Source organism: Ixodes scapularis, unplaced genomic scaffold (assembly GCF_016920785.2).
Source record: "Ixodes scapularis isolate PalLabHiFi unplaced genomic scaffold, ASM1692078v2 PGA_scaffold3__209_contigs__length_174095766, whole genome shotgun sequence".
Taxonomy (NCBI): Eukaryota; Metazoa; Arthropoda; class Arachnida; order Ixodida; family Ixodidae; genus Ixodes; species Ixodes scapularis.
Genome location: NW_024609868.1, coordinates 124352094 through 124473989, shown reverse-complemented (window position 1 = coordinate 124473989; position 121896 = coordinate 124352094). Strand labels below are relative to the sequence as shown.

Here is a 121896-nt window from a genome sequence, read left to right as displayed (position 1 = left end):
GATACGTATCGAAAATACATTTTAAATAGAGGCGAAAAGCATTTGGAAATACCAATACAGGAATACATTTTAGGGAGGGCAGAAATACAAATACAGAAATACTGATACTGCAATACATTTTTCAAATTTGTTTGAGACGCCAAATGAGATGAAGCTTGAAGTTGGAAGTGAAAGTTTTTGATTCTGAAATTGCTTTCCCGCAGGCTTGGCACTTTGCCTTGAAGTTAGTGATTCCGGACGACGAGTAGTCTTCAGTAGGCTCAAAAACAAAACAAAAAAACGTTCCATCAAAGACTGACCGCAGTCCCTTCCCTGACATCTTGTCTGTCTGACGAAGGATGCGAAAAGACTTCGACCTCTATATAAATTATATGTCATCCTAAATACCATCAAAATTTCACCATGCCCCTGTCCAATAGGGACGTCCCTTTCAGCATTTATGACATGACGTCACGGTGGAATCAACTGGTATTCTTTGTCTGTAGGTGTGGCCTTGAACAAGAAACTTTACCGCGTTGTTGTATGAAAGGACAATACGTGCTTTCGTTGTAGGTTACCTCGTTGAAGATCATGCAGGCAGTGTCATTTGGAATTTTCGAGAATAGTCGACCATATGAAGCATCTTGGAACACATGTCTTCTGTTACGGTTGATAAAACGATACGTTGGCATCCCTGCTGTGAAGGTCCTTCCTACCGAACCTCCACCACCGACGCATGGATTGCAATCCTCAAGTTTCGTCTTGCATACTCCAGATAGAGACCTCGTGGATTGCGACCTGATATTGCCGGCACAGGTACGAGCTGTCCGAGAAACAGCGCGCTCGAGACGAGTCGCAGGTGTACGAAGTCTGGATCGGCACAGCGAGGCCACGTCTGACCTCAGTCCTGGGTTTCGGATCACTAGAGCAGCGGGTCCCTCTCACGTCAGCTGATGACGTACCCTTGAGCCGTGCAATGTTACGGGCGCAGCCGCAGACGCATTCGAATATGTGTTGAACTTCACTGCGTGAGTCACCCTACTATTTCAAGTCAACCACCGCCAGGCTCGTGCTACAACGGTCTGTGAATCAGCTTTGCCGGCTGGGTGTACTGTGTAGGCTAAGGCGAGAGAGACGGCTAGCAGCGGGCTTTGGATGCCCGCAAACAATGACTCAAGAAACCCCTACCTAAGGACCTGCGGCACAAGATGCTCTGACTCCACTTTTGGCGCGCCACCTGGTTTGAGTCCCCGACTATGCAACACTTCTCAGAAGAGAGAAGAGAACGCATAGAAAAATAGCTTGGAGAATCGGAAGGAACCTTGGTCAGCATGGTAACAATGCCCCAGCATCTCCTTGACCCTAATGTCCTCAAAAGTAAAAAAAAAAAAAAAAAAAAAAATCGGATTTGTACTTTTTTTTTCTGGGGGAAAGGGGGGGGGGGACGGTATTTCTCAAGTAATGTAACGAAATACATTTCACCCTGATTGTATCACGATACAAAGAAACATTCAAAATGTATTTCGATAGAGGAATACAGGTACTGGTAAAAAAAAAGGTATCGCGATACAGAGATACTGATACAAACTGTATTTCTGAAAAACTATCGCGATACATTTGTATCGCGATACTGCCCAACCCTGGTCTGGAACTCAGCGCGTGTCCTGTGCTTTGCCAACCCCAGCGCGTGGCTAACGCTTTCAGGGAGCTGTGCATGGGCGCCGCCATAACCGACCTTCAGTTTGTGTTTCCTCTTATTCCGTTCGCTCCACTTCATCATTACCACAGCAGAACAGGTAATTGCCATTTTAAGTGTTACTGTGTCCTTCTCCCCAGCATTGGCCTCTGTGGAGGGTCGTCAACGCCCGCTTCAGTGGTTCGGCATCTCGGTAAGACAAGAGAAGGTCGGCTATGGCGGCTCGATTGGGCGCGCGCCGAAAGCGTCTATAATCGGCTCCAGATCACGTGTCCGCTTGTTCCGGCTGCGAGTTGAGGGGGTGAAGGGTGCTCGTTTTTCTTTAATTTTTTTTTTCTGGAACTTCTATTGCGTGGGGTGAAAAAACGAACGCGTGTTTCATAGGTCATTAACGTCAGGGATCCGTTTTAAGCGGTATTTGCGCAAAGTACAAAAATTGTTGCGTCACCCCTTTAAAGGCGTGGTGCAACGATATTCAATTAGAATGTTTTTCACTTTACACGAGCTTACTGGCACTAGTGGGACTCAAGGATACTCGCACGCAATGCCACTGACCAAGAAACTCCTTTGTTGCGCTGTAATTTTGTGGACAAAACCGAGTGTTTTCATTCAATCTCTCCTTCGCAAAACCTGATGACGTGATGATGATGATGATGATGCGGCTTTTCCCTTTATACCGGGCGAGCTCGAAAAGTCTTCGTGCCCTAGCCAAAAAAAAAAACTATAAGCTATCTGTTCTTAATTTTCTTCCACCAGTGTTCCAGACGCGCTTTCGTCCTTCGCACGCACTGCATGGTAGAAATCTCATGCCTGTCTTGTGGAGGGTCGTCTGCTTCGCCCGTGTAGGGTTTGTTTGAGTCAGCCGTCGTTTTAAAGCCCAGTGCATATGCTAGCATCGCCTCTGAGTGAAGCCGGCGATCTACCAGTGGGGTTGGCAGCAGGCACTCACAGTAGAGCACTATGTGTTCAACTGTCTCAGGTTCTTCTCTGCACGCGCGGCACATCGTGGAAACCACCTTGGGGTCAAACCGCGCCCGGTATACCAGAGTTCGTAGAGCGCCCGCTCGCGCCTCGAACAGAAGGCGGCTGCCCAAGCTGTTGTCATAGAGCAGGGTTTCAGCCGCGATCAGTTGCTTGTTTTTACTGTACACCAGCAGCGTTGGCTTCGCTTGAGCGGCTTCAAACCACTGGAAGACTTCCCTCTCACGTACTCTGCTTCTCACTTTCGACTCCAACCTCTCGCCCGTCACTACCTCTAAGGGTTCTGCAAAGAAGCCATACTTTTTTTGGAGTTGATAAAGGCGCTTCTGCCACCTTGTTCTTGTCCCAGTCATGTGAGTGTATACAAAAAGTTTTTTGGCCCATCGGTTTCGATCCATGTGGCGGAGTCGTGTATCATAACTTATCTTGCTGGTGGCTTCCCTGGCTTCGAAGCTAGACCATCCTAGGTCTCCCTGGACGGCTTCGTTAGCCACATTTCCGTGGCAGGCCAGAGCCTGTCGTCCCACTGCTCGTTGTCGTCGCTCCAGAAATTCTCGTAATTCACCAGGGACGCACACTACAGCATTCGCGAAAGTCAAGCCTGGAACCATTACTGCCTTCCACACTTCCCGTGTAACTAGGAACCTATTGCAGCTCCAGAGACTTCTTTTTCGGAGGACGTTGGCCCCTCGCCCTGCTGACTGGCGGAGATGAGCGTAATGATCTCGAAGGTATTCCGGCGTATTGGCAAGGACGACACCCAAGTATTTGTACGAGTCCTCAAGTGGCACAACTTCGTCACCCAACTTAAGTGTGCAGCAAAGCGTGTCTTCGACCCCTGAGAACTGTACAAGCGCAGATTTTTTTGCGTTGAAGCCTAGGTGTCGCACAGCAGCCTCCGCAGTGCATATATCCAATAGCCGCTGCATATCTTCCGCTGTCTCAGCCATTAAAACGATGTCGTCGGCGAACGTGAGCCCTGGAAGCACCCAGTTCACCTCCTCGCCGTCCTCTAGGTGGGTTAAAGAGAAGCCCACTCTTGACTGAATTAGCCTCTCCTCCATCCCAGCCACGTAAAGCATGTAGAGGAGCGGGGAGAGTGGACACCCCTGTCGAAGTCCCCTAGTCACTATCACGTCTTCGGATTCTACCCCTTTCATTTCTGCCCTCACCTTATTGCCCTCATAAAGAGATTGGACGAGAGAAACACACTGTTGTGGCAGGTCTAGTTGTTCCAAACACTGAATGAGCAGTGAATGAGGGACACTGTCATATGCTTTGGCAATATCCAGAAAGCAGCACAGTAATTGTCTTTTCTCCTTTCTGGCTACCTCAATGCACTGAGTTATTGTGAACAGATTGTCCTCAAGTCGGCGCCCTCGACGAAAGCCTCCCTGTAGCTCAGTAAGGTGCCCAGCCTCTTCTGCCCATGCAACCATCCTCTCCTTGAGCATGTATGCGAATACTCTGTATATTGTGCTCGTCACCGTCAGAGGCCTGTAGCTGCGGAGTTGTTGGCGATCGTTCCCTTTTTTCGGGATCAAGACCACCTTGCCGAGCCTCCAATCATCTGGTATAGATGCTGTGCCACAAAGGATGTCGTTTAGTATAGACGCGAGGTGTTGTCGGGCGTCCTTTCCTAAAGCTTTGAGTACCGTTGCCGGGACACCATCCAGGCCTTGGGAGGTGTTCTTCTTAAGGTGGATTAGTGCACGCACTACACTCACTTCACCGATTTCCCACCGGCTGCCGTCGGATGAGGACTCGGCTGTCCATTCGGCTTTTGTGGCAGTGGGCATGCACTCGGGAGAAAACATCTCTTTCAGGTACGTCGTGAGGTGTGCACCCAGGTCTTCTACTTCTTGTCCTGTGCACTCATCGAGGACGGGAGTCGATTGGTCTCGACCCTCCAGTGTACCCATGTAGCTCCAAAACTTCCTCGAAGCATCTTTTCCACTGGAGCGAATGTCAAGAACAGTACGTAGGTCCGCCGTCCTCATTTTTTCCTGGATGATCTGTTTGGCGTATTGCTTCCGCGTTTGATAGAGCTTCCAGTTTTGTGCGACCATGTGCTCATGCCCCATTCGAAGGGACTGGCGATGTTCCCTGTTTGCGGCCTGCCTAGCTTGAATCGCTGTCTTTACTTCAGTGTCCCACCAACGTTTCCTTCTTCTGCGTCCGTTGGGGCGCATTCTCGAATGCCGCTTGATAAGACGCTTAAGCACATTGACGTATCCTATGTAGCCTCCAGCCTTAATTCTTTCTTTGCTCTTCTCAAAAAGTTCCGCCACCTTTGCTGCAGCATCCTCGGTAAGGTAGGGCCGCATGGAGCTTGGCGATATCTCCCTCTCCTTCTTCCAGATTGCCCTGCTGAAGACCAGCTTTAGACGATTGTGGTCGCTACTAACGCTGTGCTCCCCATCCTCGTCTATATGCACCTGCACAAGAAAACGTCCAATGCCCTGTGACACCAGGCAATAATCTATACAAGTTCTACTGCCTCTAGCACACCAGGTATATTGTCCTTCGCACATTTCCCGGAGGTTCACCACTTCCAACTGCAGCTCCTCCGCTAGCTTTTGTAACCGCCGTCCGTTGCCATCTTCCCACCCATCAAGCTCATAAATATGTCCGTTAAAATCACCCATGATGAGCACATCCTTGTCTTTTCCGACCTCCCGCACATCCCTTGCAACACAGTCCATGAGAGTTTCGTTCTCTATGTCTCGCGCACTTCCTACAGAGAGATATACCACACATAGCGCTACTGGCTTCTGTACCAGCTCGCCTGTCAGCCAGATGTGGTCTTGACACTTTCTGGGATCCCTGTGCCAAGGGGCCGCGCGGCGCCACAATGCTCCTACACCTCCTCCACGTCGCTGCCCCTCTTCACGATTGCACCCCTCCCAACACCAGCCCTGGTGCATCGGCGGTTCTTCGAAGTCCCGGAGGTGTGTTTCAGCCACGCCAAAAATGGTAATGTCTTCAGACTCGAGTGCGCTATACAATTCCTCCCACTTTTGTTCCCTCCTTGCTCCTTGGAGGTTTAAGAACCCCACTCTAACAGGTGTATGTTCGTCACGCTTGCGTCTCCGTCGTCTGCTCCTTACTCTATGACCTCGCTCCGCCCATTCCGCGTCTTCAACCACTTTGGATCGGAGTGGGCCAATGCCCCCTACCACTGTTCCCTGTCCCTCAGCTGTTGACGCACAATCTCTGTCACCATTGCCTGCAGGGCAGATGGGGACAGCGTCGGTCCACAAACTTGCCTGGTATGTTGCGTTGGTGGCGCTTGTGGTAGCATCGGCGTGATAAACCCCGGGAATCCGACAGCTTCTTGTCGCGGTATCCTCGGCGAACACACTGACACCAGTTGGTCCATCAGTCTGGCGTGCGAGAATCCTTCCGGAGGCGGAAGCCTCTCTCTGCCAAGAAAGTGAGCTCGTGGCGGCGCTGCGTACCCATGTCCCCGGGAACAATCTGCTGAGCCGATGTCCTGCATCTGATGTCGTGGCCGTGGAGGCGCTGGCAATGCGCCCGTTGTAGAGAGGAAGAGAGTGCCATCCGGAACCCTTTGTTCGTGTAATGGAACCGGAGGCGCCCACGACATCGGTGCGACTCCTTGATGCTGCCATCTTTGATGGTGAGGCATTGACTTCGACTGATCTTGTGCACTCATCCTGCCTCTCGGCGTCTCGCCGGTTCCCTGCTCTTTTCCTCTTTGTTTTCCCGTATCGGCGTACCATCTCCCCCTTCGTCTGTCTAAAAAAAGGCTCGCCATCTCCGCTATGCGATGGCTTACTAGACTAATAACCTTATGCCCATAGAGCAGTTTGTCTTTCTGTAAGCCGTCGTTAGCAGCTACGTCCCTGCTGAGATCCACGAACTTAGCATGAATCTTTTTGCATAATACTTTTAGCTTGGCGTTTAGCAACATCACGCTCGCTTGCACCACCTTGCCTTTGCTGGTGACTTCTGGGACAGAACAGATAGCCAGGGATGCTTTACGCCTGCTCCACTTCCTTCTGATGATTTCCACAACATGGTCAGGTTGGTCTCCTCGCAGTACATCATTCAGGCCAACGTGCAAAATATACATGCGGGAGACCATCCGCGCCTGGCGTTCGTATCCGGCAATCATGCTATGGGCATCCTCAGTTGTCGCCTTTCTGTTGAGCAACACCTCAACGCTTCGCTTATCGTCCATCTTTTCGATAAAAGCTTGGGCAATTCTCTCCACATTGCTGTCCCCCACAAGCAGGACTTCTCGTTTAACTCCGCGAGGAGGTCTGTCCTTCACTTTTCCAGCATTTGTCGTTCCCTTTGTCGCCGGGCTGCTTTTACTGCGCGAGCATGAGTTATCCTGCACTTCCTCTGATTCTCCTTGTTCCGAAGTTGTGACGTTTTCTGCACTTAGTTTGCAGACAGTCTGACTGCAGTCATCCACTGCTTCTGAACGTGTCCTGTTCACTATGTCCTGCTGTTTTCCATCCTTCCTGAGCAACAGCAAGTCTTTGTACTGTGTCAAAAATGCAAGGTCCTCCTGATCCTTCTTTCTTCTATTGTCTCCGGCGTCATGTTCACGGTTCTTTTCACAATTCACTGGAGTTGTAGTCAAACTAACGCCATCAAGAAGGCTGTCCAAGGCTTTTTGAAGCTCTTCCACGCGATGTTCTAATTCGGCCACTCGGTCTTGAAGTTTTCGAATTGTGGTTGTTTCATTTGGTTCACCTTGAGGAGTTGCACCCTCTAACCTCTGGATAATCCCGTTCACACTGTCTGCCAGCGCATCCATCCTTGTCCTGTGTGAATTGTGTATCTCATCTAAGGCCTTGCATGTTCTGCAAACAAAATGAGCATCTTCAACCTCTTCATGAGTTTCAAACTCAGTCTCTGAAATGTAGGCCCACCGTCCGCACCTGTCACAGCTTATGAGAGGATCCCCTTTCGTCGCACCTTTCAGCCAATTTAGTTGTGAAGCCTGCTTGGGGATCTCGTCATTCAGTCGACGCTGCGTCACCTCGACCATCGCCCGTTCTGAAGTAGATGGAAGCGGTCTGTCCTGAATCCCAGCAGAGGTAGACATTGTCTCTAGGGGTGTTGCAAACGCTCCCTCACAGTCATTGATCATGCTAGCACCAGCTTTGCCGTCGGTTGAGGTAGGTAGAAGGCCCACCGGCACCACCGCTTCTGCGCTCAGCTCGCCGTCGCTGTCCCGTGATGTCTCCTCCCACTGTACAGCTGTTAGCAGATCGTTGGAGACTTCTGTGGCGGCTTGTAGTCGCTCTAATAGCTCGTTTTTAGAACCAACCGTTGAAAGTCCCCTTGCTTTAAGCTCCTGTTTAAGATCTGCGACCTTCATCTTCATCTTCACCTTCCGTAGCTGGGCGGTAGCAGTGCCGCCCAGTGACGATATTTGAATGTGGCGCATAGATTGGACCCGACCATGGCGCGGACACTCGATTTAGGCTCGTGATAATCGATAGCTCGAGGAGCATTCGGGTAGTGTCCTGTGTCCAATCGCTGCAATGACGACAACAGCCGAACCATAACAATGTCTGGAACTTAGCGCGTGTCCTGTGCCTTGCCAACCCCAGCGCATGGCTTGTTCTGGCTGCGAGATGAGGGGGTGAACTCTGCTCGTTTTCCTTTATTTTTTTCTGCGACTTCGATTGCTCGTGGCGAAAAACGAACGGGTATTTCACAGGTCATTAACGTCAGGGATCCGTTCTAAGCGGTATTTGCGCAAAATACAGAAATCGTTGCATCGCCCCTTTAAAGGGGCCGTACAGCGATATTCAATTGGAATCTTTTTCACTTTACACGAGCTTACTGGTACTAGAGGGGCTCAAGGATACTCGCAGGCAGGGCCACTGGCCAAGAAACTCCTTTTTTATGGTGTAACTTCAAGGACAAAAGCGAGCGTTTTTTTTTTTCAATCTCTCCTTCGCAAAACTTAATGACGTGGCTGGGCGGTCGCAGTACCGCCCAGTGACGATATTCAAATGCTCCTCACACAGTGGACGCGAAGACTGCGTATGCATTCGATCTGGGCTCGTGACAATCGATGCTTCGACACGCATTCGGGTACTGGCTTGTTACCAATCGCTGTACTGACGACAATAGCCGAGCCATAACAATGTCTGGAACTCAGCGCGTGTCCGGTGCTTTGCCAACCCCAGCGCGTGGCTATGATCAATATTGGCGGCAAGTGATCGGCTCCAGATCACGTGGCCAATCGTTCTGGCTGCGAGTTGAGGGGGTGAACACTGCCAGTTCTTATTTATTTTGTTTCTGCGACTTCTATTGAGTGTGGTGAAAAACGAACAGGCTTTTCACAGGTCATTATTGTCAGGGATCGGTTCTAGGCGGTATTTGTGCAATGTACAAAAACCGTTGCATCGCCCCTTTAATTACCCAGGAGCATATCACTTATCCATATGGAATAATAGTCCAGCGGCGATGCAATTCCGCAACCGGTGCACTAGTCTCTGCATGCCGTTTTAGGAGGATGAGGGTGCCCTTTGACGAGACCGCGAAGCCGCGCTGGAGTAGCTGCAGCTCCAAGATGTTTTGCCCCACCTACCTTACAGGCCGGATCTCGCGTAATCAAACTTCTGGCTGTTTCCTAAGATGAAGGAGCATCTGTAAGGTACGCGCTTGGCGCCCGACGAAGAGATCAATCATGCAGTGTGCTCTTGGTGCGTCAACAGCCAAGCTCATTCTATGACGCCACGCAGAGAACAGTGCACCGATGGTGGAAGTGTCTCGCCTCTGGAGGGAACTTTATCGAAAAGTGATGCGCTCCCATGAAAGAGAAGATTCCTAACCTTTAATTGTATGTAACACCTCTGAACTTCCTTACCGACTGAAGAAAGTAACAGCCCATGAAGCAAACCTTATTGAACACCCCTCGTAGAATACCGAGTTTCAAACTATAACAACGGTAAATAAAAGACCTGGCTTTGTTCGAGAAAGGTCGTGCGACATCTGCTGGTTCATCCGGAAGATTGGAATTTCCTTGGCGGTCGCAGTTTTAGCTCGAACAATGTGACACCGAAGAGGGTGCGGTAGAACAGGCCCTCTTCAGTACAAACCACTCTTCAATTTCTACCTTACGCCTCATTTTTGCGAGGACACTTTATTAGTCATGTACCTTTGTTGACCAATAAACAACAAGAACCCGCACGAACGAATCGTTATGTCATTGATATCCATTTTTAAAGCGTAGTACAGGGGGCACTCTTTGGACACCGCACTTGAGTGCGCTGTCTAAGAACGAGCTAGCACTTATACCTCATCATAGCCGCCTTTATTCTAGAAAGCCTGTCAAATCGCCAAAGATTGTGAGCGCTGCAAAGCGGAAAGGAGATTAAAGAAGAGGGCGTGGGCACGGGCTCTTTCTGGTAGCGCCAAACAACGCCCCAGCGGTACAAGCCGAAAACACGAGCGCGCTCCATTTTGTTTTCAGGAACGGAGAACATTCTGCGTTATCCCTTCTCTATTCCGCCCTTCTCGTTTCTCCACGGGCCAGTAGCCTCCTTTTTTTTTTTTGTTGAGGTTTATTGTTGTTTCTCGGGGAAGACACCGCGCGTATTTTTGGCATTGATTGTAGGGTTACTCCAGAAGTGGCTCTGCGCTACCATGCATATGGGTAGCCGTTTGGCGCTGCTCCTCGCTTTTTTTTCAGCGGCCGCGCGCTCATTGGTGATGTCGTGGAATTGGCAGGCTTTCTAGGATAAAGCAGGCTATGGTCTCATATACACCGGCGCTTGAACTGAATTCGCGAGACGGCTATGAACGCGGGCGCTCACCTAACAAAAGAGCGGATCCGCCTCGCGGATACCTTTCGAACGCATATGTAAATGTAGCATTACTGTCTGGCAAGACCGGAATCTTGTTGGCGTGGAATGCAGGCTGCGAAAGCAATGTAGAAGCTTGCTTCATCTCGCCCTCAGCAGCAAACAACTCAACTACGGCCGCCATTGAATACCCCCCCTTACGAAACGTGTTATTTCGCACAGCCGTAAAGAAGGTTGACTTTGATGACGTCAGTGTCTGTTAAGAAATTCTCAAGGTAGCCCTTGCCGAGAGTTGCGGGGTCAATATCGGGCGACTTGGGAATAAGCGTTGGAGTGGGCGGTGACTTGCTGAAAGCGTCCTGCGGGTAGTGCATCACAGACTCGTAGTCGTAGGGCTGACCCAGGGTGTCCGCGATCAGCTCTGTCTTCAGCTCAAAGCTTTGTTTGGCATCTACCGAAAAGATAGTCACAAGTATTAAGTGTACGTCCTTCATTCGGTTAAAAATCAATCAATCAAGTATCTTATTTTAGTCGTCTCTATACAGTTGTATATTTATATTGCATACATCTATTTATGGTGCGAAATACAAAAGTAACAAAAAGTGCGCTATAAAATTATATAAATAGTTTTTGTTGCGTATATTTTTTTAGTCGGTGACAGGTTAATAACCCACCAAACGTTGCGCCTTGAACGCGAACGTTCTACCTTTCATAACCCTTCGTTCCACGCGCAACCAAAGCCCCGTGGAAGGCCATTTGAATAAAACCTAAAACAGAACTGTTGAGCACTGAGCGAGACAGGACACTTTGGTGGGCTTAGCGTGATGCGCTCCGCTTTACTAACTCAGATATGTACAGACATGTCCTGTTTGAGAAGGCTCGGCGCTAGAAATGGTTGTGTATCGCGTTGGCACGCGAAAGTGCCTTGACCCATGCTCGCGCGTGCCGCGCGCTCTCACCCTACACTTTAGTACACAGCACCTTCCACCAAAACGTAGTCCTGCAACTACTGCGGATGACGCTGTTCACGCTGTGGGCGTCCTAACGACGAAACGCCTGGGGTTGAATTTGGAGACTGCGGATTCAAATAGGTTATCATGGAGTGACTCTTCCTTACTCGACGTGACGTGCGGCCCGACGTCTGGGCCAGTCGTTCCGAAGTCTGCCATGTCGCAGTTGCCCCTTGGAGTAGTGTTTAGCCTATCGCATTTTCTACTTCAGACATGATCGATGTGTCGCCACAACACACGTCCGTATTCAAGCTGTACCTGGTAAGAGACAGGTCACAACTGGCATAAAATCTTCCTTGGCAGCCAGCGGTTCCCGCTTGCGCTGAAATTCATTGCAAACAGGGGGCTTCCCTGCGTGAAATCTCAAACAGCCTTCCGACCGTCGATCTTAAAGGATGGCTTCGGACGCTGGGTCATAACTGACTGTTGATCAGGGTGTAGTTGATCCAAGGATGATCGTAGTTGTCGACCGAACAAAAACTCCGCGGGGCTCCTTACTGTTGAGGTGATTGGAAGAATGTGTTGCCCAAACAAGAACCTTGCCAGACGAATGGACCGGTCCCACCGAATTATTTTTTTAGTGACTTCTTCGTCTCTTCCACCATCCGTTCAGTTTGGCCATTCGAAGATGGGTGATACGATTCCACCAGGACTTGACGACAGCCGTTTCGACGGAGGAATTCCTTAAAATCGCCTGAAGTGAAGGCAGTACCATTGTCGGAGACCACCACGTCCGGCAGTTTGTGAGTAGCGAGTATGGTACGAAGTACAGTGACCACAGCCGAGGTGGACGTCGATTTGACTCTCAGGACTTCCAGCCATTTGGAGTGGGAATCCACTGCGATGAAAAAATACCCGCCCTGAGAGGGAGCCGCAAAGTCGACGTGCAGTCGCGACCACGGTCTTGTCGTAAATTCCTGCGGGTTGACGGGGGCGCGGGCTGGCCCGTTTCGGGATTCCTAACACGGAACGCAGCACCGCACTCGGCGTTCTATATCTTGGTCAAGTGACGGCCACCAGACATAACCCCTTGCAAAACAATTCATCCTCACGACCTTCAGATGACCGCTGCACAGTAGGTCCAACACGGATTTCTCGAAGAGGTGGGGTGCTGCCCTAGAGAATACAACCTTTATAAGCAGACAGAATTCGTCGCGGCGAGAGTAGTGAGGCCTGAAAACCTCTGGAGGTTTCTCAGATGGCCAACCGTGCAGGATCCAAAGCAGTACCAAGAAAGGACTCGATCCTTTTTCGTCAGAAAAGTCTCTTGTTTTGCGTCAATGTGTACCTCCGGCGTTGATTCCATGAGAAGAACGTCCCGAAGTGGAGGTATCTCAAAATTCTGATTCTTCTGAGGAAGACGGCTGAAAAGGTCAGTGTGCCCATCTGTTTCCCAGGTCTGTAAATGAGCTCAAAATCGTACTGGGCTAACGTCAGGCTCCAGTGCAGCAGACGCGGCAATCGTACCTGAGGAATTGGCTTGTTGTGATGCAGTAACCCCAGAAGAGGCATGTGGTCTGAAAAATCTTGAAATGTCGTCCATGCAAGAACTGCCGAAACTTATTCACACCAGCTACGACAGCAAACGCCTCACGATCTGTTTGCGATTAGTTTCTTGCGGCTTTTGTCATCGTTCTTGATCCAAAGGCCACGGGGAATTCTTCACCCGACGGTGACACATGGCTTATGACGAAACCGAGGCCTTACGAAGAAGTGTTGCAAGCCAATATTAAGGGACGCTCGACGTCGTAATGTGGCAACACGGTCGAAGACTGTAAAAGATATTTGGCTCGTTGGAAAGCTACCACTTCCTCTTCCCGCTTCCCCTATGCACCTTGGTCCAGCAAACGATGTAGGGTTCCCAGACTTGAGAAGCCCCTTCAATAAGCGGCCGTAAAAGTTCAGAAGTCCAAGGAAGGATTGCAACAGTTGTTTATCTTGTGGTTCTGGAGCGGCCTGAATAGCCTGAACCTTGTCTTCAGTGGGGTGAATGTTTTCCTTATCAATTTTGTATCCAAGGAAAGACACTTGAGGTCCTCTAAAACTGCACTTGTCCTGGTTTGGGCGCAGCCCGTCGTCCTTGATTCTTTTCAGCACAGCCCGGAGACGAGACTCGTGTTCTTCATCGTTCTGACCGCCGATCACAATATCGTCGAGAAACACTAAGACACCTTCGCATTCAGCAAGAAGCTCTCCCATATAGCGTTGGAAGATGGCTACAGCCGTAGCGACGCCGAGCTGCAGACGGGTGACCCTGAAGGGACCCCGATGAGTGTTGACTGTTGGGAGGTCCGCTGTAACTTGGTCCATTACCTTCTGGTGGTAATTCCCTGTTCTAGATCCAACTGTGAAAACCTCTCACAGCCAGCCAGTTTGGCGACCAGTTGATCGACAGTTGGCAAAGGGTACGTTTCAAATCGAATGACTAGGTTCACTGTCCATTTGTGATCACCGCACAAGTGAATGTTCCCGTTCTTTTTGAGAATGGCCACGACTTGGTGTCATGGTTCAGGTCAATCGTATGAGTGAAATAGGAGAATGCACGGTCGACAGTATAAATTAATTTATATAAGACAGCGACATACGTAAATAGAAAGGATGACTAATGCCTAGGTATTGACAGAGGCACAGTTAGAAATGTTTTGAATTCTCACGTCCCTCTTCAGGTTCAAGCGCTGAAGTCACCAGTCTCCGTTGAAACTTGATGATGTTTTCTCGACGGAATCATATGCTTTGTACCAGGGGTTGCTGCCGAAGTATCTTCAGGCTCTGTTGGAGGTGGTCCAGGTTATGCCAAGAAAGTATCTGCTGGGTACTAGGGTTCGTCGCCCTGATACTTTAGATCCTTGCAGAGAGCTGTGGGTCCGAGTTACGGTGGAGTCTTCTTGCACCTGTGGTTCACGGCGGAGGACTGCAGCTTTCTAGGGTCATCGTCGAATTCGTCTGCATCTGCGGGTTACGGCCCAGGGGGGTATGTTGCGCTTTTTGCACTCCCAGGAGACTAGGGAAAGGGAAGTGGCGTCAACGACACAGCAAACGCAGATTGGGTGTTGATTTCGTCTTCTTCTGTCAACATCCAATCTGCATTTGCTGTGTCGTTGACGTCACTTCCCTCTTCCAAGTCTCCTGGGAGTGCAAAAAGCGCAACATAGCACTCCAGGTATGAAACGCCTCCTGTCTCGGGGCACCGTCGAATCCGCCTCCTGCTCGAGCTCCATTTTCTTGAGCCTCCTCTTTTTTTCCTCTTCACTTTTTTCCGCCTAACCTGGCACCCTTTCTCTTCCTCCACTTCTCCTTTTCACAACGTAACGTGACACTAATTTGCGAGCCCCGTTCCGTCACCCCAACAGCTAAAACAATTCATTACGGTCAGTCCGCGGTCGCCCATGAGGAATGCCGTAATGGTTCGAAAATTCATTATTTGACCAGTTTGTCTCGTCGACCTTCGGCATCAGCGGAAGTGGAATCTGACGGGCCTTGAAAAATTTGGAAGTCGCGGCAGGGTCAACATTCACACGAACAGGAGGTCTCCTGCTTCTTCCGAGTCTTGGCTGAAAAAGCTCGGGAAACTTGTCAACCACGTTGTGAACCGTAGCCGCTTCCGCCTGAGGCGGCGTTGTGTCGACATGAAGGACCCCTTCCAAGGAGATGCTCAAGGGCCGAAACCAGTCCCGCCCTAGCAGGCTCACACAAACCCACTGACAACCACAAGTTGCAATTTCATTTTCTTCTCTTTGAAGGACACGTCGGCTGTTACACTTCCGAGAACTTTGAGGCTTTGCTGTGCAAAGGAGCGTAGTCGGGAGGCGCATGGTTTGACACACTGAATAACGCATATCAGAGATGTTTCAGGACTACCTGACTAATGGTGCCAGTTGCCAGTCTCATGCAAGAAAACGCAACGTGTCTGAGAATAATCAAACACAGATGTTTGCCACAGCGCTGCATCCATTCAAGTCAGCGCTTCGTCAATGCACTTCGTAGTGCTGATTTAGCGCTGCAATGTATACGTGAACCGGCATGTCATGATATCTTATCTGTGACCTCCAGGCCGGAGATGGCCACGCCGTGACATCACGAGTTGTAATTCTGGCTGCTTATGTGATCAGTTGCAAACAGATTTCGACAGCGCGCGTAAAGAGCGGTGAAAGCTTCGAATCGTAGCATACTTAAACTAACACGGTCAGCGACGACTGTCTGACGTTACTCTTATTTCCGCCAATAGAGGCAAGATTAGGGACTTTTAGCAAACCGTTACCTTCTTCCGCGTACCGCACTACTGGAGCCTTTGAAGCATGCTTTTAGAGGGGCCATGAAATTAATATTGGGCTGGGATAAATAATTTTAGATTGGACTTTACTAATCACATATCGTTTAGTGGGCCAAAAGAAAGAGGGTGTAAAGTCAAAAACTAGTTTTTCGGTAAGAAAATTTAAAAATATAACAGACAATTTCGTACCTCCTGTTTTTCAAAAGCTCTCCGCCATTTCACTATGATAATCCGTGGTACCCAAACACATCAGCCGACCTCAAAACACGTCAGCTGAACCCAGCTCACGCATTAGACGTGAGAACTGCGTCCCTTGAACGGATGCGCACGTCAACAGTCAATCCGTCGACGAATAAATAGCTTCGCATTTGTGGCCAATAAGTTCCCTGACGGAACTTATCAGCACCTGCCAACGAAAAGTTCTGTGGTGAGCTTAAAAAGCACGATGGAAGCTTGGAGACGTCGCACCGTTGCCCAAGCATGTACCGACGACGCCCTTTCTCAATTTGTTTTTGAGTTGACGGTTAAAGCGGAGGAGGAAGAAGTTGACAAATCGTTTCATGGCCCCTTTAAGCGCGCGCCCCACGGTCACGCTACCACTAGGGCGCGCGCTTAAAAGCATACTTCAAAGTACAGTGGCTCCTGTAGTGCGGTACGCGGAACACGGTCACGGTTTAGTAAACATACCTATTAAAAGGGTTATGACTCGAAAATTAAACGGATAGATTATTCTTGAAATGGAATGCTCATAGGCTACTTAGTATATGAAGCAAGTTACGCGATTTTTAGAGCTCTAATAATTGCAATAATCAATTTACGAATTTTTATCATTTTCATCTGGCGACCAGGCAACACTGCCCAAGTTAGTCACACCATGGTGTCCATAAACCACGCGATCATGAACGCTCTCTCGTTCTAGGCGCTCCTATGATCGCCAAAGCTCTTCTCTCCACGGTGCGATCAAAACCGCTCACGCAACTCGGCAACCTAAAGGTGTTTTTTTTATCCGTAACATGGGTCTAAAGTATCAAACTGCCACGCTATTCTCGTTCTTGCCCCCGGCCCGTTGACCTGCCACCGTACACGCGCCTGCGAGATATTCCCGGACGACGGTGCCCACGGCGTGTTCGTCGGTAACTCGTCGTCACTGGAGCTCGTCGCCAGCGGGCTGTTGTCACAATGAATAGCTTCCAACATCTCTTGACAGCAATCACTCTCATCGCTGCTCCGATCAATGTCGAACACTTTAACAAGGCGAGCGATGCCGTAGACATAATCGTCACGGGCCGCATGCTCGAAACGCGAAAGATAAACGAGGAAGCTGAAGCTTGAGATGCCAAGAGAGCCAAGTCTGTGAGTGCGTGCAAGGGGACACCACGTGGGAGGCTGGCTCCGTGGCCAGCCTCCTGCTCCGCCGGGAACCGCCCTTCCGAGGGATCCGCATATAAATCGATTTAACCATGAAACTATCAAGCTTTTTTCAAAACAAATTTAGCAGGATTATAGGAGCATACAATGGGTCCTAGCAGTATTGTTATCTCATATTTTTTGTTTTTGGCATGTCATCACCCCTTTAAGTGAAACAAAAACGTAATTTGAGAGTTCGCTGGAACGTCGACCGCAGCGACAGTTTTGATTGCGCACGTCGCCATTAGTCACTGACAGGGTAAGGACGGCAGGGAGGTCTTTTAGTTGCGACAACTAAAAGACCTCCCTGCCGTCCTTACCCTGTAATACCCCATTCACACGATCATAAAGGTACCTTTAGCTAAAGGACCTTTATGCTCAGCGGCGAATCAGCTCGTGATCACCCGCGCGTGGCATGTGCTCGCGATCCATCAGCGCGGGTTGATTCGCCGATTGGAAAGGGACCTATGTTAAAGGTACCTTTATGCTGGTCGTGTGAATAGGGTATAAGAGCTTCTTACTTTTAATAACGCTTCTGCGTTTTTTGAGCGCCAAGTGTGCACGCGCAGATAAACTATGACGGAAAGCCAGATGTCACGAGCGTGTGCAAGATTATGTGCATCTGAAAGATGTAGTCCTGAGTAAATTGTCTTGTAAGTGATTATATCGGTTGGTGAAAGATGTTGCCGTACCTTCTTCGATGTTGTTCCATTGAATGGAGATGTAGCTGTCCCTGTCAGGTCGACTGTGCTCGTGGAAGAATCCAATGGCGTGCATCAGCTCGTGTACCGACTGGCCAACGTTAGGGCAGCGATACAGGTCCAGTGCCAGGGCTTGCTCCTCGCCCTGCATGCCGACGAACGAGGCGCATCGGCCGCTGCGTTGCGCAAGAAAGACATCTGTAAGCTTTGTGGTTACGCTGCCTCGCGCAGATGTTATAGAAATATATTAACAGAAAGTAACAGTTCCCGTATATAGTGCATGACACAAAATCACGAGAATCTAGGCGAGCAAAAATAAGAATAGATAAGCAATAGACCGATGTCACCAAGCGAACTGCTCAGGCGTGCACATTCCGGAAGTGGTGCCGCCCCATGCTACTTGTAGTCATTGCTTTCCGGCTTCCCAGCTGCATAGGGCTCTGGTGTGCGTACATCATCGTACACCATCGTTTCGGACGCCACGGTATCAGCTTGGATTCTCCTGCATGTCTGTGCTTCATAAGCGTGTGTTTTAGAGCGCAGCTCTTAAGCGCCCGTTTCCGGCTTGAGCGGCGTCGCCGTCGGCGCAACCAAGGTCACCCCAAGGTCACGTGACCCCTCAAGGTCACCTCAAGGTCACGTGACCTTGGGGTGACCTTGGGGCATACAATGGGTCCTAGCGGTATTGTTATCCCATGACGAAACCGAGGCCGTACGAGGAAGTGTTGCAAGCCAATATTAAGGGACGCTCGACGTCGTAATGTGGCAACACAGTCGAAGACTGTAACAAAGATATTTGGCTCGTCGGAAAGCTACCACTTCCTTTTCCCGCAAACCTATGCACCTTGGTCCAGCAGACGACGTAGGGGTTCCCAGACGTGAGAAGCCCCTTCAATAAACGGCCGTAAATGTTCAGAAGTCCAAGGAAGGATTGCAACAGTTGTTTGTCTTGTGGTTCTGGAGCGGTCTGAACAGCCTGAATCTTGTCTTCAGTGGGGTGAATGCCTTCCTTGTCAATTTTGTATCCCTGGAAAGACACTTGAGGTCCTCCAAAACTGCACTTGTCCTTGTTTAGGCGCAGCCCGTCGTCCTTGATTCTTTCAGCACAGCCCGGAGACGAGACTCGTGTTCTTCATCGTTCTGACCGCCGATCACAATATTTTATTTTATTTATTTATTTATTGATACTGCCGGCCGCTAATACGCAGCCAAGGCAGGAGATATACACAATAAAATGCACTTGAAAATAAAATACATAGGTGTGGTGGCGTTACAACTCGTAGAGGAATAAAGGGCCAACAGATGCCCTTGATAGGATTCTTCCCATGCAAAGAATGACTACACAAAAGGATCTTTTACAACTACATGTCACAAAAACACACGCAAACATTAAAAAAAAAACACAGTACAAACCTATAAAAAAAAGAAATCGTCGAGAAACACTAAGACACCTTCGAATTCAGCAAGAAGCTCTCCCATATGGCGTTGGAAGATGGCTACAGCCGTAGCGACGCCGAGCTGCAGACGGGTGACCCTGAAGGGACCCCGATGAGTGTTGACTGTTGGGAGGTCCGCTGAAACTTGGTCCATTACCTTCTGGTGGTAATTCCCTGTTCTAGATCCAACTGTGAAAACCTCTCACAGCCAGCCAGTTTGGCGACCAGTTGATTGGCAGTTGGCAAAGGGTACGTTTCCCATCGAATGACTAGGTTCACTGTCCATTTGTGATCACCGCACAAGTGAATGTTCCCGTTCTTTTTGAGAATGGCCACGACTTGGTGTCATGGTTCAGGTCAACCGTATGAGTGAAATAGGAGAATGCACGGTCGACAGTATAAATTAATTTATATAAGACAGCGACATACGTAAATAGAAAAGATGACTAATGCCTAGGTATTGACAGAGGCACAGTTAGAAATGTTTTGAATTCTCACGTCCCTCTTCAGTTTCAAGCGCTGAAGTCCCCAGTGTCCGTTGAAACTTGATGATGTTTTCTCGACGGAATCATATGCTTTGTACCAGCGGTCGCTGCCGAGGTATCTTCAGGCTCTGTTAGAGGTGGTCCAGGGTATGCCAAGGAAGTATCTGCTGGGTACCAGGGTTCGGTCGCCTTGATACTTTAGATCCCTGCAGAGGGCTGTGGGTCCGAGTTACGGTGAAGTCTTCTTCTGCAGAGGGCTGTGGGTCCGAGTTACGGTGGAGTCTGAGTTACGGCCACGTGACCCTTGGGGGGTCACGTGACCCCCAAGGTCACGTGACCCCTCCCAAAGTCACCCCAGGGTCACGTGATCCCCAGGTCACGTGACTCCCCATGTCACGTGTCCCCTCCCAAGGCCACTCCAAGGCCACGTGACCCCCCAAGGTCACGCGATCCCCGAGGTCACGTGGCCCCCCTCCCCGAGGTCACGTGACCCCCCGAAATCACGTGACCCCCTCCCTTCGCGGTCAGGTGACCTCCCCGGAGCATATTAAAGAATGAGGGGAGGAGTAGAAGAAGGAGGAGGAGGAGAAGGAAGAAAGGGTCTACCCTCCCCTCAGTACCGTTCCCTCCTCCTCCTCAAGAGCTGCGCTCCGATTCGGCGTTACAGGGAGTTGTAAACGGCTTTCACTTTTTTTGTGACGCCTTAGTTTGTCAGAAAGCAGTTCCAGTCGTCTTATTGCTCTAGAATTGCTTTGTCGTCAGAATCGTGGTGGTCTCATTCTTCGTCTTTGTGAACATTTCAACCCACTGCGTTCACACGGTGACGGTAGTCCCACTGCGGCCGTGAAAAAAAAAAACGGCGACATCACTACTCGAGCACTCCGGCTCCTCGGACATCTCAATAAACTTAAAAACAAGTGAACATCTAGCTCAATAGCAAAGAACATGAACATGGGAGGGACCATCGGCTCGGTGTAGCACCGCGGAACAGCATCAAATGTGTCGGTGGAGAACTGAGGTTTGTAGTACTCAGGTTTGTGCATAAAGTTTAATGAAGAATGAAGTAAAAAGAGCTAAATAGATCTTCTCGCGAAGCGATAGTTTTCTAAAGCCCGCTTCATTCCGGTTGACAGCCTCTGCTGCAGGGCTGGGATGAATTGCTGGGAGGAGCCTGCACACAATTGGAAGAAGCGATCTACAGAAAGACCATGCCTGACGCGCCGTAACAACTCGCATCTGCCAAAAAAAAAAAAAAAAAAAGGAACCATGTTAGGTACCTGCAATTTTTTGGGCGGATATAAGTTTTTGTGTACAGTTTATATTCGGTTTTATTTTATTTGTGCAAGCTCCAAACGCTAACAGTCGCCCGACGGTGGAAGCTCTTTTCCGTGGTTTCCATTGGTGTTAACGCAGAATGCATCAGTAAAGTCGGGCTAATAGACCGCTACAGTGTGGGTGAGGTTAAGGTTTGTTACTTTCTTGGGAATAGGTTTACACTTCTGAATTGTATTATGCAGTGTTTTCACGTTTTGTTTAAAAAAAAAAGTGAAGACTGCTTCCGAAAAATCGGGAATCGTTGCCTTTTTACTGATTGTCCTGATCTCTTAAATCGAAGTTGTGCTTGAGTTACGTCGGCGTAATAACAGTTGAAACCACCAAAATACATTGAAAAAAATGAATTAAAGAGGACCGCCGCAAAGCAGTGCGGATGTCCCGATTGAGGTAGACAACGAATAGACTGCTACGAAGCGAGTGCTCAGGGAGATTACAACGTACAGAGCACTTCGGCATGCCCTCCTACGTCTCGTGCCCTGTAATCTTACACTTTTTAGCTAAAATGAAATGGGGTGGATGTAAATTATGAAGCAAAAAGGAAATCGCGAAATATAAAAAAAAAGAAGTTTGTTTTCCTGTTTCTTATTTTGGTTCTATTCAACTTTTATAACCACTCTTTTCGGGGGCCGCTTTCTTTCGTGAAGACAAATTTTGAAGCCTTTTTGCCTGATGCTGTTATGGCAGCACCCTGGGGCAGTTTGCTTATCCTGCGGCCAAGAGGGACTTTTATGTCACGTGACCAGCTCCATGGCGACAGGAAGTATTTAACGTCCCTGCCTAATGGCTGGGAAATCCGTGTCGCGTCGAGTGCCAAAGTCTAATTTCGCTCGCAGAAACTGACCGAAGAGAGTTTGAACTGAAGTCCAATTAACCGCCCCATCATACTTTAGGAGCGGCAGGTAAAGTTACGGCCAGGGAAGGTAAATATGCCGTGTCTGATAAAACTGGCGTCTTGGCAGTTGAGCCAAGCCCCGGGCTAGGTTTCCTTCAAAGGCCCCCCAGGTTAGGCAACATACCACCCCAGCCCGCTCTCCGCACAAACAGGTGTCCTGCGTTGGTTCGCCCAGGATGATTCTGTCAGTCGCTTTGCTTCACCTCTTCTTTCTTCTGACGTTCTTCTCCATCCCTGTTTTCAACCCCCACCTTTCAGAATTAACAAAATTATTTGAAAGTGAAGAGGAATTATATAGCCCATGGGTGTTGAAAACCACCGGGGTGTGGCATGATGACACCAAATACTTTACTATGGAAATAGCTCACCCCTTGAAAATCCAATGGCCTTGGCACGAACAGGCTTTGCGTGGTTGAACCGACTGGATGTGCAGCAGCCTCAGGTTTTTCGCCTTTGAATAGACGAATTTCACCAGCTAGGTTCGTTAAGCCGCCGCTGCCACAATGCATCAAAGGAACTTTAGTCTTTTTGCATGTGAGAGAACCCCGCTGGAGCATTGCGCGTGACAACACGACACGAGCCCCCCATTTCGTGCACTGCATCATGCCTCCTGTGAACTAAAGTTATGGCGGCATCACGCATGCGTGGAACGCTTAGTGAGATCTGTCTATCAAGACAATTGATGGCAACAATAGATGACTGTTGCCATCTATGGTTGCGGACACCTGGAGCACTAGTCGAGACAGCTGCCTCCACTGTCTCGGCAAACCCGGTATCTCGGTGTGCCCACGGCAGCCCTCTTTCTTGGTGCGGCATGACTGCAGTATGGCGTGGACGGTGTGATCCTCATGCATTGTCTCAGATGCTTGGTGTCTACACCGCTAAGAGAGCAACATTTGACACTGTGGGTGTGCTGGCATGAATGAATGGAGACAAATGTATTTTTCCTGGTAAAGTATTTGGTGACACTGTCAACTGGCATACTTGAAGCCAGGCTAGCAATGGCCGTGGTGAGGTGACTCGCATCCGAAATGTCCCAAGATGCCTCTGTCACATTTCAATGACTGTGTTGGATGTGCTTGAAAGAATGGGACATTTATAATAAAAATATTGCCGCGCGCGCAGCTGGCCAAGCAGGCAGCGCGCGCGTGGCCTAACGGTTATCGTGCTTGCCTTCCGCGCAGAAGGTCAGGGTTCGATTCCTGGCCGCGGCTACACGTTTTTATTGACACTCTAATGTGATGTTCTGGTGAATTCGACAACCGTCTTGGGCTGATTCGAGGTTAGAACGTTCTACGCGCCGAACCTTTTACGCCGAACGATCCAGAAACCCACGAGGGTACATAAGGGATTCCGCAAGGCGAGCGGAGTCAGTTTCGCCCCAGCGTTCGACTGTGCTGCTACGCCGACTTCGACGCCCGCGACGCTCTGTTATTATCTTGTACCCTTTTAGTTTTGGCACAAGTTCGCCACATTAAACGTTTATTTCTTTCTGTTTATTCATTGTTCTTTTGGTCACCACCCGTGACACAGCGTCACTTGCTCTGCAGGCCCCTCCAAGGGCCTGCAGTGCAAGTCCGATTCCCGGCTCGGTGAGAAGACCACTCACCGCAGAACCTGAAACTCGGACCAGCCGCCGCACCAAGGGAGAGGATCCTGAGTACGGTTTGCTCCTGGACAAGCCCAAGCCACAGAAGACGACGATGGCCAACCAGTCGCAAGCCCCCGCCGCTTCTCCCGTCATCTGCATGCCCGTCGCACCGCGAACGGCTGCCCCCTTCCGCGGTGAACTGTACGAAGACGTCGAAGACTGGATTGACCAGTATGAACGCGTTGCTCGGCACAATGGCTGGACCGACGAGCAGCGCCTGCACAACGTCTACTTCTCGCTTGAGGGGACCGCCAAGCACTGGTACGAGAACCATGAGTCCTCTTTGACGTCGTGGGACATTTTCAAGACCGACCTGAAGGCTACGTTCGTCAACCACCACCGCCGAGAGACAGCCGAAGACCTACTGCGAACCAGAACCCTGAGCCCCAATGAAAGCGTCACGAGCTTTGTGGAAGACGTGCTCCGGATGAGCTCCCGCGCCGACCCTCATGCCACCGATAGAAAGAAACTGCGCATTTTGATGCGGGGCGTGAAGGACGACGTCTTCGGAGGCCTCGTCCGCAACCCGCCGGCAACCGTCGACGCCTTCGTCAGCGAAGCGACAAACATCGAGCGCGCCCTCCAAGCGCGCGCTTCCCACTACCAGCGGCAGCCAAGCGTCACTGCAACCGCGCTGCTTAGCGGCGAAAATGCGCCTGGTACGGACATCCGCGAAATTATCCGGGAGGTTGTCCGGGAGGAACTGCGAAGGTTGCTGCCAACCACCAGCCGTCCGCCAACCATTTCCATCGCCGAGGCTGTCCGAGAAGAAGTGCATCGGGCGCTCCAACCAGAGGTTCCCGTCACCAAGGTGGCACCGGAGGAACCGACGTTGAGCTACGCCGCCATGGCCCGACGACCGCAGCAAGCTTCCCGCCATACCCTGGCGCCGCCCCGAAGAGACGCCCCAACGTCGCAGTACCCCCGATGACAGGAAGATCAGGCGCACGTTCTCCCAAAGCGACCTGCGCCGAGGAAGACAGACGTCTGGAGGACGGCCGACCGACGCCCGCTGTGTTACCATTGCGGGGAAGCTGACCATGTGTACCGCCGGTGCCCATACCGACAACTCGGGCTGCGCGGATTCCACCCAAGCGACCCGCGCCCCGGTATGGTGAATGCCCTCGGGAGATCGGCGAGTACCTTTGACGACCTCAGTCCCCCGAGCCTGCGTCCCGCCGAGAGTCCCGGTCGCCGTCACCGCGACGTCCAGCTTCACCGATGCACCGACCCCGACGTGAAAGCCTGTCGCCCATCGCTCCTCGCCGGGGAAACTAGGCGCGGCAACCCCTGGAGGTGGAGTTGCCGAAGACGACCAACGTAAAGAGCCTGCAAGAACGACCGAGCGCTCCCACTCTCTCGACGCTACGGATCACAGCGACGTCCCTGCATCGGTGTCCAACAACCTAAACGTTATAATCGACGGCCACGACGCATCGGCACTTGTGGACACTGGAGCAGACTACTCAGTCTTAAGTGGGAGGCTCTCTCGCCGCCTGCGAAAAGTCATGACGCTGTGGGATGGACCCCAAATACGAACCGCCGGAGGACATCTCATCACGCCAGTCGGGAGATGCACTGCTCGCGTCGAGATCCACGGTGAAACGTGCCCTGTGAAGTTCGTCGTTCTGCAAGACTGTTCGAGGGACGTTATCCTCGGAATAGACTTTCTCTGCGAGTATGGCGCCGTCATCGACCTCGGGGCAAACCAGTTGATGCTGCGAAAACCTGTTTTACCGCCGGTGGAGACCAACACGACATCAACCGCGATCCGAGTTAGCGCCGACCATGTGAACCTACCGCCGCTGTCTAGTGTTTTCGTCACCGTTATAACCTACGCAGCCATGCACGGTGAAGCTCTTCTGGAAGGCAGCGTCCAACTGCTCATACAAAAAGGAATTGGTGACGCACGAGGCGTAACGGATCTCCAAGAAGGACGTACAACTGTTCTTGTGACCAACTTTCGAGAGGAGCCGCAGCACCTAACGAAGGGTACCACCGTGGGCCACGTCGAGGAGCTTCAGGCGCCAGCCGTGGTCACCGCGATCTCCGAGGAAACCTCGTCGACACAGCAGAAGAGCGCGACGCCGCCGCCGCTCGACATCGACCCCGAGCTCCCAGCTTCGAAGCGCCGGCAACTGGTTGATCTCCTTGCCGAATACAGTGACTGTTTTGCCACGACATCGAAGATTCGCCGAACACCAATGGCGAAACATCGCATTGTTACCAACGACGACGCACTTCCTGTCCACCAGTCGCCGTATCGAGTCTCCTTAAAGGAAAGGAAAGTGATTCAAGATCAAGTCCAGGAGATGCTCGACGACGACATCATTCAACCCTCAAGGAGCCCATGGGCGTCCCCAGTCGTCCTTGTAAAGAAGAAGGACGGAACCCTGCGGGTTCTGCGTGGACTATCGTCGACTGAACGCTGTGACGAAGAAGGACGTCTATCCGCTCCCCCGCATCGACGATACGTTAGACCGACTGCGCCACTCCCGATAGTTTTCGTCGATGGACCTGAAGAGTGGTTACTGGCAGATTGAAGTCGACGAACGTGACCGGGAGAACACTGCCTTCGTCACTCCCGACGGACTATACGAATTCAAGGTGATGCCGTTCGGACTTTGTACAGCACCAGCCACTTTCCAGCGCGTCATGGACACCGTGCTGGCAGGTCTGAAATGGCAGAGCTGCCTCGTCTATCTGGACGATGTCGTGGTATTCTCACGAGATTTCGACAAACACCTCAGACGACTTCGAGCAGTGCTTCAAGCCATCAAGACCGCCGGCCTGTCACTCGAGCCAACAAAGTGTCGGTTCGCCTATGGGGAACTAAAGTTCCTTGGCCACGTCGTGAACAACTAGGGTGTTCCACCTGACCCCGAGAAGACCCGCGCCGTAGCTGCATTTACGCCGCCGTCTGACAAGAAGGCCGTGAGAAGATTTCTCGGACTCTGTGCCTATTACAGGCGCTTTGTTCGAGACTTCGCCAAGCTATCCGCACCGCTGACACACCTCACGAAGGACGCCGTAAAGTTCGAGTGGACAGAAGAATACGAGAGGTCATTCGACGAGCTCAAACGAAGACTCCAGACGCCCCCGATTCTTGGCCATTTCCACCAGTTTGCTGAAACCGAGATCCACACCGACGCCAGTAACACCGGACTGGGTGCGGTACTAGTCAAAGTGCAGGACGGAGCAGAGCGAGTTATCGCATACGCAAGTCGGACGCTGTCTAACGCGGAGAGGAACTATTCAACGACTGAAAAGAAGTGCCTCGCTGTCGTATCGGCAATAACAAAGTTTCGCCCATATTTGTATGGAAGTTCTTTTCGCGTGGTCACAGACCACCACTCGCTCTGCTGGCTGGCGAATCTGAAGGACCCCTCCGGACGCCTTGCTCGGTGGAGCCTACGACTGCAGGAGTTCGACATGACCGTGGTGTACAAGTCCGGCAGGAAACACAATGACGCCGACTGCCTGTCAAGGGCCCCAGTCGAGGCCGGTCTTGCCTGCACCAAAGAGGACGACGATGAGTGTTTCGTCGGCGCTCTGGATGTCAGCGACAGGGCAGCACTCACGCGAGACGACTCTGAGCTGCAAGCACTCATCAAGCACCTAGAGAAACAAGGAAGCTCCGTTCCCCGCGGTTTTGTACGAGCACTGCCAACCTTCTCCATCCGACAAGGCGTACTGTACAAGGAGAACTTCAGCGACAACAACACGGCGTGGTTGTTGGTGATCCCTTCCAGTCTTCGAGAAGATATTTTTCAAGCCTGCCACGATGACCCGACGGCGGGACAGCTTGGTTACAGCAGGACTCTTGCAAGGATACGCGAAAAGTACTACTGGCCCAAGCTTGCGAAGACACTACACCACTACACCCGATCTTGCTACGAGTGTCAACGACGGAAGAAGCCACCGACGAGACCGGCAGGACTTCTTCAGCCTATTGCTCCGCCATCTGCCCCATTCCAGCAAATCGGTATGGATTTACTCGGACCTTTCCCACCGTCGACGCAAGGAAACCGATGGATAATCGTCGCAACCGATTATCTCACGCGGTACGCCGAGACAAAAGCCCTTCCATCAGGAACGGCTGTTGAAGTCGCCAAGTTTTTCATAGAGTCCATCGTCCTCCGGCACGGCGCTCCCGAAATCCTGATCTCAGACCGTGGATCATCATTCATGGCCCAGCTGACGCAAGAAGTCCTTCGTCTTAGCCACACCAGCCATCGTCGCACCACGGCGTACCACCCGCATACCAACGGGCTGACGGAGAGACTCAACAAAACCATCGCCGACATGATCTCTATGTACGTCGACGTAGAGCGCAAGACGTGGGACGAGGTGTTGCCCTACGTCGCGTTCGCCTACAATACAGCGGTTCAAGAGACCACTGGATTCACACCTTTCCAGCTGGTACATGGTCGGAAGGTAACGACCATGCTGGACGCGATGCTGCCCCATGAGCCAGCTGACAATGAGAGCGACGACGCCCAGGTGGTTGCTCAACGGGCCGAAGAAGTCCGCCAGCTCGCCCGATTCCTGATTCAAAACCAGCAACACGTCGACGCCGGCCGCAACAACCTTCGTCGCAGGGACGTTCACTTCCAGCCCGGAGACAGGGTGTGGGTTTGGACGCCCATCCGTCGCCGCGGCCTCAGTGAGAAACTGCTGAAACGGTATTTTGGACCATACAAGGTACTTCGTCGACTTGGAGATCTGAACTACGAGGTGATGCCCGACGGAACAAGAACATCATCACGCCGCCCACCACGACCGGAAGTCGTCCACGTCGTGCGACTGAAGCCGTACGACGCTCGATAGGACCGTGGACCTTATGTGTTCCAAATGACTCTTTAGTTTACCGTTCTTTTTATTTGCTTTGTTTTGTTTTTGAGTTGCATCGGGACGATGCACTTTTTAAAGAAGTGCGTCGTCATGCACTTCTTTAAAATGCATTACTCCTTAAAGAAGGAGTAATGCCGCGCGCGCAGCTGGCCAAGTAGGCAGCGCGCGCGTGGCCTAACGGTTATCACGCTTGCCTTCCGCGCAGAAGGCCAGGGTTCGATTCCTGGCCGCGGCTACACATTTTCATTGACACTGTAATGTGATGTTCTGGTGAATTCGAGAACCGTCTTGCTGATTCTAGGTTAGAACGTTCTACGCGCCGAACCTTCTACGCCGAACGATCCAGAAACCCACGAGGGTACATAAGGGATTCCGCAAGGCGAGCGGAGTCAGTTTCGCCCCAACGTTCAACTGTGCTGCTACGCCGACTTCGACGCCCACGACGGTCTGTTATTATCTTTGTACCCTTTTAGTTTTGGCACAAGTTCGCCACAATAAACGTTTATTTCTTTCTGTTTATTTATTGTTCTTGTGGTCACCACCCGTGACAATATAGCAATTCATTCAAGATAAATATATTAAACATATTTTTTTTATTGAATCTGTATATGCTTGTAGTTTAATTTCATGATCACTGCAGGTTTTGTAATTTATGGTTCCAGGTGCAGCAGCAAAAGGCATAGGCATAGTTGAATGTTATCACCCCAAAAGTTTGGTTTTATACAGCATGAACTAATTGTATTTTTGATGGTGATCATACCAAAAATAGCATGTTGCTATTTCAGCGGTTGCTGCTCGTGAACTCAAGAGACTGGAATTGCAGCTATTACGACTTCAATATGTAACGAGATTTCAGCTGCTCGTCAGACCATGGCCAGGCGGTGGAATGGGTCCTCAATCCTTTGGGGGGCGTGCTTGTTGGTTTAGATCGTGAAACTTCAAGAATTGTGTTTGCCTTGGGATGCAAAAGTGTTGAAAAATATTTTTCGTGTGAACCAAGCCTAAACATCTCTGTTTGCTACATTGTTACAGGTTTGTCACCCTGTTTTTTTATAGTGATTTTGAACTGCTGTGGGCAGCACTGGAGCCCTCCGCCGAGCACAGCACCTCATGTGGCAAGCACCAGCAAAAAGACGCGAAAGAGGGTTGGCAGGCAAGGCCCATCATGTAATCGATGCCACCAGCCAGACAGCCCACAAGACCACTTACTGTATGCAATAAATCAGTTGTTGTTGTTAACCTGTCTCGACCACGACATCCCGGCAGCGGTAAGATCCAGTGTTTCCCATGACAAGAACAAATCATGTGGTATTACACCTGAGACTGCGGTGGAAGAAATCGGAAGAACTTTCAGTAGAAGGAACAGACACAGAGAACGTTGAGACGTTCTCTGTGTCTGTTCCTTCAACTGAAAGTTCTTCCGATTTCTTCCAACGCAGTCTCAGGTGTAATACGACATGATTAGCTACCATCAGCTCGCCTGCACACTCACCGTCTTTTCACAAGAACAAAGGCTATACAAAAATGAATGGAGACGAGTGAACATTGCAGTATGCGCTTCTGCTATTTGTATTGCAGCCACCAACGGCTTGTCAGCTACCCTTGAATAGACCCTTTTCTAAAGTGTGCACCATCTATACTATGTTCACCCTGCCGGACCAATCAGTCATCTCCGTCTTATCACCCAGTAATGCGATTGCTACGTCATTTGCGCCAAACTGCGCCGAAGTGCTTATTCTGCTGACTAAAATGTGACATTTGACATTTGACTAAAATGTGAGGAATTTGTGCCAACATTTAGCTAGAACTTAAGTTCAATTAAATAATACTGAAAGTATAACAGCTGCAGGTCTCGCTACCGGGGAGAGTCGTTAGGGTTGGCTCGTGCAGGTTTTCAGGACTTTCGATAATCGCCTCAATTAAAATACTATTCGATTTGATTTCGCACCAAGCACTGGCAGTACTCAGAAGTTTCGCAACGAGTCTCGTGTTCGTGGTCTGTTCTGGTGGGTTAAGCGCAATCCAAACCAACACTTCTTTTTGCCCTTGTAGGTCGTGCGGCTGCGGATGTGACGCATTTCGTGGCGTTTTTGCTGTTTCCGGGCGCGCTTTCTGAGTCAGAACCGTGCGCTTTGGTTTGGACGGGTGAAACTTCGGGCGAGCGCGCACGCGCGCACGCAGGCACGAGCGCACAAGCAAAGTGCAACTGCGACAGACTGGCCGGCCAGACGGCGAGAGAAAGAGAGAGAGAGAGATCGCGTTGTCATGTTGGAAGAGAATAAAAGGGGGGGGAGGAGAGGGCAGCCAGACGGCGAGAAACGCGGAGCCGGAACTAGCTTGCTCTCCACCGATTGGCCGGGACACAGGAGCGCCCTACTACGTCACCGCGCGTTTTTGTGCGCGTTGAGAAGAAGTTGAAATTATCCAACTTTCTTGTGCGCGCCCGGAAGGAGCGAAGAAGCGGCGCGACGTCACGAAAATACGTCACATCCGCAGCCGCACGACCTACAGGCGCAAAAAGAAGCGTTGGTTTGGATCGCGCTTTAGTTAGCTTTGTTGAGTGCGCTTCTCACCGCATACTGCTGTAATGCAGTGAAACAACAATTGCGAACTAGGCGCCGTGACGTTGCGTTTCTTGCTTCGCCGCAGCGCACCCGCGTACTAAAAAAAAGGTACTCCTCCAGAGCGAGACGTGGTGCAACAAACTATATAAGGACTTTCGTAGGTTTATTTTTTATGCTTTTCTTTTCTGAATTAAGAATTGCAGCTTTGTTACAACCCCCTTTAGAACTTCAAGGACACATAAATCTTTGTGCTCAAAATGATTGTATTTTAACATTTCTTCAGTGGGATTTCGTACCTAAAATAATCATTCACGGCAGTTGGCGCTGTCCTTCATCAGTCGTCATCTTGTTACCGTGTCTGGTGCTTCCACAAGCAACTAAACAGCTAGTGTTTGTTCTAATATTTTCTGTCTCTCCTCACATTTGCAGAGATGTAAATGAAATTGAAGTGTGCGGTTCTGCTCCAAAAGCTCTTTTTGCTTCTCCAAATTTAACGTTTGGCTGCTCCAACAGCTGCTCCAAAATGACTGTGACCAATCATATCACTGCTCTTATCACCTGACCCGGGTCTTTGCGCATGGGTATGACCGGGAGCATGATGACGTGGCAAAAGAGGGGCGTATGACTGGTCTAACAAGGACGTAGCTTCCACCACAGTCTCTTCTTAAAGGTGAACGGAGGATGGTAGCCGCAGCACCAATTATCAAAGTCTGCCATTGTTTGGGCACACACTGTGGCCGATGTTGCTTGATGTTACAGAGAAATTGCCTCATCTCAATTAACCTTCTGCAAATTTGCTTGGTGGTCTGACAAAACTGAGAGCGTCGCTATTTTAATGTTAGCAAGCGTTGCCGGTACTGAAGCACGGTGGAGAGCAGTGTGCGATGGCGCAGCAGCTGTGTTTTCCGCTTCTGACCATGGAACGTGGACAAACAGTTTAAACAACCTACCGCAACTGTCTGACGAAACGTTCAGAGGCCTGTGCACATGATGGCGACAACCCGCAGTGTGTAAGCTTCCACAATAAAGGCGTAGGACTTGCACCGCTGCTTCGACGAGGATGTTGCAGGCATGCACAGGCCTCCTAGAACTTCATCAGACAGTTGCGGTAGGTTGCTTAAACGTTTCGTACACATTTCATAGCCAGAAGGAGGAAAACAGCTGCTGCGCTATCGTACACTGCCCCTACGGCACTCTCTGATGCCTCCACTGTGCTTTGGTACCGACGACGCTTGCCAACATTAAAATGGTGACGCTCTCAGTGTTTTCAGATCACCAAACAATTTTGCTTAGGGACTATTGAGCCTATTTGACTGGTTGCCATCTTCTTTTTTTTTTTTTTAAATGGCATATATTGAAAGTTTTTGATACAGTGGTTCGTACCAGGGTGGATGCAAAAGTAACCGGAATGAATTTCTGAAAGGCGGGCCGTTTGTATTACCAGCTTTCGCCGCTCGCAGCTGACATTGTCTGACATTGTCTGCTACAAATATTTTTAGAGCGGAGCTCTTAGGCGCCCGTTTCCGGCTTGATCGGCGTCGGCGTCACCGTCGGCGTAACTGCGCGGTGCATTGTGGGTAAATTTCCCCGCTAAATTTAGTGCAAAAATTCCCCCGCTAAATTTAGCGGAAAAATTCCCCGCTAAATGTAGCGGAAAAATTTCCCTGGGTGGCCACGTGCCCCCACGTGGTCACATGACCCTTTCCCCGAGATCACGTGACCACCCCCCCCCCCTCCTCAGTACCATTCCCTACTCCTCCTGAAGAGCTGCGCTCTAATTCGGCGTTAGAGGGAGTTGTAAACGGCTTCCACTTTTTTCCAAGCACTTCAAAATCGTTTCTTGTTTTTTCACAATGTCTGATATAAAGAAACAGCATGCGGCTGTGAAATATTGCTTTAGGTAAAACTGTGCCGGAAACTCTTGTGCTTTAGAGAGCTTACAAAAAGGTGCTAATAAGAAATCGCAAGTCTATGCGTGGTTTTCTAACTTTAAGACTGGCGAACTATTGATCAATGACCCACCTCGTTCTGGGCGCCCCTCAACCTCCTCAACTGAGGAAAACACAGAAAAATGTGGGCATTGTTCACTCCGAGTTTGTTCCTCTTGGTGAATCTGTTAATCAGGTGTTTTACCTGGGAATTTTGCAACACTTGCGAAACTCAGTAAGGCAGAAATGCCCCGATATGAGGGAAAGAGGGAATGATAGTTCCATCACAAAAATGCCCCAGCAGACACTGCCTTGTCCGTGCAACACTTTTTTTTAAATAAAAAATGGCATGACACCGCTTCTCCACCTCCCGTGTTCTCAGGACCTCGCCCCGTGTGACTTATTTCTCTTCACCCGTATGAAAAGTCTTGAAAAGAAATCATTTTATGAATGTGGAAGGTCCTTCAAGTCAGACATTGAAAAAAAAAAAACTAGGAATGACTTTGAAGCACTTGGGGAAAATATTCACAACAACCGCTAGATCCTTAGCAAACGACGCCGGTAGGCAAACTGAATCGGGAAGAGTGCCGCATAGCGCTGCAAAAGGTAAATGCTGGTACTATAAATGCCCGGCCTCCTGAAATTCGGTTATTTCGTGGGTACCCCCTCATACCTTTTTTTTATTGTTGAAACTTTGGTTCCATGTCCCAGCATCTTGCTTGATGTAAATCATATCCCTTTTTGTGTTATACAAATTTTCAGGTATTTTTTTAGAATGGTGAATTGACTGTGATGTTGCATATTTTGATTATTAAATTGGTTTGTTTTATATTCAAAGGTGCCAATAAGAAGGCTGCAAAGTTGTTTTTGGCTTCAGAAAGTATCATTACTATATTGGACAAACTCCGAGACTGGGGATAAAAAAGGAAAACACAACACAGTTTCAAATGAGACTTTTTGTTTCTTTTACACTCACCCCAATTTTCGAGACTTTGTGTTGTGTTGTCTTTTTTTCTCCCAGTCTCGAGGTTTTGTCCAATATGTTAAACCTTCACCAGCTTGTTTGCGCTTTAACTTTTTGATCATTACTATAATTATTATAGTTTGATAGTCCAGTGCTGGGAAAAAACTCCTTTTCCGATTTCCATTTCCACAATGTTTCAAAAGTACCTACAAGGTTGCTTTAAAAGTTTTAATTATTTTTTATAGAAAAATATTTCCAATATAAAATTGTATAATCAGGTTTGGAACTTAAAAGAATACAAACAATTGCCATCTAAATACTTTGTCTTCACTATAGCCACTTTATACATAAACGTATATATACAGTATAGTTTTGTTTGTAATGCCGTGTTTGAGCTTAGTACACTGTTTATATGAAGTGTCCCCATGCTTAGAAAGTGCCAACCTTTTGTTGTCAATAGAAAACTGAAAGCCTAATTTAATATTTGTGTATATGTTCTCAGAATGCAGCACAAAAAAAAAAAAAAGAAACCTCGGCTATGCTGGTTGTTTTTGTTTCTTTTGCATGCGCTGCAATCCCTCTTTTTTCACATAAGTTTAATTTAGGGAATTTTAAAGTGGAGCGAGTAGAGCGACTCATCGGTCACTCGACCAACAGGGGAAAGCGTGCCGCCAGCGTTTGCCCGCTACAATAGAGGCACATATTCTCAATCACTAAGTTTAAGCGAATAAAGAACAAATTAAACAACACAAAACTAAGAATTATGTTACTTTTAGCCGATTACTGACTAGGAATGCAGATATTATTGTAACTTTTGCTGCTATTACACACGCGGAACGAGCATGAGACAACATTGCTTTAGTAAGCTTGTCACTGCGTGAATTTGAAACCAAAACTGATCGCGAGCATGCCGTGCGGTGTTACTTTAGCCGATTACTTTCATATCATGTTGCCCTTCCAAGCGCTAGATTAAGAGAGGTGTCTAGCCGGTCAATTTAAATACACAGAGCACCTGTATACTAAATATACTTGCAGACACTCTTTGTATTCATATAGTAAACAGTGGCAGTCTCTTGCCTAATGCTTGTCAAAATATGGTAGGGCATATATACGAATCGGGTCGGTAGGGTGGTTAGAGTGGAGAGTCGCGGAGGTGTTATGTTGCTTGTGCCTTGTTGTACTGTTGATATGTATGTGCCTGTAACAGTGCTCGGTATCGTGGTTGGTGTGTGTGTTGGCGCATGAGTTGTACGTAGTTGTACGTACGTAGTTCAGGAGTATGAGTTGGTGAATGAGCGTTTCTTTTACTGCCGTCTAGCGGTTACTTCTACACTTCCTAGGTGTCGCAAGCTGCCGCTTGATTCAATATGGTAAGTGTCGAGCAGTCCTGTAGCTATTGATTATAAACAGTTGGCATGCGGTCCACTGGGCTCCCCATGTGCCTCTCAGTTTGATAACAATCGTAATAATTGTGCCACTCAGCCACCTAAATGATTGTTCTGTGTCGAAGGGCTGCGAAGTGCAGGCAGCAATAGATAACCAAGTCGGTTGAGGTAGGCACAAACAAAAAGATATAGAAAAAAAAAGTAGCGGTGCGTCTATGCGAGTTGAAAGCCTCCCGTCGTTGTCGAGGAAGGTGCCCAGCGATTCATCGCCGCAAACGACAAGCATACGTTGTCTTCAATAAAGTCAGCGTGCCAATTACTCGCGCTACGATTTCTTTTTTGAGCGTTCCCCGCCGGGCGGTAAAAAGAGTCAATCTGGCGAAATGTCGTCGGGTGCAATCACGGTGATTCCGCCAAACACGCTGCCACCCTTCCGGCTAGCAGGTACGGTACCGGTGTCTAAGGACGGATGTTTAGAGTGTCTGATGGCGCTTGAAGTCGTCAAATAGGCGTATGCGCCCTATTCTCTCACTTGACCGACAAGCCGTGCTGTTCGCTAGAATCCGAGCCTCGCTAACCGGCCGCCATGTTGCTTTTAGGGGTAGTCAAATTTGACTACATTTTTTTTTTACTTCGTGTGGGGTCGTCATTTTTACCCTAGGAGTCGTTATATTTGAGACAACTCTTTATCACCCCAAAGGTAGTCACATGTGACTACCTTTTTTCCTTAGAGTGCAGGCCATATGTCGATTGTGTCACGGGGGTGGTTCATTAAACCCCCCTTACGTGGGGCAAGTCCCACGTAGGACAGACAGGCAGATGTGCGAACGACCGACTAAAGCGCGATCCAAACCAACGCTTCTTTTTGCGCCTGTAGGTCGTGCGGCTGCGGATGTGTCGCATTTCCTGACGTTTTTGCTGTTTCCGGGTGCGCTTTCTGAGTCAGAACCGTGCGCTTTGGTTTGGATGGGCCAGCTTCGGGCGAGCGCGCGCGCGCGCAACAGACTGGCCAGCCAGGCCAGTCTGTCGCAGCCAGAAGGCGGCGAGAGAGAGAGAGAGAGAGAGAGATCGCGTTGTTATGTTGGAAGAGAATAAAAGTGGGGGGAGGAGAGGGCCAATTGTGGATGCGCACCGGGCGCTTTTGTCACTTGCTCTGAGAAGGCGGCGAAGAAACACGGAGCCGGAACTAGCTGGCCCTCCACCGATTGGCCGGGACACAGGAGCGCCCTATACGTCACCGCGCGTTTTTGTGGGCGTTGAGAAAGAAGTTGAAATTATCCAACTTTTTTGTGCGCGCCCGGAAGGAGCGAAGAAGTGGCGCGACGTCACGAAAATACGTCACATCCGCAGCCGCACGACCTACAGGCGCAAAAAGAAGCGTTGGTTTGGATCGCGCTTAAGGGAGCACGCGCAAAATTTAAAGAGGAATGATGCGGGCCCATTTGCCTGAACACTGCAGCAAATGTGGGTGTGAGCCACGTCTTTCTGAGACAGCGATTCTGGGCAGAGGCAAGTGTCAAAAAGCGCGCGAGTTATTGGAGGTGTATTTTATCAGGAAAAGGGGTGCGGCAATGCGTAAGTGACACATCTATTGCATGCTATAATGCCGAGATTAGATTATTTAATAAGTTTTTGTAAATTGGGAGATGAAGCGTATATTGTCACGGGTGGTGACCAATAAACAAGAAATAAACAGGAATAAATAAACGTTTAATGTGGCGAACTTGTGCCAAAAATAAAAGGGTACAAAAGGTAATAAGAGAGCGTCGCGGGCGTCGAAGTCGGCGTAACAGCAGAGTCGAACGCTGGGGCGAAACTGACCCCGCTCGCCTTGCGGAATCCCTCATGTACCCTCGTGGGTTTCTGGATCGTTCGGCGTAGAAGGTTCGATGTGTAGAACATCCTAACCTCGAATCAGCAAGACGGTTCTCGGATTCACTAGAACATCAAATTACACTGTCAACAAAAATGTGTAGTCGCGGCCAGGAATCGATCCCAGGCCTTCTGCGTGGGAGGCAAGCGCGATAACCGTTAGGCCACGCGCGCGCTGCCTACTTGGCCAGCTGTGCGCGCGGCATTACTCCTTTCTTTAAAAGTGCATCGTCCCGATGCAACGAAGCAAATAAAACAGAACGGTAAACTAAAGGGTCATTTGGGACACATAAGGTCCACAGTCCTATCGAGCGTAATACGGCTTCAGTCGCACGACGACGTCGGGCATCACCTCGTAGTTCAGGTCGCCGAGGCGACGAAGTACCTTGTATGGTCCAAAGTACCGTTTCAGCAGTTTCTCACTGAGGCCGTGGCGACGGATGGGCGTCCACGCCCACACCCTGCCTCCGGGCTGGAGGTGAACGTCCCTGCGACAAAGGTTGTAGCGGCCCGCGTCGACGCGTTGCTGGTCTTGAATCATGAGTCGGGCGAGCTGGCGGACTTTTTCGGCGCGTTGAGCAACCGCCTGGGCGTCGTCGCTCTCATTGTCAGATGGCTCATGGAGCAGCATTGCGTCCAGCATGGTCGTTACCTTCCGACCATGTACCAGCTGGAAAGGTGTGAATCCAGTGGTCTCTTGAACCGCCGTATTGTAGGCGAACGTGACGTAGGGCAACACCTCGTCCCACGTCTTGTGCTCAACGCCGACGTACATAAAGATCATGTCGGCGATTGTCTTGTTGAGTCTCTCCGTCAGCCCGTTGGTCTGCGGGTGGTATGCGGTGGTACGACGGTGGCTGGTGTGACTGAGCCGGAGAATTTCTTGGGTCAGCTGTGCCATGAACGACGATCCGCGATCTGTAATCAGAACTTCGGGAGCGCCGTGCCGGAGGACAATGGAATCGAGGAAAAACTTGGCGACTTCAACCGCAGTCCCCGAAGGAAGGGCTTTCGTTTCTGCGTACCGCGTGAGGTAATCTGTGGCGACGATTATCCAACGGTTTCCCAGGGTCGACGGCGGAAAAGGACCAAGTAGATCCATTCCGATTTGCTGGAACGGTGCAGTTGGCGGAGGAATTGGGTGCAGGAGACCTGCCGGCTTCGTCGGCGGTTTCTTGCGTCGCTGACACTCGTGGCAGGATCGGGTGTAGTGGTGGACGGTTTTGGGGAGCTTGGGCCAGTAATACTTTTCACGAATACGGGCCAATGTCCTGCTGTATCCAAGGTGTCCGGACGTCGGGTCGTCGTGACATGCTTGAAAGATCTCCTCTCGAAGGTCGGTCGGGATTACCAGCAGCCACGGCGAGTTGTTGTCCCCGAAGTTCTCTTTGTAGAGTACACCTTGTCGAATGGCGAAGGTTGACAGGGCTCATGAGAAAACACGGGGCACGGTACTCACGCGCCCTTCCAGGTGCTCCATTAAGGCGCGCAGCTCCGGATCGTCTCGTTGACGTCGTGCCATGTCATCGGTGTTCACTGCCCCTAGGAAGCACTCGTCGTCATCGTCGTCGCTGCTGCCGGGAGGTGTTTCGACAGGGGCCCTGGACAGGCAGTCAGCGTCGCTGTGCTTGCGTCCCGACTTGTAAACCACAGTCATGTTGAACTCTTGTAGCCGGAGGCTCCATCGAGCGAGGCGTCCTGACGGGTCCTTGAGGTTCGCAAGCCAGCAGAGCGAGTGGTGATCCGTGACTACGCAGAACGGGCTTCCGTACAAGTACGGACGAAACTTCGTAATTGCCCAGACGACCGCAAGGCATTCTTTCTCAGTCGTGGAGTAATTTCTCTCTGCCTTGGACAGTGTCCGAGTTGCGTAGGCGATGACTCGCTCGGTGCCTTCTTGTTCTTGAACTAGTACAGCGCCAAGTCCTGCGTTACTTGCGTCAGTGTGAATCTCGGTGTCCGCATCCTGATCGAAATGTCCAAGAACCGGAGGCGTCTGGAGTCGTCGCTTCAGCTCGTCGAATGATTGCTGCTGTTCCTCGGCCCATTCGAACCTCTCGGCGTCCTTCGTGAGGTTTGTGAGTGGTGCGGAAATCCTTGCGAAATAGCGAACAAAGCGACGATAGTAGGCACAAAGTTCAAGGAATCTTCGCACGGCCTTCTTGTCTGTCGGCGCTGGAAATGACGCGACGGTGCGAGTCTTCTCTGGGTAGGGACGAACGCCTTCGTTACTAACCACGTGACCTAGAAACTTCAGTTCGTCATAGGCGAACCGACACTTTGACGGCTTGAGGGTAAGTCCGGCGGTCCGTATGGCTTGAAGAACAGCACAGAGTCGTCGCAAGTGCTCGTCGAAGTCGCTGGAAAACACTACGACGTCATCGAGGTAGACGAGACAGCTCTGCCACTCTAGTCCTGCCAGTACGGTGTCCATGACAAGCTGGAAAGTTGCTGGCGCCGTGCATAGTCCGAAGGGCATCACCTTGAACTCGTACAGCCCATCCGGCGTGACGAAAGCTGTCTTCTCTCGGTCCCGTTCGTCGACTTCGATCTGCCAGTAGCCGCTCTTCAGGTCCATCGATGAGAAGTTTCGAGAGTGGCGCAGCCGGTCTAACGTGTCGTCGATGCGGGGAAGTGGGTTGACGTCTTTCTTCGTCACCGCGTTCAGCTGCCGGTAGTCCACGCAGAACCTAAGCGTTCCGTCCTTCTTCTTAACCAGTACGACTGGAGAAGCCCACGGACTGCTTGATGGCTGGATTATGTCGTCGCTCAGCATCTCTTGGACTTGCTCCTGGATCACCTCCCTTTCTTTGACGGAGACTCTGTACGGCGATCGATGCACAGGGCGCGTGTCGTCCTCGGTAACGATTCGGTGCTTCGCAACGGCAGTTTGGCGCACCCTCGACGACGTCGCAAAGCAGTCGCGGTACTCGGTGAGTAGGTTAATCAGCTGCCGTCGTTTTGGGCCCGGAAGCTTAGGGTCAATGTCAAGCTGCGCTGGCGACTTACCGCCTTGCTGAGGTGGTGATGATTCTTCAGTAATCGCGGCGATTTCGGCGGAGTTCCGAAGTTTCTCGACGTGGCCCACAGCGGCACCTTTTGTGAGGTGTTGCGTTTCATTTCGGAAGTTCGTCACAAGAACCACAGTCCGCCCATCCTGAAGTTCAGCTACTCCTCTTGCGACGCCTATTCCTTTTCCCAGGAGCAATTGAAGGTTGCCTTCCAGGACAACTTCGCCGCAGGTAGCTGTATCGGCCACGACGGGTACGACAACACTTGATCGCGGTAGCAGGTTCACGTGGTCGGCAGCGACTCGGATGGCGGCTGACGCTGTTTGGGGTTTCTCTGAAGGTGGCACAGGGGTTCGCAGCGTCAATCTGTTTTCACGAAGGTCGATGACGGCGCCGTATTCAGACAGAAAGTCTATGCCGAGAATGACGTCCCTGGCACAGTCTTGTAGAATGACAAATTTCAAAGGGCACGTCTCCCCATGGATCTTGACGCGAGTGGTGCATCTTCCGACTGGTGTGATGAGATGCCCTCCGGCGGTTCGTATTTGAGGTCCATCCCACGGCGTCGTCACTTTTCGCGGGCGGCTAGAGAGCCTCCCACTCAAGACTGAGTAGCCCGCCCCGGTGTCCACGAGTGCCGATGCGTCGAGGCCGTCAATAACAACGTTTAGGCTGTTAGACACCGTTGCAGGGACGTCGGTACGATGCTGGGCGTCGGTAGAGTGGGAGCGCTCCGGCGTTCTTGGAGGCTGTTTGCTTCCGTCGTTTTCGGCAACGTCACCTCCAGGCGTTGCCGCACTTAGTTTTCCCGGCGACGCAGGGGAGACAGGCTCTCTCGGCGGGGTCGTTGCGCTGGGGACGCTGAACGTCGTGGCGATGGGGAGCTGGCTTCACGGCGGAGAGACGACACTGGGGAGGGCGAGCGTCGGAGGTACTCCTCAATGTCGCGAGGGCGTTCGTCGTATCTTGGGCGCGGGTCGCTCGGGTGGAACCCGCGCAGCCCCAGTTGTCTGTAGGGGCATCGACGGTAAATGTGGCCGGCTTCACCGCAGTGATAGCACAGGGGTCGTCGATCCGCTGTCCTCCACACGTCGGTCTTTCGCGGCGCTGCCTGTTCTGGGTGGGCGTGCGCCCGATCTTCCTGGCGTCGGGGAAACTGCGGCGCTGGAGGTTCACGTCGGGGTGGCGCGGTGTACGGGTGAGCAGGGGGCGGTGGTCGTCGGGCAGTTGCGGCGTAGCTCAGTGTCGGTTGTTCGGGAGCGGCGTTGACAAGAGCTTGTGGCTGCAGCGCCTTCTGAACTTCTTTCCGGACAATCACGGCGATTGAGGGCGAATCCGGGCTTGCGGCAGCAGGAAGAAGCTTCTTGATTTCCTCCCGCACGACGTCCCGGATGATGTCGCGGAGGTCCGGGCCGGTGCAGCTGGAAGTCAAGAAGGCAGCGACGCCGGGAAGTCGCTGGTAATGGGAGGCCCGTGCTTGAAGAGCCCGTTCGATGTTTGTGGCTTCCTTGACGAAATCTTCGACGGTGGCTGGGGGTTGCGGACAAGGCCTCCGAAGATGGCCTCTTTCACCCCTCGCATCAGGAACCGCAGCTTCTTCTCGTCAGGAGCGTTTGGGTCGGCGCGGTTCATGAGGCGGAGAACGTCCTCGACGAAACTTGTGACGCTCTCATTTGGCCCTTGGCTTCTTGCTTGAAGAAGTTCCTCGGCCCGCTGACGTCGCTGCTGGCTGGCAAACGTGCGTCGAAGTTCCGTCTGGAAGTCTTGCCACGACGAACTTGACGCTTCGTGGTTCTCGAACCAGGTGCGTGCCGTGCCTTCCAGAGCGAAGTAGACGTTCTGAAGGCACTGCTCCGGAGTTCATGCGTTATGGCGAGCAACTCGTTCGTAATGTTGCAGCAAATCTTCAACGTCCTCGTGGACCTCGCCGTGGAATGGCGTCGGAGTCCGGGGTGCGACGGGAAGGTATACGACGGCGGCGGCGGACGGGTTCTGCGACGAATGGTTGTCCATCGTCGGCCTCGTTGGCTGCCTGGTCCGGGGTGGCAGAAGTCCATGTTCCGGGGGTAGTCCTTGGGTGCGGCGACCGGATCGGGTCTCGATCTGGTCTTCGCTCGGTCCTCGGGAGGCTGGGTCCGGACTTGCACTGCGGGAACTCGGAGGGAGCGCTGCACGGGCATGTGGGTACCCAGCACCTCCACCAAAATGTCACGGGTGGTGACCAATAAACAAGAAATAAACAGGAATAAATAAACGTTTAATGTGGCGAAATTGTGCCAAAATTAAAAGGGTACAAAAGATAATAAGAGAGCGTCGCGGGCGTGGAAGTCGGCGTAACAGCAGAGTCGAACGCTGGGGCGAACCTGACCCCGCTCGCCTTGCGGAATCCCTTATGTACCCCGTGGGTTTCTGGATCGTTCGGCGTAGAAAGTTCGGTGTGTAGAACATTCTAACCTCGAATCAGCAAGACGGTTCTCGAATTCACCAGAACATCAAATTACACTGTCAATAAAAATGTGTAGTCGCGGCAAGGAATCGAACCCAGGCCGTCTGCGTGGGAGGCAAGCGCGATAACCGTTAGGCCACGCGCGCGCTGCCTACTTGGCCAGCTGTGCGCGCGGCATTATCACATGGCTAAGTACACGCGTGGACGTGATGAAGATGACGATGTTTGTATTTCTTTCTTTCTACACTTTTCAAATACAGTTGTGAGTGGTGCCTGTTTGTCCGTTTTCTCTCTTGTGTCCGTTGTTTTTTGCGCCTTACACCATAATATCCTCATCCGTATTTTGCCCTCCTCCTTTCCTCCTCCTCTCCCCTCCTCTTTCCCTCTTCCTCCTCCTCCACTCCTCCCCCTCCTCTTCCTCCTTCCTCATCATACAGTTTTATCGCTAAATTTAGTTGGAAAACTGGTTCCACGTGACTTCAACACCGATTCAGTTTCCCCGCTGAATTTAGCGGGGCAAATGACATCACATGACTTCGTGTCACGTCACCCATAAAGAAATTCAGTTTCTCAGCTAGATTAAGCGGGCAAACTGACATCACGAGACACCAACACCAATTTGATTTCCAGCTGAATTTAGCGGGCCTCTTGCGCCGACGGCCACTGCGACGGAGACAAAGCTCAACGCAGGAACGGGCGCCTAAGAGCTGCACTCTAAAAACGAAGAAAGCTGCGCCGCGGCACCTTGAAGGTCATCTCAGATATTTCACTTCGCAGTCTCATAACGGGGGGAATATGCGGGAACGGGCGCCTAAGAGCTGCGCTCTAAAAATGAAGAAACCTGCGCCGCAGCACCCTCAAGGTCATCTCAAATATTTCACTTCGCAGTATCATAACGGGGGAATATGCGGGAACGGGCGCCTAAGAGCTGCACTCTGAAAACGAAGAAACCCGCGCCGCAGCACCTTCAAGGTCATCTCAGATATTTCACTTCGCAGTATCATAACGGGGGGAATATGCGGGAACGGGCGTTTAAGAGCTGCGCTCTAAAAACGAAGAAACCTGCGCCGCAGCACCTTCAAGTTATCTCAGATATTTCACTTCGCAGTATCATAACAGGGGGAATATGCGGGAACGGGCGCCTAAGAGCTGCGCTCTAAAAACGAAGAAACCCGCGCCGCAGCACCTTCAAGGTCATCTCAGATATTTCACTTCGCAGTATCATAACGGGGGGAATATGCGGGAACGGGCGTTTAAGAGCTGCGCTCTAAAAACGAAGAAACCTGCGCCGCAGCACCTTCAAGTTATCTCAGATATTTCACTTCGCAGTATCATAACAGGGGGAATATGCGGGAACGGGCGCCTAAGAGCTGCGCTCTAAAAACGAAGAAACCCGCGCCGCAGCACCTTCAAGGTCATCTCAGATATTTCACTTCGCAGTATCATAACGGGGGGAATATGCGGGAACGGGCGTTTAAGAGCTGCGCTCTAAAAACGAAGAAACCTGCGCCGCAGCACCTTCAAGGTCATCTCAGATATTTCACTTCGCAGTATCATAACGGGGGGAATATGCGGGAACGGGCGTTTAAGAGCTGCGCTCTAAAAACGAAGAAACCTGCGCCGCAGCACCTTCAAGTTATCTCAGATATTTCACTTCGCAGTATCATAACGGGGGGAATATGCGGGAACGGGCGTTTAAGAGCTGCGCTCTAAAAACGAAGAAACCTGCGCCGCAGCACCTTCAAGTTATCTCAGATATTTCACTTCGCAGTATCATAACAGGGGGAATATGCGGGAACGGGCGCCTAAGAGGTGCGCTCTGAAAACGAAGAAAGCTGCGCCGCGGCACCTTCAAGGTCATCTCAAATATTTCACTTCGCAGTATCATAACGGGGGGAATATGCGGGAACGGGCGCCTAAGAGCTGCGCTCTGAAAACGAAGAAAGCTGCGCCGCGGCACCTTCAAGGTCATCTCAGATATTTCACTTCGCAGTATCATAACAGGGGGAATATGCGGGAACGGGCGCCTAAGAGCTGCGCTCTAAAAACGAAGAAACCCGCGCCGCAGCACCTTCAAGGTCATCTCAGATATTTCACTCCGCAGTATCATAACGGGGGGAATATGCGGGAACGGGCGTTTAAGAGCTGCGCTCTAAAAACGAAGAAACCTGCGCCGCAGCACCTTCAAGTTATCTCAGATATTTCACTTCGCAGTATCATAACAGGGGGAATATGCGGGAACGGGCGCCTAAGAGGTGCGCTCTAAAAACGAAGAAACCCGCGCCGCAGCACCTTCAAGGTCATCTCAGATATTTCACTTCGCAGTATCATAACGGGGGGAATATGCGGGAACGGGCGCCTAAGAGGTGCGCTCTAAAAACGAAGAAACCCGCGCCGCAGCACCTTCAAGGTCATCTCAGATATTTTACTTCGCAGTATCATAACGGGGGGAATATGCGGGAACGGGCGTTTAAGAGCTGCGCTCTAAAAACGAAGAAACCTGCGCCGCAGCACCTTCAAGTTATCTCAGATATTTCACTTCGCAGTATCATAACGGGGGGAATATGCGGGAACGGGCGCCTAAGAGCTGCGCTCTGAAAACGAAGAAAGCTGCGCCGCGGCACCTTCAAGTTATCTCAGATATTTCACTTCGCAGTATCATAACAGGGGGAATATGCGGGAACGGGCGCCTAAGAGCTGCGCTCTAAAAATGAAGAAACCTGCGCCGCAGCACCCTCAAGGTCATCTCAAATATTTCACTACGCAGTATCATAACGGGGGAATATGCGGGAACGGGCGCCTAAAAGCTGCACTCTGAAAACGAAGAAACCCGCGCCGCAGCACCTTCAAGGTCATCTCAGATATTTCACTTCGCAGTATCATAACGGGGGGAATATGCGGGAACGGGCGTTTAAGAGCTGCGCTCTAAAAACGAAGAAACCTGCGCCGCAGCACCTTCAAGTTATCTCAGATATTTCACTTCGCAGTATCATAACGGGGGGAATATGCGGGAACGGGCGCCTAAGAGCTGCGCTCTGAAAACGAAGAAAGCTGCGCCGCGGCACCTTCAAGGTCATCTCAGATATTTCACTTCGCAGTATCATAACGGGGGGAATATGCGGGAACGGGCGTTTAAGAGCTGCGCTCTAAAAATGAAGAAACCTGCGTCGCAGCACCTTCAAGTTATCTCAGATATTTCACTTCGCAGTATCATAACAGGGGGAATATGCGGGAACGGGCGCCTAAGAGGTGCGCTCTGAAAACGAAGAAAGCTGCGCCGCGGCACCTTCAAGGTCATCTCAAATATTTCACTTCGCAGTATCATAACGGGGGGAATATGCGGGAACGGGCGCCTAAGAGCTGCGCTCTGAAAACGAAGAAAGCTGCGCCGCGGCACCTTCAAGGTCATCTCAAATATTTCACTTCGCAGTATTATAACGGGTGGAATATGCGGGAACGGGCGCCTAAGAGCTGCGCTCTAAAAACGAAGAAACCTGCGCCGCGGCACCTTCAAGGTCATCTCAGATATTTCACTTCGCAGTATCATAACAGGGGGAATATGCGGGAACGGGCGCCTAAGAGCTGCGCTCTATAGACCTTTGCAAAAAGAGCACTCTGGGCGCCGCCATTTTGTGAATCGAGCGACCCCTACCAGCCAGAAATATCTGGCACCCGCCTGAGCTGTGGAAACCCGATCAGCGCGACTCCCCACCTGCATTTTGCATTCGGAGTTCACCGGCTTTTCATGGAAGATTTTACTTTATTTGCCTGGTAAGGATGCTTAGCCTTTTTTTGTTATCTTCCACTGTGAGAACCAGGGAATACCTAGGGTGCCTTCATGTGCGCTTCATGAAGGCTCCCTAGGAATACCAGGGTTCGTAGGCTGCTCGGCCTTCGCAAGAAACGAACAAAAAGAGCGAACGTCAAGCAGCCCGCGACGCGGGCAGTTCGACGTTCTTGGAGGATTATTTCCGCTGAGATCATCTTCAAAAAGCCTTCCCAGATATGATCCGAGTCTTCGCGAAATAAAAAGAAAAAAAAAAAACTGATAGGGTGGGGTCCGGGGTGTGTGAACGAGATAGACACGTTCGTTCATTTGCTTTGAAGCTGTGCAAAAGAGCAGCTCTCTTCTACAAGTGCCCCAAAACACGCCAGATTCCGTCCGATCGTCGTGAAGCGGCTATCGTGGACACTGTAAATTGAATATGCTGTGTTATTTGAGACCTTTCTCAAATCCTGTTCGGATAACGCGGCACCGTGGGGCACGTACAATATATGTTGTTCGATTGATGAGACTCGTTGAATTTCATGCTGTGGGCGGGAAATATTCATGTAGTTCGGATATCCACGGTTGTCAAATATTTTTGCCGGTTAAGACCTCTGTAGATTGACACGGCTGAGTGTATGGTGCCGCAAAACGTCACCATAAAATGAAACAAACATTTCAGTTGCATTTGTTCTATCGCCCACACAGTCACCAAAACAGCTTTCGCTTTTTTTTATTATTTTTCTTCCCAAAAATAGTACAATGCATTCTTAAAAAACCCGAGAAATTCTATTCGCCGTAGAACACAAAAGAAAAAATAGAACGCGGCAATTTAGCCTCCACAAGCGTCCGGAAGTGCGCCTACGCAGGCTGCCACAGCTCACTGACTAGAAAACCCACAGCCCAGCGCAGTCGGGCAACAATGACGTACCCTCTCAAACCCAGGGACGCGCGCTACAAATCGCTTCGTTCGAGGCTGCCGCTGGAAAGGTCTATAAACGAAGAAAGCTGCGCCGCGGCACTTTCAAGGTCATCTCAGATATTTCACTTCGCAGTATCACAACGGGGAGAAAATGGGGCGCTGGCATATTCCCCCTGTAATGATACTGCGGGGCGAAGCTGGCGGCGACGCCGCTTCGCGCCGCCTTCGCCGCTCCACCCCTGCTACCGCTAGCTCCTAGCAAACTCTATCTATATTCGTCACTGCGCGGGCCTGCGCGGGTCACACGGAGCGGTCTTCACATTCGTACTGATTGTGATTGAACAATTACCTTTCCAGTGATCTAAAGTTCGGTTTCGCCATAAATTCATTAGGACTATAAAACCAGAACTGCACAAAACCATACTATACTAGTAACAGTAATAATATCAATATTTTTGTAAGGAGAGTCGCGGCGCCGCAGAAAAGCAAAAAAGCACATGCTATGAAAACCTGTGGCGCCGCATGTAATGATGAGGTGATGAGATAATGTTCGGATGACAGAGAGGGGCTGACAATTTTTAAATGGAGCTTGTGGGCGAGGGCGACGGAATGGTGATGTGTATAACGTGTAGCGTAAGTATACCGAGAAAAAAGATGCTTCGCAACTCGGTGAAGGCAACCACGATAAAAGCTGTTGTAAGTAGTCTAAGTAGTCTAACATTGTAACAGTCTAACATTGGAAGTCGTGTGACGCAAGGTTCGTATTGCGGTACCGCAAGACGTAAGCCTGGTCTAGTTTAACGAGCAGTTCCGATCAGTCGGGTAAGATGGTATGACTGTTTTAAGGCTTTGGGGCTTTGCATAGATTAAACATATGTAGCTAATATTATCACATTCATAAGGTTGACGGCCGAAAATCGCGTTTTCCACGATGAACGTGGGCTCACAACTAACCCCCAATTATCTTCTGAGAAGAACTACAACCTTGACGAATGGAATGCACGTTGCGAAAGTGTTGTGGAAGCTAATCGCGTAAGCTCGCGCTGAGCAGGAACGGACTAAACTATTGCCGCGAGTGAATTCTACCTTCGGCACCACGACGTATCAAAAAGCACTTGCAAACTACGGCAGCTAAACAATAACATTACACGCAGATATCGTCCGCTGGGACGGCCGAAAACGCAGCAGAAAAGCACGATGAAAGAAGTAGCAGTACGAACAATAAACCTCCTTGACAATAAATATTGCATTAGGGCACAAGGTTGCTTGACGAACAACCAACCCGGTAAATGTCCGCTGGGAAGCTGATGATAGCATTTTCAATATCAGTTTTAGAGCAGATTGGGGTTTTCCATTGGCGTCATATTTTGGCAGTGCTCCTATACTTAGTCTCTGTAAATCGATACCAGTTATTTACTTTGGTTCGACTTTTGACCGGAATTATACTTCAAGTACAATGTATATAAAGTACTTCCTAACACTGTACATAGTATAGTAAAACATATTGTCATGATAAGTCGGATAATTAACTAAAGTTTGTATGTGAATTTTGTTAGAGGAGAATTACATAAATCACGTGGACTGGACGACACGTCTCTCCTCGTCATTTAAGTAATTTTCCTCTAACACCGTATCTTTACCAGCACGCTTCATTTCTATGCGTTGTTTATAACTTTTTAATAACTGAAGATAAATATATGGCTTAAATCTTGCTAAGAGTCATTAGAACCACTAATTAAATGAATTCTAGAAATATTTAGGGCGTGCAAGAGGTGCAGTTGTGCACTAAACTTTCCACTTCCGCACAGGCGCGCGGCTGGTAGTGCAAAAAGGCACCCCGCGCTTTTTTTTTTGTCTCTTATCATCCACATTAGCACACTTTGCACGAGTGGTAACTTCAGCGGATCACCGCTCTTGTCACGCGCACCAAACCATTCTAGATCTTAGGGCCGGTTCAGACACCTGCGTTTGAGTGCGTTTCACTGCGTCGCGTCGGGAACCGAAAGCGAGTCACACACATCTGTGTTTCGTATAAAACGTGAAATCCAATTCAAGGAATCATCTTGGCACGTGATATAAGCAGCAGGGATATCCTGGTTTCTCTCAACTAGCTCAAATTACCACTTTACTACTGGTTTCTCTCAGCCACAACGCAGTCAAACGCAATCAAACGCAACTGTCTGAACCAGACATTTCTTATTCGTTGGTTTTCAACGACACTCAGCAATTTTTTAATGGGAACCAAATGTCCTTTATCACAAAATAAAAAGTTAAAGGGGTAATGCAGCAATTATTTTACTTTCAGTAAATAGTGCTAAAATTATTCTCCTATATTTATAACTGATTAAACAGATGTTCGTTATTTTCTACCCGTAATGACAGACGCAGAAAAAAAAACCGAGAAACACGAGGAGCATTCATCCCCTCAACTCGCAGCCAGAAAAAGTGCCGACTGATCGGGAGCCGATTATATTGTCACGGGTGGTGACCAAAAAAAAAACAAAAAACAGTAACAAAACAGGAAGAAATAAACGTTTAATGTGGCGAACTTGTGCCAAAAATAAAAGGGGTACAAAAGATAATAACAGAGCGTCGCGGGCGTCGAAATCGGCGTAGCAGCAGAGTCGAACGCTGGGGCGAAACTCACTCCGCTCGCCTTGCGGAATCCCTTGTGAACCCTCGTGGCTTTCTGAATCGTTCGGCGTAGAAGGTTCGGCGCGTGGAACATTTTAGCCTCGAATCAGCCCCCAAACGGTTTTCGAATTCACCAGAACATCACATTACAGTGTCAACAAAAATGCGCCTCCGCGGCCAGGAATCGAACCCTGGCTTTCAGCGTGGAAAGCAAGCGCGATAACCGTTAGCCCACGCGCGCGCTGCCTACTTGGTCAGCTGCGCGCGCGGCATTACTCCCCCCTTTAAAAAGTGCATCGTCCCGATGCAACCCAAAAACAGAACAAATAAAAATAACGGTAAACTAAAGAGTCATTTGGAACACATAAGGTCCCCAGTCCTATCGAGCGTAGTACGGCTTCAGTCACACGTCCTGGACGACTTCCGGTCGTGGGAGCGTGGCGTGACGAAGTCCGTGTTCCGTCGGGCATCACCTCGTAGTTCAGATCCCCGAGTCGACGAAGCACTTTGTAGGGTCCGAAGTAACGTTTGAGGAGTTTCTCGCTGAGACCGCGGCGACGAATCGGTGTCCACACCCACACCCTGTCTCCGGGCTGGAAGTGGACGTCCCGACGACTAAAGTTGTAGCGGCCAGAGTCGACACGTTGTTGAGCCTTAATACGGAGTCTGGCGAGCTGACGGACTTCTTCTGCCCTTTGGGCAACCACCTCGGCGTCGTCGCTTGCGTCGACAGCCGGTTCGTGGGGTAACATAGCGTCCAGCATTGTCGTTACCTCGCGGCCATGCACCAGTTGAAAGGGTGTCACTCCGGTGGTCTCTTGTCAGCCGTGTTGTAGGCAAATGTGACGTACGGCAACACCTCGTCCCATGTCTTGTGCTCCACGTCGACGTACATGGAGATCATGTCGGCGATGGTTTTGTTGTCTCTCCGTCAGCCCGTTGGTCTGCGGGTGGTTCGCCGTGGTGCGACGATGGCTGGTGTGGCTAAGACGAAGGACTTCTTGCGTCAGCTGGGCCATGAATGATGATCCACGGTCTGAGATCAGGACTTCGGGAGCGCCGTGCCGGAGGACGATGGACTCGATGAAAAACTTGGCGACTTCAACAGCCGTTCCTGATGGAAGGGCTTTTGTCTCGCAGTACCGCGTGAGATAATCGGTTGCGACGATTATCCATCGGTTTCCTTGCGTCGACGGTGGGAAAGGTCCAAGTAAATCCATACCGATTTGCTGGAATGGGGCGGATGGCGGCGCAATAGGCTGAAGAAGTCCTGCCGGTCTCGTCGGTGGCTTCTTCCGTCGTTGACACTCGTGGCAAGATCGGGTGTAGTGGTGTACTGTCTTTGCAAGCTGGGGCCAGTAGTACTTTTCGCGTATCCTTGCAAGAGTCCTGCTGTAACCAAGGTGTCCCGCCGTCGGGTCATCGTGGCAGGCTTGAAAAATTTCTTCTCGAAGACTGGAAGGGATCACCAACAGCGACGCCGTGTTGTTGTCGCTGAAGTTCTCCTTGTACAGCACGCCTTGTCGGATGGAGAAGGTTGGCAGTGTTCGTACAAAACCGCGGGGAACGACGGTCTCTTGTCCCTCTAGGTGCTCGATGAGTGCTCGCAGCTCAGGGTCGTCTCGTTGGAGTGCTGGCATGTCGCTGACATCCAGAGCGCCGAGGAAACACTCATCGCCGTCCTCTTTGGTGCAGGCAGGAGCGGCCTCGACTGGGGCCCTTGACAGGCAGTCGGCGTCATTGTGCTTCCGGCCGGACTTGTACACCACGGTCATGTCAAACTCCTGCAGTCGTAGGCTCCACCGAGCGAGGCGTCCGGAGGGGTCCTTCCGATTCGCCAGCCAGCAGAGCGAGTGGTGGTCTTTGACCAAGCGAAAAGGACTTCCATACAAATATGGGCGAAACTTTGTTATTGCCCATACGACAGCGAGGCACTCCTTTTCAGTCGTTGAATAGTTCCTCTCCGCGTTAGACAGCGTCCGACTTGCGTATGCGATAACTCGCTCTGCTCCGTCCTGCACTTGAACTAGTACCGCATCCAGTCCGGTGTTACTGGCGTCGGTGTGGATCTCGGTTTCAGCAAACTGGTCGAAATGGCCAAGAATCGGGGGCGTCTCGAGTCTTCGCACCTCCGCACCTCCACCAAAATGTCACGGGTGGTGACCAAAAAAAAAAAAAAACAATAACTAAACAGGAAGAAATAAACGTTTAATGTGGCGAACTTGTGCCAAAAATAAAAGGGGTACAAAAGATAATAACAGAGCGTCGCGGGCGTCGAAATCGGCGTAGCAGCAGAGTCGAACGCTGGGGCGAAACTGACTCCGCTCGCCTTGCGGAATCCCATGTACCCTCGTGGCTTTCTGGATCGTTCGGCGTAGAAGGTTCGGCGCGTGGAACATTTTAACCTCGAATCAGCCCCCAAGCCGGTTCTCGAATTTACCAGAACATCACACTACAGTGTCAACAAAAATGCGCCTCCGCGGCCAGGAATCGAACCCTGACTTTCAGCGTGAAAAGCAAGCGCAATAACCGTTAAACCACGCGCGCGCTGCCTACTTGGTCAGCTGCGCACGCGGCAATATGTCGCCAAGGTTTGTCATAGCAACGCGCTGGGGTTGACAAAGCACAAGGAACGTGTTGAATTCAGCACATTACTGTTCGGCTATTTCCTCCATCGCATGCAGTGATAGAGCACTAGCCCCTGTATGAACAAACACAGAGGCATTCATTGTAACGAATCGAATGCTCACACAGCTCTTGTGTCCACTGTATGGGCTGCATTTAAAGGGATACTTCAACGAAATTTGAAATATTCCCGTCGTGTTCAAAAATAGGTTGAATATGATCCACAATATCCGTAAATGACAATCGCACGTTTGTATTTTGATCCTGGTGGCTGTATATTTCGTTATAAACGGCCCACTCTGGCAAGCGCTCGGAGAAGGCCCAGCGGAGACCACGTGACATCCAACGCAATCGTGACGTAGGTCGTCTCAAGACGAGCAAAGCTACGGCGAGGCTGACGTCGAGAGGATGGCCTAGTCGTTCCAGCCACCGAAGCGGCTGCTTTTGTACGAATTTTGAGTGACGGGTTAATCTTCTATAATCTTCTAGGGGGACAATAGCGACTTCTGCGACACACAAAAGGGATTCTCGGGAAGAGGGGAGTTCCTCCTTCCCCCTTTCTCTCGTCGTGGCTCTGGTCGTGGCCGGAGACGAGACAACCTCCGTCACTAGCTGTCAAGGTTCCTAGACGAGCATTACAAACGAGGCGTTAGCGACATCCACCAGGTACTCTTTGCTAATCGTTTAATTCGTTTTAAAATTCCTTTTCGAGACTTTTTTAACAAGATATTGGCATGTTCCAAGTGATACTGCTCTTTTGAACACATATAGACCAAAAAATGAGCGCCGAAATTTCGTTGTAGTATCCCTTTAAATATCGACACCACGGGGATCGCAAAGCTTGATGAAGAAATCCTAGGAATCGCATTGCTCACAATGCGCTCCCCACAACTTCGTCATCAAGTTTAGCGAAGGAGAGACCGAACGAAAAAGTTCGCATTTTTCCTTGAATTTACGCAGCGAGATTGAAGCTTCTTGGTCAATGGCGTTGCGTGCGAGTGTACGTAGATTGAGTCCTACTAGTGCAAGTAAGCTTGTGTAAAATAAGAAACATTTCCAGCTAGCATCATAGCAAATCCTCTTTAAATAAGAAATCTTAGTTAATTATTCGAATTAGCGTGACGATTAGCCTCCTATAATATGACTTTCTGGCCGTGTAACTCACCTGTACACACCGCATTAATGTAACCTTCACGGCTTAAAAAAAAAAAATAAAAATCTTCATAAGCCAACTCATGTTTACAAACAAACCAGAGCGCCCCTAGCGGACGCCACCGGCGCCGCGCATGCGCGATGGAGCGTGGGCAAGGAGCTCTCCCTGGCTCGCCGTTCCCCGTAAAAAAACATTGGAAGGCGATGTTGTCGGCGTTGGTGTAAGTCCCTGTGCTCGTTTTCGCATTGGAATTGTCTTTACGTCTTCCTAACAGTGCCTGACTACCTGGGGGGCTTCAGTAAATAAATGAGGCTCGTTACACCGCAAACCTTTGCGTGAATAAGCTGACGTGCGGCGATTCATTCCGCGTGGACGCCGCAGAATGAGCGCGAAAGCCTGACTTGCACGATAAGTTTCTGCTCGCCATTTTTATTCGCGGCGTCAGTAGGGCTGAAAAAGCGTGGACCGTAGCTGAGGTTATAAACGTCGATACTGAAAATCGCAAGTGGAATTGCGCATTACAAGTCGGTGATGGCCACATGGTAGAAATGATCAACATCTCCTTGTATCTACTGCTTACACTGAGCCTAATTTCCCCAACCCGCCTTCAAACTTAAAATGTTTTTGAGGCCTGCACTTAGTTCTTATCGCTATTAACGGTTCAAGGTTTGGCCTATACGGGCCGCTGTCGTTTGAACGAGAAGACTATAAAAAGCAGACAAGTTTGAAACGATAGTTCGAACGCATGCGGAATGGAGTGTGGGCGAGAAGGACCGCGTTTTGCGCCAACAAACCACTGGAATGGCACGTTGTTGGCGTCTTCATGAGTCTCCGTACTTTCTTTCGAGTTGAAATTGTCAATTCTACATCTTCATAGCAATGTCTTAGCACTTTAGTCACTTGAGTGAAATTATCAAGGGTCGTTACGCCGAAACGCTTTCCGTAAATAATTTGACGTGCGGCGATTTATTCGCGCGAGCGCCGTAGAATGGACGGCAAAACCACAACGAGACTCTTCTCGCTATTATAGGTCACGACGTCGCTTTTGGTTCAAGAATTTAGACGGTAGCGGCGATGATCGACGTCGATACTGAAAATCGGAAGTGGAAACAGACCAATGGACCTTTTCCACATACCGACGGCACCAGGCGGTGGCTGCAGGAACTAAAAATTGAAGAAGTGACCTACCTGCGCTACCAATCGATTATGGAGGCTACACTACCAGTTTCTTCGCTTTCTGAGCAGCTGCGCGTGCCCAGCGCGACTTTAAAGAGGGGAATCCGTGGCGTCCACCCAAACGTCATATTTTCATTTCCGTTTACGTTCTTTTTTTGAGTAACACAATTATATATATACTGCAGTTACGTAATTCTACTTGCTGATATACAACCTCCTTCCGAATTTTCTCGATTTCTCGTTCCGATTTCCGCCGCTTGGCATCGGGCGCTCGCGCGTGCGCAGAACGCTTCTCGGAAAAGGTCCATTGAATCGGGCGTAACAAGTCGGTGATGGCATGGTACCAATGAATAACATCGTGTATCTACTGTTTAGACCGATCCCACTTAAACGTCATTTGAAACCTGCAATTACTTTTTATTGCAATCACCGGGCCAACGTTTGGTCTACGGGCCGCTATTGTTTGAACGAGCGGACAACAAAAAGCAGACGGGTTTGAAAGAGCAGACGACATTTCGAATGATCAGGCGGCTGTTTGAATCATAGAGTTATTATAATGTACGCTAGAGGCTCAAATGGCGCTTGTGTGCTGATGCAAATTGAAGCAGACAGCAACCGGTCGAAAATGGACTTCCGGCAATGCATTTCTATCGGAAATAGTGAGTGCATTTTCTCCCTGCGCTCGATCAAAATAGTTAACGAAAAAATAGTCAGAGTGCAGGCGAGCTGGTGTCCCAGTCTCAGGTTTACAATCATGTTCAAAATAGTTAATATCCCCAATAATTCGTGCATACTAGGCAGCTGGGAACATTTCTCAGTCGGGCCGACGAAATAATTGGTCAGTTACGGCGTTTTTTTTTCAGATTCATTGCACTAAAACCGGTGCTAAAACGGCTTCAGACGTGTATTTATGTGCACTGTCGGACACTGTTAGCGCGAACACGACGTCGGTGCTTTTCAGCGTGGTGGATATACGCGCCAAACGAGCGAAGGGCATGTGGAAAATCAAGAGAGACGGCAAGAACTACGCAGTAACACTGAATAAGTAACTACTAGTGCATGCGGGATCAAAATAAGTTGAAAGCCACGTAATATATTCCGATTTTAAATAAGTAAGTACCGCTTTATTCTTTCTGCCCTAAGCGAAGCTGCTTGTTCTACGTTCAAAATATCACCCGCGCGCTCGATAGCTTTGAGAACAAGTGCTCGATAAAAGCTGCCCGGTAGAGAAAACAATACGAAGAGACACCTTTCATAGCCCACGGACTTTATAATCTAAGTTTTGAAGGTTTTTATCCGCTCATGCACGACGGGATCATTATTATAAATATACAAGCGTCACCGGAATGCTGGCGAGCCTTCAACACACTCTACGTTCGTTTCGATTGTAATTTTGCTTTGAATCGTCGCTTGTTTTTACACACTTGCTGCGGAACACGCGTTTGGGACTGAAATGTAGCGAAGCTAAATACCGTTCACTGATGAAGAAAAATGCGCTAACTAAAGCAATTACACTTTTACAGTCTTAATCAAGGTACATGCTACTCGGTACGACCCAAATAACCAAAGTGTTCCGTGTTAATTTCCGGCGAAGAGACAAAATGCACGCGCGTTTTCCCATAGGAATGCACAGGAGCACCGCAAAAGTAGACTGAATGCTGTCTGCTTCAATTTGCGTCGCGGAAGTCGCATAGACACTAGTGCCAGTTGAACCTCTAGCGTACATTATAATAACTCTATTGTTTCAATTTGAAGACGCACTGAACTCGCGGATGGTCCGGACAACTTGGCGGTTTTCTTTCGTTCATATTGGAAAGAAACAAATAAATCTGACAACCACAAGTATCCGTGAATTCATGTCAAAGTGTTTCCTGCACAAGCAGTCGTAGTTCGACAGCCTCTGGTTAGCCGTTTTCACGGCAATTATCCACGTTCTCGGGCGAACGGAGGAGGGAAAAGACACATGAAAACTGGTCTTCAAACCTTTCCAGACTCTATTGCTACAGTCCCCGTAGCGGCGTTTTGTCGAGTAGGCAGGTTTTTTGTCTGTTTCTTCCAAAAGAACACAGGAATGCATGTTCGCACGGTGACTTCCGCCCACAGCCCCGGACCGGAAGTGAGCCCGACGCGCCGTCACCGGGGCGTGGCCTAGCAGAGTTGAGTTCATGTATAGCCTCAAAAGAAAACACTCGGTCCCTCGTTTGCAGGTAAAACTCGATGTTTCTCGATATTTACAACCCGAACAAGTCTTTTGAAAATGCAGTAAAGCCAAATTTCTCCCCGAATTTATAAATCGATTTTACGATTTTCAGCATTACATTGTTCCAACTTAATGTTTTATAAAATGAAACCTTGGTAGGAGCTCGTACGTTAGCTTCAAATCTCGGAAACAATGCTAGATCTTTTTGGCTTCATTAATCTGCACTGACAAATCGATTACTCGAATGTCGCTTTTATGTCCATTGCGGATAACCTTTTGCCCTTCTTCCATTTCCATTGCGTGTAGCACAATAATAAAGAAGAATGAACAACTTTTTTTTTCGAAAGGAGCAGACGATACCACTGACAGTGCTGTGCATTGATAATGAAAGCTGATGTTGAGAAAAGTTACCTCAATTCGATGTCCAAAACCCGGACAGGCCTTGGATGTAAACAGAGGTGCCGCGCATGCCGACGATTTTGTAACTTGCATGAAGTTACAGAAAAGAAGGTGAAATATGAAGTGACCTCATATGTTACAATGCTGTCTTGCGTATCTTGATGGCTTGGTAGTGAAAAAAAAAATTTCATCAATTTAAACTCTTCAATACTCTTATATTGTTAATTATAAATGCTTATATAAAAAAAGAAATCTAAAACGCCGAACTGAGAGAAGTTTTGAGAAAAACCTAATTTCTCCGCGATTACCAACTTGGAACAAAGAGCCCGATTTTTATCCTCTGATTTTCGAAAGATATAACTACTAAGCGAAGGACCATAGGAATATGACATTGAATGTCAGAGCTGAATGGGGACATCCTAGCGGAACTTTATTTCGGCATCAGAAAAGGCTCCCACTAATAAAGCTCAAATGCAAACCTGTTGGAGTAGTCTCAGTTGTCTTAACCTTCCCCAGATGACGACACAATTTATGTATATGGCGCTGAGGCTTACTTACGGTCTGGGCGCAATCAAAACGTAGTTTTCTTCGTCTGTCCTTTCGATGAATTTTACGCACGTTTTTGACTGCAGCAGCTCCATGGCATCGAGTATGACTTTTCTGTCCGAGTCTGAATCTAGAGAGGGGGGGGGGGGGGGAGGGGGGGGGGAGGGTGATGATGAGGAAACAAGAAGTACCGAGTAAGACAAAATAAATATTAATAAACACGTGCCGCTCGGCGCAATCAAACAGTTCTACGGGCACTTCATAAAAAACCCGCTCAACAATCTGAAACCCGCTCAACAATGTCTGGAACTCCGCGCGTGTCATGTGCCTTGCCAACCCCAGCGCGTGGCTATGGTCAACATTGGCGTATTATTATCGGCTCCCCTGGGGGGCTAAGCTCGGCGCGGCGAGATCGAGGCGAGTTCTCCGCCAAACTCGCCAACCGCCGCGATTGGTCGGCGCCGTGCATGACGACACGCGCCGACACTCCCTAGATCGTGACGTTAAACGGAGGGTTTGAGGCGGTCGGAGAGTTGCATATTCGGAACTCGCGGCGAGATGCGGTGACGTCATTCTGACGTGGCAAAAGCCGCCGCGGATGGTAAAAGCTTGCCGGCTCCGACCTAGGCGAGTTTGGGCGAGTTGGGCGCGAGATCAGGGAGAAGCGTCCAAAATGGCAGCGTTTTCGTTCGTGTTTTGCCGTCGGCATAGGTATTTAAACCACGCCAATGTGTTGGACATGGACGACGTTGATTTTCAACAACACTATCGCCTCTCGAAAGACGTGGTAAGGTGGCTGTGCGATGAACTGCGTGGCGAACCGGGCTTGAGGCGATGGAGCCGAGAATGGACCGTCGTCCCCGTCGTGAATTCTTAATCCAAATTCTACAAAGTGTATCCTAGAAACAAATGTGTTTTTACGGCAATCTGCAACCAGGAACGCAATTTACCATTACCTACAGGCTTTTACAATTATTTTGATGGGTTGCTGTGCTGCGTAGATGCAAGATAAACGTGCTTGATAAATTTGAAACTAAAACAGATAATAGAAGAAAAGCAATGAACATGAATGGCGCAGACTAACAAATGTGTAATTTCTTTCCCATCTTTCTCCCTCCACACCGTATTTTGACAAACAAATTGGCCGTTAGTTGTTTATACAGCAGGAGAACATGCCAGAACATTACGACATTGTCACCTACTGTAGATAAGCAATTTAGCCAGTGCAGTATGACTGCTAGCCTAGGGTCTTTAACGTGCTCCACGCAGTAGTGATACACGACCGCATGCCGGTACGATGCTCATGAACATCGATAAGGGCAGGGGTGGGGATGAATCCCCTAAGGCCCCTTGATAAAACAGATCGAGATCCACGATCCTGGGTTCTGCAGCGCGAGCTTTCGCTCCACGTGCACCCTATTAAAAAAAAACATATTGTGGCTGTGTGAGGGGAGAAAGACAAGAAAGAAATTACACAGTTGTTAGTCTGCGCCATTCCTGTATGTTCTTTTTCGTCTATACTCTGCTTTAGTTTATATCTTTATCAAGAGCGTTTTTCTTGCATCTTCGTGGCGCAGCAAACCATCACAATGTCTAGTCAACTAGCCCATATCCAAGCAATGCTTGTATAATTAGCATCCCTGCTGTTACCCATTCTTATTTGTCATTTACTATTTAAATAAAAAAAATGGGCTGTATGTATGTTGATACCGCTTAAAACTTTGTCTGCCTCAACGGGCGTTGATTCTCCCAGCTGTAGATGAGAAATTCAGCCAGTGCAGTACAACCGCTAGTCTGGGGTCTTTAACGTCCATCCCGCAGTAGTGTTACACGACTGCACGCCGGTACGATGCTCATCAACATCGAAAAGGGCAGGGGTGGGGATTGAACCCAGCATCCTGGGTTCTGCAACGGACCCTTCGCTCGACGTGCTCCGAGCTGGTGTGCGCTAGAGCACTATATAGCTCCTTCGGAGCAGAGTAGCGCAATCTAGAACGCCGTCTCTCGGCGACTAGCGGCGAACGCCCGGGGGTTCCAACTGCGGTCAGAAATGCATGGGGAACGTGAGAAAATCGTTGTTTCTTCAGTTTTGTGAGGATGTGCGGAATCGAAATCATTTTTGACAGAATAATGAAACATTTTAGAATAAGAACAAAACGAGCGTGTTGGTAACGGTAATTAGACATGAGGAAGATACATAGAAAGGGGGGGGGGGGGGGACGTCCCGCCTTTCTATGTATCTTCCTCATGTCTAATTTTAGAATAATATGCGATAAGTTTTGTGCCATACAAGGACGTAACTCTTTTTTAAAAATTGCCTGAGCGGCATCATGCAGCAGACGACACGGCGACGTCACACCATTCACGTGACCCTCTCCGGCCAACCCGAAAAGCCCATCTCCGCTGCGAGCAAAAATCGTCTGCTTAAAACGCCATTGCCTCGGAAATTGCCTTCTCAAAATTTGCATACGCATCCGATATTATTAAAACTTTGATAAAGTGTTTAGCGCTTTACTAACTTCACGACAGGCTAGTTTTGAAAAATGTGAACTCGCCGTTAGTTTTTTAATCAGCCGTGTTATGTCGATCTCCATGTATTCTCCCATAGGGTGGGCCGCCTCCTGGAACCCTGAGTACCACGTGACTCGCGCCGAGCCGCTCTGTCGGCCATGTTGTCGGCAAAACACGGGGTTCAAAGGATTGCGCTACTCTGCTCCGTAGGAGCTATATAGTGCTCTAGTGTGCGCTAGCCCAGCCGGCCACCGATCCCCCGATTCAAATAAAATAAAAACCCTTCACTGCGGAGCGTAGGGAAAAATCGGAGCTACGCTGGGGAACTCGCCGCCGCCGGGGGGGTCGGAAATGTAAGAGGGGGAGTGGGAAACTCGCCGGGGCGGAGTCAAAAGAATCTCCTCCCCTCCCTCGTGACGTGGCATCGGAGAGATTCCCGCCGGAGGCGAGCTTAGCCCCCCTGATCACGTAATCGCTTGTTCTGGCTGCGAGTTGGGGGGTGAACGCTGCTTGTTTTTCTTTAATTTTTTATGCGACTTCGATTGCGAGGGGTGAAAAAAGAACAGGTTTTTCAGAGGTCCTTAACGTCAGGGATTCGTTTTAAGCGGTATTTGCGCAGAGTACAAAAAGGGTTGCATCGCCCCTTTAACCAGGAGGAACCGTGTTCCTCATGCCTCGTATTTTATACGAAAGTGTGTTTCAGATAATTTATACTTTTAGTTTATACAGATTTTTGTTTCAGATCATTGCTCATTGTAAACGATAAATGCAAAAAAAAGAAAGAAGAAAAACATCTGAAAGTTTTAAGCAGATTGGCGCTTAAGTGGAACGGCATGTAAGTGGAACAATTTACGTAACACATACGATTAAAAAAAAGCAAAAATAAAGCGAGAAGAGCCGGTGTTCTACATATAATCTACGATCTCTATAAAAGTTTACCTTGTCCCAGAAAGAATATGTGGAGCGTTAATGTGACTAGAAACTACGCGGAACCAGACTGAAGGGGCGATGCAACGATTTTTGTACTTAACGCATTTTATTCTAAAAGCACTACAGTTCTATCGATCCGCGGACACATCCGGGAATCCGAGCACCTCTACGGCGATACGATTGATGCTGTCTGACAGGTGCTAATATCCAGAATGATCTTGCGCAAAAAAGGTCTAAAGTCTCATTCCTTCAAATCTTCACGATATATTTGCGTCAGAGAGCACGAAGAAATCCGAAATCGTCGGCAAGCAGCGGCACATCACAACTACCGCGCACCGAACAAACTCGCATCAACCAGCTCTGGGCGCTGCCATCTTACCGGTGACGTCACGGCTCTTGTGAGGTCACGTGACGAGTGGTCACTTTAGCGCACAACATGGTGGCAACTTGGGGGGGGGGGGGGGAGTTTTCGAAAGTGCCACTTTCGAACTTCCGGTTTATCACTCTAAGCCCCTCTACCTCATTAATGAAAACGCTCGCTTTTTTCTTTGAAATTTCACCGCAACAAAGGAGTTTCTTGGCCAGTGACATTGCGTGCGAGTATTCTTGTATCCCACTAGTGCGAGCAAACTCATGTAAAGTGGAAAAAAACAACAACAAAAGCATTCCAATCGAATATCGTTGCCCCTTTAAGAGTGTATATCAGGGCGCCAATGTCGTCACCCTACCAATACCGTCAGCATAACGCCACTAGACCCTCCTGTTTGTTGGTGATCGGAGTTCATTCGAAAAAGCATTTATTTTTGTTCTCCCTCTTTGAGGGCCTCATTCATGTGATATGGGCAAAAAGTAAATGAAACCTACCGAAACCTTTGTCTATTTTGTAGAAGACCTTTCCTTCTGGCCATAGCAATGTCTCGTCTTTCACCCCGGCGTAAGTGTCAAAGCGCTTCTTCTCCTGCAATAAATGAAAGAACCGCTGCACAATTAACAGCTTCCAAGAAGTAAGCTTCAACATATATAAGACGGTGAGTAAAATGACAACAATAAAACTGCCATAGCATTTCGAAGTATGATGTGCCACTGTTGTGTAAGTTGGCAGCCTTTCTACCTATACTTAAAACACTGCCCGATGGGTGGCGGAAAGGTACAGACAATCAGTGTGATGCAGCAGCAGCACTGTAAAGGTGGCCGCCCCACTTGAGTCAATGCACCAAATAGGTGCATCCCTGCTGTTATATGTCTTTTTAAGCAGCGAGACAGTGACAACTATTCAAATTCATCGTTGAATAGAGTAGTGGTATGGAAATAGTTAGTTGTCACTTATGAAAATGTATAAATGAATTAGAAATCTCCAAACAAGCGTAGTTTCATTACAGACTCTCCTGTGAAAAATCGCCAAATGACGGTGGTGCATGTGTTAAAAAAACAAGAAAACAACTAAAACTAAATTAGGAGCGGTCTTTTATAGCTTTTTGTGCCGTGAATTCAGTTTTCGCAATTAGGAAGAATTAAACGTGAGCGAGATTTATTTTGAAAAATACGTGCAACGATCGTCGTAGGGCATGGGGCGAGCCTTTCTGCCTCCTTCTATCTCTCCAAATCGTCCTCATGTCATCGTCGGCATACCTAAGTGCCCAGGCCGCGTATTTCCGATCTCCTGGTTCCCCAATGCCGCGAGGTGGAAAAATAGGGAGAGGAGGACACCCTAGCAACGATAGACATCCTGGCAACGGCGCTCACCCCTGATTTGCTGCTCGGCAACGCGTGGGAACTTGGATTTCGGACTCGGACGGCTTGTGCATCACTCGGGAGCGCGTTAAGCCCGCCCCCCCCCCCCCCCCTCCCCCGGCTCATGTTTCCGCCGCTTCGGGGTGACAGTATGCGGCTGCTAATTACAAAACTATTAATCCACTTGGCCCCGTCGTACACACCGCTTCGCGGTGTCCAGCCGGCAACCCTAGCCTCGCTGTCCCCCATGCACCTCCGGAAATTGAGTCCCATACCATTTAGTTCAGTGAAGTTTCGTCGGCAACATTCGTATTTTTCAGAGTTAATAGTAAAAAAAAAAAAAAAGAAATGTAAACATCGTTAAATGCCTCGACAAAGCAAACTTTCGAAAAAAAGAAGCTAAGCCCTCACTGTGGTTCGAACACGGGTCCGCGGCGTATAAGGCAGACGTCTTACCACTAAGCTGAAGCAGGGTGGTGATCTGGGCCAGTTGGTAACAGTTAAACATGATTAAAAACAGCCTCAGATGAACAAGAACGAAAAATACTTAATAGGTAAAGAATACGACAGGACAAGGGTTGACTCGCTACTGAAGTTTATTAAAAGAAAAGTGAACCTAAGAAACTTGTTAAACAGATAACACACATACAAATTTAAAACACGCGCCCACCAGGCGACCAGATGTGCAGATACATCGCCTCAAAACTTCACACTCATGTTCGAATGCAGATACAGCACCTCCCGCTCAGATAACGCCACCGATGGCTCACTGACACATCTGTCTGCCGTCGAAGAGATAATGAACGCTTTAATTATCTTTCGAGTCATTTTTTTCCCGGTGTCTGCCCACAACAGTTACGTCACCAAAAGAGGGGAGACAAAAGCAATCTCTGCAATGTAGCGGTAGAAGTCCCCCTACCGTTGCTTTAAGGAAGTACGCGTGCTCTCTCAGCCTGTCTTTCAAACACCTTCCTGTCTGACCGACATAGGATCTTCCACAAGATATGCGTATTCGATAGACGACACTCGTTGTACATGTCAAAAACGGTGTTTAGTGCTTCTTTGTCCACTTAAGCCTAGTTCACATGCAGCGGTTTTGGCCCTAGAGCGGCGCGATTTCTGCCGTCGCGGCGCTCTGGCCAGCACCAGCAATTCTGCGGCACGAGCGCCGCGACGGCGGAAATCGCGCCGCTTTAGGGCCAAAATCGCTGCATGTGAAACACGCTTTAGCTTGCGGACGTTTTTCCGCACCTGCACTAATCCTCGCGCATGCCTGACTCATTTTTTTTGTGGCGCTGAAAACAAAACAGGGACCCCGTATCTTTCTCCGACCTCTTTCAGATATCGGGAAAGGCAATGAAGGTAGGGAGCTTCCACCCCCCGACCTCTCTCTACTCCTGTCTTTTTCTTCTCTATGCCTTTTGCCTGTTTCAGCAGCGAGCCCGCAAACCTCAGCCAAAAGGCTCAACAGAAACCGTTGAGCCTTTTGGCTGAGGTCGTAAAATTTAAAATTTAAAATGGTTGGTCGTAAAATTTAAAATTCTTTCAAGGTCTTAAGTGCGTTTAGAATTGAAACCCTATCAGGCGCGCAATCCAAAATATGCGTACAGAAATTTTAGTCTGCAGACAGATTCTATGAAATACAGACGTATGGGTCGGGCATCAATGTCGGCATGCCTCACTGCCATTCCATTTCTCCATATGGCATGCAGGCCCAGGAGCATGACTAGGTCAACGGATATTTCAACTTGTTTCTCCACGAGAAGGAACCTAATTCCGTATGGGGCTAAAGGAAAGTCTTTTTTAATGGTTTGCTGGAGGACGTCTCAGAAAAAGAAGGCGTCGCAGCAGTCGAGAAAAACATGCTCTGTAGTTCCAGGCTTTTTGCAGAAAAAACAATGAACACCTCACGGTACGTATATTTTTCCCCCCTCAAGCCCAGTTTTGACAGGTAATGTATTGATGTGCAACAGCAGATAATTTCCTTGACTGACTGAAGCGTTGTGAGAGAGGTTGGTGGGAAAGGGATGGCCAATAGGTGTCCTTCGGTTACGTTGGCAGGCGCGCATCGACGGGGCTGACAATGGCCGCTGCGCTCGCCAGTTTCCACGACCGCTCACCCCATGGTGCTGCGTGTCCATCAGCACGGAGCGTCCAAGGTCACCAGGGGAACACACGTGCCGACCGGTGACGAAGAGTACGCAGCAGCTTGCATGTTAAGGAATGCTTGGGTGTACCTCTTTCTTTTTTGTATCTGCCATAACCCAACGGTATTAATACTTTGTCTCATGTTTTACTCCCAGTTTTATTCCACAACGTCATGACCACATTCAAACAGTAGGCGAGCTATGCAGCAAACATTATTGAGTCATAATTATTTTCTTGTGACAAGACCATCAAGGAATGAAATGCTCCGAATCTTAAGCCGTCTAAACCGCAGTGCGGAACGTTTTTTGTTTCTTTTCATGTTTGCTTACGCCTATTGATAATGCCTGATGACACTGCAGGTTCAAAGTGAGCAAAGAATGAATATACAAAAAATAATTTCATTTCCTTCCAGTGCGTTTAGTACTTCCAAGCACGAAGCGTTTGAAAGTACGGAAGGTATGAACAGTATCAGACTGATACTTCAGTATGAAGCATGAGTAATAAACATCCAGGCGGCGTCCTTAGCTCTTGTTTTTGATCTTATGCTTGTGTGGCCTCCAGGAAAAGGTTCTTGCCCTACTAGGCCCAGCAGCATATCTAACCGTCATTATCTCCTAGTTCAGATTAGTAAACGTTTATTGTCCAAATTATGATTTTCTCTTTATTGGCTGGATGGTCGTAGAGTGCAGCCTTTCTTTTGTATTCTAGCAGTGAAATTGTTTTCCTACAGGTTTTAGTTTTATACACAGACGTGAAGCTGCGGGAACTATTGTATCTATACTCGTCACATCAAAAAAAAAAAAAGAAAAAAAAAAAAGGAAGGGTTGCGCATTGATCATGCGCTGCGGGAAGTAGTTCTTAGAATATTTGGTTGTTGAAGAAAGAAACGACGCTTTTAGCGTTGGGGACGTGTTCGTCGTGGTGAAACAACTTCAAGCTAACTTAAGATGCATTTATATGTATATACGTATATATACAGGATGTTTTTTTATCTTTACACATTTCTTAAAAAATAACAGGGAAAGCTATACTGATGCAGTTTGTGCAAGTGGGTTATATGGCCAGGCGGACATTGTGTGGGTGGCTAATCTTTGCGGTAAGTCGGCTAATTAATTAAAATTTGTTAATTAACTTTTTGAACACAGCAGTGGCGGCAGCGCGCACAACGTTCGTACAGCCAGAGGACTAATCGCACCTACTATCGTTGCAGCCGGAAAAGAGGCCTCGTCACACAAGATTCAAGAACCGCCGTCTACCCATCTTGTGCTGCGGCCGTCACCAACCCAAGTGCGAGCATTGTCGGGCCGCAGTCGGCCCAGGTTCGCAACGCAAGACTACGTCATCAACGGCTGCAGTGGAAAGGGTCTGCTCCTTGCTTAAGCAACAGACAGCAGTGGCGGCAGCGCGCACAACCTTAGTACAGCCAGAGGACTAATCGCACCTACTATCGTTGCAGGTTGGTTCAATTTCTTTACGCTTGTATTTTGGCTTTCTCGTGCCGTTGCTGCCGCTGCTGCCGCTGCTGCTTTTGCTAAGACTGTGTACTTTCAAAAGGATGGAAACTGTGTGCCCGAAATGTAATGAAGAAGTGTCAGATGCTGACTCAGGGCTCCTATGTACAGGATGTGAATACACATATCACGTGAGCCCATGCTCCGGTGTCAACGACGCGACCTTTAGGTCAAAGGGTAGTGCTATCCGCAAATCATGGCGATGCCAAGCTTGCAAAACTGTGAAATCCAGGGTGGCAGTTTGAGCAGCAAAGAAGAAATAGAGCCTGGGATGGCGGCCATGTTCGCTACCGTAAATGCGAAATCAGATAGCCTTTTGGACTTGAAGGAGACTGTGGGTGGCATTGAAAAGTTTATGCACGAACTATCAGACGAATACGACGATGTGGTAAAAGATATCAGCGAACAAAAAAAAGGAGACAAAAAACTGCAAAAACAATCAAACGCTTGAAAAACGTGACGCCGACGGGGAGATAAAAAGACTAAGGCAGGAGGTCAATGACCTAGAATGGAGAAGCCGGAGGCTGAATCTAGAAATCCATGGGATCCCCCAGGCAGACAAAGAAGATCTGCTAGCAAAAGTAAATGAAGTCGCCAAAAAGCTTGATGTACCAGACTTGACCTTGAATGAAGTTTCCGCAGTTCATCGGCTAGCCTCCCGATCTGATAAAGTTCCAGGCGTCTTGTTCGTTTCACTTATCAGACGACCCGGGATCATTGGCTGAGTAAACGGCTGACTCTGAGGACATCGAAAGATGAAATTTACATCCAGGAAAACTTGACTAAGCAGGGAAGGGCGCTTCTCTGGAAGGCCAAGGAATGGGCAAAGACAGCGAACTATCGCTACGCCTGGTATAAAAATGGGAACGTCCTCGTACGGAAGAAGGAACGTGAGCGTGTGCACGTGATTAAGTCTTCGGATGACTTACAGAAACTTGCGTGATGCTTGTCATGTCAGCCTTATTTAGTTTTTTTTTTTTCTTTTGCAATGGATGACAACACCAATTTATTGTTGAATAATAAAATGGACGCTATGAATTTTCCGTCAGATGATTACTTTCTTCCATCAAATGTGAAAACCTTTTTGGGAGGTGAATATTGCAGTTTTTTAAGCGTTTTCACATTAACGCTCGATCAGCGCGAAACAAAGTAGACGAGCTTGTCTTATTTTTTGATCAATTCAAATTTTTGTTTGATATAATTATGCTTTCAGAAACGTGGTTTACGAATACTACTGACGTGTTAATGTTGCCAATGTATAACAGCTATTTTTTTAATCGCATGGCGTCTCGGGGAGGTGGTGTGGCTATCTTGGTTAAATCGTATATTTCCTGTGAGATGCTGAGTGTCTGTTGTTGTGTTCATAAAGATTACGACATGCTTTCCTTAGTGATAGGCCATAGTATTATTGCGGTTTGTTATCGTCCGCCAAGTGGGAATTTATCACCTTTTTTCACTTACCTAGAGCCTTTCCATGAGTATGCAAATGAAAATAAGTATAACGTAATCTTAGGGGGGATTTTAACATAACATACTTCTTGAAACCTCATCTAAAATACAGATAAATGCACTGATTAGGGGCAGCGGATGTGTCAATACGATATCTTCGGCAACAAGGATTACTGCTGAATCATCGACACTACTTGATTTATTTATCACAAGTTATGATGAATCATACACTAAATCTGGCGTGGTAATAGCCGACATAAGTGATCACTTAGGCATATTTTTCTGTTTACAAAATAAAATTGCAAGCAAAAAACAGAATAATCATTCAATTAGGTTAGAAAACGTAACACCCGATAGCTTGGACGATTTTAGACAGGAGCTGTCATGTTTAGACTGGAACGACGTCCTTCAAGGAACGAACGCCGATGCGGCATATAACTTGTTTCTGAATAAATTTCAAAAACTATATGAAAGTTGTTTTCCACATAGATCACTACGTACTTCTAGAAACATTTGTCAACCGTGGATAACAAAGGAATTATTCACAAAAATTCGTACCAAAAATGCGTTATATAATAAATTCATAAAAACCAGAGAAAGTGAAAAACTGAAAATGTTTAAACTATATCGAAACCAACTAAACAATGAACTTTGAAATGCTAGAGAAGTGTATTCTTGTGAGTTCTTTACAAGGTGTAGTAACAAAGTCGACGTCGTACGGAAAAAAAAAACTAAATTCTGTCTTGGGTCGTTCATGTGCGCCGAAACAAATAGAAAATATAAACAACAATGGCCAGGAGTTATCAGGTCGAGCATTGGCAAATGCATTTAATAATTATTTTGTTAACCTCGTTAAAGAAAGTCCCGAGTCAGATGCGTGCAAGTATATAAATTTTCAAAGCAATGCATCAATGTTTCTTACGCCTATCATTGATACAGATGTCATGACTGTCTTTAATGCGCTTAAAAATAGCAAAAATTGTGACTCCGATGGATTACAGATCACACCGGTTAAGCATGCTATTGATTTCATTGCTCCTTGCTTAACGCATATCTTTAATCTATGCTTGCTAGCCGGAGTATTTCCCAGTCGAATGCAATTAGCTAAAGTGATATTCATATTAAAAAGGGTGATAAAAATGACCTTGGTAATTACCGACCATAGAGTTATTATAATGTACGCTAGAGGTTCAACTGGCGCTAGTGTCTATGCGACTTCCGTGACGCAAATTGAAGCAGACAGCAACCAGTCTACTTTTCCAGTCTTCCTGTGTATTCCTATGGGAAAGCGCGTGTGCATTTTGTCTCTTCGCCGGAAAATAACACGGAACACTTTGGTTATTTGGGTCGTACCGAATAGTATGTACCTTGATTAACATTGTAAAAGTGTAATTGCTTTAGTTAGCGCATTTTTCTTCATCAGTCCCAAACGTGTGTTCCGCAGCAGGCGTGTAGAAACAAGCGACGATTCGAAGCAAAATTACAATCGAAAGGAATGTAGAGTGTGTTCAAGGCTCGCCAGCAATCCGGTGACGCTTATATATTGATAATATGCCAGTCCTGTCACTATATAAAAATGACCCCGTCGTGTATGAGCGGATAAAAACATTCAAAACGTAGGGAATAAAGTCCGTGGGCTATAAAAGTTGTCTCTTCGTATTGTTTTCTCTGCCGGGCAGCTTTTATCGGGCACTTGTTCTCAAAGATTTCGAGCGTGCGAGTGTTATTTTGAACGTAGAACAAGCAGCTTCGCTCAGAGCAGAAAGAATAAAACGGTACTTACTTATTTAAAATAGGAATAGATTACGTGGTTTTCAATTAATTTTGATCGTATATGCACGTGTAGTTACCGATCCGGTGTTACTGCGTCGTTCTTGCCGTCTTTCTTAATTTCCAGATGTTCTCGTTTGGCACGTATATCCCCCACGCTGAAAACCTCCAACGTCGTGTTCGCGCTAACAGTGTTCGACAGTGCACATAAATACACGTACGAAGCTGTTTTAGCACCGTTTTTAATGCGATGAACTTGAAAGAAAAACACCGTAACTGACCAATTATTTCGTCGACCTGACTGAGAAATGTTCCAAGCTACCTAGTACGTATGAATTAATCGGGATATTTGCTCTTATGATCGAGCGCAGAGAGAAAATGCACTCACTTTTTCCCATAGAAATGCATTACCGGAAGTCAATTTTCGACTGGTTGCTGTCTGCTTCAATTTGCGTCAGCACACTAGCGCCACTTGAACCTCTAGCGTACATTATAATAACTCTATGTTACCGACCCGTTTCAATTCTTTCGGTAGTTTCTAAGGGTCTAGAAAAATTATACACCTTAGATTGACATCATTTGCGGATAAACACAACATAATAAGTTGATATCAATCTGGTTTCCGTAAATATCGCTTAACCGAACTCGCTCTTTTAGCCCAAAAAGAACATATACTTAAAACTTTAGAGGAAAAAAAAAAAACTTACACTCGGTATATACGTCGACTTCACTAAAGCTTTTGATTACCAGGATCATAATTTGCTAATTAGGAAACTAAATGAGTATGGATTTCGTAGCCAAGTGTGTGATTCTTTTAACTTCATATTTGTCTTCCCGCAGACAATATGTGGATATCAATGGTCAGTCATCTGAAATAAAACCGATTATGTCCGGCGTTCCCCAAGGGAGTATTTTGGGACCTTTAATATTCAATATCTATATAAATGACACAGTGAACGTAAGTTAAACAATTTTTTTTTTATCTACGCTGATGGTGCTAGTTTATTTTTCACTGGAGAAAACGCCACAGAGCTGATACGTGGCGCCAACGAAATATTACAAAAAACTTGATACTTGGAGTATTGTAATGCTCTAGAAATAAATGCCAATAAGACAAAAGCAGTCTTATTTCGACCAAGAAATAAATATGTCTACATTACTCAAGATGTTTTTTTTAAATTCTTCGAAAATCGAAATTGTACCCACATTTAAAACTTTAGGTATTTTTTTTCAGGAAAACATGTCATGGGACGATGATATTAATTTCATCGCATCTAAGTTATCATTATTTTATATCGGCATAAACATATTTTGCCTCGCGGTGATGCGCTCCGATAAGAAACCGAAATCCAGAAACGCGTCCAAATGGAGCGTTTCTACAGAACGCCGTAAATTGCTGCTCCGGCGTTATATCCTTCCAGAAACAGTTGATTTAGTGGTTTTCGATGTGCTATACAAGTTTCTAATTGAAACCGTATGTCTATTTTCAGTAACTAAAAAAGTGAATTAAATTTTTTAAATTAATTAGCCGACTTATCGCAAAGATTAGCCACCTAGATAATATCCGCCTGGCCGTATAACCCACCTGCACAAATCGCATTAATGTAGCTTTCACGGTCTTTTTTAAACAAGTGTGTAAGAATAAAATAAAGAAAAAAAAACACCCTGTATATATATATATATATATATATATATATATATTCTTTCGAAGAGGAAGGAAACGAAGACGGGCAATCAGTCAGGAGGAAAGAGGAAAAAGTGCCCGATCGCCCGATTCCTCAATTCAAAGCAACCACCTCATCCCTCTCCTACAACCCTCCTTAATCTTCTGTAAATAAAGCATCTTTCACCGAAACATTCTTTGGTGGAGGTGCGGATCGGCCCCGACCTGGATACACAAAGCAGACGTCGCCAACCTCCGACCGACATGACTTCCAGTTCCGAAACACCACCCGAAGGCGCTCAAGCTCCGCCGCAGCCTTCACTGGTTATCGCCAAACCGCGAGATCCTGGCCTTTTCACCGGCCCAAGAGACCAGGAGGTTAAAGACTGGATAAACCTCTATGAAAGAGTAAGTGTCCACAACCGCTGGGATGGCACTATCAGGCTGGCGAATGTCATATTCTACTTGCGTGATACCGCCCGAACATGGTTTGAAACACATGAAGAGGAACTAACGTCGTGGGACCTCTGCAAAGCCAAGCTTCAGGACCTCTTCGGACGTCCAACCGGTCGCAAGCTCTCGGCCAAGCGAAAGCTGGCATCCAGGGTCCAAACATCGACCGAGTCATATGTGACCTACATCCAAGACGTCCTATCTCTGTTCAGGAAAGCTAACCCCGAAATGCCAGAAATCGAACGGATGGAACACATCCTCAAAGGCATCGCGGACGATGCCTTTCAGATACTTGTCATTAAGGATTGCTCGACTGTCGACGACGTCCTGAAAGAGTGCCGCAGGTTCGAAGCTGCAAAGACTCGCAGGATAGCGCACAAATTCAACCGTTTGCCAAACACCCCGGCAACATCATCTTGTGAAGACTCTGATACTAACACAGAGCGCATCACGAAAATCGTCCGCCGAGAACTGGAAGCTATGATGCCCGCTGACAGTGTTCCCCGGTCTCCACGCTCATCGACTAGCGAGTTATCCATCGCCGCCGTTAAAACTGTCGTAAGGCAAGAAATAGAGAAGTCCTGCGGCTCGCCGCGTCCAAGTCTTCGACCATCATTTGATCAACAGGTACATACACCCGAATGCTGCGCCTGTGAATCTTCAACTGCGACGCCATCCTTCATATCGTACCACCGACGTTATCCCGCCATGTGGAGGACCCCCGACAACCGACCCATTTGTTTTGCTTGCGGTATGGCTGGTCACGTCGCCCGCTACTGTCGAAATCGCAGGAACAACCGACAACCAAATAACCGGACGTTTCTACCCACCAATCAAGGTCGTTATTAGAATAGAAACTTCGCTTCTCCCTCTGATGACCTACACTCTTAGAAAAAAGGGTATGGATAGTCCTCCCTTAGGGGAGGAACGGCCTTGTAACCTATGTTCCTTTAGAAAGGGAGAAACTTTCGTCCCTGAAGCAGGGGAGCAAAGGTCCTCCGTCGCTTGCATCTCAATATGGCGGCCCCGAATCGAGCAAATCGAGCCCAATAAGGCTTGACGAGGACGCTACGTCTCTTGTACGGGACGAGAGCAGCAGCAAATAAAAGCGTAACACGAGCTTTCCGCAAACTGTATTCATTAACGAAGCCACATCCCCCCCCCCCCCCCCCCCCCCCACAGGTACAGAAACTTGCGTTTCGAAAGCAGTTACTCAGTCTTCTCGTCGACAGCACTGCGATGTTAAACGGAGACAACCGATACCCAGTTACTTTTCGCACTTTGCGTCTTACCTTTAGTGTTCCTCGAGTCACAATTCCTTCGTCAACCGCACATCACGGAGAAGGGCAAACTCAATCCGCGAAACCAAAAGCCGCTCTCGAAAGAACAAACTCGAAAGAACAAACGCGTAGCGTCAAAGGTTAAATCGCTAGCCACCAGATGGCGGGGTCAAGCAGAATAATTGCAGGTAGCTAGGTTAGGTGGCGCTAGGTACCGCCCAATTCATGTTCTACAAGAAACAATTTTGCTTTTTTCAGGCCCACTACTGCGCTTGTTACAGGCATCAGGTTAGCATAAATTGAGCACATACATGGCACACACAAATATCAATACAACGGAACACCACACTAACCCGAACACTACATCCGTGCTCTGCGTTTCCGTCTTTTATACTGGTCGTTTTGAACGTACGGAACTTTTCGGTGACCTCCTAAGCAATAAAAAATATTTTTAGCATGTTGATTTTTTCCCAGAAATGTCACACCTCTGAGAGTATTTTGAATGGCTCAGGGGATTAATTTCTTATTAAAAAGTAAACGCTCGATCATGCCGTAATTATTTGAAAGCCAGTAAATCAAGCCGCTCCAATGCGGTTCGAAGCCATGAGTTTGTTTCCCCACACGGCACGTCGTAGCCTGTATTTCTATATGTGCTGTTCGCGCAAAGCTGCAATTGCCATCTTGAATTAATCTCTGTAGAGCGGATATTCACTCAGCTGGAAGTGATGCTTCACGAGCTGAGAAATCGCTTTTCGATCAACTTGAATGCAGTCAAAGCCGCGACTTGCGGCAGGTGTTAAGTGTACGGAGCTACGCCGTGGCGAGCCCGAAAACTTCTAGCGCTCATCCCAGCGCGCCACTTGGAGGCCAGTTTCTCCAGGAAATGTAGTATATTTAAACAGAAAAATAAAGGGTAGCTTCTTTTTTTTTTAGATTTTACCTACTATAGTTTTTTAATGCCGAAACTCCATACTGTAAATATACGTACTTTCTGTCACGATTTCGTACTGTTCAGTCCTTGCCCCAGAGCGCAATCGCTCTCGGGGACGAGACAATTCCGACAGTCATATTGGCCACTGCACGATAGCGGTAGGAGCTTCTACTGTTCAGACCAGCGTTCCAAGATGACTATCCGCACGTTGATCGATTGCACGTAATCTCTCAAGTGGTATTAAACTCTTTAATGTAAAGCGGAATGTCAACCTGCGACACCCCACCCCCTGCGATCACGGCCCGACCAACGGCATCAATGCCTGACAGTTTACGATCTCATCTAGTTGTTACACCACTGATACGCGAACACACGGTAACATCGGCGATAATTCCAGTCTTGTGTTCACAACCCACAACACTGCCATCACGATGTTGCAGCTATGTTGCTGACACGCACAAATACAGAACCACGTTGAACGCCGGTTGCACTCGGCATCGGAAAACAGAACCGAACTCAGGACGGAAGGCACCCAGTGCAGCCGGCAGCAAAACCTGCCTGTCTTGGACGCAGTCCCTGCGGTTTCCATAACGTCGAAAACGTCGACACAGTTCCGCGTGGTTTCGCTACTGTAGTGACTGTAGCGACTGTAGTTCCGTGCCGTGCGAGTCCCGCAATCCGGAGACGGCCATCCCCCAGTGTACGTGGCGCTGCTGGCACTGCTCCGGGACTGCGCTGTTTCTAGCGGCTTCATTTGCTCGTTTGATAAAATTAGTAATAAAAACGTCAATGCAACCGAAATGTTCTGCACGTTTAGACTAGATGACAGGATTACAGGTGGCCTTCGCTGCCGCTGAAGCTCAATCAACTCAACAGCGAGTTATCAAACAATGTGCGCGACCTACTCGAAAAACGAAACCGAAAGAAGATGAGTCGGTAGAGCGAAAGCTTTCTCCCGTCTGCCTGGAGATGGAGAAAAACGTTTCGTTCCTCCCCTTTTCTCGTGTCCGCTTGGGGGCGCGTCAGTAGAAGGGAGCAAGACGCGCCGTTGCTACTTTTTTCCTCCATTTTTTCTTAGAGTGTACCAAGCGAAGATGCAACATTCTATTGCTCATCGCGGAACCCTCGCCCTCAGTCCCCGCGTCGCCGCCAATCATTGTCCCCACTGGTTGGCCGCCCCGTTTCGCCATCCCATGAGCTTTGACCCTCGGAAAACTGAACCATGCAGCTTTAGGGGGTGAGGCTGCATCACAGTTTATAGCCGCAAATCCTCTACAGAATATCGTCGCTACATCTCATAATCGACTCATGGTTCGTATTGACGGTATTAGCGCATTAGCCCTTGTAGACACTGGAGCCGCAATTTCCATAATGAGCGAAGATCTCCGGCGACGCTTACGTAAAGTACTGACGACACCTGACACGAAAACGCTCCGCGGTGCAGATGGCGGCATTATCTCACCTAATGGCATGTGCGGCGCTCGCATAATTGTTAACAACAAGACTACCTTCATCCTTTTAGAGCGCAGCTCTTAGGAGCCTGTTTCCGGCTTGAGCGGCGTCGCCGTCGCCGTCGGCGTAACCGCGAGGTCATGTGACCTTCCCAGGTCACGTGACACCCAGGTCACGTGACCCCAGATCACGCGACCCCCACGAGGTCACGTGGTCACGTAACCCCCTGAGGTCACGTGACCCCCTCAGGTCACGTGACCCCCTTAGGTCACGTGACCCCCTGAATCCATGTGACCCTCCGAGGTCACGTGACCCCCTGAAGTCACGTGACCCCGTTAGGTCGCGTGACCCCCTGAGGTCACGTGACCCCCTTAATCCATGTTACCCTCCCCCTGAGGTCACGTGACCCCCTGAGGTCATGTACCCTCCTGACGTCACACAACCCCCGCCTGAGGTCACGTGACCTCAAAGAGTCCCCTATCCCTCAGTACGCTTCCATCCTCCTCCTCAAGAGCTGCGCTCTAACCGCCGGTACAGGGAATTGTAAACGGCTTTCATTTTTTACAGTCCTTATCACCTGTCCCCACGTGATCATCCTCGGCTGGGACTTCCTCTCCTCACATTCGGCCCTCATCGACTGTGCCAAAGGCGAGATTGAGCTCAATACCAGTGAGTCTGCGACGTTTCTGACTCAGTTGTGTACAGATTATGTTGTCTTGAGACATCACGCATTCCTCCCTTGTCTGCTGCCGCCATAAATGTCACAACGACCCACTCGTTCCAAGACGGTGACTACATTATCACACCGAATATGAGCATCTTGTTGAAAGGCAACTTGCACTACCACACTGCGTCGCAACTATCCAAAATGGTGCCACAGATTTATGGGTTGTCAATATTGGTTAGAGTCATCAAATATTACCAAAAGGTATGACTATACGCCTCGCAAGTGGGCTCATTTTCATCTTCTGCGCATAAGAAAGGAAGTAGCGGTGACGTCAGAACGCCGAACTCTGATTGGCTGATCGCGACCCCCTGTCTCAGCGTCGTCTGCTCCTTTGCAACGTCGTCTGCTCGCAACGTCGTCTGCGTCTGTCTTACCTTTCCTGCGACTTTCGGAGCGAACTCGACCTCGCCTTTAAGAGAGGGCAGACGAAATAACTCGAGCGGTACGTTGTTTTTGTCTAACAACTAGCAGACGCGCATCAAGGAGGGAAGTCAAAGGACTCCCTGGCGAGGTGACCCGGGGCGCCGAGGTTTTCTTGCTTAGAACCGAGGCATGTTCCCTCCCAAATACTTTTTCCCTCCATTCGTGTGCGGCGAGACCCCTCACTCTTTAACGGCGTCGGCGGGTTGGCGCAGTTAACGTCGTCTGCTTTACGTCTGCTAGTCAAAGCGGTCAAAGCGATGGCTGCTTTACCTTTGCTGCGTCTGTCGGAGATTCACCGCTTTTTCATCGGCGAGAGGCACCGTTGCCTCGGGAAACAAGGAGATAACAAGAGGAAGAAATTGACATTTTAATCTAAAACTGAGGTCAGCAATCAAAATATTATACGGGAAGGGTTCACAAGGGTCGCGCGGGCATATTCCACTCAGCACGCCAGCCGATCGTGGGCAGACGGTCGCCGAGTCGCGGAGAGCCTGCTAGGCCTAACTGCCCAGCTCGTTTGGTCGCGTTCGGTGGGATCGTGGCCGTGAGAGCTTTTCCCGGGTGTTTGTGGATCCAGCGTTCTTGTTCATCGTGGTCTGTTTCAAGTACTTTTTACTTTTTTCTTGCTGCTTGAAGTCGGGACGCGTCAGAACCGCACGTAAAAAAATAAACGTCCGTGGGTCGTCGCGACCGCGACGTTGTCGGCCATGCTGATTTGATCGTAAGAAGTGAGTAAGACAGCTTCGGAGCTGTGGTAGGATTTTGTCGTAACCTGCGCAAAACTTACGAAAATTTCGTTTCGTGAATACGAATTTGTTCTTAAGTTTTGTCTTAAGCACATTTTTGGCGTAAGATCGTTTCGTGAATCTGGCCTCTGCACTTCCGAAAGTCGCAGGAAAGGTAAGACAGACGCAGACGACGTTGCGAGCAGACGACGTTGCAAAGGAGCAGACGACGCTCACATAGGGGGGGCGCGATCAGCCAATCAGGGCTCGGCGTTCTGACGTCACCGCTACCCCCTGCGCGAGAAGCAGACGAACTTGCCCTCCGCATTGCGCGAAGTTTCCCTACAATCAATTGTGTCGTCGCAGCCATTTCCGAGGAACAATCAGAAAGCACCGTCGCTACTGAACTATCGAGCCCTGCCTTGGCCAGCATTACAACCATGATTGATCCGACTTTGGACGAGGATAAGATCCATCAACTTCACGACCTGCTTTCCAATTACCACACCATCTTTGGCTTTCCAAGTCGTGCTCTTGGTCAGACAAATGCAGTTACTCACCGAATCGACGCCGGTACTGAACCTCCAATCCACCACCGTCCTTACCGAGTATCACCGAGCGAACGCCGCGCTATCCGACATGAAGTCAATAAGATGCTGTCACAAAACGTTGTCCAGTCCTCGTCAAGTCCTTGGTCTTCTCCTGGCGTCTTAGTAAAAAAGAAGAACGGATCACGGCGCTCCTGCGTCGATTACCGCAAATTAAACAAGATAACAAAAAAAAAAAAAAAGATGTGTACCCTCTGCCCCGTATCGACGATACTCGCGATTGCTTATATGGCGCTGAATATGTTTCCTGCATTGACCTACGCTCTGGGTATTGGCAGAACGGCGTCGACGAATCGGACAGCGAAAAAACTGCGTTCATCACACCTGACGGACTCTTCGAAGTTAAGGTGATGCACTTTGGCCTTTGCGATGCGCCAGCCTCGTTAGAAAGAATGATCGATCGTCTCCTAAAAGGCCTAAAATGGGTAACCTGCTTATGCTACCTCGATGATGTAATCATTTTCTCTGACTCGTTCTCCAAACACCTCGAACGTGTGCAGCAAGTTCTTGAAGTTTTTCAACAATCAACTCAACTCATCAAAATGTCAATTCGGAAGTCAACAAATTAAAGCTCTGGGGCACCTCGTCGTTAAAGATGGTATCCTCCCAGACCCAGAAAAAGGTCAGGCAGTCAAAGATTTTCCCAAACCTCAATCAACAAAATACGTTAGGAGTTTTTTGGGGCTTTGCTCCTACTTTCGCCGCTTCATTCGAGATTTTGCACACATCGCACTACCACTGTCCTCTCTCCTCAAGAAGAATCAACCTTTCGAATGGCACCATCAACACAATTCGTCGTTCGGGTATTTCAAGGCTGCTTTGACACCAAGCCCCATTCTTGGACATTTCGGCGACACGGCACCCACCGAAATTCGAGCTGACGCCAGTGGTCACGGCATCGGAGCTGTTCTTGCGCAACAGCAACTTGGTACAGAACGAGTAATTGCCTACGCCAGCCGCCTCCTTTCACCAGCTGAGCGTAATTGCACCATCTCTGAGAGGGAATGCTTGGCTGTGGTATGGTCAATTTGTAAATTTCGGCCATACCTCTTTAGGCGTCCCTTTCGTGTCATAACTGATCACCACGCGCTCTGCTGGCTGTCGTCCCTGAAAGATCCTATTGGCCACCTCGACCGCTGGTCACTTCGACTTCAAGAATATGACTTTACCATCGTATACAATTCTGAAAAAAAATGCAACAAGATGCTGACTGTTTGTCCCGCTACCCAGTGAGCCCAGTCGATTCCTCAGATGACACTGAACTGCCTGTCCTTCCAATCTCAGACCTCCTCAACCTTGCCCAGGAACAACGCCGTGACCCAGCTCTAACGTCAAACCTAAACCAGCCATCCTGAGGACTCTTTGGCATTCAAAACGACATCATATACCGGCAAAATATCCGACCAGATGAATTACCGTGGCTTATAGTTGTTCCTAAACACCTACGGACAACTATTCTTAACAAACTACACGACGTCCCTTCATCAGGTCATCTCGGTCTGCTTCGCACCTACACAAAGGTTAATGAACGTTTTTATTGGCCTGGCATGTATCAAACTGTTAAGAAATATGTCTCCTCATGCGACCCTTGTCAACGTCGAAAGAAACCGCATACTCGACCATCAAGACTCCTTCAACCGCTGCACCCTCCGCTCAGCCGATTCCAGCGACTCGGAGTTGATTTTCTGGGACCGTTTCCTTTGTCACGCACTGACAACCGCTGGATCGCAGTTGCAATAGAGCGCACCACTCGTTATGCGATCATCCGCGCCTTTCCAACCAGTACTGCTGTTGACCTAGCCAAGTTCATCTTGGAGGACGTCATATTGAAATACGGAGCACCCCGATAACTTCTCAGCGATCGTGGACGTTCTTTCCTCTCACACGTGGTCTCAGAAATCCTACAATCCTGCTCCGTACGCCACCAAGTCACCACCGCTTATCATACACAAACAAATGGACTGACCGAGCGATTGAACAGGACATTATCCGACATGCTGGCTATGTAAGTCTCATCCGATCACAGCAATTGGGACGCCGCCTTAACCTATATCACTTTTGCATATAATTTTTCACGCCACGACACAACGGGTTTTACCCCATTTTATCTACTCGTTGGCCGTGAACCTCCCTTAATGATTGATTCTCTCCTTCCACTTGAACCAGACGCCTCGCTCACAGCATTCGCATCCGATGCAGTAAGTCGAGCCGAAGGCGCCCGCCACCCAAGCAGCACCAGAAAGTGAATTTCGATCGGCCGACGGTTGGCCAGTGTCTGGACAGCTTGGCCACTTTAAGTGCTTGGCCACCGGAGCCATAAACAAGGCCGGCAAGGGTCCGGCCACAAACTAGCTGTTTTTAGCTTGCCCGCCGGAGACATAAACACTGCCGGCAAGCGCCTGGCCAGAAGTGCTCATTTTCAGCTTGGCCGCCGGAGACATAAACACGGCCGGCAAGTGTTTGGCCAGCAGTGGTGATTTTCAGCTTGGCCGCCGGGGACATAAACACGGCCGGCAAGTGTCTGGCCAGATGTGCTCATTTTCAGCTTGGCCGCCGGGGACATAAACACGCCCGGCAAGTGTTTGGCCAGTAGTGCTGATTTTCAGCTTGGCCGCCGGAAGCATAAACACGGCCGGCGAGTGTTTGGCCAGCAATGCTGATTTTCAGCTTGGCCGCCGGAGACCAAAACACGGCCGGCAAGTGTTTGGCCAGCAGTGCTGATTTTCAGCTTGGCCGCCGGAAACATAAACACGGCCGGCGAGTGCTTGGCCAGAAGAGCTGATTCTCAGCTTGGCCGCCGTGGACATAAACATGGTCGACAAGTGTTCGGCCAAAAGTGCTGATTTTCAGTTTCGCCGCAGGAACACCCGTAATCTAAACTTTCATCGTGTTGACGAAACTTTGGCATAACGACGGGCAGCGAGAGAAGCATCATGAGCGAGTAGTTGGCAGGATATTAGTGCGTGCATCGCGAAAACACTGTTAGCGCAAGCAAACGATCACCGTTTTATTCAGTTTTTTTGGTTAGACTTGAAAGGCTATTGTCTTAACTAGCACTGTCGTGCGATATGTTCATTTGGAACATTACTAGAAGTGGGAAAATATTGTGCCCGTCGTTGTTCTATGAAAATAAAATACGAAAGCAGCGCCGACGTCATCTTCGCGCTAACAATACCGCTCTGTCGATGCGCGGCCCTCTTAGCGCGAATACCACATCCGCGATTTTTCGGTTAGTGCTCCACATATTTACTTCCCAACTGCACTCGAAGAAAAAAAAGTTGTAGCCGGGTGCATCGGGCGCACATGCTCCCCTTTCCTGGAAGACGCACCCTCCGTTACCCAGCCAGTGTACCTGTATACCGACCATAAGCCCCCTTCTCTACCTTAAAAACCTATAGGTGTATCAATGAACTCAGCTTAGTAAACCGCCACGCTAGCCACACACCCCGATCAGCTTGTGCTTGAATCGGATAAGATTGGATATTTCAGTCTTTGTGTTTTGGACGAGCCTAAACAAGACGTCTCTCATATATTGATTAAACTTAAGCTAGTCTCAGTAATGTTTCATATAGGTGCTAGGATACTGATTTCCTGAGCCAAGGAAAGCTAACAGCTTCGGTTAAAAACGCAACGGAAACGTTCAAAATCGAACCACGCGTAAAAGAAAAAGAAAATGAAAATCTCGACCTAGATGTGCAGAACGCTGGTTTTGTTGTTAACGTGGTTGTTGGAGGGTGGTGGGCAACGCCGTGACGCTATTGACGCTATCGTGGTGATTGACGCCAGTGATGCTCGGTCGTACTACACAGTAAACGTTTTTACACCTTTAAGGGTGTAAAACGGGTGTTGTAGCAACATAACCCTCGGCTACACCCTTTTAACACCCTAAAAACTAGGAATACAACCTCATAATTTTAGCGAAAAAGGTGCTGTTTCGTGTTACACCCTACATTTAGTGAAGAATGTGAGAAGGGTGTAGAAGAGGGTGCTGAATAAATAATGTGAAATGGTTTTGGAAAGCTTATATATGGCTCTGTACATAATGTACAGGTAAGATTTCTGCTTGAAAAGCAACAGTTGTTAGCAGTCTAGTTTCTTATAATGTCAGTTGTAATTCATGCAAACAGCTAATAATAAAGTGCCTCTTTTGCATACAATTTTTATGTTTGCAAACAAAATTTTATAGATGAGTTGATATTTAATTTTCTTGCAAATCACTCCATGCTCAGAAATCACAAAGTAGGGTGAAATGCTCTATACTAGCATTTTTTACAAATATTTATTGATGGAAGTGTACAGTAAGAAAATCAGTTAGTCTCGAGTTTATATCTGGCAACATGAAATCAAAATATTGTGAAAATGTTTGACAAATATTAATGACATGCTGCTAGAACCTGTCCCATGACCATGTCAACCCGAGTAAAATATTCATTTGAGAAAATGGTGACATGCACAAAAATTCACACACATAAAGAGGCAAATCCCATAATAAACCAGTCCGAGACATCCCATAAGAAATGGCCTATGGTCGTCTATTGGAAATTCAATGTGAGGCTATCACCCCCTGTAGCTTTGCATGGTCGGCCTCAAAACTGTATAGATACAGCTACAGCCAGCTATAGAAAAGTTTAGGGCCCTGTGTCTAAAATCTCAGGGCTATGTTTCAATAACAATAATAATAATAATAATAATAATAATAATAATAATAATAATCAATAAGTTAGTGTTTTAACAGTGTCCCGGGACATCCAATTGTTCTTCTTGCGGGCGCAGTGCAATAGAACGCACAAACAGACGCTTGCGCGCTCGCAGTCGCACACATACACGCGCGCACGCACGTACACACGGATGCACACGCGCAAACCCACGCCCGCGCGCAGACGCACACGCATGCACAACCAGAAACGCACACGCGCATGCACGCGGACGCATCCACACGCGCGCGCACAAACGCAAGCACGCGCATGCACACACACACACGCAAACAATTACGACGAAGGAAACGTTGCTAAAGTTAGTTTCGGTTTCGGTTTACACAAAAAGAAACAACCTAAAGTTTAAAAAAAACCTAAGATTTACTCACGTTTTGTAATGTTTTACATTATTATTTTAGTGAAATTCTTATTGCTACTGATGTAATAATATTTTGCTTAGTATTGTTTTAAAAAAAATAACAATAAATAAAAAGGAAAAGAGGCTCTTGAAGACTGCGCAAGACCATCGCTATCGCAATCAGCTTCCGTTGGGCTGGGTTGAATGGTTTTTGAAGTTCCAGAGTCTTCGGAAATCTCCTTTTTTTACGTTTTAGCCGTTTTAGTGGATATTTTAAATATCTTCCTTAGGAATACCGTGTTCAAGAATAGCAATCGATGACTGAGAGCTGGGAGACGCTGCGTCTTGCCAACGCCCGTAAGTTCAGAACGCCCATGCACGACTCGTGCAAACGCCGGTTAGCAACTTTCTTTTGTTTCTGCGAAGTGGGCTGCTGCTTCAAACTTTGTCGTGCACCGTGCGCTTGCTAAGCTATGCTTGATTCTAACTATGCTTCTGCCCTGTGTTATTTCGTTATTTGAAAAGAGCGTATCTTTTTCAAAACCTGTGGCTCGCTCCGCAGTGTGAGAAAGATTCCCGCGCGGCGGAACCGTGGACATGTTCTTTGCGCCGTCGTGCGGCGCTCGTCCGACGACGCTTGTGCGGAGCGTTCAAGTGCCGTCTGACGGCAGTTCAAGCATTCAGTCGCCGTCCCAAAGTGTTAATCACAGGTCATGCTAGTTCTGACGTCTTGTCCTAACAGCCGCTCGCCACCGATTTGTTCATAAAGCGGGAGCGAGAAAAACGTTAGAAGTGCGAGCGTGCAGCATGATTTTTTGCATAAGCTAATGCCTGTGCGTAGAGACGCGCGGTCTCTTCGTCATATTTCCGAGGGTAAAAGCGCTTAAAACAACGGACAAACAACGCCCTGTGTTTGTTTATTTTACTTGTCCATTGTTTTTAGAGGTTTCACCCTCGGAAATTAGGTCTCTTCGCGTTTACCGAGCCGGCACACTTTTTAAGTTTACGATTGCGTGATGCAAAAAATAAAAGGAGTTTAGATGTCACGTTTTTCAGTAGTGGCGAAAGCCCTTACAAAAGTCAGAGCAGCTAGAAAAGGCAAAAACATGAAAAAAGGCGGAAAAAATTAACTAATGTCAAACCTGAATATTTGATTGAGTTCAAAGACTACCACCGTACCAACTCGCCCGGTAATTCTTTGTGTCAAAGAATAATAGCCAATAGTAATAAGCAAATAAATGCCAACTATTAATGGGTTACAAAGTCGTAATTGGTGCATTGCAGCCCTACGCTACTCTACTCTTTTGGTGATATCAGGTGATGTGAAAATGTATAGGGCAGTTCATGGCAACCATTTATGCCCGACCCATTATATTGAGTTTTTTCTTTATATAAAAGTTATATAAAAAAAAGTGCTCTTCCTAAATTAAGCCGCACCACTGAATGTACAATAGCGTGTAACGTTTGTGTATGTTCTCAGCAAAAGAAAAGGATGCATTAAAAAAGGTCAATTATTTTGTTTCCTCTCTGTTGGAGCTTCTTTCACGTACACGCAAAATGTGGGTATCTACGTCTAAAAGAGTGGAATTGACATTTCCTGCAGGGCTGGAAGGCCTGACTCAGTTTGGCTAGCAGCTTGAAACCTATGGGAACCTGGGGAACTGAACCACAAGAGTGAGAGTAACACCCGCCTTGCACTTCCTGAACGATGGCACCATGAGGAAGGGGGAGCTGCCCTAAAGTGAATGCAATAGCAGATGGGTCGTTCCTGTGAACCCCTATACAGATGATACCAAGCAGAAAATTATTAATAATGTGTTGTTAAAAACATGGAATGTGAATGGCACGGGCAAGAAGGAGGATATCAACACAGCGCTGTGTTGTGTTCATATCCTCTGTTCCTCTATTCTTCATGCTTTCTTTTCAATAATTGGCTACTAACTAGTCCAATCATCAGCACTAGTCAATAAAAGTATGCTGCTATTTATTAGTATGCATTAACACCGTGCTTGCAGTTGAATCCTACAGTCATTTATTAATGGACGAAAACAGAAAGGAGGGTGCAAGCTAGCTAAACAGGCTAAACACATAATTTATTAAAGACGGGTTCTCTTAAGGATGACACAAACGCAGAGAAGTATCAAACACAGCTGAGTATTAATGGGCAAAAATGAATAGGCGACCCAAAAAAGAAAACGCAGGAGAAGACATGAAGTCAGTCTTTACAATTTCTCTTCTGCTTGCACCACTTTACAAAGGGAATTCCTTCCTGGGCCTTACAGCGTTTTACTGTTCACAACCCCTGATATACCCAAGGACAGTAAACATAAAAAAGCAACCTACTAACATTGGGGTAAATGTGATTGAACAAACAACAGGGAATGCCTTGAGCTTTCAACCTAGGAAATAAAAAATATGCACAACATCAAGATTAAAAAAAGAAACAAAAAAAAAAAAAACAGACGGACGCATCACACCTGTTTCTAACAAAAATATAGGCCAAGAAAATTCTTCCACTCAATGGCAAAACACAGGGAAGGCACTAATAGGTTTCTAGGTTTCATCATTGTTAGTGATTCTTTCAGTATACCCTTGTGGTCACTCTCTTTAGTCAAAATTATTTCATCATCATCATTCATTAAATCATCATCACAGTTGTGTTCTTTAAAGGGGTACGGAAACAAAAAATGAAATATTCAAATTTCGTTCGGAAGTGAATCAACTATGAGGGATAATAACCGTAAATGATAATCGCACGTTTGTATTTTGAACGACTGGCTATATTTTGCGTTCCAAACGGTGCACTCGAGCAAGCGCTCGAAGAGAAGCGAACGGAGAGCGCGATGCGTCATGGGATATCCGGCGCAAACAAAAGCAGAAAAGATTCCCCGCGTTCGTGGAGTAGCAAAAAGGCGTGGTTATCAGCTTTGCCCTTGGTGGCGCTGGCAGCGTTGTGGTGGTGTCAATAGCGTCAGCGCGTTACAACTGAGCCGTTCGAAGTATCCGTGGCGTGACGAGCGTGTGGCTGGCCCACGTGGGCTGGCCCAAGGAGCACGTAGCTTCCACAACATTGTCAGCTTAGGGCTGAACGGGGTGGGGAAAGCAACTTTTGTTCGAGTTTTGAGCGACAGGCTAATTTTCGAGGGGGAGAATGGCTGTTTCCGGTTGCACGAACGAGGGTCCGAGAATGAGGGGAGTCCTTCCTTTCCGTCTTCTTGGACCGTTTGGTACAATGCGCGATTTGTGAGTTGAGCCAGATGCGCGTAGGAGACAAGTGATAAGCGAAGCGTGGGTTGCCTGCAATCCTCTGAGACAAACAAATCATGTCACTTGATCTCCAAACAGGAAAGCTTTACATGCTTCGTTTGTGGCAGACCATGATGTACACAATGGTTCAGCTGTGCAGTGCGATGCTTGGGGCCACTGCTTGCTCACTTAGAGTTCGAGAAAGGGGGGTGCCGTAGCACTTCCCAATTGCCCACGGGGTTATAATGTGGCTTGCAAGGAGCTCTTTTGTATTACTTCATGAAGTGAGTTGTGTTTAGTTTGACTCATTATTTCTTTATCACATGCCTCGTATGTGGTGATGTGGCAATCCCTCTAAGTGAAAAAAGTGTAAATCTGTTCAGTAAACATGATAAGCTGTAAATCATGTAATAATAATATAAGAATATGCAATATCATATATTATTTTTGTACAATTTACAAGTTGTGATATGTGTATTGGACACATTCCAATGAAATGTTCACTGCGGTCTATACTTCATTTCACCCTTCGTCCGAGCGCGGCGGACGCTACCAGCCAATTTAGCGTCGAGAGAGCGTCATGTGACCTTGTACTCCACATAACCAAAACGTCGCACGATACCCTCCCGGCGCCAGATTGGCTGGGGTGGCCCAGCATCCACTGGGCCACCCCAGCAGGTGCCCATTTCATGCCAAGCACCCTTTACCAAGGGTGTTAGCAAGCACCCTTTATGAAGGGCGCTTGCCTGAACGCCATAAGGGTGTTAGCCCAGGGACAAACTGATTTACACCCTTAAGTGTGTAAAAACTTTTACTGTGTACTCAAGGCTTCTCTTTCCCATTAGTGCCAGTAAGCTTGTGTAAAGTGAAAAATATTGTAACTGAACAGTGGAGAGTTTTAGTAGATCGCTCCTATGACTCCGATAACGATACCCGATACTCCGCCACCGCCTCCCTTGCGCATGCATTGTATCGTTATCGGGGCTATATGAGGTATCGGAACGATCTACTAAAACTCTCTATTGTTGCACTGTCCCTTCACCTAAAGTTACTTCTTTTTATTTTTTTTACTGCTGCACTACCGGGGGATCTTAATGGTGGGACAACATACCATCCCTGAACCCACGACGACTGGAATGGTGGTCGCAACCAGCGTCCTAAGACTTAGTACTCAAAAAGTCCAATAAATATTGAGCAGCCTTGCAGCAGCTTCGCGTGTCATTACTATGTAAAAGTTTCTGGGGTTGAGTTCTCAAACTTGACCTCCCGAAACTCTTGACCGTCTTCTGAGGAACACCCAAATTTTCTGGCAGTCTGTGATAAATTATGTAATAAGTGTATAACTACATCCACTTTCGGCCAGTGACTGGCCGGAAGTCAATGGCTAGTGGCTGGCCAAACGTGAATGGCCAGTGGCTCGCCGAAAGTGACTGGCCAAGGGTGAATGGCAAGTCACTGGCCTAGAGTGAATGGCCAGTCACTGGCCAAATGTGAATGGCCAGTCATGGCCAAAGGTGAATGGCCAGTCTCTGTCCTAAAGTGCATGGCCAGCCACTGGACAAGGTGAATGGTCAGTCACTGGCCTAAAGTGAATGGCCAGTCACTGGCCTAAAGTGAATGGCCAGCGACTGGCATAAAGTGAATGGCAAGTCACCAGACGAGGACGAAAACACTGCTATTGCCGAGCACTTTGGCCAAGCTTGGGCCATCGAAAATCTGGTTGGCCATAGTACACTTGCCAGCGATGGCCCATTCACAACGTACTGCTTGGGCAGTTAGCTCGTCTACGCACACTCGATTCTCAAGAGCGCCAATGCACTCGGTATGACAGTTCCCAGCAGCATGTTAGTTTTTCACCCGGAGATCTTGTCCTTCGTTGGACACCGCAGCGCCATGTCGGATTGGCCGACAAGCTACAACATCGTTACATTGGACCCTACCGGATCTGCCACAAAACTGGTGACGTCACCTATGTCATGGAACTCCTCTATGAACAAAATGACGGACGCCGCAAACAACGAGACACAGTGCATGTGCTCCGTCTAAAGCCATACATCGCACCGTCGGCCCCGTAGCTTAACGACGAGACGTCGTTTTCTTTGAGAGGGGGGTAATCTTACGAAGAGGAAGGAAACGATGACGGGCAATCAGTCAGGAGGAAAGAGGAAGAAGTGCCCGATCGCCCGATCCCTCAAGTTCAAAGCAACCATCTCATCCCTCTCCTACAACCCTCCTTAATCTTCTGTAAATAAAGCATCTTTCACCGCAACAATATATATGTACTGTAAACGGCTGAATGTTTGCGAAATTCAAATTTTTGCGAATTGCGCGAATAGCTTAGAATTCGCGAAAAAATAGGTCCCGCGAACAACTACGGTAAAACGTAAACACATTGAAATATATATTGAGATCCCACCGCGTCGCGAAAATTGGAACCCGCGAATTATTCCAAAATTTCAGCTTTGGCCTAAAACGCAAAATATTGAGCTCACGAAAAATAAGTAGTTTACAGAATATTTCAGGGCATAGGGTGACATAGTAAGGCGTGCCGAAATATTCCGTACATTGGAATCTCCCTGCGCACTCGCTCCGTAGCGGTCTACCCGTTGGTCTATCTAAATCAGGACCTCCACACTGCTTTGCGGCGCCCGTTTTTGGTACACTTTTTGCTCCATGTATTTTGGTGGTTATAAATGTTATTGGGACGGCATGTTTCAAATACAGCTGTGCTTAAAAAAAATAGGACCGTCTCTAAAAAAAGAGCAGTCATTCCCGATATGCATCGCTTGAAATAAAACGACTTTTTAAAATTCAGTCCATTTTGTTTTTTCGTACAAAACGAAAAAAACAATCTTGCATACATCAGTTCAGAAGCGCTACACTTACCACAAAAACAACCACCTTGTTGTGGTCTATTATGCCTTAATTTGATCTTGGCTGGCGTTACTGATACATCTCCATTAATACCAATCGAGACCGCAGAAAAAACCTTTCACCGTCGGGCGACTGCTAGCGTTCAGAGCTTGCGCAAAAAAAAAAATAAATAAATAAATAAAATTGATTAGAAATTGTACTTGAAAACTCATCTCCACCCAAAGCTTTCAGGTATCTGGCAAGGTTGCTTCTTTCTGACAGATGCAAAGGTTTTACAGCACGTCAGGCATGGTCTTTTAGTAGATCCTTTCTTCCAATTGTGTGCAGCCTTCTCCCCGCAGTTCATTTGTGCCCTGTCGCAGAGGCTGTCAACCAGAATGAAACGGCTTCTAGAAAACTATTACTCCCCAAGAGAGTGTATTTCAGCTATTTTTAGTTCATACTCCAATAAACTTTGTGCACAAATCTGAGCACTATCAAGCGCAGTTCTCCACCGACACAAATGATGCTGTTCCGCGGTGCTACACCGAACCGATAGTCCGTCGCATGTTCATGTTCTTCGCCGTTGAACTAGATGTTCACATGTTTCCAAGTTTATTGAGACGTCCAAGCAGCCGGAGTTGTCGAGTAGTGGCGTCGATGGTTTTCCCGCGGCCGTAGTTGGACCACCGTGTGAATGCGGTGGGTTCACGCGTTCACAAAAAAGAAGCTGACGACGACGAAGCAGACGACAAAGCGATTCTAAAGAGATCAGACGACCGGATTACTTTCTGACAGACTAAGTAAGACATCACAAAGAGCTCATTCTTACAAAGCACAGACATGCAAAAGAATCCAAGGTGAAACCAGGGCGTACCAAACGATGATGTACGATGAAGTGCGCGCACCACTGCCCTATGCAGCCGGGAAGCCGGAAAGCAATGACTACAAGTAGAATGGCGGCGGCACTGGGATCCGGTCGAAACGGTCCCGGACGAAATGGTCCCGGACAGAATGGTCCCAACTGCCATCCCGGACAAAATGGTCCCAGCGTGGCATTATTTATTTCCAGTTTGCAGTTTTTTTTTGTATTTTCTACTCTTGATGGATATTAGCAGCGGCTTGTAACTCTGTGCACACAGCACGTGCAACGGCTCCGTCCCTTGAACGACGTTTTGAGGGGTGTGGGCCATATTAATACATTTTCGTATTAGGCCTTCGCTTCAGCAGCGTCGACTTCTTGTCTCTCAAGTGGTCTATGTAACAAATACGCTCATAACTGCGAAATCAATTTTTGATTTCTTTAATATACAATGTTCAGACAGAGCGATACTGTGTCTGAAAAATCGAACACCGTGGCACGGCAGGTTCATTTCGATATAGCGCTAATTTGAAAACAGGTTCTGGCGATAAAAAGATATTGGTTAATAACGTGGAATATATGGGTAGAAATCGAGAACCTTTGAGGAATAGAGCTACATGGTATAGATAGAAGGGATTTATAATTTTGTTTCAAATGATTATAAAGAAAATGTTGATATTATTCTTGAACGTGTGTCGAAATAAAAGTACCAAACCATTTTGTCTTATTAAGAGTGCTCAAAGTATTGATCAATTCACTTGGGATCATTTTGTCCGAGTTGGCACTTGCGACCTTTTTGTCGGGGACCATTTTGTCCCGGACCATTTTGACCGGAAACATTATGATCGGGACCATTTTGTCCTACACCCGGCGGCACTACTTCCAGAATTCGCGAGCCTGCGCAGTTCGCTTCGTGACATCGGTCTATTGTTTCACACCAAGGTAAAAAAATAAAAATAAATAAATAAAGAATTACCTACGTGACGGTATTTGCGGTTTCGGAAAGTTGCAAATATGATTTTAACGAGTCCGTATTCGTATTTGACCTGCAATGAATACACTAGTTTTTTTCTAAACATTTTAAAGCAATTTTCGCATGTTCTTTATTTCATCCCATTTTCAAACGGTTTTCCGCATATGTGTTTCAGCCTCTAATATAACGGATCACAAAGGTCACAGCTATTGGCTGATTTAACGTTTACATACGAAATATAACCTTTGGATCATGTGGCAAAATATATTCCCCGTCACCAGGCCTCTTTCGAGTTACTCTTACCTGCTCGCCTGATTTAGTAATAGATAAAAATAAAAGAAGAAAAAGAAACCATTTTTCGATAAAATATTTTGCCTGGACCACATTAGTCATGTGTGGAACAATAGAATCCAGAAATCCAAACAAGAGGTAGAGATACTAATGTGTCTGGACATTGATGCAATAAAGGAGCTTGAGGATAAACCAGCGGGGAAACGACAGCCCCTTTATCAATCTAATCCTATCATCAACTTGACGGATACGACCATGCGAGTGCATAGTTTGTGAGACTGGAATTTTGTACATGGGAAAGATAACGCGGAGCTTTGAGACGGAGTGCTTGGAACTGCGTTATTATTTCGTCGTTCGTATATTCTCTGCGTTCACAAAGTGGGCGCGCAGCTACGGAGCGCTCTTAATATTTATTTGGATATAAAATCGGTGTCTACCGATGGTTTTTTCGATAGCATCGTTCCAATATTAATGAGTAATTTGATATGGTATCTTATTCTGTATGAAGTGTTCGAGATATTACATTAGCATTGCGCTTGTAACATTAGGTGTTTAGTATATACCTCTTTGAGCTTCCGACTTTATCGTGTAAAAAGTGACTAGGTAGTTTTTGGAAATTCAATTATTGCGTATTTTGTTAGGCGCAATTAGACTTTATGTTTCAACTCTGTCTGATGCCAGATTTTGGCGTGTACCAGGTCGTTGAACTGAACCCGAACCGAAAACCGGAGAAAAACCGTAATCGAAATCGAGCATTGAATACTGAATCCCAGCCTGAACCGAGCCGCAATCTCACGTTGCGGTTACGGGTTCATTGGAAAACGGTTCGGCGTTATCAAATGTGATTCGCGCCTTCTTACGGGTGGCGGCACGAAGTCAATGGACCTTTTCCACATACCGACGGCACCAGGCGGTGGCTGCACGAACTAAAAATTGAGGAAGTGACCTACCTGCGCTACCAATCGATAATGGGAGCTACGCTATTAGTTTCTTCGCTCTCTGAGCAGCGGCGCCTGCCCAACGAGACTTTAAAGAGGGGCATCCGTGGCGTCCACCCAAACGTCGTGTTTTCCTTTCCGTCGACGTTCTTTTTTTGTGTAACACAATTATATGTACGCTTCAGTTACGTGTCCTACTCGCTGATATACAGCCTCCTTCCGAATTTCCTCGATTTTTCGTTCCGACTTCCGCCGCTTGGCATTGGGCGCTCGAGCGTGCGCAGAACGCTTCTCGGAAAAGGTCCATTATATATTTGCGACGGTGGTGTCAGCGGCTTAGTTTTGACTTAGCAATTGTCAGCAACGTAGAAAGAACGGAATAATAATAATAAAAAAAGTGATTTCACGTCTATGCGCAGCGCTTTTTGTCACTGGCGAGTCGGCACGATGGCGTACATTTCTATGGTACTGTGTTTCACCTTACCATGAACCGCAAAGGACGCTACGAGCCACCGAAGGCAATCCATATCTCGAAGGGAGCCAAGTGACATTCCGGTTGAGCGGTGCGAAGCGGGGAGCCCGAAGTCACGCGACAAGTTACGAGCTATGGATTTCGCAGGCAGCTCGTAGCACCCGTCGTGGGACATCGTAATGTGAAACTATGCCAAGTGGCTAAGGAGCTATTCTTTGTGTGTGCCTCTGCGTGTTTTTTTTTCTTCTTGCTAAGTAATATCCTCAAGGAGAGGAAAATCAAACATAAACGTCAAAATAAAAACAAAAAGTCGACGGCCGGGGGCATGTTCGTTCCACAGTGACAAAATCTGGAGGCGCCTAAAACCGCAGCCTCGACGAGCGCGATTGACATTGTGGCGCATGTCGTCGGGACGCCAATCGCCCAGAGCAGACCAAAACCTTGGACACTGCTTAATTTTTTTTTAGATGCGGAGCATCTCTTGCTTGGGTATATGTCCCGCGGCGTCGTAGTCTGCACTCACACTACGCATGCGCAACTCTCCTCCTTCCCTCTCTCCAACAGCTGCGCGTTACTCTCTCCGCTCTCTCTCTCTACAAGTTGCGTGCACTTCGCGTGCGTTCGCTTCTACTCACACCGCGCGCGCATGCGCAACTCTCCTCCTCTAGTCTCTTCTCCTTCAAGTGTGAATATAAGCAGCGGTAGCGCGCTGCGCGCGTTCAGTTCACCCGCTGTTGACAACACTTCACTCCGTTCTTCTGATGAAGTGTGATGGAAGCAACAGTCCCTTCAGTTAGTGGGTTGGCGCAAGCAAGCGTCAGCACCACCCCACAAACTAACAGCAACGCTACGTCCACTGAAAACAAAGCTGCGCAGCGAAGAGCACGCGACGCTGAGCGCAAACGCTTGAAGCGAGCGACAGACCCTGAACTACGGCAACGAGAAGCGGCGTCCATTCGTCAACGTCGAGCGGCGGATGCTGAACTACGACAGCGTGAAGCAGCGGCGGTTTGAGAACGTCGAGCGGCAGAACCTGAGGTTCGGGACCGTGAAGTTCAACGTAAACGTACGAAGCGAGCGGCGGAACGCGACCTTCGAGAACGGGAAGCCGCGTTGGTTCGTGAACGTCGAGCAGCAGAACCTGAGGTTCGGGACCGTGAAGTTCAACAACGTTACTAACACCGTTAATAACGATCCGCGATGCTCCGCATCACCCTATGGTTCCCCTCGGGAAGATGGTGTTTCTTTGTTTTGACCGTGCGTTTTTCAAAAGCAGCTAGTCACCCCCTTTTTATCACCTTTGTTTAAATCCCATCTGGAGCGCCTAAACTGTTTTCCTCCTCTTGAACTCGTTCATTCGAGAGAGGCGTTCAAGCGTGCAGGGTGCGTAAAAAAAATTGGGTTGTGTGTGTGTTTATACAGCCTGGAACTTGGTCTGCCTCACAGGGGCGACGAGTCTCCCAGCTGTAGATGAGAAATTTAGCCAGTGCGGTACAGCCGCTAGCCTGGGGTCTTTAACGTGCATCACGCAGTAGTGATACACGACCGCACGCCGGTACGATGCTCATCCAGATCGAAACGGGCAGGGGCGAACCCAGGATCCCTGGGTTCTGCAGCGCGAGCTTTCGCTCCACGTGCTCCAAGCTGGTGTGCGCTAGACCACTCGGCCACCGATCCCCCCTGCAGGGTGCGTAGTTCGCGAGCACGGTGCGTGCAACCGTCACGGTGTGCTAGCTGGTTGTCTTTACATGTGAGTACTCTACTTTGGTACTTTTTCTGAGCGTCTGTATATCCACTTCATTTGCGTAGGACGGTGTTTGCGATGAAAAAGTCGTCGCACTTTTTAGGAACATATGTGTTACCAATTGTGCGCTCATTGGCGTTTATTTGATTTTGCACTGCATTTTAGTTCGTTTTAGTTTTACTCGCGGTATTGCGAGTGTTATTGTTGTTTTTTCGAGCTTTTTTTATTGCATATTGCTAACTTTGCCAGGCGCCTCCTAATAAAACGCCCTTGGAGAGGGCCCCTATGGAATCAATAACTTAAATAGAACTAAAAAAATAAAGATGAGTAGCCCCGAAAAAGTATTTCTTTGGCAGGTCACAACTATTTTTGCACACATAAAAAGTAAAAAAGGAGCTTACCGTTTTATTGCGAATCATGATGTCGCCTTCAAAAAGATCTGGAAGAGAGAAAGAGTAAGCTTGAGTATTGGCAGTTCAAACAAATCCACCTGCCGAAGAAGTGTTTGTTTCACAATTTGTTGTAAACGAGAGTACACACACTCGTTACACATAGTTCGGCTAAATTTAGTAATGGACTTGCCAAAGAGACGGCATTCAGAGATGCCTTTATATCACTAGATCATTTACTTCAAATTATGTACAATACCTAATACAAAGTATATCGCGCAATCTTAGTTGTGTGTTTCTTCTGCAAGAGCTAAACGTCTATACAGTAGCGATATAAAACTAGAGCCTAACACAGGTGTCAATTTCTAGATTCCATCGTCGGCCGTGGCCGAATAGTCGAGTGCCAGATTTATACATAACGCGTTACTTGTAAATTGTAATTAATTACTTTTCATTCAATTTTTTTAATTAATTATTTTAGTATGAATAATTTTACTAATTAAATTATTTTGCTTTTTATGCTCTCAGTTTTTTCGTCGGCCTGTCTGAATGTAGAGACCGGAATCTTTTTGGCGATCTTTGTACAGGTTTTCCCTTTCATTTTAATCCAAATGGTGGTCAATTTAATCCAAGTGCCATTCAATTTAATTCAAGTACCCTTAAACTTAATCCCAGCTCTACTCATTTTAATACCGTGGTCAGTCAATTCGATTCAAAATATATTCTAGCATGTTTTCGTTTGCAGTGGTCGGGTTTGGCTTACACTTTTGATAAATTAGAGCATGTGTTTATACAATTAGATTTTGTTGGGGACTACTGCTAATTTGATTGCTATTTCGATTACCTGGAGTCACTGGTCGCACGATTGACATGGTGATTAGTGTTTTGGTAACCTCGAGTTATTAATGGCGCACTCGACTTTAACTGAATTGACGTTTTGTTTTTCGTTTTCATTACTTCGATTTATAAATGATACATTTCAGACGATAAAAGTACAATTGCTATTTATTACTACTCTTTTTATTACTCCTCGATATTGATACCACTGACTTGGAGAAGGGTCCCTAAGGAATCAATAACTTAAATTGAACTAAAATTAAATTGCGTAGCCCCGAAAATATTTGTTTGGCAGGTCACATATATGTTTGCACAAAAAAAAAGCAGACGTTAACGTACTGCCTGCGTTAGCAGGCAGTACGTTAACATCATTAGTTCCTGCTCAACTATACAACCAATAAGTACTGGGGTACCTCAAGGCAGCATTTTAGGACCGCTTTTATTTAATTGATATGTTAACGAGATAATGAACATCGGCGTGACAGCTAAATTATTACTTCGAGTTATTATGCCACCAACTAATCTATTATGAGCTCATATCACTTTATTGGTACTCTTTTGAATATTTGAGTTAGTTTTGACGCAATGGACTTTAATTGACCTACATAACATTCTGAGGACTCTTGATTACTTTGTGTTACTATTCGACCAATTTATTTATTATAAGCATAGTTGACATTATGTATACACTTTTGATTACTTCGCGTTATAATTGACTCAATGGACTTTAATCGGTCCAACGTATATCTTATTGACAAAATCGAGTACTTAGAGCTTTACAATCAATTGCTCTATTATGAGCAGAACTCACAGTAATATTACCTTTGTATTACTTTGAGTTACTTTTGACCCGATGGACTTTAATGCGGCCTACTTGACGTTGTGACAACTCTTTTGATTACTGTTTTTAACATTCAACCAATTGATTTATTATGCGTGTAGTTAACATTACGACTACTCGTTTTATTACTTTGAGTTACTATTTTATCGTATAAAATTTAATTCGGCATAATTTTTATTTGCGTGATCCTCTTGATTTCTGCGAGTTATTATACAACCGATTTATCTATTTATGAGCTCAAATCACATTATTATATTACTTTTTCATTACTTCATGTTACTGTTGACTCGATGAACTTTAATGCGACCTAATTGAAATCGGGATAACACTTTTGATTACTTTGGGCTAGTATTCAACCTATTGATGTATGTAATGGACTATTAGCCCAAAGTAATCAAAATAGAAATTGCAGTGTAAATTAGGCCGAATTAAAGTCAAGTGGGTGAAAAATAACTCGAAGTAATCAGAATAATAATAACGTGATCTGAGCTAATAATAGCTAATTTGATTGCATATTAGTTTGTAGTAATCAAGAGTCACAAAAATGTCAATTAGGAAAAATTAAAGTTCAACTAATCAATATAACAAATGTAACCAAAAGAGTATTCGTAATGTCAAATGTGCTCATAATAAAAATTTTGGTTGAATATTAGTTCAAACTAATCAAATAAGTCATCCAATATCATTTAGGCCGAATGAAAGTTCATAGTGTCAAAAGTTACGAAGTAATTAAAAAAGCAATAACTTGGATTGAGCTCCAACAGGTCAAATGGTGGTATAATAAGGCGCAATATTCAAAAGTTACCATAGTGTCAATTAAGCCTTTTTAAAACCCATTGTCATTAGTAATTCAACTGAGTGAATACTACCTCCCAGAAAGTATGCCATCACAATGACAATTAGGCCGAATGTAAAGCTTATTTGGTCAAAAGTAACTCTAAGTAATCAAAATAGTAATAATATTGTGAATTCAATTTAATAGATCAACTTTTGGTATATTAACTACAAGTAATTAAGGGAGCCACTAAATATCAATTAGGCCGAAATAATTAGGTCAACAGTAAGTCAAAATAATCAAAAAGGGTAATGATAATATTGTGGGGATGTTAAAAGGGTGATTTAATAAGGACTGGTTACAGGTGTTCGAGAGACGAGATCGTTGTTCGTCAGCTGGAGGCGCGCGCAGCTTGGCCCTCCTTTTCCAGCTTCGTCTTCTTCTCCCTAACAATATCACTTGAGCTCATAATAAATCATTTGGTTAAATATTAGATCAAAGTAATAAATATAGGAATCAAAATGTCAATTAGGCGGAATGTGTCAAAAGTAAGCTGGAGTAATTAAATGAGCATTATTAATGGGAATTGAGCACATAATCAATCAAATTTTGGCATGCTAACCTTTTTGTTTGCTGTGTGCTACTGCTGCCGACAAGAAGTGAAATTTTTCTATATATTTGTGATTTCCTATGCCCAAAGTATGGCCAAAGAAGAAATGTAAATTTTTTTAAAGGCTATAGAATATTGCAAACGGGACATGAGAACGAAGTCACGAGCACTCAAAAACTAGTGTTGAAGCATGCAAAAGTGCCACAGATAGAGGACTTTAGAACGGCATTTGAAAATATAAAAGAGCTAACCACAGACGTTAGAAAACTCCAAGAAGTTTGTTAGTACATAGAAAAAACAAAACAAAAAAACAAGTGCCTAAAGGAATAGCTGCACAAAATGCAATCCGAAGACGAGAACCTCGACCAGTACAGTCAAATGAATAACGTCGAAATAAAGGGCATCCCAAAGCGAAACGGCACACATGCTACTGAGATCGCTAAAAACATAGGATCCCTCGTGAATATTTCGCTCGAAGATTCGGACATCGACATCTGTCACGCTGTTCCCCGCTCATGGAAACGAGTTGTGAGAACGTGATCGTTCGTTCTGTTATAAGAAAAATACGTAAGGAATTTAATGCGGCGCCCCGCAAGACAAGGTAAACTCCCAGAACGATTGGGCACTTGAACCCTGAAGTCAAGCCGATCTTCGTAAACCAACACTTATCGCAAAAAAACAACAAAGAAACAAAAACAAACAAACAAAGTTGTGCGTAGTTTTTGCGAGGAAAAGGAAAAAAAAACCTAAAAGCACGCCTGGACATATATAATGGCAAGATGTTCGCAATGCAGACGGATGAATCGGAGGTTTTTTTGTTTATTTCCTGCAAGCAAGATATCTCAAAGATAAACTAAGCTGTAATAGATGATGATGGCGCTGGAGGGGGAGGAATTACTGATGCGTCACAGGTATTTGATGCAGCAGCGTTTAATGCATTTAGTTGCAAACTGTCCAACAACTTTTTCATTCTTTATTTGAATCTCCTAGAAGTTTACGCAACAAGGTTGATAAATATGAGTGTTTTGTTAATACCTTAGAAATGATATTTGATGTTTTAGCATTTGCCGAAACTTGGTTTCGTAACAGTGATATTTATTTGGATGGGTGCCGCTGCGAGAGTGCAAATTGACCCGAGAAAACTGGTGGCAGTGTTGCCTTATATATAAAAAGAATATATTGATTTTTATGTAAATACAAAGTTATCTGTATCAAACCGTGATTATGAAAGAATCACTATAAATTATTTAGGAATTCTTGTTGTTCGCTTATATTACCCTCCTGTAGAAATAGATGTACATTTGTAGAAACCGTTGGTTCAGTTTTACAATATGCAAGCACCCTTAATCTTAAAATTATCCTTGTTGCAGAAATAAATATTGACCAATTCGTAGAAAATGCACAGCAGATATAACTGCTAACTCTTATCCAGTATTTTACATGCTACAATAGGATTCACACTCTCACCTTTGTAACATCCGCTTTATCCACATTAGTATACCCATGCGGAACAATCTTTCAATCAGATGATATGCTATATGGAGTAATAACCGCTGGAAGAAGTGATCATATGCCCACTTTTTGTATTTCTCCTAAAATAAAAAACAAAACCTACTATGCTTTGTCTTACCCTACGATGGACTAAAGGCCAAAGCTACGGACCGCCAGATCCAATCACAAGCCACTTAAAAATTGCGCGGTATTTCGCTTCGATGCACGTGTCGCTGCTCGCGTCTCGGGTTTTTGATGGGAAGGGGCGTACAGTGGTTCGAATCTACGAGCACTGAGTGACTCAACAATTTTACATTGCAAAGAAAGCCACGACATAGAGGCCCTTTGTAGCGTCGAAGCTATAGAAATGATGTAGCGCTTTTTGATTCGGAGTCTTATTCGTCCACCCCTAACCAATGTTAAAGATGTCATTATCTAGCGTGTAAGGCGATTGGACCTTGCGGCCCGTGGCTTTGGCCTTTAGTCCATCGTAGGATGAGTCGAAGTGTAATGAACCGGCTTCACGAATGCACCGTTACATATCAGAGGAAGCGTTGATTACATTCTATGCCTCATTGCTGGAACGCAACTGGGGAAATATCTTACATGAAGGCAACCCAAAAAAGTATATTTCACGAAACCCTAAATAACAATCATGAGGCATCATTTGCCTTGCGGTTTAAAAGAATAAATAAGAAAAATCAGAAAGTCCTGGATTACTCGAGAACTTTTCCGTAGGGTAGGGAAAAGTAAAATTTATTCTCGATTTGTTTGAACTAAAACACAACCATTTCATTGAACATAATAAAATATTTATAAGGGCCAAACAACGAGGAAGGAAAAACGAGGGAGGCAGGAAAGAGCGCTATAATCTTAATGCTGCCAGATGATATTAATGCATTTTATAGAAATAATAAAAAGATATATAAAATTCGCTGGAACCTGTATATTTGAATATCAGAAGAGACATTTGTTCAGCGAAAGTTCAGATACATACAAAATGACCAACAAATTATATGGGAGTCGGGTAATGAAATTATCAGACTTGAGCTTCGATATAACTACCTCTTTGATTTAAAAATAGATGGTGTATATTAATCAGGTCCTAAACTATCGACAAATTTTAATTCACAGTTTCTAGCGACTGGTGAATCCCCGTCTACAAGTCAACCTGGTCATCATAGAAAATACCTTAAAAATACCCTCCCGAGTTTGATCGTTCTGTATTTGTCACTCAACAGGAAATGATAATGGTTCTATTGTCTCTAAAAATAATGCAGCCTGTGGCGTCGATGACCATAAAATGGTGCCCATTAAATGTGTATCTCTCATTATTTCACACCCCTTTAACCATATATTCATCTGTATCGTTGCAACTGGCATATTTTCTGATCAACTGAAAATAGCGAAAGTTTCAACACTCAGTAAGGGCGGCTCCCAACATGGGTATTTAGAGGCCCACATCAGTCGATCATCATGTAGCATACCCGAGACGGTGGTAAAAGCTGGGAAACTTCGTCGAAGAAAAAAGACAGGGGAAAAGAACGCCTTTTCTTTTTGACCAAGTTTACCAGCTTTTAGCACAGTATCGGGCATTGTACATAATGATGAACATCCTCCAGCTCGCCTACGCACTCACTGTTTTTGCATATCAGTGTTGCCTCTGTTCTTGAAAATAATTGAAAGGATAATTACCGAACGGTTCCAGAAACCTGTTTGCAAGCACTATGTCATAATCAAAGAGCAATATGGCTTTCAGGAGGGCAAAACAACTAAATTAGCACTTTTGCTTATCAAAGGTAGAATAATACATAATATAGAAAATCAACTCTTCACAACTGGATATTTATCGATTTTCATAAAGCATTCTGCTCTATAAAACACGACACTCTTCTTTCAAAAGTCGAGGCATAGACATATGAGGAACTGCGGACAAACGTATCACTAACTACCTTACATCTCGTACACAGTATACGGTCTGCAATAGCGCAAAATCACCACTAGGATTAATAAAATACCGCGTGCCAGAAGGCTCGATATTGGTGCCCTTGCTGTGTCTGATTTATATTAATAATATACCTAATGTACCACTTTTTTAAGACTTAATGTTATGCGCCGATGATACAAATGCCTTTTTTTCTGGAGCCAATCATAGCGAGCTAGAGTTTACAGTCAACAAATATTTATTCGAACTTTCATCCTGGCTAATTGAAAATGGTTTATGGCTAAATACAAAAGAGGCCAAATAAATTAATATTTTCCTCCATGAACCGGACTCTCGATACAAATTTTAAACTTCAATTCGAAAATACTGAAGTGTAACGCGTAAATGATCTCAAATGTATTGAAGGCTGATTTAATAAACATTTGAATTGGACTAGCCGTGTAAACAAAATAAGAAACGAAATCTCGAAATCAGTTGATTTGATTTTCTCTGCTAGATATATTCTAACGGAATGGCTCAAGTACCAGTTCTATTATGTATTAATATATAGCAATGTCTACCACTGCTTTCTTGTCTGGGTCACTCGACAAAGACAAATATCACACATCTTCATATTCTGCAGAAAAAAGCTGTTCGCTGAGTAGATAGATAATTGTGAATATGGCGCACAGAGTATTCCATTTTTCAAAAAATATAGACTATTGAAATTAGATAAACCATACATTTATAGACTCGCACTTCACATTTTCCAGGACATAGACTCCAAGAGCCAACCTATCCATCATTCTGAACTATACCCGATCACTATCATAACACTCGCAATGAAAAGTAGGTTATTCCAAAAATTAGGACTAACATTGGCTCACAAACACTTGCATATTTATTTCCAAGCTTTCTTAACACATAGAGTCATCTTCATACATTCATTACATTTGGTATCCCTATGAGCAAATACAACATAATATTAAAAAAACAAACAAAAAAACTTTGGTGGTAGCTACGTAAAACAACTGAAATAGAAAATTTTGTATTATTGCTTTTAGCAGTGCTTGACGTTATGGCTGTTTTTATTCTTACAAGTTTTGATTTTTATGCTTCGTTGTTGAAGCATTTTTAATGTGTGTCACTGCGCTTGCATGTCGATAGAGTTTATATAAAATATTGTGTTATTGCATTTACTCAGCGGCACCAAGACCTCGTCAGACCAACAAGACTTCTTTCCTGGTGCCGCAGACATTATGTAATGTCTAAACAAGCTGTAAAAAAAGTAATAAAGAGAACCACCAAAATGTGAATTAGACCGAATTAAAGTATATTAGGTCATGGGAAATGATGAACAGTTTCATTCTATCAACTGAGTTCATAATAAATCAATTGGTTGAATATTAGCTCAAAGTAATAAAAAGAGTAATCAAAATGTCTATTAGGCCGAATTATAGTCCATTGTGTCAAATGCAAGTCAAAGTAATCAAAAGGGTAATATAATTGTGAATTGAGCCCATAATAGATCAATTGGTGGTATAATAACTCGAAGGAATCAAGAAAGTCGTCAATATCAATTAGGCTTATATAAATGTGTTCAATTATTAGTCACTCGAAGTAATATACTAATAATCGTAACATGAATTAAGCTCATAACAAATCAATTGATTGAATATTACCTAAGATATTTCAACCATATTTCAACAACTATTTTAATCTGGGGCCGGCAAACGTCACGGCTATATACGAACTCAACTCTGTGACGTCACGGCGCGGTGGTGGCGCGTCGGGCGCACCTCTGATCAGGGGCTGTGGGCAGAAGTCCCCATTCCAGACGTGTATTCCTGCGTTGCTTTGAAAGGAACCAGGCAAAAACCTGCCTTCTCACCAAAACGCCGCGACTGGGGCCGTACCAAAAGAGTCGAGAAAGGTTTGAAGGTCATTTTTTACGTGCTCGGTTCGTCCGAGAATTTGGATATGAGCCGTGAAAAGGGAAAAGCAGACGCCGTCGGACAACGAATGCTTGGGCGGAAAGCACTTTGGGTTGAATTCACTGATACTTGTGGCCATCAGATTTATTTGTTTTGTTCCAACATAAATGACAGAAAACCGTCAAGTTGTGTGGACCACCTGCGTACTACCTTCAGTGCATCTTCAAGTTCGAACGGCCGCCTGATCGTTCGAACTGTCGTTTGCTCTTTCAAATGTTTCTGCTTGTCGTCTCTCTTAGACGACGCCGGCCCGTAGACCAAATGTTGGCCTGGTAATTGCGATAAGAAGTAAGTGCAGGCCTCAAAATACTAAAGTTTGAAGGTTGGTAAGCAGGCTCGATGTAAACAGTCGATACAAGGAGATGTTGATCATTGTTACCAGTGACCATCCCCGACTTGTTATGCCAAATTCACTTGGTCCGATTCGGAAGCGCCAATGGCCGCTTCCGAATGCGGCCATTGGCGCCAGTGTCTGCGTGCTTGCGTCGACTTTTAAAATTAAATGACAAAAATGCAAAAAATAATAGATGAAATGTAGAGTTTTCACCTGATGTGAGTCTGGTTGCCATGCCCAGGTACTAAGGGTCCGATTGATAATGTGGAAATTATGTTGCCTCGGACTTCCGCGAGCTTTGCAAATCGTGCTATTCGTGCTGTTGAAGCTTGGCCGCACGTGCAAAGGACGCAGTTTCTAGGTACCGAGTTACGTCAGTCGAAGCTCTGTATTTGTGAACCCGAAAATTATATGAACTGGTTGAACCTCAATAGATCAGCTTTGTATCTGCAATTATAACTTGGCTCTTAAAAACCGTCAACGAAAATAAAAGCGGAAGGTCCAAGTTATATTGTTATTTTCATCTCCTATTTGCTTAATTAAGTATCGATGTCTATGGAGGGTCAGTTGTGCGGGAACGCCTATTCAGTTCGCAAAAGGGCTGAACTTTTGATCCTCCCGTATGGTATTTTAAACTAGGATCAGACGAGATTGTAGATTTTGGCATTTTATACACCGGAACAAGTGTAAAGCCGCTAGTGATCAGCCCTGTGTCACTATGCCTTCCACGGTGACATGCCCATACTACCCGGAAAATCGCCAGGTCCTCGCATATATTTGGGACCGACAGCAAAGCCATCTTGTGCAGTGCAGAGCCAATGGAGGTCACCCAACTCAACTCATCGTCTTCCTTGAAGAGGGCTCTTGTTCTATGCATCCCCATATACTAATTGAAAAACCTGACTTACTCAAGCGCCTTCTCCCAAACCCTTGGGCTCGTGCAATGTATGCTATAAGGAGTGGCAGGGTTTGAGCGTGCGTGGATGACTAATACCCGTGCCACAATGGCAACTCGAATGCCATTTTCAACGAATGACATTCGTATGATCGACGAATCGGCTCCGAATCTGTCGCGCGTTGAATGCGCTACGCTTGGAGTGTCGCGCGCTGATTGGCCGATCGTTCAAATGTCATTCGTTGTAAATGGCATTCGAGTTGCCCGTGTGGCACGGGCATTAGAAACTAACTGGCTTGGTCAAGAAAATTTCATTTGTAATCTAAAAATTGGGCTGACCAGATAATGCCTCTTACCCACATGTGTTGTTCGTGCCATTTGTGCTTTTTTGCCTATTTATTATACAATGTATCCCCCAAAAAAGTTTATTTACTAAAGTAGCCCGCAAAAATCAGAAACGTGACGAATCAAGTTGTAACTGCTTACAAAAATATCGTTCACTGGTCATCTCTTTGTGTGTAAATTTGAAACCTCAACTTTGAAAATAAAAACAACTGATTTTTGCCTGTGTTTTAGTGACAGAGAAGGGGTTTGCTTACTATTTCCGGAGGCTGTGTCTCCCCTTTTCGTCGTTAAAAAAGCAATTAAAAATCAGTTTTCCTTTTCTCATTTCTTTTTGTACTCGTAGTTGAGACTTTAAATTTTAGCACTGAAAAGTTACCAGTGAGAGACAGTTTTGAGACTAGGTACAACTTGACCCGTGAGGTTTCTAAATTCGGCGGGCTTTTTTGGCATGTAATTGTTTGTTCTTTTTTTTTTTGGGGGGGGGGGGGCATTCTGTATTTTCGGGTATTTGTTTTTAATATGGCTGTACCGTAAATGCGTTTTGAGCGTAGACATTTTGGGATTAAGCTTTGCACAAAGTTGAATATCAATTCTTATGCCTAAGAAGTTGTTCATGTATCTTAGAACTCTTTGTGTAATGTGTCATTCAAGGCAGTAGTTTCATGATAAGTGTCAGTACCTTGTAAATTGAAAGGCTCCAGCTAATAGGTAGTAAAAAGCTTAATCAAAGATTGTCACCAGTTGCCAACATTAGTTTCTTTTCTTCCTATAATACGGTATTTCTTGTACACGCCTCCAAATGTTATCATGCTATTGAGAGAAGCACGGATCCTTACATAATATCGCATTTGCTTGTAAGTTAAACGTAGAAGTTTTCATCCCCTCAATGTCTGCCGTGGAACTGCAGCCAAGGATTCATTAAATGCATTCTTATGATCACCTCGCCCAAGGGGCACTCCAGCGCAAACACTTTTTTTTACGAACAGCCTCAATACGAAGCGCTGGTCAAAATATATTTTTCACGAAAAGATAAGTTAATTCGAGCAATATTTATGCCGCGCGACGCAGTTTTTACGGGCGGGCCTCCTCCCCACTTTTCTCTCTCGCATCTGTCTGCAGCACGCGGATCACCTATGGTGGTTGTCAAGTTTGAACCAGTAGACCCTTTTCGGAATTCAATGCCATCTGGCGACTCAAATTGCAGTTTAACTTTTATCATACTAATGGCGGCAACGAACCTGTGGTCTGCAGTATTTCATGGGGCACCGTCATTTTTGCAAATCACCGGTAAACGAGAATGTGCGCATCACTGTACAGTTATGTTTCAATCTCAGTGTCAATGGCGAAAAAGACGCAACCAGTCAGAACAAAGTGCCAAACCACATAAACGCCTTGATGAAGTACTTGACATCAAGGGGCTTTGAATCCAAGTGTGTGCTATTAAAGGGACACTGACAGGGTATTTATGCTCGCCGAGGTTTTTAGTTATACGTGACATATGAGAGCCCAACTACCCAGAACAGAATTTGCGGCTCGCAATTCGGTTTCTTTCCGCCCGAAAATCGCTGATCGAGAACTGGCCGGTTTGAGTCGCGCTCACTTTCTTTCCCGTGGTCACGGGCCGTTCTCTAAGGTTTCGACGCGGCCACCAAATTTAATCAAAGTCGTGGATCATTGAAGGCACACAGTCAATATTGAAAATAGAAAAAAAAAATGAAACCCATTTTTTGTGGCTTCCAAAAAGCCGCAAATACGCTGACTGAAAAAAAAAAAAAGGTAGCACAGACAGCCGGAAGAATTTTGTGCGTTTACTGCCTAATTCTCAACATGGCGTCGTTTCGCGTATCGTGGGACTAGCGGGTGGCAGCGGACGAAGGGCGTTGGACCTGGTGCTAGGTCCAACGCCCGCTGTTGCTAGCAGTGCCCAGTTCGCACAGAAGCGGGGCCCAGCTAGCTTATCGACCCGATCGAGAGTGCCTAGCTGGGCAAAAAAATTTTTTTTTGATACTGGCTTTGTTCCGCGCTGCAGGGTTGGCAAAGCGACTTCGTTGGAGGCTCACGAGCCAATAGCTATCGTTTCAACTATTCAAAAATTAAAAAGATAGTCAGTCAATCAGTGAAGAATGTTAATAAACGATTAAGAACCTATATAAGACACGCCTTGTCAGCATTTCGTGAATAAAAGAGCTTCTGCACGACATGAACGTTCAAATTCATTTTCGCTGTAAGTCAGAGCGCAGCCGACATACCAGGTCAATGAGGTCAATCAAGCAGAGCCAAAAAATGCTATGTCACGGCGCTGAACGTCTTATCGTGCGTTTGTTGTCACCGGCAAAAGCGATCATGCGAAACCCATGCACCATGGCGTCGCGCTTTTAGTACGCGTGTTTGTGCTACTGTACCTTATAATTTTTGACTGCATTTCGATCTATGATAAAACAAGCAAAATCAGACTTTTTTTTCAAGACGGGTGTTCAGAGGGGAGCTCTAATAATTCATCGTTTTGGTGAATTATTCGATCAAACTTGATTACCAATTATCTGACCTTATAAATAACCACCCCAGTATTGTTGAAATAGTACGCCGAGGTCGAAGGATCTGCATGCTCAAAACAAAAAGAAAAAAAAAAAAAACGATATCTAACATATGTGGGTTTGAAAAGCGCTCACGCTGACCTTGTGATAATCTTAGAACCCGGCCAGGAATTGCGAGATTTTGCTGTGCATTTAACTTTCGTGTGACGAAATGGTATACGATTCGTTCAATAACTGATTAGCTTTTTTTTATACAGTTCCGGAGCTCGGAATGTTTGGTTGCAGTCTTTATCATGCACTATTCACCTGGCTGCAGTCTTCCCCAACATGATATTTTTCGGGTTGACAAAGTAACCTGTTGGAAAATAACTACTCTCAAAAATTAAGTTTTTGTTTCTATTTTAATGGTGTCACTTAAGGTAAAAAAAAAACGCTTGCTTTCTAGTTTTATGTTTTAAGCGTAAACCCTGTACAACACTTTGGTTTACATAAGTCGTTGAGTGTGTTGTTTATGTTATTATAAAGTATGCCAACAGGAACATTCGGCTTAATCTAATAAATAGGTTTGTAACGGTGTGAGTCGCTGGTTTTGTCATTCTTTGTAAGATCCATGGGTGCTGGAAAGTGTACAAACGGCCGGCCGAAAAAAGGCAGCAAACTGGACGGCCATCTTCAACAGATCGACTGAATATGGGCCGCTTGTATTGACTTGAGATATCACAAATATAAAGTGAGAAGTTGGATCTGATATCACGGCTGTATTGCCGTGACATTATGTCACGGAAATATAACCGTGACATCTCGGTGCCACGGCAATACAGCCGTGGCACCGAGATCGAACTTGTCACGGCTATCTAGTCGTGACATAATGTCACGGTAATATAACCGTGACACCGAGATCCAACTTTCACCGCTAGAGAACCGTGATATGCTGTCACGGCTATTAAACCGTGGAAAGTTGTATCTAACTTGTCACGGCTATGGGCGGCCCAGTAGCCGGCCCCATCTAAGAGTGCAATAGAACGAAGGTGGAAAGGACGTACAATTCTCTATCGGAGACCTAGTCTTCCGCCGAACCCACCCGCTCAGTGCGCCGATAAAGGATTCCCAGCTTCCCTAGCCAGGCGATGGGAAGGCCCTCTCGTAGTCGCAGCACGCGTTTCGCATTTAGCATACCGACTCTGATGCCGAGATGCAGTTTCTATCACCGGACTTACTACCATTAACGGCTTGCGACCCTTTATTGAACGGGATGCACGTGACGGCTTCTAAATAACAGTCATAGCTCTTCTAATTAACCACGCTTTACGCTTCCGCTCACCCGGAGATATGCTGGGAGCCCAACATAACCCCCCGCGGCCCCAACTCCACAACCGGTCCCGTTCCCTTCATGGCTCGAACATCACACAGCCACGCCAGTGCTCCCGAAGGCCGGCTTTCCACCGGACATTCTGGCGACGCAGTACCCAAAGCGGCGAGGCGGCCACCTGGTGCATAATGGAGCAGAATACACTTGTGGCGTTCGCATCCAGGCCGAACTTGGACCATCAGCCCCAGGTGCCTCACGGACTTGATTCGGCCGCCGTTTCGGGGCCGCATTCTACAAGAGCGGAGCGCCCAAGATGCGCCCTGTGTCTACACGGACGAGGAGAAACCGACGCTGTGTGCTCCTTGCAGAGCGTTCTTTATGGAGTGTTCCTTATCTCCAAGTGCCGGCGCTCACGAGGGGACCTACACATCGAGCACCAGCAACACCATATTGGCAGCGTAATGACATCCATTCGGCCTTTCACGTCCGTGCATGTGGTGGCCGCATTGATTGTTGTTTCCAGATCATGCCCCGAAAGACTGCGCACCCATCCTTCTGACAACGTTTGCATCGACGATGACTAGCCACACTTGCCTCCCCGACCATATCTCTGCACACGCCTCAACCTTCTGGCCACTAGCGAATGTCATGTTTCCAAGTTTCAAATCGACACAGCGATGGCACGACGGAACACCGAAGAAGAGGATAAAATATCTGTCGGTGGTCTCAGCTGGGAGACGACACAGGATGCCCTGTTGAACTACTTCAGCCGCTTCGGCAGAATGGTGGACAGCGTGGTGATGTGCAACAAGAACTGGCGCGTTGGCCCATCTAATCAAACTCCACTAAGCCTTGGACACAGCCCCCCCCTTTAGAAGATAATAAAATCGTCACCAGGCCCTCGGGGCTAGCCGGTGCTCGTGATGAGCGCCCGGCAGAACGAACCTGGTCACCATCAAAGGCGCTTGTCGCTCCTTGGGTTCCCAGTACCCCCCCCCCCCCCCCCCATATATATACATATACACCTTAAATTGTTTAGCACGGTATATCGCAAAATCAAAATAGCTCGAGAGCTGCGCTCTAATTTCGCATTACAGAGACGCACAAATGTCTTCCATTTTGTTCCATTTCACGGTTTGTTCAAGTCGAAAACGGCGAACTGCCCCTCAGATTTCGAGACTTGACTTCACTTTTTGATCATATGAAAGCTATTCCCCATGGAAGCAATACACAACGTTGACTGAACCTTCAGCAAATGAAGGCAGGTAAGAACATTTCAATTCTTTCACAACCACAATGACTTTCGCAGAACGAAAGCCTACGTAGTAGCAAAAGAACATAAAGGAAAAAAAAAAACTTCAGCTTGTTTTTTTTGTTTTTTTGGAGGGGGGGGGGGGGGAGGAGGGGCAGAAATATACTTGCAGTTTGACGCTAACAAACCTAGTACAAAATAGCAAAGTCTGAATATTGATGGTATGAGGTTATGCTGCTTCTCATCGGGCGACATCAAGTAAGAATTACGCTTACCCGTATTGTTGGGATCATAGAAGAATTGGTTGGAGTGAAATGGCCTTGCTGAAACTGTTTGAAGAGCAAAACAACAGAGGCACAAGCACAGCCAGGTCATCGCGACTTGGACCTCTTATCAGATTGTAACCGGTTAGGGCCTTAGCTCCTTAAAGGGACGCCAAACTGTCGGGAGGAGGGAGCTAGTTCGTATCGCTGCTACGTCTTAACAGCCCGATATTGGAGGACGTGGGTGAAAGGTGTCCTTTTATTCATTATTGATACCAATGTGTTAAATGCAGGTCGTTATCACAGAGGCGACAAGGAGGCATTAATTTATCGGTATGGCAATTTGTCTCTTCAATACAAAGGGTGCTAAAGACTTATACGACACTTACAGGGGGAGGTAATGAACGAGGAAAGGTAATACGTCACATCAATATGACACGCGGCCGCATGCCCCCGCTTTAACGATAAACCCCATTCTTGGTTAGTGTGATTCTGAACTAACAGATGGTGATGGATCGCCTTCCGGACTTGTGCACGAACACAATAAATCGCGTGTGGTTGCGCTTCGATACAGTATAGTATTTTTCTTTCTCCTGAAATTGACATCCCTGGCCGTTCCCTTGTTTCTTGATGAGCGAGCGTTCAGTGGAACACACCGATTCTCGTGCAAAGGGAGCGGTTGCCTACGCTATGAGTTCGCGTCTCCAGCAAATGTGGTCAGAACAAAACGTGAAAATCGTCTATAGCTAATGGCGAGGTGCACGCAGGACAATAGAACCGACAAGTCGGAAATTTGAAATTGGCGGTGCGCATGCTTTCATCAGCCCGAAGATCTCGGACGCCAATTACACGTCCTTCAACGTGGTCAAACTCGTACGACGGGTCGACCGCTTTATCGTGCACGCGTGTTTGGCGCTTTATAGATTTCAACGAAAGACGTGATGACGTAATAGACGTGGTTTTCTATAATTCTAGCTTGATGAAATAAATACATCAAGAAGTAAAAACAAACAAACTATTTTATTTTGTTTATGTTTCTCATTTTATGTCACTGCAATTTTTAATTTAACCGTGAGACTAGAAAACACAAAAAAAAATTTAGCTTTAGATGTTCCAGATATTCAGTTTAGTGAACACATAATACAACTGTCACAAAGGACTTAGGCATACAACATAACAAGAGTGGTGCCGATGTTAGAGAAGTACACCAATTATCAAAATTTCATTTAGAACTGAGTGCAGCTGGGACAGGTACAATGACTGCAGCCAACCAATTATTATTATATGGGTAGCTAACACAGAGATTAAGAAATGTAGCAATATTAGTTTGGTGATTTGGGCGGACAAATTAGGGGTGTGCAAAAATTAAAACAAAGTTGCAAGGGGTGGAGGTGATGTTATGTCAAATATTGTGTACGTACGGATGTCGCGCGCGATGATGAAGACTGGAAGAGCGACATATTTTAAACTCTTGAGCGAATGAAAAGCTAAAGCTTGTACACGTACTGCTCAGGCTGTAACGTTTGCATCTCCATGGTCTTTTATTACATTCCGACGTGGTGTAATCTGCGTCTTCTGATTGTTTGCAATAGAACAAATGGAAGCATTCTAACTCTGGGTTGATGAAAATATCCACACGATGAATGTAAAAATTTTCTCGGTCAATAGCTTGCCATAAAGCGCGCTCTGAGTGCGACATTTCGCCACTTGATTTTACACCGTCACAATTGTACATTTACCCACGCGAACGGTCACACGCGGATATTATGTGTTGATTGTGGCACACGCAACTGGTAGTGTAGGTTTTTTTTTAAATCTAATTTGTATCACAGTGTAAACTATAGACGGTTCCACTGTTTACAGACATCACAGTCCACACGTGCTAAACCACAGTCCAGCTAGCGCTTGCGCGCATTTGCGACCAGCCAGAAAGTGCGCATGCATAACACACAAACACAGCAATGAACGTGCCCTCAAACGCTTTATAGAAATGTGTATAATCCAAATAAACATTGATAAACGAGCGTCTGATCACGTCGAAAGTGATTGGCACTGCGTATATGCAGAAGGGAAGCTGTGTTCCACCAAAGGTGGGAGCGAAGCGGAAGCAATACGCGCTTGCATGCTGCCTTGAAAAACCCTTTGACTGCCCAAATGCGTGTGCTTGGCAGGGTCCATAACGCCTCCCCGAAACACGTTTCGTGGACACACGTTTCATTGACATATTACATTAACATAGGTTTCGTCGACACTGGGATGTTTTGTGGAAACTTGTTTTGTAAACACATAGAACTGCGACGTTTCGTCGACAAAGTAATATTTGTTTTTAAGTGGATTGGATTTTTGGCTTCCGATTTGGTTCGCTAGAAGGATGATGTTGTGAGGTTTTATGGCGCAAGGGCAACACGAGGGCCAAAAAGCGCCACGATCCTCTTTAGCTAATTAATATGTAGTATGTTAGTGCGTATGGGTAAAACCAATGTGCTGTGTTTAGCTTATACATAAATGGGTAATGAGTGCAAAGGGCTCCGAAAATTCATGTATATTAGAGAAGTGACTTGAGGCCACTTTTTTGAAGGAATGTGAATAAGTCTTTGAGCGGGACCTGAGGTACAGGACCTCACACCAAACACGGATGAAATGAAATGTTAAATCTTTTCAGTGGTGCTAAAAGTTGTTTAAGGAAAGGTTCGAGCTTCCGGCAAACAAAGAGATGCATTACTGTAGGGTCTGAATAACATGTTTCGCAGGTAGGAAATTCAATGCCCATTAAGGGATGTGAGTGTGTTAAGTGTGTATGTCCAATGCACAGTCGTGTTAACAATACACTGTCATGACGCCAGTGGTGACGATCCCAAGCAGCACATTGTGAATGGGCCATCGCTGGCAAGTGTACTATGGCCACCCAGATTTTCGATGGCCCAAGCTTGGCCAAAGTGCTCGGCAATAGCAGTGTTTTCGTCCTCGTCTGGTGACTTGCCATTCACTTTATGCCAGTCGCTGGCCATTCACTTTAGGCCAGTGACTGGCCATTCACTTTAGGCCAGTGACTGGCCATTCACTTTAGGCCAGTGACTGGCCATTCACCTTTGTCCAGTGGCTGGCCATTCACTTTAGGCCAGAGACTGGCCATTCACCTTTGGCCATGACTGGCCATCCATATTTGGCCAGTGACTGGCCATTCACTTTAGGCCAGTGACTTGCCATTCACCTTTGGCAAGTCACTTTCGGCGAGCCACTGGCCATTCACGTTTGGCCAGCCACTAGCCATTGACTTCCGGCCAGTCACTGGCCGAAAGTGGCTGTAGTTATACACTTATTACATAATTTATCACAGACTGCCAGAAAATTTGGGTGTTCCTCAGAAGACTCAAGAGTTTCGGGAGGTCAAGTTTGAGAACTCAACCCCAGAAACTTTTACATAGTAATGACACGCGAAGCTGCTGCAAGGCTGCTCAATGTTTATTGGACTTTTTGAGTACTAAGTCTTACGCAGTCTTGGGTAGTAACGCGTTACTAGTAACGCGTTACTGTAATTTCGTTACTTTTTTGGTAACTTCTAACTGTAACGAGTTACTTTTTAAAAATGTAACTTGTAACTGTAGTTCTATTACTTTTTCTCAGGTAACGATGAAAGTAACGACGTTACTTTTGTCGTTACTTTCCAGTTTTTTATGAATAATATGTCACTGAACGAGTACAATTTAGCCATTCTTTGCGCTTTCCAAATTGTCTGTTCCGACATTTCGACTGTCAAGTTATTTTTTGCACAGACTTGTGAATACGTTCTTTCTCGCCAGTCAAGACCCGAATATAGCCACGTGTAGATTTGGTGGAAAAAAAAAAGTAGTTATCTTTAGCACGCGCTTGTACTTTGTGACGGAACACTTGCATCTTAATATCTTGAAGAACTATCTCTTCTGCGGTTTTTCTTTTTTCTGTGCAAACGATATTTAATCGGGTGAATCAAACGTGAAACAACAATACGCGCGGACGAATGTTTCGTATTATGATTAGCGCCACTACTCCGGTGTAGTGTCAACAGTCGAGGCAAAATTTACTGCTGTTTGCGCGGGGTTTGTTTCCGGCTTGCCGGGTACAAACTGAAATAAGTCCAAAGACTCTATGAACCTAGCGCAACTGTCAACGAGCCAGCAATGTGCTAGTGCTACCAAGGATATGAATGTTGATAATAACAAAGAAGAACTTCCATGGCCGGCTTACAGAGCGTATTTTGCTGTGGTGGAGGTGGTTACTAACATCTTGACCGCAGAAAACGGCACTCTGTTGCCTCAACGCCTACCCGGCAATCAAAAACCTTTTCCGGCGAAACAACACGGCAATCCCATCCAGCGCGTTAGACGAGCGCCTGTTCAACAAGGGCAGGGACGTGTTCGTTATCAAACCAGGGAAACTTTCAGACACTAATTTCGAGAAGCAACTGCGGCTAAGTTAGAATATGAAGTTTTAAAAAGCACACTTTTTAATTTTATGCAAATAAACTTGGTGAAAAGCGTTTTCTAGTTTTTCCTAATTTTTTTGTGTTACAAAAAAGTAACTGAAAAGTAACGTCGTTCCTTTTTAAAAGTAACTGTAACTGTAACGAGTTACTTTTTTGTTGCGGTAACTGTAACGGTAACTTCGCTACTTTTTTCTTAAAGTAACTAATTGTAACGAATTACTTTTTAGAAGTAACTTACCCAAGACTGGTCTTACGACGCTGGTTACGACCACCATTCCAGTCGTCGTGGGTTCAGGGATGGTATGTTGTCCCACCATTAAGATTCCCCGGTAGTGCAGCAGTAAAAAAATATAAAAAGAAATAACTTTAGGTGAAGGGACAGTGCAACAATAGAGCGTTTTAGTAGATCGTTCCGATACCTCCGATAGCCCCGATAACGATACAATGCACGCGCAAGGGAGGCTATGGCGGAGTATCGGGTATCGTTATCGGAGTCATGGGAGCGATCTACTAAAACTCTCTACTGTTCAGTTACAATATTTTTCACTTTACACAAGCTTACTGGCACTAATGGGAAAGAGAAGCCTTGAGTACACAGTAAAAGTTTTTACACACTTAAGGGTGTAAATCAGTTTGTCCCTGGGCTAACACCCTTATGGCGTTCAGTCAAGCACCCTTCATATAGGGTGCTTGCTAACACCCTTGGTAAAGGGTGCTTGGCATGAAACGGGCACCTGCTGGGGTGGCCCAGTGGATGCTGAGCCACCCCAGCCAATCTGGCGCCGGGAGGGTATCATGCGACGTTTTGGTTATGTGGAGTTCAAGGTCACATGACGCTCTCTCGACGCTGGATTGGCTGGTAGCGTCCGCCGCGCTCGGACGAAGGGTGAAATGAAGTATAGACCCCAGTGAACATTTCATTGGAATGTGTCCAATACACATATCAGAACTTGTAAATTGTACAAAAATCATATATGGTATTGCATATTCTTATATTATTATTACATGATTTACAGCTTATCATGTTCACTGAACACATTTACACTTTTTTCACTTAGAGGGATTGCCACATCACCACATACGAGGCATGTGATAAAGAAATAATGAGTCACACTAAACACAACTCACTTCATGAAGTAATACAAAAGAGCTCCTTGCAAGCCACATTATAACCCCGTGGGCAATTGGGAAGTGCTACGGCACCCCCTTTCTCGAACTCTAAGTGAGCAAGCAGTGGCCCCAAGCGTCGCACTGCACGGCTGAACCATTGTGAACATCATGATCTGCCACAAACGAAGCATGTAAAGCTTTCCTGTTTGGAGATCAAGTGACATGATTTGTTTGTCTCGGAGGATTGCAGGCAACCCACGCTTCGCTTATCACTTGTCTCCTACGCGCATCTGGCTCAACTCACAAATCGCGCATTGTACCAAACGGTCCAACAAGACGGAAAGGAAGGACTCCCCTCATTCTCGAACCCTCGTTCGTGCAACCAGAAACAGCCATTCTCACCCTAGAAGATTAGCCCGTCGCTCAAAACTCGAACAAAAGTTGCTTTCCCCACCCCGTTCAGCCCTAAGCCGACAGTGTTGTGGAAGCTACGTGCTCCTTGGGCCAGCCCACGTGGGCCAGCCACACGCTCGTCACGCCACGGGTACTTCGAACGGCTCGGTTGTAACGCGCTGACGCTATTGACACCACCACAACGCTGCCAGCGCCACCAAGGGCAAAGCTGATAACCACGCCTGCCTTGCTACTCCACGAACGCGGGATTTCTTTTCTGCTTTTGTTTGCGCCGGATATCCCATGACGCATCGCGCTCTCCGTTCGCTTCTCTTCGAGCGCTTGCTCGAGCGCACCGTTTGGAACGAAAAATATAGCCAGTCGTTCAAAATACAAACGTGTGATTATCATTTACGGTTATTATCCCTCATACTTCATTCACTTCCGAACGAAATTTGAATATTTCATTTTTTGTTTCCGTACCCCTTTAAAGAACACAACTGTGATGATGATTTAATGAATGATGATGATGAAATAATTTTGACTAAAGAGAGTGACCACAAGGGTATACTGAAAGAATCAGTAACAATGATGAAACCTAGAAATCTATTAGTGCCTTCCCTGTGTTTTGCCATTGAGTGGAAGAAGTTTCTTGGCCTATATTTTTGTTAGAAACAGGTGTGATCCGTCCGTCTGTTTTTTTTTTAATCTTGATGTTCTGCATATTTTTTTATTTCCTAGGTTGAAAGCTCAAGGCATTCCCTGTTGTTTGTTCAATCACATTTACCCCAATGTTAGTAGGTTGCTTTTTTATGTTTACTGTCCTTGGGTATGTCAGGGGTTGTGAACAGTAAAACGCTGTAAGGCCAAGGAAGGAATTCCCTTTGTAAAGTGGTGGCAAGCAGAAGAGAAATTGTAAAGACTAACTTCATGTCTTCTCCTGCGTTTTCGTTTTTGGGTCGGCTATTCATTTTTGTCCATTAATACTCAGCTGTGTTTGATACTTCTCTGCGTTTGTGTCATCCTTCAGAGAACCCGTCTTTAATAAATTATGTGTTTAGCTAGCTTGCACCCTCCTTTTTGTTTTTGTCCATTAATAAATGACTGTAGGATTCAACTGCAAGCACGGTGTTAATGCATACTAATAAATAGCAGCATACTTTTATTGACTAGTGCTGATGATTGGACTAGTTAGTAGCCAATTATTGAAAAGAAAGCATGAAGAATATGGGAACAGAGGATATGAACACAACACAGCGCTGTGTTGATCTCCTCCTTCTTGTCCGTGCCATTCACATTCCATGTTTTTAATAACACATTTATTAATAATTTTCTGCTTGGTATCATCTGTATAGGGGTTCACTGGAACGACCCATCTGCCATTGCATTCACTTTAGGGCGGCTCCCCCTTCCTCATGGTGCCATCGTTCAGGAAGTGGAAGGCGGGTGTCACTCTCACTCTTGTGGTTCAGTTCCCCAGGTTCCCATAGGTTTCAAGCTGCTAGCCAAACTGAGTCAGGCCTTCCAGCCCTGCAGGAAATGTCAATTCCACTCTTTTAGACGTAGACACCCACATTTTGCGTGTACATGAAAGAAGCTCCAACAGAGAGGAAACAAAATGATTGGCCTTTTTTTAATGCATCTTTTTCTTTTGCTGAGAACATACATAAACGTTACACGCTATTGTACATTCAGTGGTGCGGCTTAATTTAGGAAGAGCACTTTTTTATATATAACTTTTATATAAAGAAAAAACTCAATATAATGGGTCGGGCATAAATGGTTGCTGTGGACAGCCCTATACATTTTCACATTACCTGATATCACCAAAAGAGTAGAGTAGCGTAGGGATGCAATGTACCAATTACGACTTTGTAACCAATTAATAGTGGCATTTATTTGTTTATTACTATTGGCTATTATTCTTTGACAGAAAGAATAACCGGGCGAGTTGGTACGGTGGTAGTCTTTGAACTCCATCAAACATTCAGGTTTGACATTAGTTAATTTTTTCCGCCTTTTTTCATGTTTTGCCTTTTCTAGCTGCTCTGATTTTTGTTATGGCTTTCGCTACTACTGAAAAACGTGACATCTAAACTCCTTTTATTTTTTGCATCACACAATCGTAAACTCAAAAAGTGTGCCGGTTCGGTAAACGCGAACAGACTTAATTTCCGAGGGTGAAACCTCTAAAAACAATGGACAAGTAAAAGAAACAAACACAGGGCGTTGTTTGTCCGTTGTTTTTAGCGCTTTTAAGGCCCGTTCACACTCTTGCGACCTCTTAAACCTACTTCTTAAACCAGAGAACACACTGGCGCCATCTATTGGGAAGCAGTGTAAACTCGGCGGTCCGGCATATTTTGTTTTATTTATCGCGCATTATCCTTTCTTTCTTGGCTCGAAAAACTTTTGTCAATGTTATAAACGAGCCTTTCTATGGTTATTACGCACATTTGACCTCGGAAATCCCGCAAAACCTTCGCCCTTGTGAAATGCAGTTCCAGGGTCACCTCATAGATGGCGCCACAATACCAGTGTGTTCCCTCATTCTAAAAACATTTAAGAAGTTTTAAGAGATCCTGGTCTCTCTCAGTCGTACTCGGTCGTACTCGGTCGCAAGAGTGTGAACGGGCCTTTACCCTCGGAAATATGACGAAGAGACCGCGCGTCTCTACGCACAGGCATTAGCTTATGCAAAAAATCATGCTGCATGCTCGCTCTTCTAACGTTTTTCTCGCTCCCGCTTTATGAAACAAATCGGTGACGAGCGGCTGTTAGGACAAGACGTCAGAACTAGCATGACCTGTGATTAACACTTTGGGACGGCGACTGAATCCTTGAACTGCCGTCGGACGGCACTTGAACGCTCAGCACAAGCGTCGTCGGACGAGCGCCGCACGACGGCGCAAAGAACATGCCCACGGTTCCGCCACGCGGGAATCTTTCTCACACTGCGGAGCGAGCCACAGGTTTTGAAGAAGATACGCTCTTTTCAAATAACGAAATAACACAAGGCAGAAGCATAGTTAGAATCAAGCATAGCTTAGCAAGCGCACGGTGCACGACAATGTTTGAAACAGCAGCCCACTTCGCAGAAACAAAAGAAAGTTGCTAACCGGCGTTTGCACGAGTCGTGCATGGGCGGTTCTGAACTTACGGGCGTTGGCAAGACGCAGCGTCTTCCAGCTCTCAGTCATCGATTGTTATCCTTGAACACGGTATTCCTAAGGAAGATATTTAAAATATCCCCTAAAACGGCTAAAACGTAAAAAAAGGAGATTTCCGAAGCCTCTGAAACTTCAGCAACCATTAAACCGAGCCCAACTGAAGCTGATTGCGATAGCGATGGTCTTGCGCAGTCTTCAAGAGTCTCTTTTCCTTTGTAATTATTGTTATTTTTTTTAGAACAATACTAAGCAAAATATTATTATATTAGTAACAATAAGAATTTCACTAAAATAATAATGTAAAACATTACAAAATGTGAGTAAATCTTAGGTTTTATTTAAACTTTAGGTTGTTTCTTTTTTGTGTAAACCGATACCGAAACTAACTTAAGCAACGTTTCCTTCGTCGTAATTGTGTGTGTGTGTGTGTGTGCATGCGCGTGCGTGTGTTTGGGCGCGCGCGTGTGGATGCGTCCGCGTGCATGCGCGTGTGCGTTTCTGGTTGTGCATCCGTGTGCGTCTGCGCGCGGGCGTGGGTTTGCGCGTGTGCATGCGTCTGTACGTGCGCGCGCGCGTGTATGTGTGCGACTGCGAGCGCGCAAGCGTCTGTTTGTGCGTTCTATTGCACTGCGCCCGCAAGAAGAACAATTGGATGTCCAGGGACACTGTTAAAACAGTAACTTATTGATTATTATTATTATTATTATTATTGTTGTTATTGAAACATAGCCCTGAGACTTCAGACACAGGGCCCAAAACTTTTCTATAGCTGGCTGTAGCTGTATCTATAAATTTTTGAGGCCGACCATGCAAAGCTACAAGGAGTGATAGCCTCCCATTGAATTTCCCATAGACGACCATAGGCCATTTTTTATGGGACGTCTCGAACTGGTTTATTATGCGATTTGCCTCTTTATGTGTGTGAATTTTTGTGCATGTCACCATATTCTCAAATGACTATTTTACTCGGGTTGACATGGTCATGGGACAGGTTCGAGCAGCATGTTATGAATATTTGTCAAACATTTTCACAATATTTTAATTTCATGTTGCCAGATATAAACTCGAGACTAACTGATTTTCTTACTGTACACTTCCATCAATAAATATTTGTAAAGAATGCTAGTATACAGCATTTTACCCTACTTTCCGATTTCTGAGCATGGAGTGATTGGTAAGAAAATTAAATATGAACTCATATATAAAATTTTGTTTCAAACATAAAAATTGTATGCAAAAGAGGCACTTTATTATTAGCTATTTGCATGAATTACAACTGACATTATAAGAAACTAGACTGCTAACAACTGTTGCTTTTCAAGCCGAAATCTTACCTGTACACTATGTACAGAGCCATATATAAGCTTTCCAAAACCATTTCACATTATTTGTTCAGCACCCTCTTCTACACCCTTCTCACATTCTTCACTAAATGTAGGGTGTAACACGAAACAGCACCTTTTTCGGTAAAATTATGAGGTCGTATTCCTAGTTTTTAGCGTGTTAAAAGGGTGTAGCCGAGGGTGTAAGTTGCTACAACACCCCTTTTACACCCTTAAAGGTGTAAAAACTTTTACTGTGTTGTAGGGCCGAGCATCACTGGCGTCAATTACCACGATAGCGTCAATAGCGTCACGGCGTTGCCCACCACCCTCCAACAACCACGTTGTTAACAACAAAACCAGCGTTCTGCACATCTAGGTCGAGATGTTCATTTTCTTTTTCTTTTACGCGTGGTTCGATTTTGAACCTTTTCGTTGCGGTTTTAACCGAAGCTGTTAGCTTTCCTTGGCTCAGGAAATCAGTATCCTAGCACCTATATGAAACATTACTGAGACTAGCTTAAGTTTAATCAATATATGAGAGACGTCTTGTTTAGGCTCTTCCAAAACACAAAGCCTGAAATATCCAATCTTATCCGATTCAAGCACAAGCTGATCGGGGTGCGTGGCTAGCGTGGCGGTTTACTAAGCTGAGTGCATTGATACACCTATAGGTTTTTAAGGTAGAAGGGGGCTTATGGTCGGTATACAGGTACACTGGCTGGGTAACGGAGTGTGCGTCTTCCAGGAAAGGGGAGCATGTGCGCCCGATGCACCCGACTACAACTTTTTTTTCTTCGAGTGCAGTTGGGA

General features: G+C 46.9%; 1 protein-coding gene across 1 annotated transcript; it reads right to left on the bottom strand.

Moving 5' to 3' along the window:
- Positions 1 to 10667: 10667 nt before the first annotated feature.
- Positions 10668 to 110738, bottom strand: LOC115320225 (zinc metalloproteinase nas-14-like). Its single transcript, XM_040213241.1, has 6 exons — positions 110639 to 110738; positions 95235 to 95272; positions 62396 to 62489; positions 58103 to 58220; positions 17838 to 18022; positions 10668 to 10909 (listed from the first exon to the last, which is right to left on the bottom strand). The coding sequence occupies exons 1-6, from the start codon at positions 110736 to 110738 to the stop codon at positions 10668 to 10670; spliced, it is 777 nt and encodes a 258-aa protein (XP_040069175.1).
- Between the last annotated feature and the right edge of the window lie 11158 nt (positions 110739 to 121896).

Excerpts from the sequence above, each read along its gene's own strand:
- LOC115320225 (XM_040213241.1), bottom strand. The coding sequence starts at position 110,738 with ATGACCTGGCTGTGCTTGTGCCTCTGTTGTTTTGCTCTTCAAACAGTT. Across the intron at positions 18,023-58,102 it reads GTTTTGATTGCGCCCAGACC|CGGCCGATGCGCCTCGTTCG; the intron begins GTAAGTAAGCCT and ends TGCGCAACGCAG. Across the intron at positions 10,910-17,837 it reads ATGGAACAACATCGAAGAAG|ATGCCAAACAAAGCTTTGAG; the intron begins GTACGGCAACAT and ends TCTTTTCGGTAG.